General features: G+C 34.4%; 5 protein-coding genes and 4 pseudogenes across 5 annotated transcripts; 1 reads left to right on the top strand and 8 right to left on the bottom strand.

The window, feature by feature from the left end:
- Positions 1-20,879: 20,879 nt before the first annotated feature.
- On the top strand, positions 20,880-23,132 carry LOC142635720 (uncharacterized; annotated as a pseudogene).
- A 1,923-nt stretch (positions 23,133-25,055) lies between these two features.
- LOC142633515 (cysteine-rich receptor-like protein kinase 10) lies at positions 25,056-34,324 on the bottom strand (annotated as a pseudogene).
- Positions 34,325-50,061: 15,737 nt separating this feature from the next.
- On the bottom strand, positions 50,062-50,760 carry LOC142635719 (uncharacterized). The gene is made up of 2 exons (XM_075809832.1): positions 50,407-50,760; positions 50,062-50,340 (listed from the first exon to the last, which is right to left on the bottom strand). The coding sequence occupies exons 1-2, from the start codon at positions 50,758-50,760 to the stop codon at positions 50,062-50,064; spliced, it is 633 nt and encodes a 210-aa protein (XP_075665947.1).
- Positions 50,761-53,257: 2,497 nt separating this feature from the next.
- LOC142635969 (cysteine-rich receptor-like protein kinase 10) lies at positions 53,258-86,162 on the bottom strand. Its single transcript, XM_075810019.1, has 7 exons — positions 85,278-86,162; positions 79,817-79,948; positions 79,590-79,711; positions 57,211-57,423; positions 56,681-56,916; positions 56,288-56,438; positions 53,258-53,753 (listed from the first exon to the last, which is right to left on the bottom strand). The coding sequence occupies exons 1-7, from the start codon at positions 86,065-86,067 to the stop codon at positions 53,430-53,432; spliced, it is 1,968 nt and encodes a 655-aa protein (XP_075666134.1). The 5' UTR covers positions 86,068-86,162; the 3' UTR covers positions 53,258-53,429.
- Positions 67,785-70,703, bottom strand: LOC142637083 (cysteine-rich receptor-like protein kinase 10; annotated as a pseudogene).
- On the bottom strand, positions 76,710-77,997 carry LOC142635970 (cysteine-rich receptor-like protein kinase 10). Its single transcript, XM_075810020.1, has 2 exons — positions 77,725-77,997; positions 76,710-77,566 (listed from the first exon to the last, which is right to left on the bottom strand). Exons 1-2 carry the CDS (start codon positions 77,890-77,892, stop codon positions 77,264-77,266), a joined length of 471 nt encoding a protein of 156 aa, XP_075666135.1. The 5' UTR covers positions 77,893-77,997; the 3' UTR covers positions 76,710-77,263.
- A 23,028-nt stretch (positions 86,163-109,190) lies between the features above and the next one.
- Positions 109,191-110,039, bottom strand: LOC142635718 (cysteine-rich receptor-like protein kinase 25). Its single transcript, XM_075809831.1, has one exon. The coding sequence runs from the start codon at positions 110,037-110,039 to the stop codon at positions 109,191-109,193; it is 849 nt and encodes a 282-aa protein (XP_075665946.1).
- A 9,954-nt stretch (positions 110,040-119,993) lies between these two features.
- On the bottom strand, positions 119,994-138,790 carry LOC142635716 (cysteine-rich receptor-like protein kinase 29; annotated as a pseudogene).
- Positions 138,791-139,399: 609 nt separating this feature from the next.
- On the bottom strand, positions 139,400-140,425 carry LOC142635715 (putative cysteine-rich receptor-like protein kinase 9). The gene has a single exon (XM_075809830.1). It carries the CDS (start codon positions 140,381-140,383, stop codon positions 139,400-139,402), a length of 984 nt encoding a protein of 327 aa, XP_075665945.1. The 5' UTR covers positions 140,384-140,425.
- Between the last annotated feature and the right edge of the window lie 3,754 nt (positions 140,426-144,179).

Raw genomic sequence — 144,179 nt, 5'->3', positions numbered from 1 at the left:
AGGAATAACATCGGTTAAAGATATGAGAGAGCTTTTTGAGTACAAAACCCTAGATAAAAAAGATGCACATTCTTCTCTCTCTAAAAAGTCCTATAAACTTGCTTAAGGTTTCCTTATATACTAGAAGAAGTAGATTTGAAACCCTAATCATTTTTGGGTTTGAACTGCTGTTAGGCCGAATTTAAAATTTTGCAAACCCGTATTTCGATCAGTTGAGCTTGTCTTTTGATTGATCAAACTAGGCAGTTTCTGAATTCTTCTTTCTATAGCTTGTATGTTCTTAAATCTTGACTCGAATCACCTTAAGCATTGTCTAATAATAACTATAGACTTTAAGATCTATATCTAGACAATAGTTGAAGAAGATGAAACATCAAACAAAGTGAAAATTGCACAAAAAAAATAAATAAATAAGAAAGGATGCTAATGACATGGTGCTAGAGGAGCTTTGTAAAATTTATTGGAAAGCTTTTATTATTATATAGTACTAGTTGCTAACCCGTGCTATGCACGGAAACCTACCTTATTTGTGAGGTAGACTAAAATAATTTTATAAAAAATTTAAGAAACTACATCATTGCATGATTTACTCTTGTGTGACTTCAATTTGTGTTACAATTTGATGAAGAAGCCACTGCTTGAATATGTAATGACTTACAAAAAATTTGTCAGATAATTTCAAATAATGCAAAAAAATAACTAAAAAATTCAAATATTAAAACTTCTGAAAGACCAAAGAATATTAAAGAATCAGATAATTCACGGCTTAGAAATTATTGAAAGAAAACAAAATATATATGACTTAACAATAGAGAAAGATGGGTTACATACGAGAGAATAATTTCAATCATTGCAAGCTTTTTTATCTTGTAAAAAACGGCTAAAGAGAGTTTGATAGTTTATGTATGAAAATAACTTTTTAAAAAATATATAAAAAACCATAAAATAATTTTTTTTTTTTTTTTTTACAAAGTAGATGAAAAGAAAATAACATAAGAAGAGCTCATACTATTACTCGGTTTTTTTTAAAAAAAATATTGGGCTTTGCTTTGCTTTTATAGTGTTCATGATTAAACTCCCAAATTTGGAGATAAATTATCGATATTTGAGTTTGAGTTTAAGTTGGACTTGTTAGAGAGATAGAGTTTCACTTTTTGCTAAGTTTGGATTAAACAAAAATATTTTTTTTAAATGATAATTTTATTTAAATATTGTACTGACATGAAAAATATTTTGTTTTAAAAAACTGATAATGATGAATTTGAGTTTAAGTTGGACTTGGAAGAGAGATATAGTTTCACTCCTTGTTAAATTTGAACTAATAAAAATAATTTTATTTAAATATTGTATTGACGTGGAAAATTGTAAGAGTTTCAGAGGTTTCAGTTATATATATATATAGACTAGTCGCAAACCCACGCGAGTGTGGAAATAAATAATTATTTTGTAATTGTAATATAGTATATAACTTTTTCTCTAAAATTTGTTGAAGATAATTTGTTCTCCCTAAAAGTTAAACAATTTTTATTCGGTCGAATTAGGTCTACGTCGGTCTCATTCGGTCCAATTTGGTCCACTCAATCAATTTCAGTCCTCTTCGGTCTATTTTGGATCAATTGGGCCTTAAATTGATTCTTTTTATAGGTTTCCTTTTCAAGTTTAGCTCAATTGTTTTTTAAAAATGGGTTGAATATATGAAATTTTATTAAATTTGAGCTAAACTCTTTAGTTTTGAGTAAAAAAATATATAAAAAATAGACATAGAAATTAGAAATATGAGCCTGAAAAATGCAATGAAAATGATAAATATTCAAAAGTTCTATTTGGTCCTATTTAGTCCATTTTGTCCTCTTCGGACTACTTTGGTTCTATTCAGTCCATTGTGGTCCTATTAGGTCTAGTCAGTCCACATTGGTCCTATTTGGTACATTGTGTCGACATTAGTCGTATTCGGTCCACCTTGGTCCTATTTGGTCTATTTTGTCAACTTCGGTCTTATTCAGTCAACATTGGTTCTATTCGGTCCATGTTGGTCCCCTACGATCCTAAGTCAATTATGTCCACTTTGGTCCTAATATGTCCATTTGTTCTTATTCGGCCCCCTTCATTTCTTTTAGGTACACATTAGTCCACTTTGGTCCTATATGGTCCAATTCCGTCCACCTTGTTCCTATTCAATACTATTCTGTGCATTTGGTCCACTTTGTTCCATTTGGTCCAATTTAGTCTATTTGTGTCCACTACGGTCCATGCAAACCACTTTGGGCCCTTTTTGTCTACTACGGTCCATTTTTGTGCACTTACATATAAAGAAAAACATTTTTGGGTTGAGAGCAAGATAGTCAATACCATACTGGTACTGGCCGGTATATACTGTATTGGTACGTATATTGGTATCAAAGCGTCAATGTTTCGTACCGATTTAAATACCGGCCATGTACCTGTCATACTGACCAATTTTGAACAATACCGGTTGATAAAGAAAAAAGTTTTTTTTTTTCTTTGTAATTTTTGAATTTTGTTAAGACAGAATGGTAACTTATTTGCATTAACTTATTAGTATTATTTGTTTTCTTAGAATGCAATGAACAATAAAGTTTTCTATTTTTTTATATTGTGTTTTTTTTTAAAAATTTATGCTAAAGTCTAAAATCATGAATAATTTGTTCTGAATTAAGGAAATGTTTTATGGTAAAATTATATTTATAATAATACGCGCGCGCGCGCGCACACACACACACACACACACACACATATTCATTTATAAATATAAAAAATAACGGTAAACTCGAAACGATACACCGGTATTAACCGATACCAAAATATATCATTTCACTGGTTAAACCGGTACAGCCTCCAGTACGAGATTGACTCCCTTAGTTGAGAGCAACTATTCTAAATCCAAATTTATTAAAATATATATATATATATATATATATATATATATATATATATATATATATATATATATATATATATCAAACTCGTAATATCTAAAATATTAGCCGTAGAAATTATTGATGGTACATTTTTATTAAGCCATATTTACGTAGCATTTCAGTTCACTTTTGTCTAGTTAAATTTTAAGTGAAAGTCTTTCTAAACATGAAGGCTATGAATATTCAAATCTAATCTTTAGAGAAATAACTCATATGTTATAAAGTCATTACTTTTGAATGAATTGCATATGGTTTATTATACCTTCAAGTCATTACTTTTTGATTGATATTATTATTATTTTTTAAATGGTCCATATTCTTCTAACTATTTTTATTATGCATTATATTTTCTTAGTTTCTTTTGGTACAATTAAAATTTTTAAGTTTTAAAGTTATTATTCAAATTTCTCATTCTCTTAAGGAAATTATTATGATAATCAAAGCTTATTATATAATTACAATTGATATTACACAAATAATTAATAGTACTTTCAACCCAAACTTGTATTTTTCTATTCTTAAGTAGGTACATCAAATTGGACTAAAGTGATCTGAAATAGACCAAATGGACCAACTAGGCTAAAGTGGACTGAATAAACCAAATTGGACCAAGTAGACCTAAGTGAACTGAATGGACCAAAAAACTAAATAGACCGAAGTGGACCTAATGCACCAAATTGTACTGAATTAGATGGAATGGACCAAAGTAGACTGAATGGACCAAAATAGACTAAAGTAAAGTAAATGGACTAAACTAGACTGAATTATACTGAATTATTCGAAGTAGACCGAATAGACCCAATTGAACTAGTGGACCAAAGAAAGATCGAATTGGACTGAAGTACACTAAAGTAGACCGAACTGGATCAAATAGATGAAGTGGACCGAAATGGATTGAACACCGATCTATAATTAACATAGCCAAGATTGTGTTGTGATATAAACTAAAATTCTTCCAAAATAATTTATTCACAATTTGTTCATAATTTATATTTACTTCTGAAATTTATTCATAATTTGTAAAATAATTTCTAAGGATAAATATAATTTACAACACATAACTAAAACTAACATGCCCAATCCATCAAGTCGAACAACCCAAGTTTTCAACTACCCCACCAGTTTTGGAAGTTGCTAATGCTAGGTCGGCCGTAGTTTAGAATGTTAATTTCCAACCTGTTAATTGTGGTTTGGTTGAAAAGGTTTCGCTTAACCTGCCTAATCCGACCTGGGAACTACTTTATGCTTATTGATTGGCTTGAAGATTTATCAGACCAGATCCATTTTGGTTTGTTTCTTCACTCAAATAGATACTTGCATTATGTAAAAACTTGAATAATCACGCTATCGAGGGTATACTTCGGTTATTGAAGATTCATTAACAAAAGATGGAATTCCATTGCTTGTAGATTGATCTGACCCAAGCTCCTTTATTGGCATGCCAGTTTCTGTTCTGCTATGAAGGAAAAATGCCGGTCATTGAGGCAATGGTAGACTTACAGAGTGACTATTTAGCATGAGAACTATCGATGCCATAGTTGGTCTTTCTGTTGGACTTTCCTGAATGCATTCTAAGCCAATATGGATACATCTCTTGAATAAGAATCTCTCAGAGTTTCCAAGCCTGCATCAATTGCCCAAATATTCTCGTAAGCCTTCTCTTGATCTTATTATTGAATCACATACAAGCTTCGAAGGTTCTATCAATGGAGGAAATACAAACCAGAGAGAGAGAAAAGTAAACTTGTAAAATGAACTTCTTGTATTAAATTATCAGACTCTGTTCTCTTATATATTGAGAATCAGAGGTGTAAAAAGTAACAGAAATATTCAACTGTACACGTGTATTAAATCTGTAACTAACCTAACTAACTCATCAACTCTGTTACAGTATTAAACGACAGCAATATATCATCAACTACACTAAGCTACTGTAGTTTACTCCTATATGTACAAAATACAAATAACAAAGCTATGTACAACCTATCTAATACTTAACACTCCCCCTCAAGATGAACTATAAATGTTGATTAAGTTCATCTTGGACAGAAGAAAGTAGAATTGTTTGTATCCAAGTGCCTTTGTGAAGAAATCAGCAATTTGATGTCGAGTAGGAACATGGAATGTCTTAATGATTCCAGCTTGAATTTTGTCTCGAATAAAGTGGCAGTCAACCTCTATATGCTTCGTTCTTTCGTGGAATACAGGATTTGCAGCAATATATAAAGCTGCCTTACTGTCACAGTACAAAGAGGCTGGCTGATTGTGATCTAAACCAAAAGTTCTAAGCAAGGTCAACAACCAAACAATCTCACTTGTGGCAGTAGCCATTGCTCGATACTCTGATTCTGCTGATGATCTAGACACCACTTGTTGTTTTTTTACATTTCCAAGATATGAGAGAATCACCAAGGAAAACACAGAATCCTGAAACTGACCTTCTGGTGTCTGGACAAGCTGCCCAGTCAGCATCACAGTAGGCTTTGAGTCTTAATTCTGAACTCACAGAGAGAAATAAGCCCTGTCTTGGTGTCTTCTTTAGATACTTAAGCACTTTGTAGGCTGCTTGCAGGTGTGGAATTTTAGGAGAACTCATAAACTGACTCAGTTTATGCACTGAGTAACAGATGTCAGGTCTGGTGAGAGTTAAATAGAGCAGCTTCCCTATAATTCTTCTATATAAGGATGGGTCTGGAACATCCTCTCCCATTGAGCTCCTAAACTTGGCTGTTTGATCCATAGGCACATTAGCTGGTTTACTTGCTAGCAGACCCGTATCAGAAAGCAACTCTAAAGTAAACTTCCTTTGACACAAACTAATGCCTTTCACAGTCCTTGCAACCTCAAGGCCTAAGAAATACTTCAAGGTACCAAGATCTTTTAGTTTGAACTTGTCATCTAGAAAAACCTTGAAAGCATTGACTGCCTCCACATTATTGCTAGCTATTAGGATATCATCCACATAAACTAGTAAGATGAGAATTGAACCCTTGCTGACCTTAGTGAAGACAGAATAGTCTGACTTAGATTGAGTAAAACCATGATTAAGAAGAGTGAATGAGAGCTTAGCAAACCACTGCCTGCTTGCTTGCTTCAAGCCATAAAGAGACTTGGTGAGTCTGCACACCTCCCCCTTGCTGCCAAATCCTGGAGGAGGAACCATATACACTTCCTCATTTAAATCCCCATGCAAGAATGCATTATTAACATCCAATTGAGAGAGATGCCAACCATACACAGCAGCCATGGCCAAAAGAGTTCTAACAGTTACAAATTTGACCACAGGAGAGAAAGTTTCGTAGTAATCAATTCCCTCAGTCTGAGTGAAGCCCTTAGCAACAAGTCTAGCCTTGTACCTTTCAATAGAACCATCAGCTTTAAGCTTAATTTTGTACACCCACTTACACCCAATAGGCACCTTACCAGGAGGCAGTTTGGTCATTACCCAAGTCTGATTGGCCTGAAGTGCATCAATCTCAGCCTTCATGGCAGCTTGCCACAAGGGATTAGGTAAAGCTTCAGCATAGGAAGTAGGTTCCTTGGCAACAGACAAGGCAACAGAAAAAACTCTATGTGCAGTAGACAACTTAGTATAAGAAAGAGTAGAGGAAAGTGGATAAAGGATACCTGGACTGTCAGTAAACATGGAATCATGGGAAGGTATGAGTGAGGCCATATTGCAGTGAAGACTAGAAATATTTGTAGAAGCTAAATTGCAGTGATAATCATGAAGGTATGAGGGAGGTTTATGAGACCTATTAGACCTTCTAACAACAGGTAAATCAGGTAAGGGAACAGCAAGAACAGGAGGGTCAGGTGGAACAACAATAACAGCTTGAGAAGAATCCAGATCAGGATGAACAAGATCTGGAAACTCATCAGGAGGCACAACAGGGTCAGTAGGACTGAAAGGAAGAGAAAACTCAGCAGAAAAAGGAGAAATGGACTCAGGAAGTGAAGGTTGACATGGAAAAATATTGGGAGAAGTAGAAGAAAGACTAGGGACAGATTTAGACAACCAATGTTTAAAAGGAAAGATAGACTCTTTGAAAATGACATCTCTAGAAAGAAAAACAGATTTGGTGGACAAATCATACAACTTATACCCTTTGGTTCCAAAAGGATACCCAAGAAATATGCATGCCTTAGCCCTAGGATCAAACTTGGATCTATTTCTAGCCAAAGTAGAGGCATAACATAGGCAGCCAAAAGATCTAAGATGATGATAAGATGGCAAATGAGCCAAAAGTTTTTGATAAGGTGTGAGATTACCTAGAAGAGGACTAGGAAGTCTGTTGATAAGATATGTGGCTGTAAGAACACAATCCCCCCAGAATTTTAAAGGCAAATTGGCATGAAATCTCAAGGCTCTTGCAACATTCAACAAATGCTGATGTTTTCTTTCAACAACAGCATTTTGTTGTGGTGTTTCAACACAAGATAGCTGGTGTAAAATACCCTTGGAAGCATAAAATGAAGAAAGGGCAAATTCAGGACCATTGTCAGTCCTAAGCACCTTAATTGGAACCTTGAATTGAGTAAGGATCATTTGAAAGAAATTCTGAACTAAGGAAGAAGCATCAGATTTATGTTTCATTAAATAAACCCAAGTACATCTACTATGATCATCAACCAAAGTAAGAAAGTATCTTGAGCCATTTAATGAAGGGGTAGAATAAGGTCCCCAAATATCAGCATGGACCAAATCAAAACAAGATAAAGAAACACTTGTAGATTTGGGAAAAGGTAATTTGTGTTGCTTGGCCAAAGGACAGACATAACAATCAAAAGAATTGTTATTATTATAAGAAGTCAAATCAGGTACAATAGAATTCAACAAAGCTAATCTTTGTGAAGAGGGGTGTCCCAATCTGTAATGCCACAATCTAACAACATTATTGGAAGTAACAATAGCATGAGAAGAGCCAAGATCACATGCATTGACACTTTTATTACAAAGAAAAGATGGTAATCTAGATAAAACCTCTGAAACAGAAGAGGGTAAAGTGATGGAATTAATGCTCTGCAAAGTGTACAGTCCTCCATGTCTCTTACCCAACCCAATCATCTTCCAGTGCTGTAAGTCCTAAAGAAAACAATAATGAGAAAGAAAAACACAGCAGCAAAAGGAATTTTGGGTGAGTTTACTTATGGAAATAAGGTTGAAAGAAAAACTAGGAATGCAAAGGACATGTTCTAGAGTTAGAGTTGCTGAAATTTTAACAGTTCCAATATGAGTCACTTGAACCATGTCACCATTAGGAAGTCTAACTGAAATCTGAACAGAAGAAGTAATAGAAGTAAAAAAATGAATGGAATGCACCATGTGGTCAGTTGCACCACTATCAAGAATCCAATCATAGGAACTAATATGAGAGGTATTAACAGTTGAAGAAAAAACAGAATGCTCAAGAGAAGGAGAAAAGCAAATATTGACACTTGAAGGGAAGACAGAATGCTCAAGGGAAGGTAAAAGGCAACTACCTGATAACTCTTGGGCTGAAACAGTCAGTGAAGGCTGAGTAATGACAGTAGCAACCTGAGGAGTGTTGTTCAAACATGCCTCTGGTGGAGCTTGAGTGCCAAAATGACATTGAGAGTTCAATAAACCAATCAATTGCTGATATTCAGTCTTGGTGAGTGTGACAGGTTCACTAGCATGATCTTCAGCAGCAATGACATTGTTTGCAAAAGGCTGACCACCCTTGTTCTTGAACTTGTACCCAGGAGGGTAGCCATGCAGTTTATAACACTTGTCAACAACATGTCCCATGGCTCCACAATGAGTGCATTGTGGTCTACCACTCTTAGGCTTAGTAAAATTCTTGGTATTACCAGACTTTGATCCTAGAGCTGCTAAAGCTGCTGATGTATCAACCAAGACTCTCTTACCAGAACCCACCTTTCTCTGCTTCTCATCTTGAAGCAAAAGAGAGAACACTTTGCTTAGAGGAGGCACAGGTTCCATAAGGAGAATCTGTCCTTTGATAGCTGCATATGTCTCATTCAGCCCCATCAGAAAAGACATAGTGCAGTCCTCAATTTGATGACCACATGTACATGTCCTGTAATTTGAAAATTCATCCCAAAGTCCCTTGAATTTGGTGTAGTATGCATTGATGGTTAAATCTTCTTGGGTCAGGGTACTAATCTCTTTCCTCAATTCATAGATTCTAGGTCCATTTCCTTGGCCATATCTGTACTGTAAGTCAACCCATACATCTCTGGCAGTCTTGAAATAAACTATACTTGGTTGCAAATCCTTAGAAACAGAATTAAACAACCAAGCTAAGACTGTGCTGTTACACTTACACCAAGCTCTGTAATATGGATGATCAACAGATTGGGGCTTAGGGATAGAGCCATCAATGAAACCCAATTTGGTCTTGGCATCTAAAGAAATGAGAATTGCCCTACTCCAGGTGCTATAATTTTCTTCAGTGAGAGGTTGAACTACCAAAGAAACACCTGGGTTATCTCCACTAGACAGGAAATAGGGACTAGAGGTGTTTTCCCAAGGCTGGACAGTAGGAGCAGTAGTACTAGAGGTGCTTTCAGACATACTTAGTGCAAAATTGATGATGATTCAGAGTCTCAAGCAAGAATTAGGAAAAGAATCGAAAATCAAGAATTGATTTTCTAGAGAGTTCTTCAAGAAACGAACACTGAAACTAGATCAAATCAAGATGCAATTGACAATCTTGCTAAGATCACAACAGAAAGGTATGAATTGGGAATTGAAACCCTAAGAAATCAAGATGCAATTCGCAATCTTGATGAGTTCACAACAGAAAATTGTAAATTGGAAATTGAAACCCTAAGATCGAAGATTTCAATTTCAATTATGAACAAGAAAAACAGAATCAAGAAGATGATGATCTTAATGCAAGAATCAACAGAAACACGATGAAGAAAATTTCTAGTTGATCTGAAAGAAGCATTAAGAAAACAAGAAAGAATGTAATTGAACTAGGAAGAATCAGAGATTACCAGACTTGAAAGATCTCTGAGCTAGTTCTGCTCTGATACCATATTGAATCACATACAAGCTTCGAAGGTTCTATCAATGGAGGAAATACAAACCAGAGAGAGAGAAAAGTAAACTTGTAAAATGAACTTCTTGTATTAAATTATCAGACTCTGTTCTCTTATATATTGAGAATCAGAGGTGTAAACAGTAACAGAAATATTCAGCTGTACACGTGTATTAAATCTGTAACTAACCTAACTAACTCATCAACTCTGTTACAGTATTAAACGACAGCAATATATCATCAACTACACTAAGCTACTGTAGTTTACTCCTATATGTACAAAATACAAATAACAAAGCTATGTACAACCTATCTAATACTTAACACTTATTAACAAAAATAAAAGTAAAAAATTCGCAATATTCAATATATACTCACATAGCTCAAGAGGTTCTCAGTAGTGCTTGATGTACCGAATGAACTATTCTTCTTCCCACTTAAAATCTCTAATATTAGGACACCAAAACTATATACATCAGACTTCGTATCGCATATTCTAGGAGGCATATAACCACTAGAAATCAACATCACCAAAACAATACCAAGTTAAAATATGATCTAAAGCCTTATAAGTATAACGTACACAGTTAAAATATGATATGAAACCTTAGAAGTATTAGTTACATTCAGACTAACTGGAATCCAGGATAGCGTACTTTGTCTATCTGATAAGAATATAAGCACAAATGCATTCTACATAGTATAACTGGACCAAGTGCATTTCTAAATTTCAAGCTGATAGCTTGATATGTAATTTGCGAGGAGCTAGAATGATTTTTTTACCTCTTTTTCTGTGTTTATTTGGTTGGAATAATACATCAATCTAGATCAAGCTAAACAAAGACAGAATTGCTTATTTCAATTGGGTTCTAAACTTCTAAAGCATTGTATCCCATTGAAAAGTTCCTAAGATATACCCCTCCTCAAGGTGTTTTTTTTATGAAAAGACTGTTTTTTTACTTCTATTTATGGTATTTATTTCCACATGAAAAAAAAACGAATGTTACGAAAGGTCTATAATTTGGTACTTACTATGTCCCAACAATCTTGCGAGTATTATCTTGAGTTTGGTCAATTCCGAAAATTCTTACCATTCCAAAATCTGAAACTTTTGGATTCATCTCTTCATCTAGTAATATGTTGCTAGCTTTTAAGATCATGATGTATAATTCTAAGTCAAGAATCTTCATGAAGATAAAGAATCCCTAGTGCAACCACACCAATAATCTTGTATCGGCTTGACCAATCTAATACAGTCTTTGCTTATTAGGATCTAAAAAATCACAAAATTTAAATTTGAAGTTAAAATACATGAATTAAAGTCAATCTCCATGCTAAAATATACAATTTGATTCAATTTAAAAAGACAAATACAGATTAAGAATTTAATATTTTTCTCTCTTGCAAGTTCATCCTGTCCTAAGTAAAAGGAATTTATAAATTTGGTGCAACTTGATGCTTATAATCTCAACAGAAATCATGCATTTCATATAACACAAGAAAATTAGACAAATGGTTAGAATCAACTGACCGAATAGAAAATAGTCGAGGCGTTTGTTGGGCACATATTCATAGACCAGTATTTTTTCTTTTCCTTCCAAGCAAAATCCCAATAGCCTCACTAGATTTCTATGTTGAAGCTTAGCTAACAATGAAACTTCATCCTTAAATTCTTCTACACCTTGTTTAGAGCTACTTGGGAGCCTTTTCACCTCTATCTCTTGTCCACCCAGAAGTGTGCCCAGTAAAATGCTTTTATGCAGCTCTTAGAACAGCTTGTACAAGTTATGAAAGTCCCAAAGCCAAAGTTTTCTGAATTTAGAACTGTTCAGATTTGCATACATTAAATTTGCTACTATTTTCAAGGGGAAAAAATAACTAGTCTAATACCTTGTATACCACACCAAATCCTCCTTTACGTAGCTTGCTTTCATCTGAGAAATTGTTCGTGGCAGCTTTAAGTGTAGCCAAATCAAATATTAAACACTGCAGCTGCAATTTCCTTAGCAGCTACACACCCAAAAGGTAAACGTAAGGAAATACTCTACAAAAGCAACACGTACAGACATGAGAGAAAAACACATTTGTTGAAATCAATAAAAATGTCTATAATTACCATCTTCCTCCTTAACCTTGTACTTCTTTTTCAATTTCCTACCGCAGAAGCAGTACACCATAGTTAATAGCACCACAGAGACAGCAATGGATGTAACTATGGCAATGATCCTTACCGATGAGCTTTGTCTTTTTCCTGTATAATCCCTAAGATATTGTAAATGAGCGTAACCAAATGGAATTTCTGACTCCCTAATATAGTGTCAATTCAATGTAGATTCATGAGCTCTAGTGTCCTATAATAAGAATAATAGTATTAATAATTTTTAAAGAAGGAAAAGGAAATAAACATGTCCTCCATGCTCTTTGGCGATGCCCTCTTTTGGATCCCGTTTAGAACTCAAATCCTTGCTGGAATTTCCGGGCTTCAACTCAGTTTTCAAGTTTTGGGGACTTAGCACATTATCTGAGCAAGGAAGGCCTGAACTTAGAGCTGTTTGCACAAATCTCTTGGACCATTTGGTTCCATAGAAACCAACTGAGGACTAGTACCAAACCTTTCCCCGTGGCACATGTAATACCTGATGCGCTAGCTGCTTTGTCTGCCTTCATCTGTGCAATACCCCCAAAGCCCCCAGATTGTGAGACACGGCCTCCCCTGCACACCAAATGGAAGCTCCCAGATCCTAACTGCCTCAAAGTAAACTTTGATGGGGCTGTTTTTAGAGAGGATAATATGGCTGGTGTTGGAGTGATTATTTGCGATGAGAAAGGTTAGATTATTGGTTCTATGGCTGAAAAAGTTCCACTTCCCAATTCCGTTGCTGCACTTGAAGCTGCTGCAGCAGTTATGGCTCTCAATTTTGCTGCTGAATTAGGCATCTCTTCTGTTGTGGTGGAGGGTGATTCAGAGATTGTGATTAAGGCATTGCTCAGTGAGGACATCTCTTTTGCAGGTCACGAACACCTAGTGGAAGAAGCAAAACTCCTTTCTGCTTTATTTTCTTTTTGTAGTTTCTCTCATGTTAGAAGGCAAGGTAATTTTGCCACTCATCATTTAGCTAGACCTGCTAGACATGTTAGCTCTAAGTTGGTGTGGATGGAGGATGTTCCCCCTAACTTTTAGCTATAATTTTAGCCGACATGGCTAACATTTATTAAATATTACAGCCCCCTTTCTCAACAAATATATATATATATATATATATATATATATATATATATATATGTGTGTGTGTGTGTGTGTGTGTGTGAGTTCAGCAAAAATTATTTTAAAAAAAAATCAAAGAATGTTACTCAATATACTAAACAGTCTTGATGTAAAAATTAAAATTATTAAAAGTGTTAGGTTCTAAGGATTTTGGATCTAAATATATTAGAGCTTCAATGTGTAATGTTGGCAAACCATGATCAAAACTTAGAGTCTAGATTTAGGCTGCTAAAAGTATGTTTAATGTAAAGTTGGAATCGAGTAATTGCAGAAAATTACTGTTCACTTTCTGCAGGGCTCGATCGATCGAAAATTAGACTCGATCGATTGAAGCTCATGCAGATTGTTTTTCTGCGGATTTCCCAACTTAGCCCAAGCTCGTTTGATGTGTAGGTTTTATGTTTTATGTTTCATATAAATAGGAAACCCTAGCCACATTTTAAAAGAGTTGTTTATGCTGTGTGTGTGAATCTCTTGTGAGATCTAGAGGTGTTTGCCTTCATACATACTTAAGGTTATCAAGATCAAGATTAATGTCAAGGGCTTGGAGATCGTTTTAGTTGCTGCATAAAGAACTTCAAGAAATACAAGTGGTGTGCTTGTAAATGCTGTGGATCTGAGCAAGAAGTAATCCGTGGACTCAGAGCTTCCACGTAGTCGTAGTAGTAACTTTCCTACTCAAGGTAGCAATAGGATGTTAGTGGTCTAAGTGGCTATTGTGTAAACTTCAATTTTTTCATAGTGGATCTAGTTTTACCTTGAGGATAGTTAGGTTAAATCTTTCCCAAGTTTTTTACCGGTTTGGTTTTCCTGGGTTATCATATCGTTGTGTTCTTTATTTTCCGCACTTGTCAATGATATGATTTACTTGTGTTAACCTAGATCTGATAATTTACCTAAGTTAATCATTTGGTTAAATAACTAGGTTAATCTATTTGTATTTAAGGGGTCTAAAAACTGTACAAACAGTACTATAAATTTTATTTTGCATTCAAATGTTAAAAATTTTAATAAAATTTATTTATTGTGATGCTACATTCATTTTGTGTGGTAAGACCAATTACAATTTTTTTTTTGAGAGCACACCAATTACAAATTAAAGTATAACCAATCGCAAATAAACCAATTTTCTGTTAGAAATTAAACTTGTTTTTAATTAATTTTTCATAAATAAGTGTAAGTTTCGTAAGTTAATGTAGTGGAAAGTTTATTGAAGTTATGTGTGGGATTTATGAATGTAAGAGTTAGAAAATAAATGTAGTGAGAGTTAAAGGTTGGATGCTGTACTATATCATCCCATTCATCCACCAAGTTCTAAGTAAGAGTTAAAGAGAAATACAAAGTTTTAAAGAGTTCTAACTCTTCCCTCTCCACTCTTTCTCCCTTTATTTAATTTGTGAGTAAGTCTCTTTTATACAATAAGTAGTGTGTGAGTGTTTGTGAGAGTAAGTGAGGAAAGGCCCATCAGTATTTTGTTTTATTTCCAACAAAGTGGTATCAAAGCCATCGGTTCATGGTGAGAATAGCTATTGCTAATGGGATGGTGTCGTTCCAATTTCCTTGACTTATCAAACAAAACTTTGAAAATTGGAGTATCCGAATGAAGGTGTTGCTCGGATCCCAAGATATATGGGAGGTTGTGGAGTAAGGTTATGTGGAGTCACATGATGGGAGATTCTTAAAAACTCTCTAACGGGAGTTGATAAAGTGAAGAAAGTTCACCTTCAAACATTGAGAGGCAAGTTTGAAGGTTTGGACATGAAAGATTCTAGATCTATTTCAGATTATTTTTCAAGGGTGTTGGCAATTGTAAATCAATTAAAGAGATATGGCAAGAACTTGGATGATGTCCGTGTGGTAGAAAAAATCCTACAGTTATTAACTTCTAAGTTTGACTATATCGTTATAGCAATTGAGGAATCAAAAGACTTGGAGTCAATGACCATTGAACAGCTCATGGGATCATTACAAGCCCATGAAGAAAGGCTTAATAAGAAGAAGCAAGAGCCTTTGGAGCAAGTCCTACAAGCAAAGCTCACCTTGAATGAGAAAGGTTGGTGTGAAAGTAGCCAAAAAGGCCGAGGACATGGACGTGGTAGAGGGAGAGGATCTGGAGGAAGGAATGGTCAAAACTCTCCCAATTATGAATAGAGGGATCAAAGTTCACAATCCAAAAGAGATCGTGGAAGAGGAAGTTTCTCATGACCATATAGAAGAAGGTATGATAAGTCTAACATCAAATGTTATAATTGTCAAAAGTATGGGCAATGCTTTTGAATGTAAAAATGCTGCTAACACTATTGAGGAGAAAGCTAACTATGTTGAAGATAAAAATGAAGAAGTGGAGCCGACTTTGTTGTTGGCATACAAAGGAGAAGACAAAGAATAAAATGGTGCATGGTATCTTGACTCTAGTGCTAGCAACCATATGTGTGGGAATAAAAGGATGTTTATGGAGATTGATGAATCGGTGATCAGGTGTGTTATCTTTGGTGACTCATCCAAAGTCTCAGTAAAGGGAATAGGTAAAATTCCTATTCGTTTAAAGAATGGAGAACATCAATTTATATATGATGTATATTATGTGCCAAGCATGAAAACTAATATTTTGAGCTTGGGAAAACTCCTCGAGAAAGACTATGATATCTAGTTAACAGATTGTAGTTGCTTAAGAAGGGATCATCGAAATAATGTGATAGCTAATGTGCCTATGACAAGAAATAGAATGTTCTTGTTAAATATTCAAACTGATGTTATTGGATATGTAAAGTTGTGATTTACAACTATTTTGTGTTGACTTTAATTCCATGTCAAATTTGATTGTAATTTTGTTCAGTCTTTTGTACCCTGTATTTTATATGGGATTTATTTGTAAGGGTTGTGTGTGAAAGAGAGAGTGTGAAGACTCAAGGCATCTTTTGAAGACAGAAGGAGTTTTCGCGGGTAGCTTGTGACTAGCCATCTCACGAAGTGAGGCATGTGCCTAGCACATGACTGGAATACGAAGAGTTATGATAGATGGTGACAGTTGGTTTTTGTGAGTGTTTCACGGGTAAGGCCTTTCCGCGAGATACTCGCAAAACAGTCTGTTTTTCTATTTTGTCCTATCTGCTTCACTACATCCTCATACATACTATATATATACCATCATTACCCACATATTGAGTAGAGAGTTTTTTAGAAGAGAAAACCCTAGCCTCAAACCCTTGAGAGTGTGAGATTGTCATACCCATAATTCTCTACACCATCCATTGTGGTTTTCCTCTACTTTTACCTCTCCATTTCCAAATTTTTGAGAGGTTGATAGCCCAAACACTTACCACACCCATACTTAGTGTCCAGTGAGGTTTTGGTGCTGCTGGGAAGCATTGGGAGAGGCCAAGCTTTGGCGGATGCAATCGGGCGCATTGTGGGATCCGAAAAGCTAGATAAGACACGGTTCTGGGAAGCCTTGTTGGAGTAGGAGCTTAAAGGACTTAGGTGCACTGGGTAGACTAGGCTTGGAGGGCCTTTTGCTATTTGTGTATCCCAACTTATTGTCTAGTGGATCGATTTACCGCTTGGAGGGCGGCGGAGAGGTTTTTCGCCGAGTTCTTCGGTTTCCTCTTTGATAACACATAGGAGTGTTATCTTGTGTTTACATCTCTCTTCCCTACTCTTTTAACTTTCATTTTACTACTATGATTTGTTGCATATAGCTTAGAGTAGTAGTTTTGTTTGTTCGCTCACATTTACTCTATTCCGCACTTAGTTTAAGTTAAAGTAAAATCAACCGAGCGGTAATTTTTTAATCTGGGGTCTAAACAGCTCTTGTGTTTTTAACACAAATCTGAGCTTTCAAGATGTTTGAAGGCTTGTTTTAAAGATTCTTCTTGGCTTTGGCATCTAAGATTTGGGCACTTAAACTTTGGAGAACTACAGTTGTTGACAAAGATGAAGGTGGTGAGAGGACTGCCTTCCATTGTGCATCCTAACTAGCTTTGTGAAGGATGTCTCCTTGGCAAGCAATCAAGGAAGAGCTTTTCGAAAGAAGCTAGTACAAGAGCAACCAAACCATTGCAACTTGTTCATACTAATGTGTGTGGACCTATCAAGCCATCATCACTTGGTAAAAGTAACTACTTTCTTCTGTTTATTGATGATTTTAGTAGAAAAAGAGGGTTTATTTTTTGAAACAGAAATCTGAAGCATTTGGTGCATTTAAGAAATTTAAGGCATTTGTAGAAAAGCACGGTGGCCATGAAATTGAGGCTTTAAGATCTGATAGAGGAGGTGAATTCACATCAAATGAATTCAAAGAATTTTGTGAAGTAAATGGGATTCGCCGCCCTCAAACAGTTCCAAGGTCACCACGACAAAATGGTGTAGCAGAAAGAAAGAATCGTTCAATTCTTAATATGACTAGAATCATGTTGAAGAGTAAGAAAATGACTAAAGAATTTTGGACTAAGGCTATAGATTATGCAATGTATTTGTTCAATTGTTGCCCCACAAGAAGTGTACAAGGAAAAACCCCACAACAAGCTTGGAGTAGGAAGAAGTCTACAGTTTCTCATCTTCGTGTGTTTGGGAGCATTGCATATGCACATGTACCATATCACGAGAGATCCAAGCTAAATGATAAAAGCAAGAAGTATGTGTTCATTGGCTATGATCCAAGCTCTAATTGCTATAAGCTCTATAATCCGAGCACTGGAAAAGTCATTGTTAGCCAAGATGTGGAGAAGTATAATTTCTTTCCTCTATCTGAAGAGGAAGATCAAGGGAATGAAGTTCACGAAGAGCCTATCACTCCACCTCCATCACCAGTAGCATCAGATTCCATTCATGAAAGTCCATCATCATCATCTTTACTAGAAGGAAGTTCTAGTGAAAGACCAAGAAAAATGAGAAGTCTCCAAGATCTCTATGATTCAACAAAGATTACAGATAATGTAACACTTTTTCATCTGTTTGCTGATTGTGAACCTCCAGGATTTGAAGAAGCGTTACGAGACAAAAAATGGAGAAATGCGATGGACAAAGAGATCAAGGCAATAAAGAAGAATGATACATGAGAGCTTGCAACTCTTCCAACTGGAAAGAAGACAATTGGTGTAAAATGGGTGTACAAGTTGAAGAATGCAAAAGGAGAGGTAGAGAGATACAAAGCAAGACTGGTGGTGAAAGACTATAGTTACTGGCAAGGTATTGATTATGATGAGGTATTTTTTCTAGTTGCTCATTTGGAAACTATACAATTGCTAATTTCTTTAGCAGCTTAGAATTAATGGAGAATTTTTCAAATCGATGTAAAATCTGCATTTTTGAATGGCTACCTTGAGGAAGAACTTTATGTTGAGCAGCCTATAGGCTATGTTGTAAAAGGGCAGAAAGATAAATTTTTGAAGTTGAAAAAAGCTCTATATGGCCTGAAACAGGCACCAAGAGCTTGGAATAGTAGAATTGACAAATACTTCCAGGTTAATGGGTTTTTTAAATGCCCACATGAACATGTGCTTTGTTGTAAGGTGAATAAAAATGGAGATATCTTTATTGTTTGTCTGTATGTAGATGATTTGATTTTTATAGGCAGCAATCCAAGTATGTTTGAAGACTACAAGAAAGCAATGCTAAGGAGTTTGAAATGAGAGATATTGGACTTATGGCCTATTATCTAGGCATTGAAGTGAAGCAAATGGAAGATGAGATTTTTATTTCCCAAGAAGGTTATGCGAAGGATGTTCTTGAGGATGGGATTTCCAATCCAGTTAGCACCCTTGTAGATGTGGAGTGAAGTTGTCAAAGCATGACGATGAAGAGAAGGTTAATCCAACATTCTTCAAGAGTTTGGTCGGAAGTTTGAGGTATCTAACATGTACAAGACCAGACATTCTTTTTGGCATTGGACTAGTTAGTCGTTACATGGAAGCACCAACGACGACTCATTTGAAGATTGCCAAGAGAATTCTTCACTATTTAAAAGGTGATACTGCATTTACATGGACGTCCAAAAAGCAGCAAATTGTGATGCTTTCCAGTTGTGAAGCTGAGTACGTTGCTGCTACCTCCGGTGTTTGTCATGCAATTTGGCATAGAAGTTTATTGAAAGAGTTGCAGATGTTTCAAGAAGAAGCTACAAAAATATTTCTGGACAATAACTCAGCACTAGCTCTTACAAAGAATCCAATCTTTCATGACCGAAGCAAGCACATCGACACAAGGTATCATTTTATTTAAGAATGTATTGCAAGAAAGGAAGTTCATCTTGAGTTTGTGAAGTCACATGATTAGGTTGCAGATATACTCACTAAACTACTCAAGTATGACACATTCAATAAGCTGCGAGCCTTACTTGGTGTAATCAAGAAAACAAGTTTAAGAGGGGATGTTAGAAGTTAAACTTGTTTTTAATTAATCTTTCGTAAATAAGTGTAAGTTTCATAAGTTAATGTAGTGGAAACTTTATTGAAGTTATGTGTGAGATTTATGAATGTAAGAGTTAGAAAATAAATATAGTAAGAGTAAAAGGTTGGATGGTGTACTATATAAAGTATAAACTCATTCATCCATCAAGTTTTAAGTAAGAGTTGAAGAGAAATACAAAGTTTTAAAGAGTTCTAACTCTTCCCTCTCCACTCTCTCTCCCTTTATGTAATTTGTGAGTGTGGGTCTCTTCTATACACCAAGTAGTGTGTGAGTGTTTGTGAGAGTAAGTGAGGAAATGCTCATCAGTATTTTGTTTTATTTCCAACATTTGTAGTATTTTTAGCATTTAGTCTAAGTAATGCTGTAGTGAGTTTTGCTATTACAATTATTGGTTCTCGTGACCAAACCAGGTGGAGCTGGAGGTGGCGGTGGTAGGGGTGGTGAAGGAATGATCCGGTAAAATGGATGCATATCGTACCTAACATTACAACTAGGATATAAACCCCTAGCCATTTGCTTTCCACTACAAGAAGTCGGCAGGTATACTATTTCTCCCCGAAGACACTTTCTACAATCGATGCTGGAGATGTCAGGCGTTTACTAAACCAGGCTATGCAGCGTTAGCGAACAAGAAAACTTGGCTTCTTTAGTAGCAAACATCTTAGCACCTAGGGGAGCATTTTGGGCTCGTGTCACTGAGTCATCAAACATGGTTGCTAGTAGCTTATTAAAGCGATCTAATTCAGCTACAGTGGTGTTGTCCCACTCATAAAAACTTGATCATCCATAATAATGAAGAAGTTTGGTTCTGAGTAGCGTAACATACACTCGTCATACCATATCACGACCCATCTTCCTCTAGGACAGTATTGTTGGACTAGGTTTTTGGCAGCTGTGGCCACACAGACTTGGCAGACTTCGGTGCTGACATCGCCGCGGCAGAGAAAGAGGCGGTAAATTGTGTTGTTGGAAGAGTTTTGGCCGACTGTGATGTTATAGAAACCACTTTCAATGGAGGAATTGGAGGAAAGGGAAGAGAGGACGAGGTTGAGGTTGGACTGGTAGGTGCTGTTGGGGGTGAAAGTTTCGTTTGAACAGTAGTGGTATTGGTAAGTTGGGGCTGCTTCGCTAATTATGCTGCTAAGCAAGGAAAGGAGCACAAGGGTAATCATCGAGACGTGGAAAGAAGGCAAATTCCTTTTGATATCAACCTCTTGATCTTACTTTGGGGTCATGGAAAGAAGGCAAATTTCTTTGAACCTTTGGTAGTTTTGTTAAAAGAAGTGGTTGCCAATAATGAGACCTGCAAGGAACTTAGACATGAATAATGAGAGTGCGAACCTATATTCCTACAAATATTTTTTATCCAAGTCAATGGAAAACTATTGATATAAAATTAAGAGATTTGTTAGTAGAAAATGGTCCAATAAGAGTTGATGATCTAAACTTTCCTATAGATAAGAACTCTAGACATTTTTCTACTACGCATTATATTCAAAAATTACCAAATGGGGAGAAGCATGATAGGAAATGGTTAGTGTATTCGAAAGACCTAGATAAAGTATTTTGTTTTTGTTGCAAATTGTTTAATTCAAAATCTAATACAAATCTCTGATCAAAAAAAAAAAATCTAATACAAATCAACTAGCTAATGGAGGAACTAAGGATTGAAAAAATATTGGTTCTATTCTTAAAAATCACGAAACAACCAATGAGCATATTACTAATATGAATACTTTGATTGATTTAGAACTAAGATTATTGAAGAATAAAACAATTGAAATGATTTAGAACAACCAATGAGCATATTACTAACGGAAATTTTTTAAGTATAATTGAAATGATTGCAGAATTTGATCCAGTAATGCAAGAACATGTTCAACGTATTCAACATGGTACAATCCATAATCATTATCTTAGACATAATATACAAAATGAAGTGATACAATTATTAGCAAATGAAATTAAAAGTAAAATTATAAAAAAGATTAAAGAACAAAATAGTTTTCAATTATACTTGATTGTACCCCCGATGAAGTCATCAAGAACAAATGACTCTCATACTAAGATGTGTGGATATTTCAATAAGTCCGATAAAAATAGATGAACATTTTGTGGAATTTTTAAAGGTAGATAATACTTCTAGAAAAGGTCTTTTCAATGAAATTATAAATGCAATAAAAAAATCTTGAACTTGATATTAATGATGTACGTGGACAAGGATATGATAATGGGTCTAATATGAAAGGGAAAAAACAAGGGGTACAAAAAAGAATTCTTGATATAAATCCTAAAGCATTTTACACACCATGTGGTTGTCATAATCTCAACCTTGTCCTATGTAATATGGCTAATTCTTGTCCTAAAACTATATCTTTTTTTGCAGTAGTACAACATATATACACACTATTTTTTTCTTCCACAAAGCGATGAAAAATTTTACAAGATAATGTAATAGGTTTAACTCTTAAGTCATTGTCACAAACACGTTGGGAAAGCTGAATTGAAAGTGTGAAAGCAATAAAATTTCAAGTTCTAGAAATAAGAGATGCTTTGTTACAACTGGCAAAAACAAGTGAAGATCCCAAAACAAAAAGTGAAGCTGATTGTTTAGCAACATATGAGATTGAAAGTTTTGAGTTTTTACTAGCTATGACTATTTGGTATGACCTATTATTTGCTGTTAACTCTGTTAGTAAAAATTTACAATCGAAAAACATGCATATTGATGTTGCTATAGATCAATTAAAATGTCTCATGTCTTTTTTAAAAAAATATAGAGAAGATGGATTTACATCTGCTATGAATTCATCTAAAGAAATTGCCACCAAAATGGAAATAGAGCCTATATTTCGTGAAAAACGTATAATTCGTAGGAAGAAATAGTTTAATGAGAATGTCAATGATGCGACAACACAATCCACTGAAGAATATTTTAGAATTAATTATTTTTTATATATAGTAGATCAAGCTATTTCTTCAATTAAAAGTATATTTGAACAATTTCAAATATATGAAAATATTTTTGGTTTTTTATTTAATTTTGAAAAACTAAAATCACTAGATGATGATAGTTTGAAAAATAATTGTCTTAATCTTGAATGTTTTCTCACACATGAAACTTATTCCGATATTGATGGTTTAGATTTGTTTTCAGAACTAAAAGTTTTAAAAGAAGTTTTGCAAATAAATTAAAACTCTCCAATTAATGAACTAAATTATATAAAGAGGCTAGAATATTTTTTTCCAAATGCATGTATTACTTTTAGAATATTACTAACTATACCTGTTACAGTTGGTTCTGCATAAAGAAGTTTTTCAAAATTAAAATTAATAAAATCTTATTTAAGATCAACTATGTCACAAGAAAGATTAAGTGAATTAGTCATATTATCGATTGAAAAGAAAATGTTAGCAGAACTTGGTTGCAAAAATTTAATTAGTAATTTTGTCTCTCAAAAAGCAACAAAAATAAATTTTAATTGAAAATAATAAATGAATTTATAATTAAATATAATAAAAGGCCCCGTTTAAAGCTTTCGCCTAGGCCCCAAATTTGTTGAGCTGGCCCTCGATGATAATCAATAATTGAAAACGCGTGAAGCGACTTTTGTTCAAGAAACTGCTAGCCTTACGAATGTGATCATATCATAGGAAGAAAAAACAAACGAAAGGAGTTGTGGATGGACCCAATCAAAAATGTGGAAAAGTAAAAGAAAAAAAAGCATAGAAAAGTCATTAGCAGAGATGAACCGCAAAGTTCGCTACTTTCAGAGTCAAAAGTGTCCAGAGACGAACACATATTACAAAGTCTCAAGCATGTCTCATTTATACGATTCCATAAAAACCAACTGGTAGTCCAGATTAACAAGTCAAGTTTACTCTGGAGGCCAGACACTTAAACAGTGACATCAAAGAAGAGGAGGTTGGGAAGCTTTAAGCATGCTTCACACAAGCAACTTCTACAACATGTTTCGCCAGTCACCGAGCAAGACCATAGAGCATGGGAGGTCATTGCATGCCTTCCATAGGAATAGCTTTATTCTGTTGGGTACTTGAAATTTCCAAAATTCTCAATAAGTGGTAGGGTCATGAAATGTTTTAGGATTAACTAAGAATGCTACTAGAATATTTGAAAACAAAGCACAGCATTAGCACTTTTAGGAGAATATTGGCCTGAATTATTAACTAACCAAATTAGTACGTCAATAGAGTCCCAATTTCTCAATGAAATCCCTTTGATGAGGAAAAAAATTGATCATTGAAAGACACTTTCCAGTAGTGAGAATCGAGATCAATTAGGGCCCCCAACTTTGCTATTCTAGGGAGCATTGTACATGGGGAGATAACCTTAAAGTAAGTGTGCGTAGGCAACCAATAATACTCATGCCAAATTCCAATTTTGTCTCCTTTGCCATCTAACATATTAGTACCTTCTCTAACATGGTCCTTTACGCCAAGATACATTTCTAAGAAAAATGACCATTTCGAGGAATATGAGAATCTAAAAATGGAGAATTTGACTGTTTTTTCTTTTTTTTTAGTAACGGTCATCCCTGCTTTGCTAGCATTGCCAGGTTGAAACAATGAAATCACAAAATCCCATATACCCCCTGTAACCTATGCACAATTTGGTCTAATTTAACTAGTGAAGTTTCTTCTCCTCAAATCATTAGCCCCCACCAAAAGCTGCTCATCATCCTTGTGTGGTGCCTACAAAGTTTTCTAGTTAAAAAATAATAATAAATAAATAAATAAATTTCTCATGCCATAAATTGAGAAAGATTGAGCCACGGCTTTGATCAAAATCTCCCTACCTACTTGTGAAAGGGGTTTCTCCTTCCCAACTACAACTTTTTCCAGTTCCTTAATTGTTACAAAAGCAGAGCATTTGTTACGTCCCACCATATAGCTAGTAGGCCCAAATGTCGTCTATCATATTCCTTCTCACTACTAACTTGCTTCGCTGTTTTAATGGAGTTTAACAATCTCTCAATTTGTGTATTAATTGCTAAAGAACATGGTGGTCTTCTCATTGTTAATATTCAGCTCCGATGCAGTCTCATACAAAGATAAGGTGTTTAAGATGTGTCGACATTCTGCTAGAGATGTACTACAAAAGAGTAAACTATTGCTCGCAAATAGTGAGCGGAAATAGCGACGCCATCATGACAAATAGCCACAAACTAAATCTGTTTGTGGTAGTCTTGTAGCAATAAAAATTGAGTACAACTAGGGTAGCATTATTTTGTATTCTTTTCTCAATAATTAATGTCACAAATTATAGCAAACGTTTATTACCATACATGAAGGTTCAATTTCTTAGAGAACGGTCATGTGTATTATAGTGTTCAAGTTCCATGAGTTAGAAAAGAGAGAGTAGCTTTGGAGAATTCCTTACTACAAACACTATCGAGGGTACAGTTCAGTAATTGATGCTTCATTGGCAGACCATTGCACTGATGTGCTTGAAGATTTATCTGAGTTCACCTCTATTGTTGGCATGTTCTGCTCTGTTCTACTATGAAGGAAAAAAGGTGGCTTTTGAGGTGATGGCAAAGTAACAGTCACTGTTAAGCATAAGAATCAGGGGCGGAGCTATACCATCCCCCCCCCCCTCCCAAAAAAAATTAAAAAAATTATTTTATATTATGTATAAGTATTAGCTACAAAAATAGAAGTTGGCCCCTCCAAATGTTTGAGTTAGTCCAATGATGCTCTTAAAAACCAATAAAATTTGTCAATTGGTCTATTAGTTATATAGACAAGGCAGTTTTTGTTTTCTCAAATTTGTTTTTTTTACATGTTTAATATTGAACTAGACAGCTTTTGTATACTAATTGGAGTTGCCTCTAAAAATTTTTCTTGTGAATATATATTTGAAAACTGGTAATTTTATATACAATACATTTATAAATTACAACATATTTTAGTATCAAAATATTAATGTTTATATATATGTATGTGCGTTTACGCAAGTGTGTTATGGTTTATCTTGACTCGTGACTACTATATTAGTACCAAAATTTAGTTCCCTCAAACAAAAAATCCTAGCTCCAACGCTGACAAGAATTATTGTTGCCATTGAGGGTCTATCAGCAGGATTTTCCTGAACACAAAGTAAGCCAATATGGATGCATTGGATAACTTCATTTCTCGAGCAAGAATCTCTCATATCCGAATCTAGCACGTCCAAGTATGATCTATTGCTCCAGTGTTTCCAAGCCTGCATCAATTTGGTGAGTACTTTTAAAATATCAATTTCCTTTCCCTTTGACTTAGAGTTGATGTATAGGAAATAATAACAGAAAATGAGTTCTAGAATATGTGTTTCACTCACATAGCTCAACAAGTCCTCGGCTAAATCTGACTGACTTAATGCACTAATTTTTTTGCCACTTAAAATTTCCAGTATAAGGACACCAAAACTATATGCATAAGATTTCACAGAAAACTACCGGTGCATTGCTTATTCTGGAGACATGTAACCATTGCAAACCAGCATCATCAGCTTAGTAATTTTATAAAGAGACTATAAAACCTTAAGACTTTATCTAGTACTTAAATGTACAATTGTATATCGATCATTGGTTACATATAAAGCTAACTTTCACATGTAAGTATTGCACGGATTATATCTAATTATGATGCAGGGAATGTTGTAGTTACAATGCATCTCTAGATTGTCCATAAATGACTTGATACAGAATTTACGAGGTTAAGAATTGTGTTTCCCATTTTCATGTGATTAATTTGTTAGGATGGAAAAAAAGTTGATAAATTCTTTATATAATCTAGTCCTTACAATGATCCAACAATCTTACTAGTGTTCCCTTGGGTTTCGTAAACTCCAAAAAATTTTGCCATGCCAAAATCTAAAATTATTGGATTCAAATTTGCATCTAGCAATATATTGCTAGCCTTAAGATCATGATGTATAATTCTATGCCTAGAATCCTTGTGAAGATAAAGGATTCCTCAAGCAACTCCTCCAATAATATTGTAACGGCTTGACCAATCCAATAAGCTTTGCTTCTCAGGGTCTACACACATCAAAATTCAGTATTCATGTTAGATTAAACGTATCAATTATCATATTAAAATACATACATACATACATACATACATACATACATACATATATATATATATATATATATATATATATATATATATATATATATTAGCTTAGAAGTGACTAACCAAATAAAAAGTAGTCAAGGCTTTTGTTGGGCACAAATTCGTAGACAAGTAACTTTTCTTCTCCTTCCAAACATATCCCAAAAGCCTAACTAGATTTCTGTGTTGAAGTTTGGCTACCAACAAGACCTCGTTTTTAAATTCTTCAGCACCTTGTCGAGAGTTTTGCGAGAGTCTTTTCACTGCTATTTCTTGTTTGTTAGGAAGTGTACCCTGAGGATGTATACTGACCCCAATTAGAGCAATTCATTTCACACAGTCTGTGGGCCTGTTTGGTACACAAGTTTAAACACATGTTTTCAGTTTTTAAACAACATTACATTTATTTCCAAAAAAAACTGAAAATTGTTGTTTAAACACACGTACCAAACATTTGTTTAGACACTTCTGAATTTTGAATTGTTTGGATTTCCCAAGCGTTAAGTTCATAATACTAAGGGTGTGTTTGTTTGAAGGTGAAATAGAGTGGATGGAAAACTTTGGAGAGAAAATAGAGCGAAAAACTTTTTTGGAGTGTGTTTGGTTGGGTAGGGAGTAAGGAAAATAAATGGTGGAGCCCAAGTGTTTTCTCTTCGAACCCACCAAAAAGTTTTCTTCCCAAAATGGGAAGAAAATGAGGAGGAGAAGACTCATGTAATGAGCTTTCAAAAATACTCTTTATCTTGAAATTCACCTCTAAGTCTCCAACATGTTGGCTTCTTTCTTTTTCTTTTTTGCCTTTGATCTTTTCTTTCTCTGTTATGTGTTGGCTTCCTCTTTTTTTTTTTTTTTTTTTTTTTTTTTCCTTTGATTTTTTTCTTTCTTTGTAACTAACTAACCTGTTGGCTTTTTTTTTTTTCTTTAATTTTCGCAGGACGTGTAGCTTTTTTTTCTTTTTCTTTTTTTGGGTGCTCATATATATGTTTATTTTCTCATCAATTTTGGTTGGTTTTTGTTTTTGTTACTTTTTTGTTTTTTAAGAAAACAGTCTTGGGTTTATTTCTTATAATATATTTTTTTTAACATTAATGAAGTGTCTATTTATACACAATTTTTAAAAAATATAATAGGTTACTTTTTTTTTATTTAATAGGGATATGATAGTAAATTTATACAAACTTTCTTTTCAATTAAATAAAAAAAATTTCCTTCCTTCCACTTTTCCATCCTCCCAACCAAACACAAATGAGAGAACTTAAAATCTTCTCTATCCTCCCAACCAAACAAACCCTAAATGAGTACTCTCTCATTTATTAGTTTGGGAAAGTACTTTCTTCAAAAGAAAAAGTAATAACAATAAAAATAAATTTACACCAAAAGTTTCCATACCTTGAAAACCTCACCAAAGCCACCACTACCCAGCTTATCATCTGCGAAGTTGTTTGTCGCGGCTTCAGTTGTCGCCAAATCATATTGCAAGGAATCCGTTGTAATTTCACCGGATGATGCTATTGAAATATAAGCACGACAATGGGTTAAAGGTTGCTGGCAAATTAAATGCTCTGTTTGGAAGCATATAGAAAATGCTTTTATTTTTTAGTGGGTGCTTGGGAAGCTATACATGAAAATGTATAAATATGCTTAAATACTAGAAGCCTACTACTATTATTATTATTATTATTTTGATAAGACTAGAAGCCTTTTATTAATGACATATATAAATGAAAATGATATCAGCTAACCATAACTCTTGTGATTTTTTTTATTAATTTCCTTTCAGCTTTAAGATATTCTAGACACTTATACAGACTATAGAATTAATATATGAATTTCGATAATTGCCATCTAACATAAGGCACGAAACCAAGATTTTCATCTTTAAGAGACCAAAATTTTTTTTTTACCACTCAAAAATAAGAAATATACTAAATTAATATAAAAAATAAAATTACTATCTATTTAGTATTAATAAAATATAAATGGAAAAACACAACATAATAATGTATTAATTATTAATAATACATTTTGCTTTCAAAAAAAACAATTATTAATAATACATTTCAATTAAATTTTTAATGATCATTGAGGGGCCTATGGCCCCATTTTCCTCGAATAGGAGTTTGCAAAGATGATAAAATTAAGGGGCTGTTTGGTTTTTTGTGTTTCCATCACTCATCACCCAAAAATGGTGGGATCCACGGAGAGAAGCCTGTTTGGATTTGTTTTCAAGTTTTGTTTCCATCACGTAATTCTCTGATTTTTGAATGATGAGTTATGGAAACTAAAAACACATTTTAGATGTTTTCAAATTATGAAAATAGAGTTATGATAGTATTTTTGTAAATACACACGCATTGAGAGACCCACGGTTAGACCTTTTGCTCTCTCCAACACATTTGTCTTCTTCTTTTTCTTTTCTTTTTTGTCTTTCACACTGGGTCTAGATCACCTTTCTCTATTCTCTTCTTCTTCTTCTTCTTCTTCTTCTTCTTTTCTTTCCTTTTCACATTGGTTTCTAGGTTTGGTTGCATTTTTTTTTCTTTTGTTTCCATTCATTTTCACTGGGTTTTTGGGCTTGGGTTTTTTTTTTTCCTTCTTCTTTTCTTTCCTTTTCACATTGGGTTTCTGGGTCCTGGCGCCGTTGCACTGATTAAGTCTAATATTGAACACTATGAGTCGAAAAATACAAAACCTGGCTTCATATCCAAAACCAACATCATACCTTCATTCAAAAATGCAACATAATCTTCATGCATCAGAACAAATTTTGACATTCAATTTAACATTAACACCATCCAATTCATATCAAGTCAGACCCGACCACTACAATTCAACCAACATCAACATCAATCAAAGAGGAAATTACAAGCACCAAACCCATACAAAGGAAACCCATATACCCATAGATTACAAGCACCAAACCCATTTAGAGATTACAAGCACCAAAACAATATACCCACAGATCGGCGCAATTGCTGCCCGTCAGAGGTGGAGATCAGTGCTGGGTGAAGTTCGGCACTGTTTGTACTCGGAGCGGAAGAGAGAACTGTGTGCCTAGGTATTAGGGGAGAGTGATGGAAAAAAAGAAACAAAAGGAGAAAATGGGATGTATACACGGGTATGGTGCTCAGGCAGTGGGTCAAGTATGGGTCCCACAAAAGTAGAAAATTTGAGTGATGAGAAGCTGAAAATATGTGCCAAACGCGTGGGGTTTAGAAAAATTGTGGTATTTTAAGTGATGAGTAACAAAAATTAAGTGAGGAGTGATGGTTTTTTAAAAACCAAACAGCCCCTAAACTTTTTTTTTTTTTTTTTTGAGAAAAGATATATATATATATATATATATATTTTTTTTTTTGATAGGGAGAAAAGGAAATTAAACATTGTACAGAATCAATTTTATAAATTACCATTTTCATAAGGTACAGCATTGTACTTCTTTTTGCCCCTCCCACATAGAAAGTAGTAGCCAACACAGAGTAGCAATATAGCGACAACAGTTGGAGCAACGATGGCGATATTAACAATGAGTTACTGCTTTTTCCTGCATAGATCAAGAAGATTTTTATAAAACATTACAATGGTTGATGTTAAGGATATGAAGGCACAATCATGGTGAAGCCCATCCCCAAGTGCAATCCTATTTGTATTGTGCTTCTTATAATCGTATTAGACTAGGCAGGTAATGTGAACACAAAATAAAAAATTAATTTTTTTTTAGCTCTCATGAATAGTGCACATCTATCTATAGATGTGCACTGTAGCAATGAGCTAAAAAAATATAGATTTAGCTCCACTGCTGTATGTTTCTTTTTGGTGTTTTGGTGGAGCTAAAATAGCTATATAGCTATTTAGCTCCACTGCTACAAGTGCTCTTAGCCTCTTATAAATACAATGGATTCATTGTAAAATATTATACTTAATAGTAAAATATAGCAAATTCCATCGTGGCCAGGTAAGTTCTTTTTTTTCTTGCTGTTACTATGTCTCATCCTTTTTAACATTCATGATTCAACATTCCTTTTAAACTTATAGTTGGGTTAACCTATTAAAGTATCTGGTGTGCTAAATGCTAATTTTTTAGCATTTAACACACCAAACATTAAAAAAAAAAAATTTTAAAAACAAAAAAAAAAACGCCCCTCTTTTTCTTTTCTTTTTCTCTTCTCTCACATGTCATGTCATGTAATGTCATGTCTCTTATTTTGTAGTTGAATTTTTTTTTTCTTTTTTAACGTGTGTTCTACTTTGTGTGGTGGGGTTTTTTCCTTTTTTTTCTTTTTTAATAAAAAATTAATTTTATTTTAAGTTATTTTAATGATGATGTGTTAAAAGTAAAAAAATGTGACAGAAGTGAATTGTTAAATGGAATGCTAAAACCGGTCAAATAAATTTTTAATGTATTAAAATAATTTTTTTTAAACAAAGTTATTTTAATTCTTTTAAGCATTCACAACAATGACTTTAAAAATTTTAGGGCCATTTGGAACGTGATTTTGAGCAATAATTTTCAGTTTTTAAACAACATTACACATATTTTTACACACTTTTTAATCCATATATATTTCCAACAAATATAAACAACGTTTCTAGAATAATGTTATCAAACAATTTCTACCCATAAATGCCCACAAACATCTATACCCACGACTAGACATGGCAAAATTGGTCAGAATTTTTCTACCCGACCCTACCCGAACTCGATTTTTTGACCCAAAGCAAAAACGGGTTAACCCATGACCCGACTCGTGTTTTTTGCGAGTCAACCCGACCTGACCCGAACCCGAATCACTTTTTTAAAACTTTTTTTTTGGTAAAAAAAAAAGTAAAATTAAGACAATAGTAGTTTAATTGTTTATTGTGAGCTTTAAGGAAACAATTGATACATTTACATAACTGCATACAAATTAATTGAAAGATAAATGATTGAGCATTCTGTAATGAGTAAAGATTTTTTGATATCAAATAACAAAGTACATGCTAAGATAATATGGTTACAGTAGAGTTAAAAATATAGATTTAAAATTGTAGACATGTGTGAGAAACATTCACAAGTATGAAAATAGTGAAGCCAAAATATCAAATTAGCATAAATTATGAATGTGTAGACCTATTTTTAATAATTTATGTCCAAAATAAACGGATTTTCAAAATAAATAATGATATTTCCTAGAGTGTGTGTTGCTTAACAATGATATGATATTCATAAAAGAGATCATGTATAAATAAGTAAGCAATCAAATTTTAATGTATATCTCAAATTGAAATAAAGTGCTAACTACAATTGATAATAGATTACAAAATTAATTTTCGAGATTGTAAATTTCTTATATGTTTTTATTCTTTATCAAATGAGTTATCCAATAAGTCATTTGTAATTTTGTTTTATATTTTAGAATGTTGATATTGTGTAGAAATAAAACATGTGTATTTGTTTTACTTATTTTTGTGTTATTTTGTTTTAGATAGCAATGTTAGGATTTGTATAATTTTAAAATTATTGAATAAGTATTAATAAGTTTAATTGAGTTCATTCTTGATATAAGTGATGAATTCAAAATAATGCATTTTACATCAAATAATTTGTTGCATAACTTTCCAAATGACAAATACATGTTATTTTCTTTGTAAATATAAAAACTAAAAATAAAAATTATGTGAAAATATGGGTTAACCTGACCCGACCTACAACCCAATTGACCCGAACCCGTTTTTAACCCACTTTAAATTACCCATTTTTTACCCGTGACCCGTTTGACCCGCATCCCGATTGACCCAACCTGAACCCGACCAGACTCGCCTATTTTGCCATGTCTACCCACAACCAAACACTCACCCAGGATCATAGAACACCCATACCCACAGCCAAACATCAATTTTAACAAGCCACCATCTACAACTCTCCCCATAAAATTACTTTGAAAACCAGAAAAATTCTCAGCAAAATACAATCCCTATAAACCCTTTCATCTTCAACCTCAAGCCAAAACCCAAAACCCACAGCAACCCTTTCATCTTCAACCTTAAGCCAAAAGCTAATACTCCTCTAGCACACCATGGAAGAACTCATGTTCAACCTCAAGCCAAAACCCAAAACCCATAGCAACCCTTTCATCGTCAACCTCAAGTGTGCCCCACAACCAAGTCCCACCACCCAAGGTGTGACCCACCAACCTAACCACTACTACCCAATCAAATAGAGGAGAAAGGGACGAGAAAGAGAGGGAGCAGATTCAGCAAAAAAGAGAATAGAGGGAGCAGAGAGAGAGAGAGACTGAGCAGGGAGAATGATATAAAAAAAACTAATATATTTGTGTTTAACTTTCAGCTACATGAGCTGAGTTAAATTTTTTTTTTTTTTTTAAATACAACACCTTCGCTGTCGTAGGTATTTTTAGTGTGTTGGGTCCTAAAATAACTTTGCTGTAAATGCTTTGGCAGTTCAAATCAGGTATTATCTTGAAAATAATTGAATAATTAAAAAAAAAAATGTTTGCACTTCATCAGCCATCCTGTCCTTAAGCAATGGAGGAGGAGGACCCAAAAATATCAAAACATAAACTGAACTGAATAATATCTGAAAGCCGGTTTCTTCATTTTTTATTTATCATTTAAAATTTAAATTATCACTTTTCTATTAATATAATATTTAATTTGAATCATAATGCATTTGCTTCAAATAAATACCGGTACGTACCTTTTGAAGGTGGAGGAGCAAAAGGCACCGGTGTTGGTGATGGTGACGGAACAGCTTGTACGTTGTAAAACGGATATATTTCGTACCTGACAAAACAACTAGGATTCAAAACACTAGCCCCTTGCTTTCCTGCACAACAAGCTGGCAGATTTCCTATGACAGTCCCAAGACACCTATTGCAATCAGAGCTGGATATCAAAGAATCGCATTGGACAAGGCTGTATAGTTTTTGTAATTCCGAAAAGTTGGCTTCTGTTGTTGCAAATTTTATTGCACCAGACGGAGCATTTGATGCTTTGGTTACTATGTCATTCATTGAAGTTCCAAGTAGCTGTGTGAAGCGGCTTGAATTTGTAATATTCTGAATGTTATACATAGAAATGAGGGGAGCTTCATCCATGATGGAGAAGAATGACTGGTTTGAGTAGCGTAAAACGCATTCACCGTACCATATCACGGCCACTTTTTCTACGGGGCAGTGCTGCTCCTGAACAATGACTTTGGTTGCGGTTGACACACAGTCTCGGCAATCATTAGGTGTGAGGTCTCCACGGCAGAAGAAGAGGCCGTAGACTCTGGTCTCTGGCGTTTGGCCAACGGTGGTGTTGTAGAAACCACTTTCACGTGTGGAATTTGAGGAAAGGGAAGAGAGGAGGCGGTTGAGGTTGGACTGGTAGGTGCTATTGCGGGTGAAAGTGGTTTGGTTTGAACAGTAATGGTAGCGGTATTCTGGGGCTGCTTCACTGTTCAGTCTTAGGAAGCTGAGTAAGGAAAGGATTAGTAGGAACATGGAGACATTGAAAGAAAGCATCCCCATTGTCGTTTGATCAGTCTTGTGCTTATTCTTCAAGATGCAAGACATGGAAAAGGCCTATTTAATATAAAAAAAAAATTAAAAAAAAATAATAAAAAATTATTCTTCCTTTCTTGTTTTTTCTTGGAAAATTTGGTATATAATAAGATAAACTGATAAAGCTCATTATTTCCACTCCAATGAAGAAAGGCAAGCCATTTGCCTGTGGACTTCTCCAAATGATGAAAGTGTCGAAAAATTAAATCAGTCAACGGAGACTTCATTTTCCACATTTTGTGATTCATGAATGGGCCAAATCTGTCATTTACCACTTTCGGTGCAAATTATTAGTAACATACCAGTGTTTGCAAAATAAGTAGCAATATACCACTTTTTTAAAACTCAAGATCATGAAACTCAAGCTTGCTATGTAAATCGAGTTTTAACACTCAAGTTTTATCAAAAAACTGTTGCTAACGTGGATTTTCTTATTGAAGAAACGCCACGTGAAACTCGAGCATAGTAAACTCGAGTTCCATGCAACACAATACTCGAGGTTACAAAGTTTGAGTTCCTTGTAATATGGAACTCGAGTTTGCTAAGCTCGAGTTCCTTATATATATATTGATAATTCACAAATAAACATAAACATAAAAAAAGTAATATTTTTCATTTAAACACACAAATATATGTTTTTATTTATTTAAATAGAAGCATTGTAAAATATATAAATTTTAATTTCAACATATTAATTTTTAAATAAAGATCTGTTTTGAGGTGTAAAAAATTCAAATTTGTGTTTAATGAAAATGCAGATTAGTTTTGAAGTGTAAAAAATACAGATCGTGAAAGATTTTTTTTGTACATCTATAAATATAGGCTGGATCTCAGAATTTAGCACACCTTTTCACGGTCTGTATTTTTTACACTTCAAAACTGATTTGTATTTTCATTAAATACAAATCTTAATATTTTACACCTCAAAACAAATTTGTATTTAAAAATTAATATGTTGAAATTAAAATTTCTATATTTTACAATGCTTTATTTAAATAAATAAAACATATATTTGTGCATTCAAATGAAAAAAAAAAAATTACTTATTTTTATGTTTTAAGTTTATTTGTGGATTATCAAAAAAATAAAAATAATAAGGAACTCGAGCTTGGTAAGCTCGAGTACCATACAAGAAAAAAAAAAAAAAAAAGACAAAACTCGAGCTTCGTAAGAATTTAAATATTGGACATCTATATTGTAAATATGAGTTACAAGACTTTTAGCAAAAGGTATGTGAGTAATAGTAGTATTTAATTGCTTATAAAACTTATCTTACGAGACAATTTTTGATGGTATCATAAATTACATACGTGATGGGTTGCACCTAATCACACGACCATCCCAACATGCAACTTTATTAATTATATAATACCATTTTACAATACACCCAACATCCCAACTTTTATTTTCCTATTCTACTCAATAAAATAATATATCCACTAAAATACAAAACCAAACACAACCCAACCCACCACCACCACCTCGACCAACAAAACCCACTACAACCACCGCCCACACCACTACAAAACCCTCACCCAACCCACTACCCATGGCACCAAACAAACCCAGCCATGGCACTAAGGAAAAAAACCCAGCTACCACCAAGTAAACCCACCACAACACCGGCCAACAACCACTATCATAATCATAGTAGCCACCACCAAAACCCATTAAAAAAAACCACCAAACCCACTACCAACAACAACCACAAAAGTTTCTCCAAAAAAACAAAAAAACCACAAAAAAGAAACCACCACAAGAACCACCAAGAGAAACCCACGCCAACAAGCTACAATGAAATCCAGGCCGACAACCACCAAGAGAAACCCACGCTGACAACCACGAGAGAAACCCACGCCAATGACCACCAAGAGAAACCCACGCCAACAACCACGAGAGAAACCCATGCCACCGACCACCAAGAAAAACCCCCAAAAAACCACCACCGATCTTGCTGTTGTTGATCTAGAAATCCAACAACCATGGCAGCAAAGCCATCATGCCAATAGACAGAGAAGAAGAAGAGAGAGGATGAGCAAAAAGAGTGAGAGAAGTGAGTCAGACCGGAAAAAAAAAAAAAAAAAAAAAAAGTATTTTTATGTTGGTGAAGAATTGGATCGCAACCCATTTCGGCGACGGCACGGACTCAACAGCGGCGACGGATCGAAATCCATGACGTCTGGTTTTTGGACCTTGCATTGGAGATGGACCGAAAGTGTGATAGAGAAGAGGGAGAAAGAGTGGAAAGTGTGAGAGACAGAGAGAGTTTAGAGATGAGAGAGAAAAAAAGGTGGAATAAAATATTAATATTATTTTTGGCATAGTGTTACAATGCCATCTTACATGTTAGATGGCACTATAGCACAATGCCAAAAAAACTTATACTTTCCCACTTTTAGCCTTTGAACTGCTGATCACATTTTGGGCCTAAATGCCAAATTTACCTTACATTTGGCATTTGGCCCTCCAACTGCAGATGCTCTTAGTATGCAGAATCATATTTTGGTATTTCAATCAATGACTCTAAAATTCAAACAAGTTACAGGTTTGATATTAGTCGTAAACACATGTGGTTATGCTGTATCAATACCAACTTACATTCGTTAAGATGTATTGTAAAAGTGGTTGGCTAGAGTTCAAGAATCTTATAGTTCAAATGGTTGGTATTTTTTTGGTCTTTTCTAGTTATTGAGAGCATGGTTTTAAAAACTAGAATAGACAAAAAACCGAAAAAGTGTTCGATTATCAGTTTTTAGTCTAACCGGGGTCAAACAAATGGTCAAACCAATGATGTCATAATTAATATAATTTAAAATATTTAAATAAATTTTATGTGAATTTTTATTTTTCATAAATTATATTAAGAAAATATAACAAAAATTGAAATTTTCTTTATTCTTCCTTTTTTCTAAATTAATATATATATATATATATATACACACACATATTATAAACAATCATTTAATAGTTTAACTTTAAATTTTAACTACTTATTATATATATATATATAAAAAATAAAAAATAATTATAAAAAACTAAAGTCAAAGTCCAAAATATCACTAGACAAGTCATTCATTCCCATTCCCACTTTCCTAGTCACACGTTTACTCCATTCTTCTTCTTTTTTTTCCCCTTAAATCTATAGCAACACGTTACCACCTACCCTCAAATCAGATTCAATGTTTCAAACTCCTTTTGCTCCTCAGTCCTCAGTTTTGTTCCCCCATATTTTTTTGGTAATCCAGTCATCCTGTCAAAGTCTCTGCCTCTCTCTCTCTCTCTCTCTCTCTCTCTCTCTCTCCCTCATGATAAGTTCTTGATTGTTTTCGTCAGCATTTTATTCCAGTCAAAGCTCAAAGCATGGATTTCTCATACATATCATCCAATAGAAGTATCTCTTTTATTTTATTTTCTTCCACAGATCTGAGATTTTCCCCAATTTAATTTCAGTGCAAGTGTAAGAAGTTTGTACCATTTTATTTTAGTTTGTCTTCTTATTTTTCTTCAGATACAAGAACCAGATACAAGAACCAGTATAATCGTAGCTGTGGAGATCCGAGGACCGAAGATGGGAAGCACTGTTGTAGCCTTCAATTGTTCCTCTAAAAGGAGCATCCATGGCCCGAGGAGTAAGATGGTTCGATGATAGAATGAGAATTGACGAAGCCCCTTGGGAGATATAATGGGTGCAAGTGGGTGCCTCAGGGGTTGAATGAGATCTTTGTGGGAAGTTTCTTATAAAAGTCTCACATGTTCCTCCGCATTAAATGGTTGCCAATAGTTTTATCAGCTTTGTGAGAAGTACTATCTTAAATACATGGATTTACATTAAGAAATGTTTTAAAGGATATTGGTTTGAGAAATATTTTTAAAAAAATTTATAGGAAAAGAAAAAAAAAATTGACTGTTTTTTTATTTCATATGAAAGTAATATCAAAACTTTATAAAAATAACTTGTTAACTGAAAACTCGGATTTGTGTTAAAAACACAAGAGCTATTTAGACCCCCAGAATTAAAGCTATGGCTCGATTGATTTTACACTAACTTAATACTAAGTGCGGAATAGTGTAAATGCGAGCGGATAAACAAACAAGCTACTCTAATCCACAATCATAGCAACACAACAGTATAATGGAATGTAAAAGAGTAGGGAAGAGAGATGCAAACACAATATAACACGCCGTGTGTTATTGAAGAAGAAACTAAAGAACTCGGCGAAAAACCTCTCCGCCGCTCTCCAAGCGGTAATCGATCCACTAGACGATCAGTTGGGATACATAGGTTAGCAAGAGACACTCCAAGCCTAATCTATCCGATGTACCTAAGCCCTCCAATCTCCTACTCCAATAAGGCTACTCAAAACCGTGTCTTGTCTAGCTCTCCAGATCCCGCAATACGCTCGATTGCATCCACCAAAACTTGGCTTCTTCCAGTGCTTCCCAACAGTACCAAATCCTTACTTGACACTCTAAAAGGGTGTGGTAAGCGTTTGGAATATCAACCTTTCAAGGATTTAGAAATGGAGAGGTAAGAGTTGAGGAAAACCACAATAGATTGTGTAAAGAATTGTGGGTATGACAATCTCACACTCTCAAGGGTGGAGGATAGGTTTTTCTCTTTTAAAAAACTCTCTACTCAATATGTAGGTAATGATGGTATATATAGTGTGTATGAGAATGTAGTGGAATAGATAGGACAAAATAACTGAACAGACTGTTTCACGGGTGTCTCACGGGAAGGCCTTACTTGTGAGACACTCACAAAAACTAGTTGTCTCCATCAATCATGACTCTTTGCATTCTAGTCATGTGCAAGGCACATGCATCACTTCGCGGGATGCAAGTCGCGAGATACCCACGAGAATTCTTTTGCCTTCAAAAGCTTAAGTCTTCACATTCTCTCTCTCTCTCTCTCTCTAACAAACAACTCTTACAATAAATCCCACATAAAATACAGGGTATAAAAGATTGAATAAAATTACAATCAAATTTGGAACGGAATTAAAGCCAATACAAAACAGTTGTAAATCACAACTTTACATTAACAAATGCTCTAAGAGCGTTTGTATGCATTACGTTTTAACCCCTATAAAAATGTACATGCATTTATTCAAGAATTATTAATAATGTTGTGGATGACCACTTAATGAATAAAGTTTATATATTATCTTATCTCTAAAAACTTTTATCTTATTTTTCTATTTCTTGTGTTTTATAATCTTTTTAGTAAGATATTCATTTGTTAGGAAACATTTTTACTTTTTCCTCCGTAAATTAGAAACAATTTTTATTTGAGAAATAAGTTTTCTTGCATCTTTAATCAACCCCTAAACTATCATAACGAAACTGAGTAAGAAAAGGATCAGTAGGAGCAAGGAGATTGAGGCCACTGAAGGAAGGCCCATTGTCGTATGATCAGTTTCTTGCTCACACCTACCGGATTCAGGAATTAGGATCATGGAAATAAGATAAACATTTTTATCATTTATTTTTTTGTTTATTTCTTACAAAATTTTGGTCAATAATGAGATAATGGTAATCTTCAATGAAAAGTCAAGCCACTCGCCTACTTTACAAACTGATACAGTATTGGAAAATTAAAGTCAGTCAACAGAGACGATGAGGATGAGGTTTTATTAGTATGCAGAATCGTATTTTGGTATTTCAATCAAGGACTCTAAAATTCAAACAAGTTACAGGTTTGATATTAGTCGTAAACACGTGGCTATGCTGTATCAATACCAACTTACATTCGTTAAGATGTATTGTAAAAGTGATTGGCTAGAGTTCAAGAATTTTATAGTTCAAATGGTTGGTATTTTTTTGGTCTTTTCTAGTTATTGAGAGCATGGTTTTAAAAACTAGAATAGACAAAAAACCGAAAAAGTGTTCGATTATCAGTTTTTAGTCTGACCGGGGTCAAACAGATGGTCAAACCAATAATGTCATAATTAATATAATTTAAAATATTTAAATAAATTTTATGTGAATTTTTATTTTTCATAAATTATATTAAGAAAATATAACAAAAATTGAAAATTTTCTTTATTCTTCCTTTTTTTCAAAATTAATATATATATATATATACACATATTATAAACAATCATTTAATAGCTTAACTTTAAATTTTAACTACTTATTATATATATAAAAAATAAAAAATAATTATAAAAAACTAAAGTCAAAGTCCAAAATATCACTAGACAAGTCATTCATTCCCATTCCCACTTTCCTGGTCACACGTTTACTCCATTTTTTTCCTTTTTCTTTCTCTCTTTCTTTCTTCTACTTCTTCTTCTTCTTCTTTTTTTCCCCTTAAATCTATAACAACACGTTACCACCTACCCCTCAAATCAGATTCAAAGTTTCAAACTTCTTTTGCTCCTCAGTCCTCAGTTTTCTTCCCCCATATTTTTTCGGTAATCCAGTCATCCTGTCAAAGTCTCTGCCTCTCTCTCTCTCTCTCTCTCTCTCATGATAAGTTCTTGATTGTCTTCGTCAGCATTTTATTCCAGTCAAAGCTCAAAGCATGGATTTCTCATACATATCATCCAATAGAAGTATCTCTTTCATTTTATTTTCTTCCACAGATCTGAGATTTTCCCCAATTTAATTTCAGTGCAAGTGTAAGAAGTTTGTACCATTTTATTTTAGTTTGTCTTCTTATTTTTTCTTCAGATACAAGAACCAGTATAATCGTAGCTGTGGAGATCCGAGGACCGAAGATGGGAAGCACTGTTGTAGCCTTCAATTGTTCCTCTAAAAGGAGCATCCATGGCCCGAGGAGTAAGGTGGTTCGAGGATAGAATGGGAATTGACGAAGCCCCTTGGGGGATATAATGGGTGCAAGTGGGTGCCTCAGGGGTTGAATGAGATCTTTGTGGGAAGTTTCTTATAAAAGTCTCACATGTTCCTCCGCATTAAATGGTTGCCAATAGTTTTATCAGCTTTGTGAGAAGTAATATCTTAAATACATGGATTTACATTAAGAAATGTTTTAAAGGATATTGGTTTGAGAAATATTTTTAAAAAAATTTATAGGAAAAGAAAAAAAAAATTGACTGTTTTTTTATTTCATATGAAAGTAATATCAAAACTTTATAAAAATAACTTGTTAACTGAAAACTCGGATTTGTGTTAAAAACACAAGAGCTATTTAGACCCCCAGAATTAAAGCTATGGCTCGATTGATTTTACACTAACTTAATACTAAGTGCGGAATAGTGTAAATGCGAGCGGATAAACAAACAAGCTACTCTAATCCACAATCATAGCAACACAACAGTATAATGGAATGTAAAAGAGTAGGGAAGAGAGATGCAAACACAATATAACACGCCGTGTGTTATTGAAGAAGAAACTAAAGAACTCGGCGAAAAACCTCTCCGCCGCTCTCCAAGCGGTAATCGATCCACTAGACGATCAGTTGGGATACATAGGTTAGCAAGAGACACTCCAAGCCTAATCTATCCGATGTACCTAAGCCCTCCAATCTCCTACTCCAATAAGGCTACTCAGAACTGTGTCTTGTCTAGCTCTCCGGATCCCGCAATATGCCCGATTGCATCTGCCAAAGCTTGACTTCTTCCAATGCTTCCCAGTAGCACCAAATCTTCACTTGACACTCTAAAAGGGTGTGGTAAGTGTTTGGGCTATCAACTTCTCAAAGATTTAGAAATGGAGAGGTAAGAGTAGAGGAAAACCACAATGGATTGTGTGAAGAATTGTGGGTATGACAATCGCACACTCTCAAGGGTGGAGGCTAGGGTTTTTCTCTTCTGAAAAGCTCTCTACTCAATATGTGGGTAATGATGGTATATATAGTGTGGTTGAGAATGTAGTGGGGCAGATTGGACAAAATAGCAAAACAGACTGTTTCGCGAGTGTCTCGTGGGAAGGCCTTACTCGCGAGACGCTCGCAAAAACCAACAGTCACTATCTGTCATGACTTTTCGCATTCCGGTCATGTGTAGGGCACATGCATCACTTTGCGGGATGCTTAGTCGCAAGATACCCGCGAGAATTCTTCTGCCTTCAAAAGCTTGAGTCTCCACATTCTCTCTCTCTCTCTCTCTAGCATACAACTCTTACAATAAAATCCCACATAAAATACAGGGTATAAAAGATTGAATAAAATTACAATTAAATTTGGCACGAAATTAAAGTCAATACAAAACAGTTGTAAATCACAACTTTACATTAACAAATGCCCTAAGAGCGTTTGTATGCATTACGTTTTAACCCCTATAAAAATGTACATGCATTTATTCAAGAATTATTAATAATGTTGTGGATGACCACTTAATGAATAAAGTTTATATATTATCTTATCTCTAAAAACTTTTATCTTATTTTTCTATTTCTTGTGTTTTATAATCTTTTTAGTAAGATATTCATTTGTTAGGAAACATTTTTACTTTTTCCTCCGTAAATTAGAAACAATTTTTATTTGAGAAATAAGTTTTCTTGCATCTTTAATCAACCCCTAAACTATCATAACGAAACTGAGTAAGAAAAGGATCAGTAGGAGCAAGGAGATTGAGGCCACTGAAGGAAGGCCCATTGTCGTATGATCAGTTTCTTGCTCACACCTACCGGATTCAGGAATTAGGATCATGGAAAAAAGATAAACATTTTTATCATTTATTTTTTTGTTTATTTCTTACAAAATTTTGGTCAATAATGAGATAATGGTAATCTTCAATGAAAAGTCAAGCCACTCGCCTACTTTACAAACTGATACAGTATTGGAAAATTAAAGTCAGTCAACAGAGACGATGAGGATGAGGTTTTATTAGTATGCAGAATCGTATTTTGGTATTTCAATCAAGGACTCTAAAATTCAAACAAGTTACAGGTTTGATATTAGTCGTAAACACGTGGCTATGCTGTATCAATACCAACTTACATTCGTTAAGATGTATTGTAAAAGTGATTGGCTAGAGTTCAAGAATTTTATAGTTCAAATGGTTGGTATTTTTTTGGTCTTTTCTAGTTATTGAGAGCATGGTTTTAAAAACTAGAATAGACAAAAAACCGAAAAAGTGTTCGATTATCAGTTTTTAGTCTGACCGGGGTCAAACAGATGGTCAAACCAATAATGTCATAATTAATATAATTTAAAATATTTAAATAAATTTTATGTGAATTTTTATTTTTCATAAATTATATTAAGAAAATATAACAAAAATTGAAAATTTTCTTTATTCTTCCTTTTTTTCAAAATTAATATATATATATATATATACACATATTATAAACAATCATTTAATAGCTTAACTTTAAATTTTAACTACTTATTATATATATAAAAAATAAAAAATAATTATAAAAAACTAAAGTCAAAGTCCAAAATATCACTAGACAAGTCATTCATTCCCATTCCCACTTTCCTGGTCACACGTTTACTCCATTTTTTTCCTTTTTCTTTCTCTCTTTCTTTCTTCTACTTCTTCTTCTTCTTCTTTTTTTCCCCTTAAATCTATAACAACACGTTACCACCTACCCCTCAAATCAGATTCAAAGTTTCAAACTTCTTTTGCTCCTCAGTCCTCAGTTTTCTTCCCCCATATTTTTTCGGTAATCCAGTCATCCTGTCAAAGTCTCTGCCTCTCTCTCTCTCTCTCTCTCTCATGATAAGTTCTTGATTGTCTTCGTCAGCATTTTATTCCAGTCAAAGCTCAAAGCATGGATTTCTCATACATATCATCCAATAGAAGTATCTCTTTCATTTTATTTTCTTCCACAGATCTGAGATTTTCCCCAATTTAATTTCAGTGCAAGTGTAAGAAGTTTGTACCATTTTATTTTAGTTTGTCTTCTTATTTTTTCTTCAGATACAAGAACCAGTATAATCGTAGCTGTGGAGATCCGAGGACCGAAGATGGGAAGCACTGTTGTAGCCTTCAATTGTTCCTCTAAAAGGAGCATCCATGGCCCGAGGAGTAAGGTGGTTCGAGGATAGAATGGGAATTGACGAAGCCCCTTGGGGGATATAATGGGTGCAAGTGGGTGCCTCAGGGGTTGAATGAGATCTTTGTGGGAAGTTTCTTATAAAAGTCTCACATGTTCCTCCGCATTAAATGGTTGCCAATAGTTTTATCAGCTTTGTGAGAAGTAATATCTTAAATACATGGATTTACATTAAGAAATGTTTTAAAGGATATTGGTTTGAGAAATATTTTTAAAAAAATTTATAGGAAAAGAAAAAAAAAATTGACTGTTTTTTTATTTCATATGAAAGTAATATCAAAACTTTATAAAAATAACTTGTTAACTGAAAACTCGGATTTGTGTTAAAAACACAAGAGCTATTTAGACCCCCAGAATTAAAGCTATGGCTCGATTGATTTTACACTAACTTAATACTAAGTGCGGAATAGTGTAAATGCGAGCGGATAAACAAACAAGCTACTCTAATCCATAATCATAGCAACACAACAGTATAATGGAATGTAAAAGAGTAGGGAAGAGAGATGCAAACACAAGATAACACGCCAATGTGTTATTGAAGAAGAAACTGAAGGACTCGGCGAAAAAGAGCGGATAAACAAACAAACAAGCTACATGGATTTACATTAAGAAATGTTTTAAAGGATATTGGTTTGAGAAATATTTTTTAAAAAATTTATAGGAAAAGAAAAAAAAAATTGACTGTTTTTTTATTTCATATGAAAGTAATATCAAAACTTTATAAAAATAACTTGTTAACTGAAAACTCGGATTTGTGTTAAAAACACAAAAGCTATTTAGACCCCCAGAATTAAAGCTATGGCTCGATTGATTTTACACTAACTTAATACTAAGTGCGGAATAGTATAAATGCGAGCGGATAAACAAACAAGCTACTCTAATCCATAATCATAGCAACACAACAGTATAATGGAATGTAAAAGAGTAGGGAAGAAAGATGCAAACACAAGATAACACGCCAATGTGTTATTGAAGAAGAAACTGAAGAACTCGGCGAAAAATCTCTCCGCCACCCTCCAAGCGGTAATCGATCCACTAGACAATAAGTTGGGATACATGGGTTAGCAAGGGACCCTCCAAGCCTAATCTATCCGATGTACCTAAGCCTTCCAAGCTCCTACTCCACTAAGACTACTCAGAACTGTGTCTTGTCTAGCTCTCCGGATCCCGCAATATGCCCGGTTGCATCCGCCAAAGCTTGGCTTCTTCCAATGCTTCTCAGTAGCACCAAATCCTCACTTGACACTCTAAAAGGGTGTGGTAAGTGTTTGGGCTATCAACTTCTCAAGGATTTAGAAATGAAGAGGTAAGAGTAGAGGAAAACCACAATGGATTGTGTGAAGAATTGTGGGTATGACAATCGCACACTCTCAAGGGTGGAGGGTAGGGTTTTTCTCTTCTAAAAAGCTCTCTACTCAATTTGTGGGTAATGATGGTATATATAGTGTGGTTGAGAATGTAGTGGGGCAGATAGGACAAAATAGCAAAACAGACTGTTTCGCGGGTGTCTCGTGGGAAGGCTTTACTCGCGAGACGCTCGTAAAAACCAACTGTCACCATCTGTCATGACTCTTCGCATTCCGGTCATGTGTAGGGCACATGCATCACTTCGTGGGATGCTTAGTCGCGAGAATTCTTCTGCCTTCAAAAGCTTGAGTCTCCACATTCTCTCTCTCTCTCTCTCTCTCTCTCTCTCTCGATCTCTAGCATACAACTCTTACAATAAAATCCCACATAAAATACAGGGTATAAAAGATTGAATAAAATTACAATCAAATTTGGCATGAAATTAAAGTCAATACAAAACAGTTGTAAATCACAACTTTACATTAACAAATGCTCTAAGAGCGTCTGTATGCATTACATTTTAACCCCTATGAAAATGTACATGCATTTATTCAAGAATTATTAATAATGTTGTGGATGACCACTTAATGAATAAAGTTTATATATTATCTTATCTCTAAAAGCTTTTATCTTATTTTTCTATTTCTTGTATTTTATAATCTTTTTAGTAAGATATTCATTTGTAAGGAAACATTTTTACTTTTTCCTCCGTTAATTAGAAACAATTTTTATTTGAGAAATAAGTTTTCTTGCATCTTTAATCAACCCCTAAACTATCATAACGAAACTGAGTAAGAAAAGGATCAGTAGGAGCAAGGAGATTGAGGCCACTGAAGGAAGGCCCATTGTCGTATGATCAGTTTCTTGCTCACACCTACCGGATTCAGGAATTAGGATCATGGAAAAAAGATAAACATTTTTATCATTTATTTTTTTGTTTATTTCTTACAAAATTTTGGTCAATAATGAGATAATGGTAATCTTCAATGAAAAGTCAAGCCACTTGCCCACTTTTCAAACTGATACAGTATTGGAAAATTAAAGTCAGTCAACAGATACGATGAGGATGAGGTTTTATTAGTATGCAGAATCGTATTTTGGTATTTCAATCAAGGACTCTAAAATTCAAACAAGTTACAGGTTTGATATTAGTCGTAAACACATGTTGTTATGTTGTATCAATACGAACGTACATTCGTTAAGATGTATTGTAAAAGTGGTTGACTAGAGTTCAAGAATCTGATAGTTCAAATGGTTGGTATTTTTTGGTCTTTTCGAGCTATCGAGAGCATGGTTTAAAACTAGAATGAACAAAAGACTGAAAAAGTGTCCGATTATCAATTGTTGGTTTGACCGGGTCAAACAAATGGTCAAACCAATGATGTCATAATTAATATAATTTATAATATTTAAATAAGTTTTATGTGAATTTTTATTTTTCATAAATTATATTAAGAAAATATAAAAAATTGAAAATTTTCTTATTCTTCATTTTTTTTTAATTAATAATTGCTCACAAATTATAATTCACTATTTAAGTTTCATATATATATATATATATATATATATATATATATATATATAATTTATATATATTATAAACAATCATTTAATAGTTTAACGTTAACTTTTAACTATTTATTATATAAAAAACTAAAGCCAAAGTCCAAAATATCACTAGACAAGTCATTCATTCCCATTCCCACTTTCCTAGTCACACGTTTACTCTAGTTTTCTCCTCTTTCTTTCTTTCTTTCTTTCTTTCTTTTTTCTTTCTTTCTTTCTTTCTTCTTCTTCTTCTTCTTCTTTTTTTTCCCCCTTAAATCTATAACAACACGTTACCACCTACCCCTCAAATCGGATTCAAAGTTTCAAACTCCTTTTGCTCCTCAGTCCTCAGTTTTCTTTCCCCATATTTTTTCGGTAATGCAGTCATCCTATCAAAGTCTCAGCCTCTCTCTCTCTCTCTCTCTCTCGCTCTCTCTCATGATAAGTTTTTGATTGTCTTTGTCAACATTTTATTCCAATCAAAGCTCAAAGCACGGATTTCTCATACATATCATAGGTAAAGGCCTTGGGGACCAAGAATTCCAAGCTGAGAAAAGATTTAATCACTGCTATGGGAGATGCCAACACCATGAAGGAGCGGGTCATGGGCCTTTCTGACGAGCTAAGGGTGGAAAAACAATTGGTTGCGGAGAAGGACGAGCAACTTTTGGCGGTGAGGGAAACGCTGAAGACGATTGCTACAAAGTCTGTGGAAGCTTTCCAGACGACAGAGGAGTACAACACCGTCCTCTTCAGCTGGTACTTTAAAGGCTTAGAGCTCTTAAGGCGGTACCTCGTCAAACACCCAACCAAAGTGAACTTAGAGAACCTTGACCTCGAGGACATGGACAAAGAGATGGCAGCTGACGAGGCTTCACAATCTGCTGCTCATGAGGAAAATGCTCTTGTGGACGCCCCTCTGCCTCCTCCAAATGTCTGATCCTGCTTTCTCACATATATATTTTTTTATGTTTTTTCTTTTGGGTGCCCGGTGTGTTTTGGGCTTTTTAATTCTATTTTGAGAACAATATCTCTAATTCTAGAATAGTGTTTTCTTAGCCCAGTGTTTATGGTCTTTAATTTTAGTATAAAAACAATGGTGCCCGTTGTTTTGGGCCTTTAATTATATTCGTAATTGTGCACTTACTTGTCTATATTCTTGCATTTGTGTGATCTTTGCTTACCTCATTCCTTTAGTTATTTCTTTCTGTAACTTGCGCTTTCATTGGAGGGGTTTTGATCTGTCAATACCTTCTATTCGTCCAAGTGAAACTTGGTCACTTGGTCATTTGTTGTGATTCACCTTTACTTATGGGATTTGGTCACTCATTTTTATCTGCCAATAACTTACATCCGTCTATGCAGAATCTTGTTACTTAGCCCTTTTTGTGACTTACACTCATTTAAGGGATCTTGTCATCATTTGGCTTCATGAGTAACTCACATCCGTCAATGCGGAATCTTGTTACTTAGCCATTTTTTGTGACTTATAACCATTTAAGGGATCTTGTCATCCTTTGGCTTCGTCAGTAACTTACATTCGTCAGTGCGGAATCTTGTTACTTAGCCCATTTTTTGTGACTTTTAAGCTACTGGGTTTGCTTGCATTAGGCCATTGGCTGAATAGTCCTTTTATTGCTTTTCAGAAATGAATACAAGTATCTGTTGCATCTTTTGATGATATTTCTTCAAGTGCTCAATGTTTCATGGTCGTGATAGTCTCTACCCATCTAAGGTCTCCAGGTGATAGCTACCCTGTCTAGAGTAATGGATGGATGACCTGGTAGGGTCCCTCCCAAGTTGGGTTGAGTTTCCCATGGGCTGGATCTTTGGTCACCGGGGTGACCTGGCGTAGGACCAAGTCCCTAATGTCCAATCGCCTTAGCTTTACTCTTTTGTTGTAGTACTCAGCCATTTTCTACTGATACTTTGTCATCTTGTTGGAAGCTTCATCTCTAACCTCGTCCAAACAGTCTAGGTTTACTTTCAGTTGGTCGTTGTTGCTCTCTTCGTGGAACATCTCTCGTCTAACGCTAGTTATTCCTACTTCGACCGGGATTACTTCCTCGGTGCCAGAAGTAAGTCTGAAGGGAGTTTCTCCAGTTGGAGTTCTTGCTGTAGTTCGGTAGGCCCATAACACATTGGATAATTCCTCAGGCCAGGCCCCCTTAGCGACGTCCAGTCTGGTTTTGATGATCTTGAGAAGTATTCGGTTGGTCACCTCTGCTTGTCCGTTCACCTATAGGTATCCCAAGGATGATTACTGGTTCTTAATTCCCAAGCCTGAGCAAAAGTCTCTAAAGCCTTGATTATCGAACTGTCGTCCGTTGTCTGATACAATCATCCGTGGAATCCTAATTCTGCATATTATATTCTTCTATACGAAGTTCTGGACTTTTGCTTCGATGATGGTTGACAAAGCCTCTACTTCAACCCACTTCATAAAGTAATCAATAGTGACTAGTTAAAATTTTACCTGCCCCTTACCTCGTGGCAACGGAGTGACGATGTCAATTCCCCATTATGCGAATGGCCATAAGGAGGCTATCGTGGTCAATGTCTCGGCTGGAAGGCGTTGGACATTCCCGAATCTCTAGCACCTATCGCACTTCTTGACGAGCTCCCTCGCATCTACCTACATAGTAGGCCAAAAATAACCCGTTCAGATAACTTTGCTTACCAAGGCCCTGGGGCCTGCGTGGTCTTCGCAAACCCCTTCATGGATCTCTTCCAGAATGAACTTGGCTTCCTCTTCGTTGATGCACTTTAGATAGGGCATAGAGAAGCCTCTTTTGTACAGGGCATCATTCAGGAATCGTAAATCTGGCTGCTCTCTTCCTAACCTTCCTAGCTTTTTCGGCATCTTGTGGGAGGTTCCCGTCTTAGAGGAAGGATATGATCGGGGTCATCCAGCTATTTGTACTCTGGATTACAAATGTAGGGACTTCTTCAATACTAGAGTGTCTTTGGACTTCCACTTTCAAGTCCATGCTCGTTGAATCTTCTTCTGACGATGCTAGCTTTGCGATTTCATCTGCTTCCATGTTCTCGCTTCTTGGGATCTGCACAAATTCCACTTTGTCAAACTCTTGTGTTAAATGCTTCGCCAGCCTGAGGTATTTTCGCATTCTCTGTTCCTTTGCTTCATATTCTTCCCTTATCTGCCCTATCACCAACTTAGAATCATTCTAGAGGAACACGTTTTTTGCTCCTAGTGCTTTCCCGACCCTTAGCTCTGTCAATATTCCCTCATATTCAGCTTCGTTATTGGTGGCTGGGAATTTCAGCTGGACCCCATATTTAAGCATTTCTTCTTCTGGGGTGATGATGACAACCCCTGCTCCTCCCCTCTTTTGGGCAGATGAACCGTCAGTTTGTATCGTCCAACGCTTTATGTCGTCAGAGGGGTTATCCTTGTCTGGGAGGGTGAACTCGGCAATGAAGTCTGCCAAAGCCTGTGCCTTAATTACTGTTCTGGGGTGGTATTCAATGTCGAACTGGCTAAGCTTTATTGCCCACTGGACTATTCTCCCAGCTGCCTCAGGCTTGTTCATGGACTTTTTAATAGGTTGGTCCGTCATTACCAAAATGGGGTTCGCCTGAAAGTATGGTCTGAGTTAGACTCCATCTGGATTGTTAAGAATGGTTGGAACTGTATTCTTGAATCTCAGTACAAAAATGTCGTTCCCACAGACGGCGCCAAACTAATGAAGTTTATTTGTCAGTTGTTTACGTTTGTCCAGATGATGTCGAGACCTCGTCACTGTTCCTGCAAAATGGGACAGACTCCTCTGAGGTAGACACCGGTGTGGCGCCAGCCACAACGTCTTCGATGCTTAAGTTAGTGACTAGAAATCCTTTTAAAATGAAATGAGAAGTGTAAAAGTATGTCTTTTTGTTAGAGTTGAGTACCTTTTGTGCTTCTAATGACCGTATATATATAGTCTCTGGGGTTTTTAGCCATTGGGACCTTGATTGTGGTTTTAATGCTCTTCTTGTAATGCCCCGGGGCTTATGATTATGGAATTCAATGAGATTCCAACGGTCTGCCATCTGATCGGTAACCGTATGAGGTATTAAGTACTCTTTATTATTGATATGCTTGTGCTCGTCCATGCCTTGTTGAGGTAGACGAGTGTGATGTCATCTATAGAATGTGAGCTCGTCAGTCCCGTCAATCATGACCGAACCAACCTCTTTGTTTCTTGCTACCATTCGATTTTCAGAAGATTGAACAATTTTCCAGCAAGAGAATTGCTTAGATATAGATCAAGCCAATGTTGAAAAATACAGTTATAAACAAATACGAAGTTCATTGACTCTCGTCAACGAAGCAAGTCAAGCAACTCAAATTATTCTACGTCCTGTTTGAAGTTTGAACTTTGAACGACTTCTCAGTGGAAATGTTTCAGAATGAATTATGACATAATGTATTTCTTTAGAAAATTACATTTGTTATGATACGTACTGAAACTTTTACTATAAAGTAATTATGTTGAATTGAATTTTGTCTGGTTTGAAAAGGTATGGAATGCATGTTTGGTATCTTTAAACATTTTTTTATTGATATATGTTAATTTCTTAATACTTTCATAACAAAATTTAAATAATAGTTTTAAATTGAATTAATGATTTAAATTACTTTTTTTTCTATTAGTAAAAATCTAATACTTAGAATTTTTTATAAAAATATTCTCAATATAGCATTTCTTTTTTTTATTAAATAACTATAATAAAAATTTAATTAATTGTCCCTTATACTTATATTGTACACATCAAAATGAGAGATATTATAATTGTAATCCATTACATAAACTTCAAAAATTAAAATTTTCAAATATTAATATCAAGTTAAATTTCCCTTGTTTCTAAAAAATAAATAAATAAATAAAGTGACGTTAATCTATTTTTAATTAGATAGGTTCTGTATATTAAAAAAAAATTCAATTCAATATACTTTATTAATAATTTCTACATAAATATTTTCTCCACATACTTCCCTTTCTCCCTCTTTTTTTAAAAAAAAAAAAAAAACTATTTTCCCCATCACATTCTTTCACCCCAACCCCACGCCCACCTCCTTACTTTTGTCTTTCTTCTCTGCCTCTCTTGACTCTCTCCCTTATCTTATTTTCCTCTCCTTTTTCTTACTTCATGTCTCACCTCCTCTCTTTTGTCTTTCTTATCCCTTATCTTATTTTCCCCTCCTTTTTCTTTCTTCATGTCTCAGAACTATTGATAGCATGAGCATTGACAGCCAGCCAGGTGTTTGTTGAAAAGCTTTACCTCGTTGCGCTTTGTTGCTGTAACATGTTTTATATAAAATATTTTCAGCATTTTACCATGTTGTTTTATTGTAAATTTTGGTCAAACTTAAAACTGATTTTTGTTAAGCATAAAATCTTCCGTAAAATGTTGTAAAATATTTGGTGTTGAGGGAATCTATCCAAACAAACGTAGGGGTCATCAGGCCTTAAAATATCAGCGAATAGCAAGCCACTGTCATACTATGTCAAACCACCAAGGCCATGGTAATACAATGAAGTAGGCTTGTTCTTAGCAATTCAAAATTGAAGTACAACTTGGTCTTCTGAATATCTTTCTTATCTGTTATATCATTTATGCATATTAAGAGTCTGTTTGGAATCCGGTTATTTTGTTGAAACTGAAAACTTTTTGCTGAAAGTACTGTAGATAAAGATAAAAGTTAGTTGAAATAGTACAGTAGAGCCCATGATTAGTACCAAAGTGCAGTGAGACTCATAAATAGTACGAAAAATGCAGTGAGACCCATAAGTAATACCAAAAATAAATTGAATAGCAAAATAATCTAACAAAATTAAGTCATGCGAAACACACACTAAATTGCAAACTTCTTACAGATAGTGTGATATAGAACATAGTGGGAAAATAGAGATAAAAGAAGCACAAAAGAAACAACAGTACACAGAACAAAATAAGAGACATTCTCAACTCATCATAAAACTCTTATTCAAAATCATCTCCATTCATCATTACAGGCGAGATTATACTAATATGCAAAACATCTAATCAATCCCTTAAAACCCTAATTATTAAAACCAGATTCAAATTTTAAAAACGGAATTAATTTTAAATTCAAAAATAAATATTAGATAATTCTAATGCTCCCTGCATCATCATGAAGTCTCAGAGCTTTAAACAACGGTCTTATGCAACTCTACGTTCAAGCTTCCATGACTAATGAACAGACTAATTCAAGTGAAGCCCTTTATCGAGGGTATACTTCAGTAACGGATGCCTGATTGATAGACAATGGCATCGATTTGCTTTTAGATTTATCCGACTCCAATTCCACAGGGGGCATGTTTTGCTCTGTTCCGAAATATGCTGGATTTTGAGGTGATGGCAGAGTAATAGAGGAACTGTTTAGCATGAGGACTATTGAAGCCATTGTGGGCCTGTCAACTGGATTTTCTTGTACACATAATAAGCCAATTTGAAGGCATCTAATCACTTCATTTCTCGAGTAAGAATCTCCCAAAGTGGGATCGAAAAATTCCAGTAGTGTTCCGTCCTTCCAATGTTTCCAAGCCTACACCAATTGGTAAGGTAATGTTAGAAAGTCACACTCTTTACTCTCAATTGGATGTGATGAAATTTGCAAAAACATAAGGTCTATTCATACTCACTATCACACCCCGAACCCCAAAAGGTTTAAAGCATGAGAAAAACGTCTCAAAGTACCTGTAGATTTTTTTTTTTTTTTCCTTTTTGACTATTCAATTCACATAAATCATATCAAGTACCAACATCAAGAATTATTATAATAATTCCATTGAATATACTCTCAAAGTAAGTCAGAGCTTTAAGCAATAATTACAAGGACCATTAGCCACAAAAGAATAGAGGTATGAATAAATGATTACATATCATCAGCTTGTCCCATCAGTAGAAATAATGTCACAACCACTATAATATACAAAAGAATGAGTCAAGTCTATTCTAAGATATTCATCATCTAATATCTCCATTACAAAAGTTCAGCCTCCATTAGTAGTTAGTCTAACTACTGTTGGCCACCAAAAAACTGTCTCAAAAGATTGTTACCTACTCTGAAAAGTTTATAAAATAATGGAATGAGACAGAGCCTAGTAAGCAGCATAATTAATGGGGGTGTGGAAAATGCAAGTTTCATCTTCAATAATAATAATATGACAAGAATGATTAAGTAATGAAACACAAAGTTTCTTAAAGTAAATACCTTGAAACTATATACTATAATCAGTGAGCACCAACAATATAATTTCCAAAGCCATAATATCTAACATAAGACAAATTATCACAAATATACCACACTATCACATAGACCGGTTAGGGGATCCACCCATTCACAACTGGCATGATATTGTCTTCTCTGGTATGCAGACTCTTGGCCCCATGGATAGCTGTCTCACCCATACCCTCAAGGTTTTTCTCTTCCACCATGGGCAGCAGAGAGAGTGCATCAAATAAGACCTCTCCTACATGTGGTCTCTTGGCCCCATTGGTAGCAACCTCACCCACACACAATCAAGGAACCTCTTCCCCCCACAGGCAGCAGAGAAGAACACGTCATCCAAAGTGAAAGAGCATTGACTTAGATTTGATTCCGTTGTCACAAAGACTACGAAAACCAAATCGGGTGATCACCGGGAAATCACACATGGCATAGGGCTAAAGCAACATAAAGCTCACAGGTTACATATACTTTGAAACACATAATTTATATCTAGGTAATTTCAGAAAATCTTAAATAATCTACTTCCACAAAGTTTGTAAGGTTTTCAACTTCATTCTTGTCAAAAAGATTTTCTATATTTTTCTCAAATAACAAGACAAGATAAGCATCTTTAAATTTTTCAATATACCATAAAATCAATGAATTCCTTATCAAAGATTAAATCAAAGATGCTCATATTTTCCATATCAACAATTTATGTATTTCCCCAAATGCAATACCAAATATGATGCATTTTCATATATAATAATATATAATAGGGTCACAACACAACACTTTTAAGAAAACATATATCCATATATAATTTTCTAAAATGTCTTTGACCCAAAAACATCATTTAAGAAACATGGTTATTTTTCAAAAATATCCCATTAAGAAGCTACTTACCTCGCAACCGCAAAAGCCTAATTCTCCAAGCTTCAAGGAGATTAGCTAGAACCTAAAAAATATCAAGTAAACCTATCACAATAAACATAAAGATTGAAATTGTATCTAGCTACAATTTAGGAATTGCCAAATAAGCACTTAATTAGGCAAGCCTAGTATTTAACCTCATCAATAATATATTCTACTTCCAAAGTTTCTCAACAAATTTATTCGCAAGGCATCTACTCCAAATTATAAAGTTAACCCATTTAATATCATCTCCAACATTATGACTAGCTTCCATAAAAATTACACTAAATCATTACGAGACCCATGAAAGCAAAATCAAAATATCCTCCAAGACAAGAAATTTAGGACTTCAACTAATTCCAAATAAACCAAATGACAATGGAAAATTTAAATTTACCAACCGTCACATGCTATAACTTAAAACTCCTAAATTTTCCACCATACATAAACCTTAAGTATTCATTATTAGCACAAATTATATACCCACTCATCAAATAATTCCACCAATACAAAACCCATACATAAAAACACATAAATATCACTTCTAAGGCTCATAAATCACATGGGTATCATTATTAAAGCTTAGATAAAAATAACCTCAAGCAAAAGTGTAAAACTCACCAAAAATATTAGAAATTTTTACCTCAAATAGTAGGATGAAGATGCTTAGGGGTTCCTAAGGATTTTTCCGGTGATCTTGTCGAAAAAATGATGGTGAGATGGTGTGGTCATGGAGTGAAGTCCAGTGGGTGAGTGTGGAAGTGAGTGTGTGTGTTTAAGTAAAGAGAAAAGAAAGAAAATGGAAGAAAGGAAAGAGATGGCCGGGGAAAAGAGAGAAGAGAGACGGGTGAAAATGAGTGGTGGGGAAGGGGGTTAGGTGGGGCACGTGGGAAATAAAAAATCTAACCTTTTTTTTTTTTCTTTTTTGGGTCTGACTGGGACGTCACACTCACAAAGCTCAAAAGGTCTACTGGACCATCTAATTGATAAAAAGAAGTGTTTTTCTTGCCACTTAAAATCACTAAAATTAATACACCAAAGTTATACACATCAGATTTCGTTGGAAATTTTCCATGCATAACATATTCTGGAGACATATAACCACTGCAAAACAACACATTGATTTTGATAAAAAGAAAGTAATTAGATATGCTAATGCAATTATGTAAACAATGTTATGCGTGTAGTACAACTTATAACATTACTCCATGAATACATGCAACCTGTAGTGACTGAAGTTTGGAGTAACTAAGCAAAATCTAAATTATTTGATTCTTTTCTCCAATTTCTTTGCCTTTAAAGTATTTTACTTGTAGGATGATCATTCAAATGAATTCAGAACTTACAATGTACTGACAACCCTTCTAGTGTTTACTTGAGTTTGGTCAACTCCAAAAATCTTTGCCATTCCAAAATCTGAAATCTTTGGACTCATATCGTCATCTAATAACACATTACTAGCTTTAAGATCACAATGTATAATTCTAAGCCTCGATTCTTCATGAAGATAAAGCATTCCTCGAGCAAACCCACCAATAATCTTGTAACGTTTAGACCAATCTAGTTTTCCATGCCTTTCAGGTTCTACATGTTCATCAAAATTCCATATTCCAATTAGAATAATCAATTAAATTCACATGCACATTCAACTAATTCAATTACCTTCAGAAAAAAAAAATTTGAAAACTATATATAGAAAAGAAATTCAATCCTTTGATCTCTTGTATGTAACACAAGACCATGATGAATTTCTAAATAGCTAAGTAAACTACAAGCTAGACCCTTTTTGAATAGAATTGGCCTTCCCTTTGAGGTTAAAAGTTAATCTCACATTTCCCAGGACAAAATAAAAATAAAATATGATTGCAAGGAACATATCATATAGAAAGTAGTCGAGGCTTTTGTTGGGCACAAATTCATAGACAAGTATCTTTTCTTCTCCTTCCATACAAAATCCCAAAAGTTGTACAAGATTTCTATGTTGAAGCTTGGCTACCAATACAAACTCATTTTTAAATTCTCCTACACCTTGTCCAGAGCTTTGTGATAACCTCTTTACAGCTATCTCTTGTCCATTTGGAAGAATGCCCTAAAAATATACTTCAACTTAGGATTATTTACCTCTTTCTATTTCAATAATACAAAAGATTTAGCTTGCTCTGAGTTAACTATTCATAAATGAGTAGAATTATCAATGAAGAGTAAGCAAATAATGAAAAAACTATGGTAAATTGCAAAGTACACCCCTAAAGTTTGAGGTTACTTGGATTTTGCATCTTAAAATTTGAGAAGTTGAATTTTATGCCCTGAAGTTTTGTTTCGTTAGCAAAATCCAACCCTCTATTGGTGATTCACCTATGTGGTTGTTAAGTGACACGTTGGCAGTTGACATGTCAAAAACATTGTTAGGACATATGTGTTTCACTTATTTAGAACATATGTCATTCATTATTTATGTAATTGATTAATCCTTTGTCAAAACGCACTTTGCTTGTAATTGGGTAGATTTAGGATGTGATTAATACTTCAAGAAATAAGGTTTCAAGGTTAAGTGTTAAAGCCATGCAAGTCTGTTCAAAAAACAAGTTGAGAAGTGTTTTTCATTTAAGCTCGACAGCTGCATCTATCGAGATTTAAGAAGTTGTTTCGCCTCGAGGCTCGACAGCTGCTCAACAGCACATCGACACCTATAGCTGTCGAGATTTATGAAAAATAGATTCCTAGTTCTGTTTTAATTCTAATCCGTGGATGTGTCTTTGAGACTTCTTTTCTTCTAACCCTAGACATCTAAAATGATTATTTTAAGGGCTGTCAAAGTGTGGCAAGTTGTACAAGCATTGAGAAATCCTTGTTCATGAAAATTGTAACTTGAGACGAAGTTCTTGCCCTAGTTCATCTTTCTTGTGAAGAAGTTGCTGTGTCTTTGCACCGTTGGGTTTTGTAACCAAGTATCTTCTTGATCTTCATCGTGTGGATGAATTAAAGAACTTTGTAGCCAACAAATCTTCTCTAGTTGGTGATTGAAGTCACGCATTGGGATCCGCACATTAGTTAGTCATGTACTTGGGAGCAGTGCATCAAAAGGAGAAACTGTCACTACAGAACAAGTTCAATTGGGTATTGGGGTAAAAGTTCAACTGTAGGTTGGTAAGGTACTTGGGATTCCTTTACTTGTAACCACTTATTGTGATAATAATGGAGTTTCGGGAGTGGTGACCTTAAATTCACCCGGTGGGGTTTTTGCCGTGTAGGTTTTCCCCATTCGTAAACAAATCACCATGTTATTTATTTTTCTACTGCATACTTTAGTTTATTGGTGATTTGTTTGTACTACCACGCATTTGCATGTTAATTTGATTAATTAATTGAACTTGGCTAATTAATCAACTTAATCCATCACAAGGGGTCAATACATTTTTAGCCTATCAAGTGGTATCAAAGCAGGCACACTCTGATTAGGGTTTAATCCTTGTGTGTGATCCATTGACCCCTGTTGTCATGGTTGTAACCAACTTGAAGAGATCACTGTTTTCAAATACATCTTGTTTTTCTAATCCTTATTTGTTTAAGTGTCTCAGAAAATACAAGTCTAAAAGATATTTGAATTCTCTTATGATGACTATTGGTAAAGATCTCAGTTTGAACAAGAAGAAACTAGACTGTCTCAGAATGAAAATGTGCAAAGGAGTTTGTCTGAGAAGAGTGAAAATTAAATGTCTGGTTCAAAAAGGACAAATAAGAGAAAATACCATTCCACTGATCTATCATCTAAGCACGAAGTGTGTTTTATGATGAAGTCCGCATTTAAAGTCATGGATACATGCTTGTGGTACCTTGACAGTGGTTGCTCAAGACATATGACTGGAGGCCAATCTCTCTTCAAAGTCTTCGAGTCTCAGAAAGATGGCAATGTCACTTTTGGTGATGGAAGCAAATCACAGATAAAAGGGAAAGAAACTATCTCTTTACCTAGTCTACTTGATATTGCAAATGTTCTATATGTGGAAGGTCTGAAGGTGAACTTGCTGAGTATAAGTCAGATATGTGATCAAGACTTCATGGTGCTATTTTCCAAAGGAAAGTGTCTTGTCATGGATGAGTTCGGAAAGAAACTCATAAGTGGTGTTCGCACTTTAGACAACTACTATGGACTGGTTCCTAATGCTAATATTGTGTGCAACAGCATTCGGTTGCCAAATGAAGATCTATGGCATCAACGAATAGGACATGCTAGTTACAAACATCTTTCTACTATATCCAAGAATGAATCAGTTCTAGGGATGCCAAAGCTTAGTAGAATGAGCAATGTGGTGTGTGGACCATGTTAGCTTGGGAAACAGACAAAAGCCAAGCATCCAAGCACTCGGACATTAGCAACATCCAGACCATTGGAGCTACTGCATTTGGATCTTATGGGTCCAACTAGAACCGAGTCTCTTGGAGGTAAGAGATACATCTTGGTTGTAGTAGATGACTTCACCAGATACACTTGGGTTATTCTTTTACGATCCAAGTCTGATGCTCTTGAGCACATTGAAGCTTTGTGCACAAGATTGCATAATGAAAAGAGTCTGAAAATTGACCGAATTCAGAGTGACCATGGTAAAGAATTCGAGAACTCATATATGGATCCTTCTGCACAAGATCAGGTATATCTCAAGAATTCTCGGCTCCTATTACTCCTCAACAGAATGGTGTAGTAGAAAGGAAGAACAGGGTTATACAAGAGATGGCAAGAGCCATGTTGCACAGTAAGGATGTGGCCAGAAACTTGTAGGGAGAAGCCGTTAACACTGCATGTCATACAGTCAATAGAGTGTATTTTAGGCCCGGCACCAAGAAGACTCCATATGAGTTATGGAAAGGGAGAAAGCCAAATGTGAAATATTTCAGAATCTTTGGAAGTACCTGTTTCATCCTGAAGGATAGAGAGAATGTGGGAAAGTTTGATTCCAGAAGCGATGAAGGGATATTTCTGGGGTACTCTTATACAAGTAAGGCTTATCGAGTGTATAACAAAAGAACTATGAAGGTTATGGAAACGGTGAATGTCGTTATTGATGAGTCTTCAAATTCTTGTTCTGATAAAGTTAATGAGGAACTTCCTAAAGAAATTCTTCCTCCTGAAACTAAGGAAGTTCAAGAACTTTTTGAACAAGAGCCCACATCTCCTAGTACTCCTGGTACTCCAAGTGTTGTGGAAGAATCAGCAGATATGCCTGCTTTACCAGATTCTGAATCTCATGATGAAAAAAAACCTTCCTCTAGGACCAAATTATATCATCCTCCAGAAGTTATAGTGGGAAACATGAATGAACTCACATTAAGAAAACGTACAGTTGATAAATGCGTTGCTAACTTTGTGTCTTATTCTTGTTATTTGTCACAAGTTGAACCCACTAAAGTTGAGGAAGCTCTTCAGGATGAAAGTTAGGTTGAAACAATGCATGATGAACTACTTCAATTCAGAGGAATGATGTCTGCACTTTAGTTCCTAGACTAGAAGGTGAGCATGTCATTGGCACAAAGTGGATATTCCACAATAAGACTGATGAGGAGGGCAACGTGATTCGCAAAAAGGCTCGACTAGTAGCTCAAGGATATTCTCAAATGGAGGGAATAGACTATGATGAAACATTTGCCCCAGTTGCTCGTATGGAGTCCATCAGAATTCTCCTTGCCTTAGCTTGTCATTTAAAATTCAAGCTTTACCAAATGGATGTGAAGATTGCTTTCTTAAATGGACTTCTCAAAGAATATGTGTATGTGGCTCAACCAAAAGGATTCATAGATCCACACTTTCCAAATCATGTGTTGTATCTCAAGAAGGCATTGTATGGATTGAAGCAAGCACCTAGAGCTTGGTATGATCGGTTAACTCAATATTTGGTGTCATATGGGTTCACAAGAGGAAAGACTGATCAGACTCTTTTCATCAAGAGGGAAGATGACGAGTTGATAGTTGCTCAAGTCTATGTTGATGAAATCATCTTTGGATCAACTAAGGATGAATTTGCTCATGATTTCTCAAGACTCATGCAGGCAGAATTTGAGATGAGCATGATTGGAGAGCTATCTCACTTCCTTGGATTGCAGATTCGGCAACAAGATTCAGGTATATTTATCTCTCAATCTAAATATGCTAAGAATCTTGTGAAAAGTTTGGTTTAGAATCTGCTAGTTCTGTTGGAACCCCTATGAGCCCAAATGTTAAACTCACTATTGACTTGTTAGGTAAAAGTGTAGACTCCTCACTTTATAGAAGCATGATAGGTAGTCTGCTTTACCTTACTGCTCGTAGACCTAACATTAGTTACAGTGTGGGGGTGTGTGCTAGATATCAAGCTAATTCCAAAGAGTCACATATGATTGCTTTGAAAAGAATCATAAAGTATGTCAAAACTACTGCCAACTTTGGTGTGTGGTACAACAAGGAGACAAATGATGTCTTAGCTGGATATTCTAACGCTGATTGGGCTGGGAATGCTGATGATAGAAAAAGCACTTTCGGGGGTTGTTTCTTTATGGATAATAATCTTGTCTCCTGGATGAGCAAAAAGCAAACCTCCATCTCGTTATCCACTACTGAAGCTGAGTACATTGCTGCTGGTAGTTGTTGCACCCAACTCCTATGGATGCAAAAACTCCTCCATGATTACGGTATTTTTCAATAGCATCTTACCATCTACTGTGACAATACCAGTGCCATCAACATCTCTAAGAATCCGGTTCAACATTCTCGAACTAAACACGTAGAGATTCGACATCACTTCATTCTAGAGCTTGGCAAAGATGGTACTCTCACTCTTGAGTTTATTCACACTGATGACCATAAGGCTGATTTGTTCACCAAACCTCTGGACAGTAAGCGTTTTGAATTCCTTTGTAAAACATCGGTGTCATCTCCATGGATTAATCTCCATCCTTCTCCTTCCTTATGCATTTGCATCTAGTTTTTATGCATTGTTTGCTTTGTTTAACATGTTTTTGTTTGTGTGTTTTCAATTTTTTTTTATTTTGTTTTTCAAGAAAAAAAAATTTTTAATTGAAAAATTAGAAAAATACAAAAACAGTGTGTGTTTGTGTACATTGGTTCCTGTAAACCTTAAGATGGCCATTGAAACAGATTTTTCTAAACTTTGTATCTCTTGTAGCTTAGATGAGCATCTCTATACACAACTAAGCAAGTGAGCTTTGTGACTCTTTGTTTGTGATGAGTAAGGTTAAGTGATCTCTTGAACTTAACACTCGTATAACTTTTTTTGACGGGAAGGACTAGAAAATCTTAAGAGAAATGCATTAATAACCATCTCACCACTGTTACCCGCCAATCATGAAATAACATCTGTATGCTTCGGCATAGCAAAAGTGCAATTTCAATGACATCTGTATGCTTCAGCATAGCAAAAGTACAATGTCAAAAGCTTAACATAATTGGGTATTTCTTTTCTCTCTTTCATATACCCATGCATGATTTGCTTAATAAAAGAAAATATGCAAAGAAAATAAAAGAAAAAAGATCAAAAATGCTTTAAATATGGTTGCAAGCGTGTCTTCTAGGAGATGTGGGAGTTATAGGATGTACCTCAAAGGTGATAGTCCCCATCAAACAGTTATGATTGTGTGTGAGTTAAAGTGTTTTTCTCATATCTCAAATCGTCATAACATAAAGTCACTCATGCAATCTTGCGATCTTTCCACACAGAACACACAATATTCTTTGCTATTTTTGATACATGTGCAGGTACAATGTGATTTGGCCATCACAAGGATTACATGCGTTGATGTATGCTCACTAAACTGTCTTAATTTATTTTTATAATATAAAATTGGTTAGACTTGTTTAGTGTGTGAGTGCGTGTTTTGAGATCCAAGTACTCAAGTTTGTTGTTGAGAGATGTTTTTGAGGGTCTAATATGTTGTTTGGATCATTGGTTGAGTTTCATGCGTGATTGCATTCATATCTGTGTTTTTCCCTTCTCAAAAAACTGTTCTGAAAAGTTGGCTCGACACCTTCTCAACGCCTCCTTGATACCTGGCTATCTGTCGAGCTTCTCAGATTTTTCTTATCACAATCTAGATAGCTTCTCGACACCTTCTAGATCGATCGAGAAACCTCATGTCCTCTCGATAGCTTCTCAATACCTGGTGGATCGATCGAGCTTCAGCTCTCTTGTTTGTGTTTGGTTCTCGACACCTTCTCGATAGCTGTATCTGTCAACGTGTATTTCTCGACACCTACCTCGACAGATGTCTCGACACCTCTCGATACCTGCATCTATCGAGATTTACTGAGGTTCTATTTAAAGGTTCTGCGTGATCCGGTTCTCATTTCTCTTGATCTCTCTCTCGACAGATTTGTCTTTTCAACTTCTCAAACTCTCTCTTTCACTCCAAATCTTTTTCTCAAGGTTTCTCAAAGCCTCTTCAAGTTTTTTTTTTTTTTTTTTTTTTTTTTTTTCACTTGGTAAGCTTCTTATTCATCATTCTACATGCATTTCACGTTTTTGAAGCCTAGATTTTGGGGGTTTTTGAAAAATTTTAGGTTTTTTCAAAATTGATGAGTTTGTGTTAAATTTTTGGGATGGGTTTTGAAGTTTTGATCTTAAAACCTCCATGCATTGCATTACAGTCGCACTCTAACAATATTCTCATGCATTTAGTTGTGTGAAATATGTCTGTGTGCTAATAGGATTGGATTGGGCTGAGCACATGATGTTTTTCATATTGCATGTCACATGTTCATGCATTCCCCATGCATACGTTCTATCTTTTCAATATACTTGTTATATTTGAATTGTGTTGGAACTTTTCTGAGTGTTTCTTTCTTCCCCCTCTCTTTTTGTGTGCATTAGTAGTGTCTATGGAACCAAAACGTAAGTCTATTCTGACCCAGAACCCTCTTCCTTCTAGGGCCTCTTCATCTTCTAATTCCACTCCTATCTCTATTCGGTTTCGTGATGAGAAAGCCCATCAGGACTTCTTGGATAACTTTTCTAAGCAAGGTGTTCATTCGGAACGTCGCGTTGTTCTGGCAGACTTTGCCGACACTGACCTTCTCGATGTCTTTCACAAATGGGAATGGGAGTCATTGTGTGACATCCCGGTCACTTGTCCTTCCGTGCTGATTCAGGAGTTTTACTCTAACATGCATGGATTTAATTATTCAGTACCTCTCTTTGTCACTCGTATTCGAGGTACACGCATTTTCATCACACTGGAGTTGGTATCCGATGTGCTTCATGTTCCGAGGGTTGCGCATCCTGACTACCCTGGTTGTGAGCGTCTACGGACTGTGTCCAAAGACGAGATGATTTCTGCTTTCTGTGAGCGCCCTTCTGTTTGGGGTGAGCGTCAGTATACGTCATGTCAATCTTTTGCTAAAGGTCCTCGTTTCTTAAACATGGTAATGACTTTTGTCTTGCATCCTCTCTCTCACTACAACTCTATCACAGAGCCTGTGCACGTTTTATGTTGTCTCTTATTGAGGATCTTACCATTGACTTTCCTTCACATTTCATTCTTTCTGTCATAGATGTGTATAAGGATACGGCTACCCGTGATAAGCTCATCTTTCCTTCCGCTATCACGAGGATTTTACACCATTTTTCTATCCCTTTTCCTGTCTCCGACCCTTTTTTTTTGTTATGGTTGCCATAGATGCCGCTACTGTAAAACGTAGTGAGGCACAATTTCGGTCGCGTTAGACAAGTTCGGCAGCTCCTTCCTCTCGTTCTACTCCATCCAGATCTGCTTGTGCTTCATCCGCTCCCACTTCCTCTTCAAGCGATGTGTTACTAGGAGATATCATGGACCAGCTTAAGCGCATGGATGCTCGCCTGGATACGCTCTCTACAGAGTTGTATCAAGTGAATGTTCGTGTTGGTCGCATTGCTAGGTGACAGGTGACCATGGGTGGTTTTACTCTAGAGGTTTCTCCTCCACCACCTCCTATGGCTTCCACGTCTGGGATAATGCTAGTGATGACGATGATGCTTCGAATGATGATGATGATGGAGATGCTAGCTCTACCGATGAGATGTCTACTTGACACTCTACCCTTTTGTCACTCGTGACAAATAGGGGAAGTAGTTTTGGGTTATGAGAGTAGTCATACTTAGTGGGAGAGCTTGTATAGGGACATTTTTGTTAAGGGGAGTGTTGAGTGCTGAGGGATGTAGTGAGGATTACTTGTATTTTTTTTTTCTCTACTTTAGATACATAATCTTCCTGTACCTAGGTCTTGTGACCATTTTTACATACTTTGAGCTCATTTTGTTTTATATATATATGATGTTGTATGTTTCTTTCACCTATCTCTACATGTGTTGTTTCTTTTCTCCCTTCATACACATGTTTCTTTATTTTTATGCAATCTATTATTTCTGTTTCACACTAAGATGCCTTGATGAGTTTTATTTAAAGTGTTTCAGAAATACAGGTTGTCAAAGTCAACTTGTCATAAAGTCTCTTCTTGCAAAGTTTTTCAAGAGTTTGTGTTAGGATAGATTTTATTGTATTCAACAAGTGAATATGAGTTGAGTGATTTATGACTTCTCTCATATATTCATTTGTTGGTTGTGATTTTGTCACGGATTGCCAAAGGGGAAGATTGTTAGAACATATGTGTTTCACTTGTTTAGAACACATGTCATTCATTATTTATGTAATTGGCTAATCCTTTGTCAAAAAGCACTTTACTTGTAATTAGGTAGATTTAGGATGTGGTTAATGCTTCAAGAAACAAGGTTTCAAGGTTAAGTGTTAAAGTCATGCAAGTCTGTTCAAGAAACAAGTTGAGAAATGTTTTTCATTAAAGCTCGACAGCTAACTTGAGAGCTGCATCTATCAAGATTTAAGAAGTTGTTTTGCCCCGAGGCTCGACAACTGCTCGACAGCACATCGACACCTGTAGCTGTCGAGATTTATGAAAAACAGATTCCTAGTCATGTTTTAATTCTAATCCGTGGATATGTCTTTGGGACTTCTTTTCTTCTAACCCTAGACATATAAAAGGATTATTTCAAGGGTCGTCAAAGTGTGGCAAGTTACACAAGTATTGAGAAATCCTTGTTCATGCAAATTGTTACTTGAGACGAAATTCTTGCCCTAGTTCATCTCTCTTGTGAAGAAGTTGTTATGTCTTTATACCGTTGGGTTTTGTAACCAAGCATCTTCTTGATCTTCATAGTGTGGATGAATTGAAGAACTTTGCAGCGAACAAATCTTCTCTAGTTGGTGATTGAAGTCGTGTACTGGGATCTGCGCATTGGTTAATCACGTACTTCGGAGCGGTGCATCAAAAGAAGAAATTGTCACTACAGAACAAGTCCAAATGGTATTGGGGCAAGGGTTCAACTATAGGTTGGTAAAGTACTTGGAATTCCTTTACTTATAACCGCTTGTTGTGATAATAGTAGAGTTTTGGGAGTAGTGACCTTAAATTCACCCGGTAGGGTTTTTGCCGTGTAGGTTTTCCCCATTCGTAAACAAATCACTATGTCATTTATATTTCCGCTGCATACTTTAGTTTATTGGTTATTTGTTTGTACTACCACGCGTTTGCATGTTAACTTGATTAATTAATTGAACTTGACTAATTAATCAACTTAATCCATCACAAGAGGTCAATACGTTTTTGGCCTATTAAAAATAAAAACAAAAACACTACTAGCTGCTTCCAAAACGGTGATGTTTTGGGATGAAAACAAACCACTATATCAGCAAGCAATGACCTTGTTTCACCAAAACTAAATTTCCAAATCATCACTGTCCTGAAGCAAATCTCTCACTGTCGCGGGCGAGCTGGAACAAACAAGATGGAGAGGTTTTGTGGGTGACGAGGGGGGTTCGTGGGGAGCATTTGCATAACTATTAGTAATTCAAATTTCTAATTCTTCAAAGTAGAGAAAACAGAACCTTAGATTCTAAAAGAGAGCTTGCTGGATGAGATGAATTCAATGGAGGTACTTGCTTTAGTAATGCCGTTTTTTTTTTTTTTTTTTTTTTTTTTTTTTTGGGTACAAATGGCAGCCTTAAGGGCTAAAATACCCTTCGTAACTTGTGAAATTGTTGGCCTCTCTGCTTAAATTTTTGGTCATAGTGTTGTTATATGGTTCTAATTATATCAATTAGTTTATATTCTGACAAGAGAAGAAGTTGGCCGAAGAGGATGAACTAAAGAGGGCTGGGTGAGTTGGGTGAGTGCGGAGCATCAGCAAGTTTGGGAATTGGTTTTTGATTTATGGGGAAGCAGCGACACAACACTTGTTTTGTATTTTGAGCCAAAACAGCGTAGATCAGTAAACTAACCCAGGTGTTTTCGAATTCAAATACATGCGAAACAAACTCATTTTGGAGCTGTGGTTTGGCAAAAGAAATTTACATATCAGCTCTAGCATGTTGTTTAACAGCCACATAGGTGAGTCACTAACGGAGGGTTGGGTTTTGCTAACGGAATGAAACTTCAGGTGCAAAATCTAATTTCTCAAACTTTAGGGTGTAAAATCAAAACAAATCCAAACAACTTCAAACTTCAAGAATATATTTTCCAATTTACCCAAAAAACTACCATGTACCTTGTAAACCTGACCAAATCTGCCTTCACTTAGTTTGTTATCATCTGAGAACTTATTGGTGGCAGCTTCAATGGTAGCAAAATCAAATTGCAAGGACTCTGCAATCGAAATTTCATTAGCAGCTGCACAAGAAAACAGTAAACGAAAGTCACTACAAGTTTAACATTAGGGAATATAAGAATTTATAAAATCCAACAGTTTATTCTTTACCATTTTCTTCAAGTACAGTTTTACTTGCTTTCCTTCTTATAAGGAAGCAGTAGCCCATAAAGAATAGCACCACCGAGACTACTATGGGAGCAACTATGGCAACAATTGTCAGCGATGAGATATGACTTTTTCCTGCATAAACAATATTCTGGTTCATTGGTAAGCCACACAATAGAATGGTTTATAATTTTATAATTAGTGACGCTATTCAAATAATATTATAAATAATATTTTTTTTGATTGAATACTAACCAGTTGACACTCCTGATTAAAAGCTACCAGAACAATAACCTATATTCTAATTAAAGTTGAAAATAGAAGGAAGCTGTAGACAACGAATAAACCAACCACAAGTTATAGCACCCAGCAATGCTTTTTTTGATTTGGAATTAATGACCCCGTATACTCAAATTGTTTAACCTAATTAATTAACCAAGTTGATACTTAGCTTTATTATTCAAATCTAAGTTAAACAGAAACAATAATATCACTACATACGGAAAAGTAAAGAAGACAAGCGATATGATAACTCAAGAAAATCAATGAAATCGTCCAGTTACAAGGTAAAAAATCTAGAGAGGATTTAAGCTAAACAATCTTCAAGGCAACAAATTCACTATGATAGAATGAAAGTTTTACAATATATTTTCTTCTTAAAATCTAAAGCTACATCTTGTAGTATTTACTCACATCACCACACGCAGCTCCGAATCTACAGACTCTTCTATCTGAATTTGTTGAACACAAACACCCACGTTTGTGACTCTGAGATTCCACTCAAAATTTGTTGAACACAAACAGTCACATAGCAATGCACTCTTCTCTCTCTAAAAACCCCCTACCTAGGGTTAGTTTATAATGTTATTTAAATATTGCAAAAAACAGATCATGGTTTGGGCTTAAAACGGTCAAGTTTTAGGCTTTTTACATTTGCTCATTTGCAACTTTTGACCGATCGAACAACAATTGAGAGCAATTGAGAGAATCATGTTGCATCTCACTTTTTTCATCCTAAATTTGAGTTTTTTTTTTTTTTTTTTCTTGGACTTGAAAGTACACTATTCTAACTCAATGAGACTTACTTTTGTCATAGTTTGCCAGCCAACACTACAAACTCAAGGAGACTTACTTTTTTCATCTCTGTGTTCTCTTTGTTTAGGAGAGAAAATATTTTGTGCAGTCGAAGGATAAAATGCTCACTGTTTCTTTCTACTGAGGGTCCGCTTGGATAGAACTTATTGCTGAAAACTAAAAACTGAAAAACTGAAAACACTATAGCAAAATAATTTTTAAATGTGTGAATAGTGCTGTGTGACCTATTTTTAATGAAAAATTGGCTGAAAAGTGAAGTTGTGAGTCCCATGAACAGTGCACAAATGCATTGTTTACGGGAGAATTGGTCAACAACTGTGGCTGAAAAAAAAAAAAAAAAAAAAAAAAGAAGCTGAAAACGCGCTGGAGCCTCGACGTGTATCCAAACCCATCCTGCGTTTCCTTCTCTACCAAACAAAGAGAAAATGGTAATCACTACATTAAACTTCTCAGTTTTCAGCATCTCCGTTTTTCACTCAAAGCAAATAGACCCATTGTGATTTAAATTTTGTTATTGGCTTAAGCCTAACCCACTACCTATAGTTAAAAGAAGAAGAACGAGAAGTGAAAATAATAAATAGGAAAATGAAGAACGAGAAGCTAAAATAATAAATAGGAAGCCAAGGAAGGCAACTAATTCTATAACTTTCTTCACAACTTTTAAAATAACGAATAGGAAACAAATAAAAGTGTAAATTTATTCACCTGAACCACTACAATATAAATATATAATTTCCTATCAATAATTGCTTTTTGTATAAATGATTATTCACCAAAACCACTCACTTATTAGATATTATAGGCATACTTCTGGCACAATAATCACTTTAAAAATATAAATATTTGTGAAGTGTAAAGTCGGCAAGAGTTGAGATTAAAGTCTCTCAAAAAAAGTTTTACACCTGTATACTTAGATTAGATAATGTAGAGTTTTGTCTTTTATATATATATATATATATACTTGCCAAATCGTTGATTGTTGCTCTCACTAGCTGATCAACCGGGTTTGGTCCGAAGTATTCTGTGTGTTAAACAAGATTATATAAGGGTCGGTGACCATGCTGCCAAAGAAATACTGGTCAGAGTAGTGCAACATGCATTCGTCGTACCAACCCACTGCTACTCTCTCCGTGGGACGGCGCTGGGCTATGTCTTTGGTTGCGTCGGAAATGCAGCTTAGGCAGGTATTGGCGGGGAGGTTGCCGTGGCAGAGCAAGAGGCCGTAGACTGTGTCGACGGAGTTCCTGGCAGTGGCGTTGTAGAATTCAATGTTGCGTGTGGCGTTGGATGAGAGGTAAGTGAGGAGGTTATTGAGATTGGATTGGTAGGTACTGTTGGTGGTGAAAGTGGTGGTGTTTGGACATTTATGATGGGCGTAAGTTGCAACGGCCTCAGTTCTGGTATGGCTGAGGAAGCTGATCAGAAAGTAAAGGACCAAAAGGGTCATGCACAGGTTGAATCTGCAAGGTTGAGGCAAACCCATTATCATGATCAACTCAACCTCTTGTGCTTTCTGCAACGTTCTACAATGTTTTATATAGTAAGAAACATTTACACAAGGGGTGAATTAACATTTAACAATAGCTAGTCAACAAAATAATAAGTGAAGCCACCTTGATCTTTTTATTAATTTTACCCAGGTTCAATCTCTCACGTGTTAACAAAAAAAAGAAAAGAAAAGAACAATCCACAAGACAACAATTCACTAAGATATGATCTTTAGTTATTTGATATTTAGTGTTTATAAAAAAGAAAAAGAACCATAGACTCTCAATTTATACCTACCAATATCCAGAGTTTTAGGGGTTGTTTGGTAATAGATTTTAAACAACAATATTCAGTGTTTAAACACTAAAACGAGTATTTTTACAAAACTTTTTAACCCACACATATTTCCACAATACTTAAACAACGATACTAGAAATCTCTAACCATACAGCTCTTAATCCCTTCCAAAACTAATATAGCTTAATGTTAGGCCCAACAACCCACTTCCTTCTAAGTTCCTGTGACAAAAGGTTTGAGGCTAGAATGAAGAGATAAGCTGAGACTCACTTGCCTCAAGTCTTTTTTTGGATTTGGGTTCAAAGGATTTACTGGTTCAGTGGTTGCCCCATTAATCAATACTATATGAGTGATTGTAGTGAAACACTATGTTAGCAAGTGTATCCTGATGGCTAAAGCCTACTAATGTGAGCACAATAGTGATGAAACTTATGATAAGCAAGCTAGCTCAAAAACTGACTCAAATATGGCCCATGTCTTAGCTCAAACTTTTGTTTTGTTTTGTTTTGGAGAGAGAGAGAGAGAGAGAGAGAGAGAGATTTCAGCTTCTAGTAACAAAAAGAATTAACCATTTCTGTTTTTATTTTTAAAATATTTCGGATATAATTTATTACTCTTACATTGGGCCTTCTTTATTTTTTTTTTATTTCTTTGACTCTTTTTCTCTCTATTTTTGGCTATAATTTTGGGTTTTATTTATTTATTTTACAAAATTAACTTGTTTAACTTTTTTAAGCTAAAGAACTAACTAAATTGGTTAAAATTTGGGAAACTTCCTCAATTTGAGGGCCTTAAGCGGTCGCCTAACTAGACTAAAGCAAAAGCCACCCTAGATATGAGCTAAGCGGTTGAAAGCCAAAGGTGAGGTGGGTATTCTTGTCTTAAACCTCTTTTAGGATGAAGTGATTGCCCTCATTAATTAATTAACATTTCATTAGTGATTGTAGTGAAACGCTATGTTAGTAGGTGTATCCCGTGATGGCTAAAACCCTACTGATTTGATCACAATAGTGATTTAATTCCATCTCATTTTTTCACATGCTTTTGACATGTCAATCTCTAGGGTTGTAGACCCTTGTTTTCTTTCTTTTCCATTGAATGTAGCTATAAATTTCGCATTTCAATTATTCGTTATTAGTGACGTCTCTATCTAGGAAAAGTCATTTTTGGAAAGCTGTGATTAATTATAGTTTTCAACCAATATTTTAGTATCTTGACTACTGACTAGCACCAGTGGTGGAGCCAAAAAATCTTTCCAGGGGGCCAAGATGACTATAAAAAAAAATGTTATGTACAAAGAAAAAAAAAATACTTGATTTATAAGTTAACTTTAACCGATTAAAGTTGTGTCATTAGTTCCTTCATGGTACTAAATTTTCTAAAAAAAGCACTTTTTTATGTACACATTTAAACAATCACTAAAAAAATACACATTTCCATCTTGTTACAAAATTTCATTTTGACAAGTTTCATGGCTGAAAATACGAATTCTATAGAAATGGTTGCAACTACAAGAGTAATAATAAACTTTTAAGCCATTCTAAGAGTTCAATATCTAAAGATTTAACAATTGGGACAAAGGATTGAACACTAGTTTCTAAATATTGAACATTTATCCTGCTTTGCGTTAATTATAGGCAAGTTACTTACAATTTTTGATTAGCAAAGTATAAATTACATTTAATGGTCCATTTAAGAACAACTTATTTAGCCGAAACTGGAATCTTTTTCCTAAAAGTACCGTAAATAAAATTAAAAGTGAGCTGAAATAATACAGTGTGACCCATGAATAGTAGAAAAAATAAGTTAAATAGTAAAGAAAGCTGCCCAATATAAGCTTATCCCAAACGCAACCTAAGTATACTAAGAGAAAACTTTATCGTAGTACCTTCAACTATTAAGCAAATAATAACTCCATATAAAAAAATAAAAAAAAATTTAAAAAACCAAAAAGCATTATTGTGAAATATAAGTTTTTTTTAGAAGATTATAAAATATAAGTTATATTTCAACAATCAACACTTTTATAATTTTATAATCAAAATATCATATCAACAATGACTATATGAATACAGTCCACTCATTCAATGGTAAACATATAGTAAAAGTCACTCATTTATTCATATTAGCTATACATTACATGTTATACAAAAGCTACACAAATACAATCAACATTATTGTAGTTGTTGGGTTCTAAGACTATAGGTTTAAATGTATTAGAACTCTAATTCGTAATGTTGACAAACCATAATCAAAATGGTTTAGTCTTGTTTAGACATGCTCAAAGTATGTATCTTTTATGTAAAATTGAAATTGAGTTGCTGCAGGATTTACTGTGCAAATATGCTTGCCTCGATCGATTGAGAATTAGACTCAATTGATCAAAAGTCGTGCAGATTTTTTTTCTGCAGAATTTTCCAACTCAACCCAAGCCCGTTTTATGTGTAGGGTTTTATGTTTTACCCTAGGTATAAAAGGGAAAACCCTAGCCACATTTTAGGGATGCTCTTTATGCTATGTGTGTGAATTTTTTGTGAGATCTAGAGATGTTTGCCTTCACATACACTTAGGGTCATCAAGATCTAGATTGATGTCAAGAGCTTGATGATCAATTCAGTTGCAGATTCAAGAGCTTAAAGATATACAAGTGGGAGTGCTTGTGCTTGCTGGGAATTCAAGAAAGAACTAGCCCGTGGACTCAGAGCTGTCACGTGGTCGTGGTAATAAGTTTCCTACTCGAGGTAGCAATAGGATGTTAATGGTCTAAGTCGCTATTGTGTAAACTTCAATTCTTTCATAGTGGATTCAGTTTTACCTTGAGGATAACTAGGTTAAAACCTCCCCAAGTTTTTTACCGGTTTGGTTTTCCTGGGTTATTATATCATTGTGTTATTTATTTTTCCGCTACTTTGCATGATATGATATAATTGTGTTAACTTAGATCTGCATAATTTACCTAAGTTAATCATTTGGCTAAATAACTAGGTTAAACTGGTTGTGTTTAAAGGGTCTAAAAACGTATAGTAGTGAATTGAGAGAGAAAAGAAGAAGTACTAGTGGTTAGCTACAGGTTAGTGTGGACTGTTCGGCGAGATGTCTTGCAAGCAGCTCCTCGAGTTAAGGAGGCAACAAGGAGATGGTGGCACAATGGGAAACCGTAAGACAAATTTAGGATTATTTTCTTTGTAATTGGTGTTTAGGAATTGGTTGAAAAAGGCAAATATGGCTTTATTTATTTGTAATTTAGGGATTTGTTAAAGGATAGAGGGGTTTTGTATTTGAACTTTGGAAGGGCCTCGTTCGGAGGAATAAGCCAGATATAGGTAATGATTTTTTTTTCATTAGAAGATATGGTTAATATATATTGTTTTTTTTTAGAGACGATATGGTTAATATATTGGGTTTGGGTTTGTTGTGTCATTTTAATTATTTTGGGGCTTTCTGGACTAGATGAAAAACTTGAAGGTTCAAAATTTTCATTTTTAGGAGACCAAATTCTAGATGTGACTAGCACCTTAGAGCATCTCCAATGGTGTAGCTAAAGGCAAAATATTCTCTATAATAGAGAATGAGACCATAAAATTGGTCTCCAATGGATTCTCTATACCTGGATTTTTTTTTTTTTTTTTGCTCATGAACAGAAGCTCATCAAATCTGATGGGCTACTCTACATTAGCAATCCCAGTTGGGATTAAAAAATTATACCGGTCCTTTATTATATCAATTCTTTCTCTCTCCTCCACATTTCTTTTTTTTTCTCTCATTCTCTCCGTTGCTTCTTTTTTTTTTCTCTCATTCTCTTCGTTGTCGATGCTTCTTTTTTTCTCTACGTTGCTTTTTTTTTTTCTCTGCGTACACAACAATCTTTCTCTCAAAAATCTCTTAACTCAAGCATAATCAAATTATTAGAATACAAACTCCAAAACACAATTTTAAAATTAATCAAATCATAAAAAAAAGCAAAAAAAAAAAAAGAAAAAAAAAGAGACGAAAGACAGAAGCCATCTGACCCATCTAGACTGCGTTGGGGACAAAGATGAGCGACGGCTCTAAGCTGGGCCAACTGCTTTGGGACGAAGATGACCCATCTGAACTGTGTTGGGGACAAATGTTCTGGAATCAAGTTTAAAAAAAAAAAAAAAAAAAAAAAAAAAAAAAAAAAAAGGACAAAAGCCATCTGACCCATCTGGACTGCATTGGGGACGAAGATGAGTGACGGCTCCAGGCTGGGCCAACTGCTTTGGGATGAAGATGACCCATTTGAATTGTGTTGGGGACAAATGTTCTAGAATCAAGTAAAAAAAAAAAAAAAAGCGAGAGAGATGGAGAAAAAAAGAAGAGAGAAGAGCTACTGGAATGTTCTTGATCAATGAGAGAGAAAAAGAAAATAAAAGAGTGGAGGCCGGATAGAGATAGGATTATAGGAAGACGTGTGTGGAGGAGAAAAACAAGGAAAAAAAAAAAGGAAAAAAAAAACGTCTGGATGAAATGAAATGAGGGAAATGAGAAATAATATAAAAAATCCTAATTTAGAGATGTTACCACAATATTTTCACAATATTTTCATAATAAATTTTAAGTAACAGATTGTAATTAGTTAATATTGGTGAGTAAAAAAATAATTTCAGTGGTGGGTTCAAATTAGAACTAGTAAGAATTTTTCACATAAATTTTGTTGTGAAAGTATTGCGAAAAGTGTTGTAAATATAATACTTTTCATTGAAAAATATAATTGTTAGAAATGAATATAGGAAAAATAAATGATGATAAAAAAAAAGAATAAATAATGAATGAATAAATAATATTTAAATGAGAAAGAGAATGGAATAGAAAATCTGTTGGAAAGTGTATTTGAAAAAGTGGGTAGCTAAATGTCACTGTTCATTCTCCAAACAGTACAAAAATTTGGTAAATCTGCTAGAGATGCTCTTAGACTTTAAAGACCACTTTATATGTGAAATTGCAAGGTTTAGGCAGGGTTCGATCAGTTACCCAATCCTTGTTCAGTTTCTTTTTTTTTTTTTTTTTTGGTTCGGATAATATATTGCATATGGAGCCTCTTGATGCAGGACAACAAAAGCGACTCGACTATTCTATTAATTCCTCCACTAAAAGTCACTACAAACTGGAGAAAGATGCCAAGAAAATCCTGTTTATTCCCAACCTAATCCGAGTGAATTTATTTTCTTTAGTATTTTAATTGAGATATAAGACGATAATAAAGCAATCTTACTTGAATCGTGAAGAATTACGAATTAGGATAGACGTAAGTGGATGTACACACTATTATTAGAACCTTTAAACTAGAGTTATCGACAACACCCCCACTAAAGGGACTTTATCTTGTTGAAACAAATAGCTCAAAGGTTATTTCTCCACCAAAAAAAAGGAAAGAAAACAACAACAACAACAACAGAGTTTAGATGCATAAATTGCAATTCCTCTGAATAAAAAATATATCTTTTAATGCTTAAGATAAACTTTTACTAGTTCTCATTTAAATTTATCTTGTATAGCACCTTTTATTGTTTTCATTTCAATAAAGTACTAAAATTACCTTTTATTGTAAATATGCTAAACATAAAAACTTCGTTTCACCTTCCGAAAAAGAGAGTAAAAAAAAAGTCTTTTCATTAGTGTGTCAATAAGCACATTCTAAATGTCCATGATTTATGAGTAACAATTACATTCTCAATCTGTTTTTTTTTTTTTTTTTTTTTTTTTTTTTGGAAGGTTTCACACATTCTCATCACTCACATGATTATCTGGTTCATTCTACATCCAAAGCTTTTTAATCATCACCACTCCCATAAATTGTATTTATTTTTTCACTGCCCTTGAAAAATCAAGCCTAGAGATCAGTTCTTTTGATAGGTGGTTCAAGCTTAGCCAGAGTGTGCAAGCTCATTGAATACTAAATCTACTATGTCATTTATGCCAGTCCTCTACTCTTGGTTTTGTATTAGCCCAGGAAATAGCCCAATTAGCATTCACATATGTGACGACCACAATATGTGCACTTACAAGTTACACGTTTTTCCTTTATAATTGAGTTTTTGGCCGAAAAGGCAGAGAAAAGAGAAGATTCCAACATGTATGTACTTATTCTCGTACTAAAGGACTAGTAACTCAGACTTTTTGTCCTAAAGACAACACTATACATTCCTTAAACCAACCAAAGCCATGTGTAGCTATGAGTTCTAGTTTCATCACATGGTACATAAAATAAGTAACTGAAATTGGTTAACAGCTTGCTTCCTTACACTATCGAGGATACAATGGCACCGACTGGCTTGAAAGACTATCATGTTGCAGCTCCCTTTTTGGCATATTCCTGTTTGCTTTATTCCGAAGCAAAAATGCTGGCTGCTGGGGTAACTGCAGGCTAACAGAATAACTGTCAAGCATGAGAACTACCGTTGCCATTGTAGGTCGGTTGGCTGGGTTTTCTTGAACACACAATAACCCAATATGGATGCATCTAATGACTTCATTTCTTGAATGGGAACCTCTTATAGTTGGATCCAGCAATTCAATGGGTGTCCCATTTTTCCATTGTTTCCAAGTCTGCAAAGATAATATTCAAAATCATTACGTTTTTCTATTTATAGGACCCTGGCCAGCCACAACCACCCCAATTATCTTTTCTCTTAAGCAGTTAGAACTAATTATATTGGCATTCATAAAGTTTAACACAAAATTGAGATAATTTGATCCACATTCACATAGCTTAAGAGGTCCTCATCATGTTCTGACTGATAGAAACAATTGTTCTTCTTGCCACTTATAATCTCTAGAATTAGGACACCAAAACTAAACACGTCAGACTTTACTGAGAATCGTCCTTGCATTGCATACTCTGGAGACATGTAACCACTACCAACGAGTACCATCAATACGACAATATCAACAAGTAAGATTTTGGAAACCAATTATAGTAGCATAATTGTAAAGTCTTTTGTTTTTCAAGCAATCAATCACCTTAAAAAGTATACACCTTTCCTTTTCTGATAACTTTGACATACTGCAAAAGATAGTAAGTGTTTTTGTTGATTTAGATTAAGTAGGGTTAAATAAAGCAATTTAAAACTTACTATGTTCCAACGATTCTATTTGTATTTCCTTGACCTTGATCCACTACAAATATCCTTGCCATGACAAAATCTAAAATCTTTGGATTCATATTGGCATCAAACAAAACATTGCTAGCTTTAAGATCATGTTGTTCAATTCTAAACCAAGAATCTTCATGAAGATAGAGAATCCCTCAACTGATCCCTCCTATAATCTTGTAACTACTCTATCAATCCATTTGCCCTTGCCTCTCTAAGTCTATTAATTTCTTTAAAATTAAATATTCAACTCATAAATGAACGAGACTCAATAGGATGATAAAATTATTTAATTCAATTCAAAAGATCAACTTCATATATTCTCATTATTTTGTAAATTTTCAGCTTGTTAATTAGCAGTATTCAGCTTGTGGAAAGTTCATGACAAGCAGATCATTGAAACATCTGTGCCTTAAGATGTCAAGCGATTTTAAAGTAATGTATCATGTATGTCATTGTATAAACTTCTAGCCTACCATGCATTTCCTTTGACACAAAATTGAAAATAAATCAAGAACAGTTTAGATTGGCCAAACCGAATAAAAATTAATCAAGGCTTCTGTTAGGCACGTATTCATAAATAAGTATCTTTTCTTCTCCTTCCAAGCAAAATCCCAAGAGTCTCACTAGATTCCTGTGTTGAAGCTTGGCAACCAGTACCAGGGACGGAGGCATTCATTGACCAAGGGGGGCAGTGGCCCCCCCTAATTTAAAAAAAAAAAAATTTATATATATATATGCATTAATTTTAGCAATTTTATTCTATAAAATTACATTTTACCCTATTAACAATATTATTGAATCTTTTTAGAGTAACGTTAAAGATACAAACTTATTTACAATATTTTTATAAACTGTTGAAATACAAATTCTTATTGGTTCGCATCTGGGTTTATTACTTGCATAACTTTTTTACTTATCAATAATCACTCACTATATCATCAATATACTTCTAGCACTTTTCTCATTTTAAAGGCCATTAAAATTTTATAGATCTAAAATCTAAAACAACATATACTAGCCCAAAAACATTTGTGCAACAACAAAAATCACCAATAGCAAAGCTAAAAAAAATTAAGTCTAATTAACCAATTTTACTCAAATAAATAATTGCCCTTTAAAAAGTTTTAAATAGAATAATTTTGTCTTTACCTAGCAAATGCACACATTAAAAATTAAAAAAAAAAAAACTCCACAACTAAGAAGCTGCCAAACTAGAGGTCAAAGTCGCCCCCCTTAACTTAAAATCCTGGCTCCGTCCCTGACCAGTACAATCTCATTCTTAAATTCTATTGCACCTTGCACAGAGCTTTTGGATAGTCTCTTCACTGCTATTTCTTGTCCATGAGAAAAGTACCCTAGAAATATATAGGGTTAGGAATAACTTACACTTAGTGTAACTTTAAGTACTATAATGCCATCTAATTAAAAACTATTTATTGAAATATATATATATATATATAAAACTATATTCCTACCTTGTAAACTGTACCAAAACCACCTTTACCAATCTTATTATCATCCGAGAACTTGTTCGTGGCAGTTTCAATTGTAACCAGGTCAAATTGCAAGGACTCTACGGCTGTTATTTCAATCCCAGCTACACAACCAAACATTAAATATTTTGAATTCTCGAAATGACAAAAAATTTATGGACAAATGTTTAAGGATGATGACATATGATGATCAGATAACTATTTTTTACCATTTGGTTCCAGAAATTTATTGTATTTCTTGCTTGTTCTACGGAGGAAGCAAACTCCAATGGCAAAAAGCACCATAGCAACAGAAATTGGGACAGCAATGGCGATAATTGTTGTAGATGACTTAGTTTTTCCTGTAAAAACAATTAACCACATCATTGACTTGGCAAAAACTTTGATGGTCCATTATGGGAATTAAAGGTCCATGTAGCTAAGAGAGTAGTACAAGGCCTGTTTTCTGTAAGGTTATGTTACATAAGTGATTAGCAATTGGCCAATCAGACCAATAAAAAAAAAGTATGAGCCACAAGAAGCCATATGTATATGGGTATGTACTGAAAACTTAATTGGTAAAAATGTTTATGAGAAATCAAGAACTAAAACCCATTTCTGATGTATTTACCATAGTATACACTAAAGATGATATGACACGTAACAGGGCAGGAAGAGGAGTCTCTTGATCATCTATTCTTTTCCTACACTACAATTCTTGAAAAATTAGGCCATATACGGTGGAGATACAACAACTAATTGAGTAATTAATATGAATCTTTAGGTATATCATATTTTTTTATAGTTATATTTTAAAATAAACAGCAACCATCAAAATCTTTAAAAATATATCTTAACAACTATCCCAACGTGTCTAACAAAGACAAATATCAAACACGAATACATCAGAGAATTTTTGAGTGTTTGTGTTTCTACGACGAAGTTGGTATACTAGTTTTAAGTTTGGTATACTAGTTTTTCTAATACCTTATCTAATAAAAAGGTGAGATAGAAAGAAAAAAGTTAGTTTATTTATGAAAATTTTAATCTAATTTATTATTATTATTATGGGCAAATTACAATTTACCCACCTGTGGTTTGGTCAAAATTTAAGTTGCCTACCTGTGATTTGAAATTTGACACTTTACCCACCTGAGTTTAGCTCAGTTAGATTTCTATAACTCATCTCTATTAAAAACAGAGCTAAATATGTAATTTTGCTTCACTTTTATGTCTTTCTTCTCCAAAAACACAATAAACATAAAAATATAAGATTAAATAAGATAAAAAACCATCTGAACACTTTCATCAAGGAATTTTAATCCACAGGTAGGCAACTTAAATTTTGGTCAAACCTCAAGTAGGTAAAGTATCAAATTTTAAACCACAAGTAGGCAACTTAAATTTCAACCAAACCACAGGTAGGTATGTTGTAATTTGCCCTATTATTATTGATGAACTAGAAAATGTATTGTCCAGACAATAGTAAATGAACAGAACCTTGAACAGGTTTTGTAACCGCTGATCATTAAAGATGATAAGCACAATCATCTGATACGTTTCAAAAGCAATAAAGCCTAGTTAATGACGACTGTTACTCGTCAACCTTAAACTCCCATTAAGATAGAGACCGTTACACACAGGGAAATCACTACCTGCAATTATGTACATGAAGACATTTATATGCATAATAGCTATCTAAATCACCTATAAAAGGAACAATCCATCTCACATGTTAAGGTACGTCAAAAACTAATACAAAAACACTATCTGTATACAAAATATATGGACTAATTGCGACTTTATCATCGGAGGGTTTTAAGAAAACACCCCACTGGTGTTTTCTTCACCAGAGTCTCTCTTTTATCTTGCAAGCATCCAAAGAAGACGTTGGCTCCATTGGACGAGTAACATACTAACAATTTCAAGCATCATCAATTTGGCGCTGTTTGTGGGAAAGACATATCTAAAACTAGTGCTCTAACTTGCTACAAAAGTTTTTCATCCTTCCAATGGATCCCAATTCTTCAAGCCAAATGGAAGAGTAGATTTGAACCCTTGTTACGAATGTTGAAGAGCTGACCAGGCGAAATGAGCTGCTGAGGAAGAGAAGCAACAACGCCCCACACAAAATAGAGAACAAGGAATAACAAAGTAATAACAAATGGAACAACTAGAGAAAAGACCATTCTGATGGAACTGAACGATCAAGGAGGATGGAAGAAGAACTCCAAAACATGAAGAAGTGGATGAACGAGTTGAATATTGCACTAAAGGGAAAAGGTTAGAGGAACTTGGATGGAATGATTAGACAAACTGTGTAACCCTTTCTCGTAGCTGTGCTGGACCTACCGCTACCATAGAGATTTAGGCTCCCACAACTTGATTCATTTGACCACTTGAAGGACCTACTAGACCATATTGAATCCTTCAAGAGTTTAATGAACCTGCAGAAAACCCCGGACGAGATCATGTGTAGAGCTTTTCCAACTACTCTGAAGGGAGCAACTAGGGTATGGTTCAGCAAGATTCCCCCTTCGACAATCAGAAGTTTCAACAAACTAGGTGAGGCTTTCATCCTTCACTTCATTGGCAGCCAAACGTATAGACAACCCACTTCGCATTTGTTAAGTGTGAGACAAGAAGCAGGAAAATCCTTAAGAATGTATGTGACAAGATTTAACAAAGAAGTCCTACAAGTGGACAAAGCAGAGGATCAGGTGTTGCTCACGTCCTTCCAGGCGAGACTAAGATCAGAAGATTTCTTGTTTTCAATAACCAAGAACTCACCAGCAACCATGGCCGACCTATTGTTCAAAACACAAAAGTACTTGAATGCAGAGGATGTCTTAGCCTTTAAAGGGATCACGAAAAGCCACATGAGAATGAAGTTATCGCCTAACAAATATGGATGGGATAGATCTACCTTGTCCATGAAATGTTGAGCACCTAAAAAAATACACTAGAAAGTGTTTTCCTGTTTTTCCTACTTTTCTATTTTTTATCATCCTTTTTTGTATATCATTACAGAATAAAGGTTTCCCTCAGGTAAAAGACCCTGAATACAAGATCCTGAGCTTTCTCTTTAGAAAAAAATGAAGTGATCTTAGGATTCCTCTCTCAAAAGATGTATTGATCGTCTAGCGACATGCAATGATCATGACATCTAAAGACGATTGCCCAGCGACATGCAACAATTGCAAACCAAAATATGAATTTTCCTACGAAACGCAGCAATCGCAAACCAAAAGACAAATTATCCTGCGAAGCGCAACAACGACAAACCAAAAGACGAATTGTCCTACGAAGCGCAGCAATCGCAAACCAAAAGACGACGAATTGCCCTACGAATCGCAACAATTGCAAACCAAAAGATGAATTGCCTTGTGAAATGCAGAAATTGTAAACCAAAACACGAATTGCCCTGCGAAACGCAGCAATCGCAAACAAAAAAGATGCATTGATCATCCTGCGATATGCAACAATCATGCCATCAAAAAAGACGAATTGTCCTGCGAAATGCAACAATCGCAACAACAAAAAAAATGCATTGATCGTCCAATAACACGAAACGATCATGCCATCAAAAGACGATTGCCCAGTGACACGTAACAATCGCAAACAAAACAGATGCATTGGTCGTCCAGCAACATGCAACGATCATGCCATCTAAAGATGATTGCCCAGCGACACGCAACAATCACAAACAAAACCGATTCATTAATCGTTGTCTAGCAACATGCAACGATCATGCCATCTAAAGATGATTTCCCAGCGACGATCATAAACAAAATTTCTAGAAAATCATCCTCCTCTAGACAAACTATTTCGAAATAAGGGAGGCATGAACTAGAAAATGTATTGTCCAAACAACAGTAAATGTGCAAAACCTTCAACAGGTTCTATAACCGCTGATTATTATAGATGATGAGCCCAATCATTTGATATGTTACAAAAGCAATAAAGCCTAATTAATGACAACCGTTACTCATTGACCTTAAACTCCCATTAAGATAGACCGTTACGCACAGGGAAATAATTACCTGTAATTATGTACATAAGACATTTATGTACACAATAACTATCCAAATCACGTATAAAAGGGACAATCCGTCTCACTTGCTAAGGTACGTCAAAAACTAATACAAAAACACTATCTATATACAATATATTTGAGCGGATTCTGACTTTATCATCGGAGAGTTTCAAGAAAACACCCCACTGGTGTTTTCTCCACCAAAGTCTCTCTTTTATTTTGCAGGTATCCAAAGAACACGTTGGCTCCATTGGACAAATAACATATTGACGATTTTAGGCATCAATAATTTTTTTTTTTAATAATTCGATATGTAGGGAGAGGATTTTTTTTTAAAGGATTTGAACTAAAGGACTTTTTTTTAATGATATGAAGAAGTGACAATTTGAGCTAAGATAGGAGACAAAAAGGGGATTTACGCAAAAGGATAAATATTTACTGGCAAACAGAGTGGCCGAAAAATATGTAGACCATAAATATCTTCAACAAAAAGGACAAGAAACATTCATGCATAATAACAATTATGCGGATCATTACCATTTTTTTTATTATAAATTTCCTATATTCAAATTGTAAAGTTTTAGACCCTTTAACACGATATGTTTAACCTAATATTAAGCCAAATTGATTAACAAGTTTGTTAATTAAAACTAGGTTAAAAAAATATGTGTAAATAAATATAATGCGGAAACTAAAGAACACAAAGATTTAATGACCCAGGAAAACCTAACTGGTAAAAAACCTGGGAAAGATTTAACCTAACTATCTTCAAAGTAAAAAAATAGATCAACTAAGAAATAATTGAAGTTTGTACAATAAGACTTAGACCACTAATATCCTATTACTACCTTGAGTAGAAAACTTATTACCACAACCACGTGCTAGCTCTGAGTTCACGGACTACTTCTTTCCTTGATCTACTGCAACCACAAGTTTTCCTACTTGTGACTTTGAGACTCCACTCAAAGGCTTCAGATCTTCTTTAAGTTCTTTAAGCAGCAATGGAAGCAATCATCAAGCTTTTGATACGAATCTTAATCTTGATAACCCTATTGTGTATGTATGAAGATAAACACATCAAGATCTCACAAAATATTCACCACACAACACTCAAAAAGCTTCTAAAACGTAGCTAGGGTATTTTCTTTTATACTTAGAGTAAAATATAAAACCTTACACGTCAAACAAGCTTGAGCTAAATTGAAAATTTTACAGAAAATTAAATCTGCACGTGATTCGATCGATCGAGTCTAATTTTCAATCAATCGAGTCTTGCAGATTTTGTCCAATAATTTTTGCAATCACTCCATTCCAATTTTACAATTAAACACACTTTGAGCAAACCTAAACCTAGACTCCATAATTTACCAACACATTACATATTGAAGTTCTAATAAATGAGTCCCTAAGGTTTTAGAACTAACACAAATATTAGCTATACATCTATAACTCTCAGGAATTGGACAAATTAATCGTACTCATGGTGGACTACAGCACTCAACAATTTTAATCAGTATGCAATCTTTAGTGAAATAGTTGATAAGTGGCGTGGCCCACCGTATAATTTCTCCTTCAATTGCAGGCACAAACGTTAAAAATCTTAGAGAAAATTAATGATATTGAGGTAAAAAAAAAAAAGTGTACTTGTAGCGTACCTCGAGGCAGAGGAAGTGGAATTGATGATGCCGTGTCATTAAAAAATGGGTAAAGTTCGTATCTAATATTAGAGCTCGGAAGCGCAACTGTTCCACCTTGTTTTCCAGTGCAGCACGTGGGAAGAGAACCGATGGCACTTTCCAAAACTGTCAAGCATCCACTGACAGACAGCTCCGGTGTGCACTGCACCAAACAGTAGAGTGTCACCGAGCTCGTAAACTTTACAGCCGCCGTTGCAAACTTCTTGTCCGATTGGGAATTGGCAGCTTTTTGCTCCAACGATTTCATGGTGCTTGCTAATAACCCGTTGAACCGGTCTGGCTCGATGACATTCTCGGCTGTGGTGTTAAAGTTCACAAAGGGAACTAAGTTGTTCAAGTCTGATTCATTGGTGTAACGCAACGTGCATACATCGTACCAGATTAGGACGATTTTGTCGAAAGGACAGCGGTTTTGTATGTCTTTTGTTGCAGTAGAGATGCAGTCTTTACAAGCAGCTGGGGTGAGATCACCACGGCAGAAAAGAAGACCCGTGGCCACGTCTGGAGGGTTTTGACCCACACTGGTTTTGTAGAACCCATCTAGGCGTGTGGAGTTGGAAGATAGATCAGAGAGGAGAAGGTTGAGATTGGTTTGGTAGGTACTGTTGGTAGTGAAAAAGCTTGAATTGGAGCAGGAGTGAAAGAAGTAACTTGGTGCTCCTTCACTTCTGCTGAACAGGTTAAGCAAGCTTAATAAGAGGAACAGGGAAAGAAGTTTAAGGGATATAAGAATTTTGAAGTCGACCATTTTTGCTTGCAATTTGCAAGTATCACTGTATCAGTTGCTCCACTTTACCAATATTTTCATCCATTTATTGTAGTCTTCTTTTTCTTTTTCTTTTTCTTTTTCTTTTTCTTTTTTTTTTTTTTTTGATAGGGCATTTATTGTAGTCTTGGTTTAGGCATTAGATAAGATATTATAAAATGAGTTGACAATTACCAAACGAAACGAAAAAGATGAAGTAGGAGGGTCCCCCTACCGCACGACGGCTTTGACTATTCAGCACGTGATGAGGAAAAAAACAATCCACAAAGAGGAAGATAATAAATGAAGGTTCTAATTTTTTTTTTCTTCGTCCAAAACTATTCGTAATAAAATTCTGACTTTGTTCGCGGTCATAAGATGAAGTTATTGGTGGTTAGGTTGAAAAAATTAGTTTTCTGCTCAGTTGAAAAATTAGTAAACATGTTGCAAATAATATTCACTTGTTTCCAACAATCACATTATTTTGTTACGGGTAATGACCCGAAAGGCCACGTGTATTGTAGGCCTAACTAGAATTAACCTAATCTCTATACATATATCTTGCTTAAAGTTCTTTATAACTCACCGTTCATTACAATAAAGATCTACCCGCTAAATGCTTCCTCCATGGACTTAAGCACACTAGATTGAACTACGTGATCTCTTGTAGTCTCTCTTTCTCACTTCTGCTTTCCTATATCAATTTTCTGTTATCTATATTTTATTATAATATAAGGTGGTATCAAAGACACTTTTCTATGGCCTTCAATTGCTTTTTAGTTTAATGTTTTAAAGACCATTGTTTTCGACAAGAATCATTTGTCTCAATGAAACAGACAGAAAATAAAAAATCCAAAAACCCTAGTTGCTACAACCATCAACAAAAGCCCAAATCAATTTAAGACAACCTAGTCGAGCTTCCCAATCAATATATATGTTTTTTTGTTTTTATGGTCTTTTCACTCAAACTTCTCAAGCCACCGCTACAACCAGGGCTGGCCCTAAACATTTTGGGGCCTTAGGCGAGAATTAAAAATGGGCCTTTTTTTATATCTATATATTAATTAAATTAATGTTTATTTAATATTTTTATATTATAATATATTTCATTTAAAATCTATTTTTCTTGCCTTTTGAGATGTAAATTGACTAATTAAATTTTTGTATTCAAGTTCTTTTAACATCTCCTTTTCAATCGATAATATAACTGATTCATTTAATCTTTCTTGGGACATTGTCAATCTTAGATATGATTTTATTAATTTTAATTTTGAAAAACTTCTTTCTGCAGAAGCTCCAGATGCATATTTTCTAATAGACATTTCTAATCAAACAATATATTTATAAAGACCAAAAAAAAAAAAATAACTTTTAAGTGTAGAGCAAATGAGAAATAGAACTTGGTTTATATAGAAATTATTGTTATAGTTTCACCGAACAATAACAAGTTTTTAGCAATCTCAATCTGCATAAATAAAGACTTATTTAATATATTATCACTAACTAAAATATATATAAATATATATATATATATATAAACACAAGATTAATTTTTTTTTTTAAAAAGCACAAGCATAACAAAAATTTAAGCACAACTATAACACTAGGCTTATTAATTTATAATACCCACAAAAAAAAAAAAAAAAAAAAAAAAAACAAAACACAAAACAAATCCTATCTATAACCAAAAAAAGAAAAAGAAAAAGAAAAAGAAAAAGAAAAGGAAGGTTGAATCATTACAAAGGTCAAAGGAATACGGCTCGGCTGAATCATTGAAAAAAAGAGAGGGGCTGAATCATTAAAAAAACAAAACAAAACAAAAACTGGAAGGCCCAAACTGTTACAAAACCAGGCCCAATCTCATTATCTCAATCAGTCAATATAAATTATTTAGATTCTCAAAACGGGACCCCAAATATTTTAGTGTGCTTGCCATCTCAGATTCTCAATCAGTCAAACTCAAACCGGACCTCAAATTTTTATAAATTATACCTGAAGATGAAGATCACGGCTGGTGAGTCCATGAGTGGTGAGCCATGAGCAGACAGCAAGTGACTGATGAGGGTGGCGGAGAAAGAATGAGAGAGGCGGCGATGCGACATTGCGGCCACTGGCTAGGCGGACTGACTGGCGAGGCGGACTGATGAGCTGCTGCCTTGCTTGCTTCAGTTCAGTTGCTTGAAGATTTGGAGAGAATCAGAGTTCAGAGAGAATGAGAGACAAAGAGAGGCGGAGAGCAGAGAGAGGTAAAATGTAAAATATTTAGGGTTTGAATTGTTTTATTTGTTTTGATTTGTGATTGTTTTTTGTTTAATCTCTTAGACTGAATTTGTAGTTTTGATTTTTGGTTTGTCCAGAGGATAACATTGGTTAACCGGATTTTTGGATTGTCTGATACTATTTTTATTTTATTTATTTTTTGGTTTAAATCTGATACTAATTTTTTTTTTTAAATCTGATACTAATTTTTTTTTTTAATCTGATACTATTTTTTTTTTTTTTTTATCCCTACTCCCCCTTATTTTTTAAAATTTGGGGGCCTCCCTTCCCCTTGGGCCTTAGGCAATTGCCTAAGGGAAGGGCCGGCCCTGGCTACAACCATCATAGATCGAAAGCGAAAGAACTCTTGTCACACACCACACTTGGATATTCCTTGGCCTTCAACAACCAAAGCAGCAACCAAAAAAATCAACCTAAAACAAGGACCCAAGTGCTCTAACAATTGTCCTAAGTCTCCTACCATAAGTTGATAATTCAACAGTGCCATTGGGGTCACTCACACAGCACAGGTGCTTGCTAAAGCTCCTTACGCACATATGTGCCACATCATTAGACACTTCAACACTATGTTAGTGCCACATCACTTATCATTGTAGCACCACAATGTCATTGCCACACCATCGCCATGTCAGTGACACATAATTACCACTTAGCAGAATCTAGGTCCTACCTAACCCAACCATGATTGAGAAAGCTGGCCTAACTTGGTTCAAACATTGAACCCGATCTTTGGTCAAACCATTGATTCAAACTGGACCAAACTGGTAGACTAAATTTGAAACATTGACTTTTGACCAAATGTCTTTGACAAAGTTGACTTTTTCAAATCAGGCATATCTTACTTTATGTTTTTTTTTTTTTTTCATGTAGATTCTAATTTTGGGGTCTATTTACCCATATGAGGCACCAAAGTCACTCAAATTGGAACATTTATCAATTGTTTTTTAGTTAACATAAACAAAATTCACCAACTCTATATATTCGTTTAGACCCTTAAACTAGATAGTTTAACTTAATTTATTAACCACGTGATTACTTAGATTAATTTTCAGATCTAGGTTAAACAAAAATAAATCATATCATGCAAAGATGCGGAAAAGTAAATAACATCACGATATGATGACCTAAGAAAATCGATGAAACTAACCATTTTAAGGTAAAAACTTGGGGAGGATTTGACCTAACTATTCTCCAGGTAAATCAAATCTACTATAAAAGAATTAAAGTTTTTACTAAAGATTTAACTCTAAATTTAATACTACCTCCTGTAGTAACTTACTGGTACGACTATGTGCAAGTTTCGAATCCACAGACTCCTTCTCTTCTTGTATTTACAACAACATAAGCCGCCTTACTTGTGACTTTGAGATCTCACTCAAAGGTTTCCGATCACCTTCACTTGTTGATCTTGATGCAGTAACTATGTTCTACCAATGCTTGATTGTAGTTTTGGCTCCGATAGATTCTTGTGTAGTTAAAAGGTACAAAACTTTTCAAATCTCATAAAGAGTAACACACAAGTCTTCTTTAGCACCCTAAAAATGTGGCTAAAGTTTTTCTTTTATATTTGGAGAAGTCTAGATGAAACCCTAAACGTTTTCGCAGGCTTTAGGCCTATTTAAAAATTTTGCAGAAAACTGTGCCTACAATTTTTGATCGGTCAAGCCTAATTCTAGATCAGTCGAGAAAGGCAGAACTTCACTTTTCTTTTCTACAATCAGCTGGACTTCAAAACTTGAAACAACCTTATTTAAGCATTGCCTAAACACCTAGACTAGACATGTTTTATTCTCGGTTTACCAACACAATACATTAATGATTCTAAATATTTAATTCTAAATCTTTAGAACCTAACAAACTCACTCATGTATTCATTCCACACTATGCTCAATCCATTCCCCATCGGATTCGATCATTCATGGTAACTTTTAAGGTGTTTTCAAGAGAGTTTCACAAGCTTACATTTCAAAGTCAAGGAATCAGTAAGTCTTTACCTTGAGTTTGAGAGGAATGGTTGAAAAAATGAGTTTATAATGTGTAATAGATTTTAGGCTCAACTTGGGTTAACCTGATCCCCATATATACCCAGCTTAGAGTTCTTTGTAACATACCATTCATTATGGTAAAAATGTAACCTCTAAAAGCTTTCTCTATGGATGTAGGCTGACTGGTTGAACCACTTAATCTCATGTGTTCTCTCTTACAATTAAGAGTGATACAATAAGATATTAATATTGACCTATTAAAAATCACACAATAAAATTAAAAATGAAATATATTAATACTGAAATACATACATATATATATATATATATATTAATATATTCCTTTTTTATTTTATAAATTTTCCAACTTAAAAATTCAAAACCTTATAAGGTAAAAAAGGTAGTCTGCTGAACTATTTATGTACTTAGTTTTTAAAGTAAATTTTTTGTTGAGAACTATGAATTTTATTTATTTATTTTTTTTTTATTTTTTAAGAATAAGTTATGAAAAATCATTTTTTTATGAAAATCTATTGAAGAGACTCCAACAAGTTTTTAAAGTGTATAAGCAACTGATTCAATATATTCATAATATTACATAGAACATAATAAATTCTAATTGAGTCTTTTATATTTTCTTCGCTTGTATTGATGAATTTACATGTAAGGACACTTGCTACAAAATCTATATCTATCTATATATATCTAAAAAATAAAGCGTATAATTTATTATTATTACGTTCTAATTGAGCTACATTAGTGGCCACTTCATTATCCATTTTTCCTATCAATTTTTTTGATAAATTTTTTAACAATTACTCCAAGGAAGACCCTCCAAGCGTTTGGAGAGATCTGGGTGACGGAAACTCTGAGGTACTGGAGAAGGCGATGGTGTAGAGCACTTAGGGGAAATCAAAGTCCAACCTTAAACATTTGCTCATATTCACCAACTTCCTTGACCCAGTGGTAGTAGCACTTCTTGGACTTGCAAGGTAGACGAATGGGAACATTGGCAGGGATTTGGTACCTCTCCTTTAGGCTTTCAAAATGTCTTTTCTTGATGGACGAATTAAAATCATTCACTGTCCATAAAAGAAGGAGGATAAACTCCCTGAGGCCGTCTAGGCCTATCACAGACTGGATGGGAGGATCAATGTAGATGACTTTGGAACTATTCGAGTCACCACCTCAACCTCCTTCTGATCCGACCACCTCCACATCCTTATCCTCCTCTGTAGGAGAATTGGCAGACAGATCCCTTTCATCGTAAGATGTGCCTAGGTCGTCATGACTAGACAGGTACACTTCATTGTAGCCCGCTCCTTCACAGACCCACGATTGATCACTCGATGCCTCACTAGACATTTGTCACCTACACGTGATGGGTAAACCCTTAAGACTCTCTACAGGTCTATGAAGATGACGAGCCAACAACATTTAAGCTAAAAAATGAAATTAAAAATAAGGGGCAACGAATGCTTACCTACTGACGATTAGAAGGGGAGACGGGCACCGAGCAACTGACGGAAGAAAGTGGTGGACAGTCTCCAAGATGCGACGAGAAAGGCTATGTTGAAATGGAAAGTAGACAGTGGCACTCTGGTTCTAAAAAATTTTCAAAATGTAAAAATGAGAGGGGCAGGCCACACACACACACACACACACACACACACACACACATATATAGAGGGAACGGCACGGAAGATAAAAGGACGCATCGGTACGAGCAATTAACCAATAGGAACATGCCACGTGCCCCTACTACATTAAATGCACCAATCTAGCCTGTTTAATCAAGATACATCTCCTAAAAAGTTGTGTTAAACTGTCACTCTATGGGTCCATCTAGTAAACATGGCGACGGATCCATAGAGTGAGGGGGCAGCTAAAGAGGATAAAGGTACGCATAATTTACCCAACTCTGGCACTTTAGAGTTGTGACAGTTTTCTGACTTAACTTTCAGATGGTATTTGACCGGTACCACACCGATACTCTCTTAAAGTCTTCTCTTTTGGTGTTGTGCAGGTGTTATGTTGTGTTGAGCACGTGAAGACCGTGGGCTTATTGACAATTTCCAGCATCATCACTTAGCATGAGGACTATTGAAGCCATTGTGGGCCTATCAACTGGATTTTCTTGTACACATAATAAGCCAATTTGAAGACATTAGGGAATATAAGAATTCATAACATCCAACAGTTTATTCTTTACCATTTTCTTCTTGTATAGTTTTGCTTGCTTTCCTTCTTATAAGGAAGCAGTAGCCCATAAAGAATAGCACCACCGAGACTATTATGGGAGCAACAATGGCAACAATTGTCAGCGATGAGATATGACTTTTTCCTGCATAAACAATATTCTGGTTCATTTGGTGAGCTACACAATAGAATGGTTTGTATCTATATCTATATATATATAATAGAGGAAGCTGAGAGAAAGTTGATTCCTTAATTTAAGGACGTGTTGACAATTAGGATAACTACCTATTTAAAATTCAGACACGTATACAATTTTTTTTTTAAAAGCCGTACGGTACAATGGTTGGATTTTTAACCCTGCCACGTCTGACAATTAAAAACCAAGAAGGGTTACACACAGAAAGGAGAGAGAGATCGACAGAAAAAGAGAGAGAAATAGAGACACAGAGATAGAGAGAAGGGCACCACCCAGATCTTTTGCCATCACCGTATTCCTAATCAAAAGTACAAACTTAATCTAATTTCAGTTTCTCCTCTTATGAATACTCTCTATTTTCGCTTCCTTTTGAATTTTCTTAACACTAACGCTTGCGATACGGAGATAGAGGACGAAAAAAAACCTTGCAATACAGAGATGAGAAGGAGACAGAGTTCGTACCCGCCACCGTCCGTTCCCTTGCCAAAATTATGCCACCAGAATCGGCACTGGTAACCGAAAGGTACATGCAGGAATTGAGATACAGACATAGAGAGAACTACCACCGGTAAGTTTTTCTTCTTTTTCGTTCTTTCTTAGATCTGGGTATGGGTATGAAATATGAATTAGTTTTGAGAAATTTGGTTGGATTGATTTTAATTTAGGTATTTGGGTTACATTAGGTTTTGATTTCATTTTTTGAAATTTGGGGTTATATATGATTTAGGTTTGGAGAGGGCAAAGATAGAGAAATAAGAGAGAACGTGAGTTCGTTATTCAGAAAGAGCATTGGTAAAGAGAAATCAAACATCTTCCTATCAGAACGCCAGAAACCTTTATTGGTATTTTTTTTTAATATTGCTTTAAACGTTTGAGATGATTTAGTCTTAGGTTTGGGTATTTAATTGAATTGATTTTGACTCAAGATCTATCTTCCTTTTTTACTTTTTTTTCGTATAAACCACACTCTTAAATACAATTTAGAGGACAGAAAAACAAACATCTTCGAGAGCATGAGGGAGATTGAAGAAGTTTGATTTTTTTTTTTAAAAAAAATTTGATTTTGATTGTTAATTTTTCATATAATTACTGCTTCAATTATAGGAAAAAATAATTTTGTTAAGTTCTTAAAATTTTCTATTGCATATGACTAATTGTTAACAGTTTTCTATTCAATTTTTATCTATTTTAAAGTAGTCCTATGATAGATTAGTTCTATGACAGATTTTGTTTGATGTTTCTGTTGCAGAGTGAATATTTGTGGATTTGTTTAATTAGTTTAAATAGATGGGTTAGATTTAGTTTTGATTAAGGGATTTTGGTTAGAAATTTTGTTTAGGTTAGCTAGCTTGGCATAAATTGGTTTTAGGTATCTAGAATCAATTTTACATATTTGGGTCACTTTGATTTTGAGTTTGTCTCTGTTGTTTCTGAATGGTCCCTTTTTAAAATCTATTGAAAATATGCAGAGAAACATGGTACAAATTATATGATTGATTGCACCAGTTTCATTACTCCACTGTAGTTGTTAGGAAATATTGTCCTGGACATTCGGTGCCCTGTTTCTTAAATGCTTCCCACTTGGATATGAAAGAATCATCCTTCAATTGTTTTTCTTTGTGAACATCTTTATCAAAAACATGTATCATTCCTTCAATTAGTTTTTTTGCTGCATTATGTTTTGATTTTTTTAAAAGTTGTTTTAAAAGATTATCAGAGTTATCCTAATATTGTGTAAGAGAAACTTTTTTCGATGTTGTATTCTTTCTCTATCTTTCACAATTCAAAACCTAATTATGTGATAAAGATTTTGGATTTTTTTTTTTTAAACAAAGCCAAGATCATGAAATTCTAGCTGGAACTAATGATGTTTCTGGCGTATATTATTTAGGAATAATAACAATAACAATAACAATAATAATAGTGTACTGACGCCTATATGGGCTGAGCTAAAAGTAGTCTTCTTATGACAAAATGTCATTTGTATGGTGTGATATGTCATTTTGCCTTACTTTGTTCAGTTCTCTTTTACAGGGTGTTACTATTGCACTTTTTTTTTTTTTTTGCAACACAAAGGTAAGATTCTGTGAAGGCACCGGTTAGTTAACCCTTTTGAAATTTTTTATTTTTTATTTTTATTTGTTTGCCTTTTGTTTCAATGCATAAAACAAATCATAGTTCTTCAGCACATGTGTAAATAAGAGAAGCGTTAAATTAATGATAATAGCTATGGTGATAGATTTAGGGGTGATGGATAGCATTGCAGTGCTAGCAACATGGTGTGAAAGAGATTTAGGGTGGTCATGGAGAGAGCAATTATTTAGAGGTTATCAATCTGATGGTTGTTGTTGTAGTGGTTGGTAGTGTTGAAGATAGGGAAGAGATTGCTTGAGGCATTGGAGGAGATGTTCTTCATGGTTGAGCTCCATATAGAATTTTCTAATGTTCTTCCACTATCAGATTTTTATTACTGCAAGGACCAGTTTCGAGTGTATGATTTTTTGAAATTGTGTTCTAGCCCATGCATGACAGGAAATTTGATGGGTTTAATCATTGATCTCAGAAATATAAATAAGAAATATTTAATATTTTTCTTTGTTTGGTTTGTTGGTGCTGAGATGTAAATATTTAAGATTTTTTGTTTGGCTAAGGGGGATCACTTTGTCAAGAGTGGAGTAAATATGTGGTTCTAGACTTCAGCTCTGTTCTCATTGCTTTTAATTCATACTTAGAATAGTTTGTATTTGTTGGCTTTCTTTTATTTTGGATTTAGGATTGAGGTTGGAAAGTGTATTTAATTGAGTTACTACCAAAGATGGGCTCTGTTATCCAGTTGCAGAAACCTAACAAAAATTGATGTTATTTCTAAACTACAATTAAATACCTAAATCTGTTAAATTAGTTTTTTTTTTTTAAAACCCAATACAAAAATCATTGTTATTGAAGTCTTAGAATGGTGGATAAACTAGCTTTTTTTTTTTCTTTTTTTTTTTCAAAATTTTACAAATCATTAAAAAAAACAATATGGGACTCAAAAAATTGATCTCTATATTTTCTAAACCTAATTCGTTCATAGCTAAACCTGCAAATTTCATAAGATTTGTTATTGTTTTTTACCTCAACTCAAATAAACTTCAATTCTAAATATTCTGAAGTAATATGTTTACATATGTAGATGTTGGTCATGGGTTTTGTATGTTAGGTCATTCTTTTCGTTGGGTTTGTGTTTGAACAATTTTTAGAGAGTTCGTTTAGCTATTATGAACGCATATTTCTATCTCTCTTTTTCATCCTTTTCTATTAATATCAGTTTGTGTTTAATATATTGTAGATTAAATAGTTTTTACTGATGTATCTTAGTCATTGGCAGCTTGGGGAAGGTTTGATATTTTGGGTCTTCTAAGATAGAAGTTCAATAGCAGTTTTGGGTAAATGGGGACAACCAGAGCTGCAATGTACATAGATTATGAATCAATCTTTTGCGGTGATGTTAACAATTACACCATTGTTCAAATGAACTCACAAAACTCCAGGTATGAACTAAAGATTTTAAGATAAATGATATGGTCTCCATGTATCTTTTAGTTTTGTTATTAATTTTTCCATTTCACTTATCTTTCAACCTTGCAGTGCCATGACTACACAATTGAAAAGCTCATCACAAAGAGCTTCAACAGCGTTGACATTGTGCTCTTTAGCAATCAGATTGGCCAGATGAATATGAAGAAAGGTGCATCATAGACGACAGTCCCTAATCTTTCTCCCTCTCTTTTCGGCAATGGAACACCGTTGTTTCATTTTTTTTTTCCTTTTGGGTCTTCAATTATGGCAGATTATTATTGGAACTCCAGTGTTTGAAGAAATGCTTAAACTGAACTTTGGATTGGATGTGTGGAACCCAATTGTTTATGCACGTACAATGTTATTAACAGATTTCTTTTAAATTTTTTTTGAATTGTGATATCAATATTTCGTTAAGATTAATAATTTTTATAGATTAGTTCTTTGGAAATTTGGTTTTCTTTTTAAATATTGTGGTTTTATATAGGTATATGTATGTGGGATTGGCCTATATATGCTCAACATACATATTCATATTGGTATATTTAATTTGTGTTTGCCAATTGGGTTTGTGTATGACCTTGGGTCTTGCTGTCTAATTGTTACTCTCTCTCACAAAAGGCTAAATTCTTTCTTATGTTGAGTTATTTATTTTTTATGATTTCTAAGTTATTCTTTATGTTGGTGCTATTTATCATTTTTTTTTTTTTTTGTTGTAGTTATAGTCATTGAGATTGCTTGGAATGAAAGATTATGGGCAAGAAAGTTGGATACTTTTAACCCAATTTTGTTGGGTAAGCAATTGTGGAGATTTGAGCAGGAAAGAAATCACCTTTGGAAGTGAGTTTCTTGAATAAAGTATTGTGAAATTAATGCTCTCTATAGTTTCTTTAAAGTGGTTTCTAAAACAATTTTGCTTTTGAGGAAATTTTCTCGATGATGGGCTATAATTATTATGTTTTTTTTTTTTTTTCCAATAACAATTTTTATAGTTGTTATTGTCGTATCAATGTTGGTGCTAAAATTGATTTTTTTACTCTTTTGTGGCTTTAACTTAGCCTCATTTGATCAAATTCTTTAGATGAAGAAGTATTAAGACAAAGAACATGAATCGACTGCAACCATAATTCTCTACCCAATTGCTTCTAAGGATATTCTCAGATTCTCTTTTAGCTGGGATTTTTTTTCACCTTAATTGCTAGAAATATTTTTTATTCATCACAAGGGATGTTACCAATAGCTTTTTTTTTTTTTTTTTGAGAAAAAGCTACCATTCACTTTATTTGCTTATAAAATTCTTAAAAGAAATCTATTTGTGAGAATCATATTCTGATGGAAATTAAAAGCGTTATTATACGACTCTTCTAAAACTATTTATTATTAATCTCTAATTAATTAATGTTATTAAAATTCTATTTCATATCTCCTCCTTATCAATAGCCAGAGTAGAATTATATCTCAAAAAAAAAAAAAATTGATTCAAGTTGGTTCTTCCAAAGAACCACAATTTTTAAAAAATATATATGTACATTTTCAGCCTAATAGTTATCGAATATCATTAAAAAAAAAACTATAATTCAATGATTTATAAATTTGATTGTGATAGTTATTTACATATTCAATATGATATTCTTAATAAGTGTTTTTTTTAATTTATAAATTTTATGACATTAGCTAAACAAAATATTTAATCTAAATTAAGCTTAGAGAAAATTCAATTAGATTCTTGATTTTGCGTAATGTATCTTATCTAATTTTAAATTTTTGGGTCAACTTAATAATTAAGTGTAAATATCAAAAAGTCCAAATCCAATTGATGTCCAAATTTGTGTCACATGTCCAAGAGAATTATTGGATACAAAAACCGAAAAATTTAAATCCAATTAAATATTTTTTTAAATGTATGATTTAAAAAATGTGTAAGTTAATACTATGAATAATTTGAATCGTGTAATTGCGATTATTTTTAATTGTACCCGTGCATATGCACGGGTAATACACTAGTTTTTATAATTAGTGATGCTATTCAAATAATATTATAAACAATATTTTTTTGATTGACACTCCTGATTAACAGCTACCAGAACAATAACCTATATTCTAAAGTTGAAAATAGAAGGAAGCTGTAGCCAACGAATAAACCAACCACAATTTGTAGCACCCAGCAATGCTTTCTTCTTTGTTTGGTCGAATAATATCTTCGATGTTTGCCATGATACAAACCCAAACTTTTCCCCTTTTAGTTTTGTATTTTTTGCTCAATTCAGTTAAATATGATGGCCGGTCCCCAACCATTATTTTGATATAGACATGGAATATTTGATTTTATAAGTAAGGGGAAAGAAAATATTAATGTTTTTTTCTTGTGTGTTTGGTAGGAGGATAGAAACTGAAAATTCTAGTTTAGACCCCTATGTGATCTAGGTAGCGGATTCAGCGAGCTACTTAGTGATTTATTACACAAATTATGATATATTGAATCCAGTTCAACCACAATTACCAAGTGTCATATCTAATACAACAAATATAATGGAAGCAATAAAAGTAAGGACACATGATTTGGTATCGAAGTATAAAACCAATAGAAAACCTCTTTAGTGGAAAAATCATTCTAGGGTCCAACTAGGTACGGAGCTGTTCTTTGGCCTTGGGAAGCAATGGCTAGACATGGCAAAATGGGCGGGTCGGATCGAGTCAAATGGATTGCGGGTAAAAAAACGAGGTCATTTTAAGTGGGTTAAAAATGAGTTCGGGTCAATCGGGATACAGGTTGGATTGGGTTGATCCATATTTGTCACATGAATTTTTATTTTTTTTAAAGAAAATATGTATTTTCCATTTGGAAAGTCATGTAACAAATTGTTTGATGTAAAATGTATTACTATTAATCCATCACTTATATCAAGAATGAACTCAGTTAAACTTATTAATACTTATGCAATAATTTTAAAATTATACAAATCCTAACATTGTTATTTAAAACAAAATAACACAAAGATAAGTAAAACAAATACACAAGTTTTATTTCTACACAATATCAACATCCCAAAATATAAAGCAATATTACAAATGACTTATTAGATAACTCATTTGACAAAGAATAAAAACATATAAGAAATTTACAATCTTGAAAATTAATTTTATAATCTATTATCAATTGTGGTTGACACTCTATTTCAATTTGAGATATACATTAAAGTTTGATTGTTTACATATTTATTCATGGTCTACTTTATGAATATCATATCATTGTTAAGCAAAACACACTCTAGGAAATATTATAATTTATTTTGAAAAACTATTTATTTTGGATATAAATTGTTAAAAAATAGGTCTAAGCATTTATAATTTATGTTAATTTGATCCTTTGGCTTCACTATTTTCACACTTGTGAATGTTTCTCACACATATCTACAATTTTAAATTCATGTTTTTAACTAGTCTACTGTAACTAGATTATCTCATTACAAAATGCTCAACTATGCATCTTTCAATTAATTTGCATGCAATTATGATAGTCTCAATTGTTTCCTTAAAGCTCACAATAAATAATTAAACCAATATTGTCTTAATTTTTTTTTACCAAAAAAAAGTTTTAAAAAATGGTTCAGGTTAGGGTTCGATATCGGGCCGAGCTGACCAGCAAAAAACACAGGTCGGGTCACGAGTCAACCTGTTTTTGTTTTGGGTAAAAAAAAAATCAGGTTCAAGTCAGGTTGAATCGGGTTAGAAAATTTTGACTTGTTTTGCCATGTCTAGCAATGCCCCCCTCCCCCTGAATTTTGGGAATAAATTTTCTACAGGTACACTTCAAGTTCATTTAAAATTTGGACCAAGAAAATTAAACTCCTCTCCCCCTCCCCCAAAAAAAAAACCCTTGACCCCTTGACCAAAAAAAATAGCATATAATAACATCAAACAATAGTCCATAACATTTCACAAGAAGCCCAGTTCTAAGCCTTTCAAAAAAAAAAAATACCATTTAAACAGATCTTCATGCAATGTTGTACAAGACACCACGCCACTTCTGCCAACTGGCCGATCATCGTGCAGTGACGCCTCCTTCACATAGTCGTTTGATCTGCTTGTATAATCTCTCTTCTTGCATATTTAATATTGCTCTCTCTCAATTCTTAGGGTCTGTTTGGTTTGTGTTAAGATTGTATTCATTTTCTCTACTCAAATCTTGTACTTATTTTTTGTTTCCATCTATTTTTTTTGTTTGGTATCATTTTCTACTTTGTCTTCCCCTTCACTTCTTTTTATGATAACCCCCAATAAATAGAAAGAGATTGTGTGTTTTTTTGTTGTGATAAGTCAGTGATAATGGCTTTTTTTTATGAAAATGTCACTATATTCATTTGCAAGAAAATAAAAACACCAAAAAGTTGTATTTAGTTTTTGTATTCAAATCCTATTTTTTATACTAAAAATGAAAATTGAATACAAATGTAGAGCCAAACAAGTTTTTTAGTGATGGGTCCCACAAAAAACTAAAAATCAATACAAAATACACTCATTTTTTGCTCAAACCAAAAATGCCATTAATGTTTGTGCATTTGACTGTATTACTTTGTAATCTATATTTTGGAATAGTGGTAAAGTTAGTACTTTCTAGTTAGAGAGTGTGGTCATGCGGGTCACTCGTGAGTGGGTCTATCACTATATGTGTCATTGGTTTTAGCCATTTACATGTAATTTTGAATTATAATCATCAATGTTAAAAGGGGTTTAGTAGCTTGCAAGTATTTCAAAGTGATATTGGGATCTGATGCAATTGCTAAATGTAATTGCACTGTGCAATTCACCCAATCCTCTCACAATTTTTTTTTTATACTTTTTTACCTTTATTTTTTTTACTTTTACTCATTTTTTATATTTAGTGGTTGAGATTTAAAGTTGTTTTTTGCAACTTTAAATCTCAACCATCCATACCAATTACGTCATGTACAGTACCCTAGGTATTGCACCTGATCTCAATCTTTCAAAGTGTAACAGATTTCTTTGTTTATGTTTTGTAATCTTGGCAGTACTATAGCTTGCAGCATGGACAATTATTAGCCACACATGCATTGGGATCATTCTCTTACTCTCTTTTACATCCCATTGTATTCTTATTTCATCTAAAGAAATTAAGTTAGAGCGTGGGTGAGTTCCATCTTTTAGTTTAGTTGAATATTTAATTAGATAATGAATTGTTTCTCAAAAAAAAAAAAATTTACATAATGAAATAAAAGTGTAATGCAAATTATTGCATAATATGAACAAATAAATCTATTTCATAGTTAACAAATAATTGCATAACGTCACACAAATAATTAATTATGTAGTTCAAAATTTAATTGTGTTTAAAATCTGAATACCAAAATTTGTCAATGTTCCATATTTCAGAAAATGTTCGGCATCCAACTTTCAAAAAATTCTCGAACAACATTTCAAAAAGTTGATATTAGTGGATTTTGATTTTTCTAATGCTCCCCCCTCCCCCTTTCCAATCAACATCCTGGCTCCGTCTATGGGTCCAATCCTATAAAAAATTCATTATAGGAAAACGGTTACAAATAGTCTATTCACAAAACTTTTTCACATCTAAACTCTCTATTATAGCCTCTACAATAGTCATGTTTGCCTTCCAACCATAGTTGAATCTTTGAAATCTTCCTAACAGAATCTCCTTGACAAACAAAGCTTGTCTAAATGAACTAGAACCTTTAGCACTCCTAGGATCTTCTTGAAGATTTTCTATAATGAACTTGTTGGAGAAGATCAATGTGGTTTCAAAATAATCTTGCAATCACGCTCTTTAGGACCACAAGATGTGGGTAGTATCCTAAATATTTCTGTTTAGCATGTGGAAGAAAGGGCCATAGATTTTCTATTTATTACAGGGAGACAAAAACCTTTGTTTTTTCCTCTCGTTGAAAATTCATACACTAGGTGACCTATAGGGAGGTTAAAAGGTCAACTTGAATTGAAAGGATCAAGTGTGGATTTCTTTCTTGAGTGAGTTAATTAGGATGACATTTCATGCATGTTTAAGCTAAGGTTGATAAGAATTGAAGATAGGGTTTCAGGTATGTGTGGGATTGATAATGGTGAAGAAGTTTATGCGTGCGGAATCAATGGGTATTACACTACAAGAAAAACGAGCTATTGCGGTGGGTGCAAAAACTGCCGCTATATGTTGCCTATTGTGGCGCGTTTTCGGCCCACTGCTATACATGTGATCTATTGCGGCGTTTTTTTGTGACCGTCACTATAAGTAGGGTTTTTTGCAGCGTCCTATAGTGGCGGGACATAAAACTGCCGCCATAGACATGTTTTAGCGGCAGTAACTACAATATAGCGGTGCTCCAAAATCCCGCCACAAAAAATATATCATTTTGCGCATTTTCTATAGCGGCAATATAGAAACCCGCCGCAATATGTAAGTTATAGTGGCGGCGAGACGACTGCCACAATATGTACTCCTTTTTGCGGCGCTTTTCCTTAGTTATAACAGCGGGTTGGACCGTCGCAATAGACCTTTGAATTTCCCAACCCCAAAATTTCCCTCTGTTTTTTTCGACTTCCCATTTAAAGATCAAATGGTAAATTACACCCGATTGGCATGAAAATTAGCATGCATGTTAAGAACATATAGAATATATAATCCAATGGTTGGATTTTCAAAATATGAATTCAATAATAAATTATTGGTTGGTGTAACATTTTTTATAGTAACATTAGGTGTAACATGAACCCAACCCTATATTTCTTAGTTCAATCTGAATTTTGACAAATATACCGTTAGATTACATTATCTTCATATATTTGTCATAATTACAAAATTTTAAGATGATCAAAAAGATTAATAGCCATGTCATCAATCAATTTTTTAAATTCAAGTTTTTGTAGTTTAAAATAACGCATAAAAGATGAGTTTTAAGATCATACGGTAAATTACACCCGATTGGCATGAAAATTGGCATGCATGTTAAGAACATATAGAAAATGTTATCCAACGGTTGGATTTTCAAAATATGAATTCAATAATAAGTTATTGGTTAGTGTAACATTTTTTAGAGTTATATCAAGTGTAATTTAAACTCAACCCTATATTTTTTAATTCAATATGAATTTTGACAAATTTATCGTTAGATTACATTATCTTTATATATTTTTCATGCTTACAAAATTTCAAGGTGATCAAAGATTAATAGTCATGTCATCAATCAATTGTTTAAATTCAAGTTTTTGTTGTTTAAAATAAGGCATAAAAGACGAGGGGATTATAGGCTTTTACCCCTATCTTTAAAAATATTTGGCATGAAAATTGGCATGCATGTTAAGAACATATATAAAACGTAATCCAATATTTGGATTTTCAAAATATGAATTCAATAATAAGTTACTTGGTGGTGTAACATTTTTTAGAGTTACATCAGGTGTAACTTGAACCAACCCTATATTTCTTAATTCAATGTGAATTTTGAAAAATTTACCGTTAGATTATATTATCTTCATATATTTTTCATGCGTACAAAATTTCAAGGTGATTAAATATTAATAGCCATGTTATCAATCAATTGTTTAAATTCAAGTTTTTGTAGTTTAAAATAATGCACAGAAGATGAGTTTTAAGATTAAATGGTAAATTACACCCGATTGACATGAAAATTAGCATGCATGTGAAGAACATATAAAAAATGTAATCCAACGGTTGAATTTTCAAAATATGAATTCAATAATAAGTTATTTGGCAGTGTAACATTTTTTTAGAGTTACCTCGTGTGTAACTTAAACCCAACCCTATATTTCTTAATTCAAACTGAATTTTGACAAATCTACCGTTAGATTACATTATCTTCACATATTTTTCACGCTTACAAAATTTCAAGTTGATCAAAGATATATAGTCATGTTATCAATCAATTGTTTAAATTCAAGTTTTTGTAGTTTAAAATAATGCATAAAAATGAGTTTAAAGATCAAATGGTAAATTACATCCAATTGGCATGGAAATTGGCATTCATGTTAAGAACATATGGAAAATGTGATCCAATGGTTGCATTTTCAAAATTTGAATTCAACAATAAGTTATAGATTGGTGTAATATTTTTTAGAGTTACATCAAGTGTAACTTGAACCTAACCCTATATTTCTTAATTCGATGTGAATTTTGAAAAATATACCGTTAGATTATATTATCTTCATATAGTTTTCACACTTACAAAATTTCAAGGTGATCAAAGATTAATAGTCATGTCATCAATCAATTGTTTAAATTTAAGTTTTTGTAGTTTAAAATAACGCATAAAAGATGAGTTTAAAGATCAAGTGGTAAATTACATCTGATTGGCATGAATATTGGCATGCATGTTAAGAACATATAGAAAATGTGATCCAACGGTTGGATTTTCAAAATATGAATTCAACAATAAGTTATTGGTTGGTGTAACATTTTTTAGAGTTACATCAAGTGTAACATCCAATTGGCATGAATATTGGCATGCATATTAAGAACATATAGAAAATGTGATCCAACGGTTGGATTTTCAAAATATGAATTCAACAATAAGTTATTGGTTGGTGTAACATTTTTTAGAGTTACATCAAGTGTAACTTGAATCCAACCCTATATTTCTTAATTCAATTTGAATTTTGACAAATCTACCGTTAGATTACATTATCTTTTTATATTCATGCTTACAAAATTTCAATGTGATCAAAGATTAATAGTCATGTCATCACTCAATTGTTTAAATTCAAGTTTTTGTGGTTTAAAATAACGTATAAAATATGAGTTTAAAGATCAAATGGTAAATTACATCCGATTAGTATGAAAATTGGCATGCATGTTAAGAACATGTAGAACATGTGATCCAATGGTTGGATTTTCAGAATATGAATTTAATAATAAGTTATTAGTTGGTGTAACATTCAATAATAAGTTATTGACTGTGCTTTTCTCTAAATCCGACCGTGTGAATGTGACCATAATTTACCAGAATTAGGCTTTCATTACACTCTTCAACTCCAACGATTAGATTTCAAATTTAAGAATTAATCTTTCATTACACTCTTTAATAAGAGTCTCTCTCTTTTTTCCTTAATCTTAAAGGTTTTTTTTTTTTTTTACATGAGTCTTTCTTCTTCTTCTTTTTTTAAAACCTAAAGTGTGTCCTTTAAAAAAAAAAAAAAAAAAAAACCTTTAGGATGAAGGAAAAAAGAGAGAGAGACTCCTGTTAGGACTGTCTCACTATTTAGTTTTTAAAAAGACCACACGTTAGTTTTTTTTTTTTTTTTAAATTTTACTTGAGTCTTTCTTTTTTCTTTTTCTTTGTATTGAAATCTAAAGTGAGTCATTTTTTTTTTATATAATAAAAGCATGAATGCGCGCACAGTGCCTTGGCACTGGGCATCCAGTGCAAAACACTGTGCAGCACTATAGCTGCAACAATGATTTGGTTTAGTGAGTCTTTATTTTTTTTTTAGTAATCGGTTTGTGTTTTTTTTTTTTCTTTTAAATATTGATGTAAGCTGACATTTATATTGTTATATTGACATAATAAATTTCACAATATTTTCACAATTATTGACGTGTCAATTTCTTACCAGTCGAAATAAAATAATAAAATAAAATATGAGATTGGTTTTTTGTTTCCAATAATCGGTTTGTATTTTTTTTTTCTTTTAAATATTGATGTAAGCTGACATTTAGGGACCAAAATAAAATTGATTTTCTTTTTTTAGGGACTACATTAGTAGCAAAATCAATTTAGAGACTAAAATGAGAATCAGCCCAAAATGTAAGGACGAAAAGTGCATTTTTGCCAATAATAAAAAACTATCATGTACCTTGTAAACCTGACCAAATCCACCTTCACCTAGTTTGTTATCATCTGAGAACTTATTGGTGGCAGCTTCAATGGTTGTAAAATCAAATTGCAAGGACTCTACAATCGAAATTTCATTAGCAGCTGCAGAAGAAAACAGTTTACGTAAGTCACTACAAGTTTGACATTAGAGAATATAATTTATAAAATCCAATAGTTTATTCTTTACCGTTTTCTTCCTGTATAGTTTTGCTTGCTTTCCTTCTTATAAGGAAGCAGTAGCCCATAAAGAATAGCACCACTGAGACTATTATGGGAGCAAAAATGGCAACAATTGTCAGTGATGAGATATGACTTTTTCCTGCTTAAACAATATTCTGGTTCATTGGTAAGCTACACAACAGAATGGTTTATATCTTTATAATTAGTGACGCTATTCAAATAATATTATAAATATTATTTTTTTGATTGAATACTAACCAGTTGACACTCTTGATTATGAGCTACCAGAACAATAACCTATATTCTAAAATTGAAAATAGAAGGAAGCTGTAGCCAACGAACAAGCCAATCACAATTTGTAGCACCCAGCAATGCTTTCTTCTTTGTATGGTCGAATAGTATCTTCGATGTTTGCCATGATACAAACCCAAAATTTTCCCCTTTTAGCTTTGCATTTTTTGCTCAATTCAGTTAAATATGATGGCCGGTCCCCAACCATTATTTTGATATAGATATGGAATATTTGATTTTATAAGTAAGGGGAAAGAAAATATTAATGTTTTCTTCTTGTGTGTTTGGTAGGAGGATAGAAAATGAAAATTCTAGTTTAGACCCCTTTGTGATCTAGGTAGCGGATTCAACAAGTTAGTGATTTATTACACAAATTATGATATATTGAATCCAGTTCAACCATAATTACCAAGTACCAAATCTAATACAACAAATATATAATGGAAGCAGTAATAGTAAGAACACATGATTTGGTATCGAAGTACAAAACCAATAGAAACCTCTTCAATGGAAAAATCACTCTAGGGTCCAATGCCATAAAAAATTCATTATAGGAAAGAAAGTTACAAATAGCCTATTCACAAAACTTTTGCGCATCAAAACTCTCTGTTATAGCCTCTGCAATAGTCATGTTTGCCTCCCAACCACTGCTGAATCTTTAAAATCTTCCTAACAGAATCTCCTCCACAAACAAAGCTTGCATGTCTAAATGAAAATGAACCTTTAGCACTCCTAGAATCTTCTTGAAGATTTTCTGTAATGAACTTGTTGGAAAAGATCTATATGGTTTCAAAATAACCTCACATCACTCTCTTTTGGACTAGAAGATGTGGGTAGTATCCCAAATATTTCTGTTTAGCACATGGAAGAAGCGGCACAGATTTTCTGTTTATTACTGAGACAACAACCTTTGTATTATCCTCTCGTACGTTGAAAATTCATCTACTAGGTGACCTATATAGGGAGGTTAAAAGATCAACTTGAATTGACAAGATCAAGTGTGGATTTCTTTCTTGAGTGAATTAATTAGGATGACTTTCTATGCGTGTATAAGAATTCAAGATAGGGTTTCAGGTATGTGTGGGATTGATAATGGTGATGAAGTTTATGCCTGCGGAATGAATGGGTATTAAAAGTGCTGATTAGGGCCTGCTTTGAGGGAACCAAACCTCCAAGAAAAGAGAGAGAACCGAATTTGAGAGAGAAAGATTGAGAGAGAGATTAAGAGAGAAAAGCACAAAATACGTTACTTGTCAAGCTTTAGCATTTAGAATTGAGTTATATACATTGTTTAATACAATTTTTTTTTTTTAATACAAGATACAAATTATACTCCAACCTAATCTAAGAGTATGTGTATAAGGTTTCCTCTCAAATACTTGAAACCTGACCTTTGCTACTCCATTCTACAAGAATTTTGTACTTATAGAGTAACCATCACGCCAAGGATGGGCAGTGGTACTAACATGTATTAAATGAGACCTCTCAATTGATCTTAACAGACCTAAATGTGTTAATTAAATTCATGCACGTGCTCGAATTAACCAACTCTAACTAACCATGACAATTGAACGAAATTACATCCAACACTTGAATTAGACCAAATCTAAGCTCTAGCCACCAATTCAGTTGCAAACACATGTCAAGGAATCAACCAATACTAAACTCATAACAAAAAAACAGATATAACTTTTCGTTAGTTATTAGGAGGACGAAAAATATATTTTATATTTGTTTACTATTATGCCATTTTGCATAATATTACATATAAGGAGTAATATTTTCATTAATTATTATATAAGAAAAAATTGTAATCAATCAATTTAGTAAAAGGAAATGACAACATATAAAAGCAGAAGAAACACTTATATTATATTGTTTCATTTTCTTTATTCATTCATTTTATATAATAAGAAAAAAAAATGACTAAAAGAATTATTTAAAATTATACCATATTAATCATTTGAGAGATATGGGACAATATCGTAAATTTGTCTTTTATCTTTCTTAGCAAGGGAAGTTTTCATCTCTGCGCTCTCTCCGTTTCGGAGGAAAAATATTTTGTGGGGTCGAAGGATAAAATACTCCCTCTGCCCCTCTTTCTTTCTACTGAATTTTCTTGTCTACCAAACAAAAAGAAAATGGTAATCACTACATTATTTCACTTCTCAGTTTTCAGCATCTCCGTTTTTAAGCCAAAGCAAATAGATCCATTGTGTTTTTAATTTTGTTATTGGCTTCAGCCTAACCCACTACTTATAGTTAAAAGAAGAAGAATGAGAAGTGAAAAAAGAAAAGATATAAATATATATATATATATATATATATATATATATATATATATATATATATATATATATATATATATATATATATATATATATAAAATGAGAAGTGAAGAATAAGATTGGACCGAGTTTGTGCTACTTTTGAATGGAGGGAGTTGTTCCCACAAGCAAAGGTTCGTCACCTCCAAGCTGCCTATTCAGACCATGACCCGATATTGCTCTCAACCCAATAATAATACTAATAAGAGTTTTGTCGTTCTTTGTTTAAAAACATGGTCTCTGGAGCTTAATCGACACTAGCACGTAAAATCAAAAGTTGGAAAATAAGTTTTGCACCTGGTGGAGGAGGAAGAAGCAATGGTATAGGTGTTGGTCCTGGTGCTGGTACCGGTGGAGCAACAGCTTGTGTCTGATAAAACGGAGAAACCTCATACCTAATGGTACAACTAGGATACATAACTGTACCCCCTTGCTTTCCACTGCAACACGTAGGCACGTTTGTTATGGCTTCTCGAAGACACCTATTGCAATCAAAGCTGGATAGGTCAGGAGTGCACTGTACAAGGCTGTACATCGTTTGCAATACCGTAAAATTGACTTCTTCCATAGCGAACTTTTTAGCACCGGAGGAAGCGTTTGCGGCCAGAGGCACCAAGTCACTCAATGTTGTTTGCGCTAGCTTAAGGAAGCGATCTGGCTCTGTTATATCCAACACGGTCCACAGATACTTTCTTGACTGGTCTTCCACGACAGAGAAGATTGATCGATTGGAGTAGCGTAAGATGCATTCATCATACCATATCACAACCACCTTCTCTACGGGGCAGTACTGCTGAACAATCTCGTTTGTTGCTGTTGACACGCAGTCTTGGCAGGCATCTGGGGTAAGGTCTCCACGGCAGAGGAAGAGGCCGTAAACTGAGGTCTCTGGGTTTTGGCCAACGGTGTTGTTGCAGAAGTCATTATCACGCGTGGAATTGGAGGAAAGGGAAAAGAGCAGGTCTTTTAGGTAAGACTGGTAGGTGGAGTTGGGGATGAAGGTGGTCTCGTTTGAACAGATATGAAAGCGGTAGCTTGGGACTGCTTCACTAGTAAGGCTGAGGAAGCTGAGCCAAAAAAGGACCAGATTTACCATGGAGATGGTCAAGAAACCATGCCTACTTTTTTGTGTCTCGTATTTTGTTCTTACTTCGGGATTAGCTTTATAGGGGCTGTTATTGCTTCCCGGACGGGACGATACTCTATCCCTCGCACGTAAAAGTAAGTGTGCCTTGAAATGAAAAATAAAATTTATATTATTATTTAGCTTATTATTTATAAATTTTATTGTATTTTTTGATACATATTAATTAACGTATTATATTATTTTAACTAAATTTTACTTTTAATAATAATTTCTTAATTTTAATAAAATAAGTAGTATTTAAAGTGTGTTCAAGATTATGTCTACTCGGCGATTAACCCGTGTTGACCTCAGTCAGTTAATTGTCATAGTCTGCTGAGTGGAGATAATTGAGATTTATTTTTTTTATTATTATTTTTTTAACGTTGTGATAAAATTGGTGTACTTTTGCCCACCAGAGGTCCCTGTGGAAGGGATTAGAAAAGTCATGGTTTTGAAAAGTCTTGGTGTTAAAAACGCTAATGTCAATGTTAAGTAGTGGTTGGGGGGTTTTTAATTCCATGCGTTTTTATTATCTCAGTAATCATTTGACAACTTGTTATATATATATATATATATATATATATATATATATATATATATACAAGATAGAACTCTATTTTAATCTAATCTCAGTGTATATGTGTGTGAAGCTCTTTCCTGAAAACTTAAACTCCGGTCCACTTTAGTCTAATCTAAGTGTATATGTGTGTGAAGCTCTCTCCTGAAAACTTGAACTCCGGCCCTTACCCTCCACACTCCACAAGTACTTATACTTGTAGAGTGACCATCGCATCAATGGTATGCTGTGGTAATTTGTTTTGGTGTAATTTTTTTTTTTTTTGACTTTTCTCAACCTTTTTTCGACTATGTTGAACCACTTGAAATACTTATCAAACTGAAAACGTTTTCAATTGACTTTTTTTTTTGAAAAGAGACTGAATTCTCATTCAATGGAGAAAAACCAAATACATTGAGCAAACAAACACGCTAGTAGCAAGCAGAACAGTAGCAACATAGACCAAAAACAGATAAACCCTGCCTACACTGAGCCCTCTAATCTAAGGAGGTCAAACAAAAATTCTAGGATCTCATTCCTCCAAACAGATTTTTCTCTAGTTTTTTTGTGTTTTTTTGGCATGTTGGGCGAGTTCTTGGGCTATTTTCTTGAAACCTGCTACGTCCTTGACCAATACCCTTTATAATGTGACCACTAACCCTCCTAACATCCACGAGTTCAACAGCTTGGACAGTCAAGTGGGAGTCGCACTCTATAATTATTTTCTCCAAGCCAAGTTCTCTAGCCAGAACTAAATCTTGTTCAACTGCAATTGCTTCAATTTCCTCAATAGAGTATCTTCATGGAAGGGGCATAGACACAGCAGCTATCACTCTGCTATTCCAATCTCAAATTATCATTCCCACCCCAAATTGTCCATTGGTCAAAGGGAAGATGGATAGGGCCCACGACACAAATTACAGACCAAGGTTGTGCAGATGCTTCATTGGGACAGTCTCCTAAGCATTATTTCTAAATAAAAGCCTTGACGCAAGCACATTTCTCCCCAGCTCAGTTTCACATTTGCATTAAATGCTGCCACCTATTGATAGCTACCTTGCATTATATATTGAGAGTGTGTTTAGATACCGTTTATTTTGCTGAAAATTAAAAATATTGTAACAAAATAATTTTTGTAGAGTTTGTTTAGACCCCTTAAACACACAATTGGATTAACCTAGTTAACAAGCCAAGTTATTACTTAGTCCAAATTCCAAATCTAGGTTAACACAATCATATAATCATATCAATGCAAAGTGCGGAATATAAAAACACAAAGATATGATGACCCAGGAAAATCAAATCGGTAAAAAACCTAGGGAGGATTAAACCTAGCTATCCTTAAGGTAAACCTGAATCCACTATGAAAGAATCGAAGTGTACAATAGCGACTTAGACCACTAACATCTTATTGCTACCCACTAGTAGAACTTACTGACACGACCACGTGCAAACTTTGAGATCACGAACTCCTTCTTTCTTGGATTCTCCAGCAAGTACAAGCACTCCCGCTTGTGTATCTTTAAGCTCTTATGGCAGCAACTGAATGATCATCAAGTTCTTGAAGCTATCTCCTACTTGATAATCCTAAACTTGTGTGAAGGCAAGCACCTCTCAGATCTCACAAGAGATTCACACAAACAGCAATATGAGCAACCTCAAAAACGTGACTAGGGTTTGCCTTTTATACCTAGGGCAAAACATAAAACCCTACATGTCATATGGGCTTAGGGCTGAGTTGAAAAATCTGCAGAAAAAAAAATCTGCACGACTTTCGATCGGTTGAGTCTTATTCTCGATCGATCGAGTCAGACAGAAATATACAGTAACCTCTGCAGTTAACTCGATTCCAACTTTACATAAATTACATACTTTGAGCAAGTCTAAAACACAACTAGACACCTGTTTTGATCATGGTTTGCCAACAATACATATTAGAGTTCTAATACATTAGTTCCTAAGTACTTAGAACCTAACAAACTCCCCCTTTGGCAATCCGCGACAAAACACAACTAAAAGTTCAAAGTTTACAAAGAAAAGCCATTTACAAAAAAAAATGCCCATTAGAACAAATCCAATCCTAACTACTATCCATTAATTGCAAGTGTAGACAACAGCTTAATTGAATCAACCTGAATATTTCCTGAAACACTAAACAAAAAGCATAAACGTATGTGTGAAAAATACAAGTAAATAAACATAACATTCTTGATTTCACAGAACACAAAATATAGACAAAAAGCAATGATATCAATGAATGACTCATAGTCATAAGTAACTCATAATCATAAGTCTATAAGTAGTGAAACAAGAAACAATATAACTCCCCCTATCATTAATACATCAAGAGCCAAAAACAAAAAATACACAATGAAGCACCTAGATACAATCTAATCTCCATAGGGTCTCAAGCTCTCCAAAAAAAAAAAAACTCCCCCTAGGATATACAACCTCAATCTACTCCCTCTTTTTGTGACGAAATGCCAAAGAATAAATCAAAATCCATCATCAAAAGGAGGCAGCAAAGACGAGCGTCTAAGAAGCGCCAAATCTGCTGGCAAAGCATGGATCTCATCTAGAATGTCCACCAAAATCTGACCATGAGCCACCTGAACGGTCACGATAGACTCCAACGTATGACGAATGTCAAAGTCATCCGAAGTCGATGGCAGAGGAACATCAGCAGCAGTATCTCCGACAAGACTAGCAGGCTCCTCACCCGAAGGAATACCTATAGAAGAAGAAAGGGGAATGGTACTAGAAGACTCAGCTCGAGGGAGTTTAGAGCGCTCTCTCATCTGGGCAGCCCTCTGCCTAAGGAAAGTGGTACCAATGGGAGCAATAACATGAACGGGCTCAGACACGGGGAAGTCGAACAAACCTAAAAACAACAAAATCCTATTAATGAAAATAGAATGAAAAAGAGCATGAGTAGTAGAGGAACTCCTATACACTTCGTTCAAAGAACGAAGAAACAGAGGAGGAAAACTAATAGGAGCATCCATAACCAGAGCATACAAGAATGCACATCACTCTAAAGGAATGGTGTGCAGATGCGAAATAGGCCACAGGGAATGACACGTTATCCTAAAGATAAGATAGGTAGACTTGGTAAGCTCAGCAGAAGTGATCCGAAGATCAGAACTCCACTGGATAGAAGTACCAGTGATGTATGACATGATGTCGTCTAGGGGAGGAGACACAGCATAGGGGTAAACAGGATGCTGAACAAGAGGCACCCCTAGAGCATTAGCCACTACCGAAGGAGTAATGGTATACTCATCACCACGAATCCAACTCCTTACAAGAGTGCCTGAATCATAGGGGTGAACAGAGAGGTTCGAATATAACTCTTTAATCAAGATGGCTGGAGGAGGAGCATTAAAATCCAAAAGAGACAATCAGCCTTGACGCTCAAAGTTTGCTCTAATGGCAGGATCAATCTCATTTAACAGAACCCTATGCTCAGCCTAAATCTTTCTCTTAGTGTTAAGATTCTCAAAAGTCTCTTGGTGCTTTGTACTCAAGAACCTATCACTCTCAAAGGAAGGGTCAGAAGAAGAGGTGGATGACCTATTGGCTCTAGTCTTCCTAGGCATGGTGCTAGAGTAATAAACAGAGACACAAGAGAAAGAACAAAAAACAACATAAGGGCAGACTGCAAGTTAGCACAACAAAATAAATCTATATGATGCATGAACAAAAAAGTGTCATGATGCATGCTCTGATGCAATGACAACAAGTTCTAATTTAAGGTTAGAATCACAAAATTGGCTTGAGTATAGAGTTTAAACAAAAAAAAAAAAAAAAAAAAAAACTCTAAAATTTTCAAAAACCACTTGTAGAATTTTACTCAATTGACCATCATACAACATAGAAAACAGTTTATAATGATCAACTACATCAAATCAACAAGCTAATTTCATCAATTCAACCTAAATTGAACAAAATCCCCAATTCGGAACAAAACAAGCCCTAGAATTTTCAATTCTTCATAAAACACCAAATTGATCAAATTAAACATTATGGATCATGATTATAGCATTATAGGACAAAAACTCATCAATCAATTTCAAAAAATAAGACTTGAATCATCAAAAATTCCAAAAATTGCTTAGTCCGAAAATATCCCTTAAAATGCATAAATTTATGCATGTAACATGAAATAAAATGCAAAAGGAAGGGCATAAAGGTCTTACTGGCCTTTGGAGAGAAAAACCTTGCAAAAAAAAAAGAGGAAAACGACAAAAAATTGGATGGTAGCCTTGACCGGTTCGTATGGAGAGAGAAAAGTTGAAAAACTTTTTGAAAAGTGGATGAACACGTGAAAAGAAAACTCTTTTTAAAAAGTTTCTATACGATTTTCAATCAATCGAAAAACAGATTCGATCGGTCGAAAATGCTTCGATTGATTGAAAACCAATCGAGAATCGATTGAAACAGACAGTGGCTGACCAAACATTTAATCGCAATTTCGATCGATTGAAAAACATGTTTGATTGGTCGAAAATCTGGAAAACTCAGTTTTTGAAAAAAGAAAACATATTTATGCAGAAACTCCTCAAAGTATTGAATTTTTATGAATAAAATACATGAGTATGAGATGAAATGCTTTTCAAAAACACAAGTTTCGAACCCAGTTTCCCAAATATATAGATTTTCCAAACAATTTCCTTGAATTCTCAAGCATCAAAATGGTTTTGCAAAATTCTCAGGTATTTTCAAACTTGGTTGGTCAGACCAAAAACATATACAATAACATGTACAAAGTTTAACAAAGAATAACTTGTGTAGTGTGTGCAATTAGCAAAAGCTTAAGAAACATGTGAGGTGATATGTAAGTAAAAATCAACCACAAAGTCTTCAACATTCATCACAAAGAATATAAAAGAGACTATCACCTAAAGTGTTACATCATATAACTCTCACATCTCTTCGATCATAAGCTTGCAGTCATGTAAGTTTCTTAAGTTTGCCTCATAATGTACACACAGATTTTAAGATTTTCAGAAACTTATTAAATAAAAGCCGGGATAACGTACACACCAATTTCATGTATTTGATTTTTGCATTAAGTCCAATAATGTACACACCAATTTTAAGCACTTAACCCGAGGATACACCTTATATTCTTTTTGTACTTGTGCTACATTTTCTCGAGCACAAAATCTTACGATATGCACTAAGGTGTTCATGATTGACTAGTGAACAGTGGTGAGATGGTTATTTATGCATTTCTCAAAAGGTTCAAGTCCGACAGTCAAAGACTTGTGATTTTAAGATCACGACAAAGTAGTCAAAAACTACAAATATCTTCCCACTCAACATGCACTACAAAGTTTTAACTAGTAAAGTGCAAGAAATAAGCTTATCCAAGCTAAACAGAGTACATGGACATGTTATATGAAAATAAATTGTCCAACCTTGTTTTCAAAAACCAAGAAAATAAATGCAAAAACATATTTTGCTTCCCCCTTTTTTTTTATTTAATGAAAATAAACAAAAACTTCTTAGAATGAAATGTATGAATGTTATGCAATGCAAATCCTAGAAAACAAAGAAAAAAAAAATGGTCACAAAGAGTACAACAATGAAGCACAAGGACCATGTCAGAAAGACTCACTCAGATTGAGCCTTTTGCATCCAAAGTCTTTTAGATGCACCTTAAGCATTTGAGTTCTTATTCATATTAGAATGATTTCCAACTCCAGAATTGGAATAAAGGTTTAGAGCCTTTACCAACTCACCAATAAGTACCATAGGATCATGCGCTTGAGGCACAAGTACTTTTGGTTTGTTTGCTCTTTTAGCATCTTGAAGCTTGTAACAGTTTGGATGAATGTGCCCAGACTTTCCACAAAAATGACACGCCCAAGTAGACTTCTCATGTGTCCTGTTCCTAGAAAGGGTAGACTCTTTAGGTTTAGATTCTTTCAGATCAACCCTAATCTTCTTGAGAGGAGAAACTTCTATGGGTTTGACAACCTCACACACAGGGGGTTCAGAAGAAGATGAAGGAACAAAGATTGTGGAATTTGGTGCAGACACATTGATGCTCTCTACAAAAGCTAACCCAATTTTGTCGGAAGAATACTTTTGAACACTTAACATCTGATCAAGTTTGGAACTAGCAGACCTATTTGTTTGTTCTCTAGCAACAAATAGTTCATGTTCCAAGGATTTAACTTTATCAAGCAAAAGCATGTTCTCAGTCTTCACATTATTCAAAAGTTCAGTAGCATCAAACAAATTCACAAGCAAATGTTTCTTGTCAAGCTCAAGAGATGCAATTTTCTTTAAGCCTAATTCAACATTCATAGCATCCTTTGCTGCAACTTTGCAAAGTTTATTGTAGGCTTCTTGAAGATCTACATTCTCAAAGAGTTCCCTATCAAAAGGGTTCCCCATCAAAAGGGTTCTCTTTAACAGTCACACTTTTATTAACTACAGCAGTAGCAATGAAAGTAATGAAGTTTCCATCCTCATTACAACCAAACTCATCATAAGAAACTTCATCGTCACTAAGGGTTACGGCCATAGCCTTACCCTTAGACCTCAAGAAAGTTGGACATTCTGATTTCACATGACCATACCTTTGACATCCAAAACATTGAGGACCTATAGAATTATTTGAAGATTGACCTACTTTTTCTCTAGGTTTTTCTATTTTGTTAACCTTAGTGGGATCATTCTTCCTAAAATTTCTAGGTTCATCAGTGATTTTACCTCTTGCCCTTCTGTTGCTATTTCTAAGGAAATTTCTAAAGTTCTTGGCAAGATAAGCAATCCCTGTAGCAGAGAGATCATCATCAAATCCACCAGCCTCAACATTATCAACAGACTTAAGAGCCATTGATTTGGATTTGCTAGTTTTGGGTAGGTCCAACTCATAGGACTGAAGAGATCCTACAAGTTCATCAACAGGAATGGAGTCCACATCCTTGTTTTCAGTGATGACAGTCACTTTAGGTCTAAAATTTTCAGTCAAAGATCTAAGAATCTTCCTAACAATTTTAGGTTGATCATAGATTTCACCCAAGTTGTAAGCAAAATTAACGATATCATTTAGCTTAGCATAGAATTCATCAAAAGATTCATCATCAGACATCCTAATGCTTTCAAATCTAGTTGTTAATTGTTGCAACTTATTGATCTTAACTGCCTTTGTGCCTTCATGCACAGTCTGGAGGATATTCCAAGTAGCGTGAGCAACCTCAACATTAGAAATTCTTCTAAATTCCTCTATAGAAACAGCATTAAAGATAGCACTCATAGCTTTACTATTGAAGACTGCTACTTCTTTCTGAGAAGTTTGCCACATACTCACAAGAGTAGTGGGCTTCTCCCATCTGTATTCAACAGAGTTCCAAACTCTCTCATCAATGGATTTCAGGAAAGCTTTTATTCTTACTTTCCAATAAGCATAATTATTCTCATCAAAGTGAGGAGGAATAACAGGAGAGTGTCCGTGTTCCATGACAACAGGGGTCAAGGATCAGCTCAGAGATCAAAAGATCTACACACAAGAGCTACCCGCTCTGATACCACTTATAAAGTTTGTTTAGACCCCTTAAACACACAATTGGATTAATCTAGTTAACAAGTCAAGTTATTACTTAGTCCAAATTCCAAATCTAGGTTAACACAATCATATAATCATATAAATGCAAAGTGCGGAATATAAAAACACAAAGGTATGATGACCCAGGAAAACTAAATCAGTAAAAAACCTAGGGAGGATTTAACCTAGCTATCCTCAAGATAAACCCGAATCCACTATGAAATAATCGAAGTGTACAATAGCAACTTAGACTACTAATATCCTATGGCTACCCACCAGTAGAACTTACTGACACGACCATATGCAAGCTCCGAGACCACAGACTCCTTCTTTCTTGGATTCTCTAGCAAGTACAAGCACTCCCGCTTATGCATCTTTAAGCTCTTATGGCAGCAACTGAATGATCATCAAGTTCTTGAAGCTATCTCTTTCTTGATAATCCTAAGCTTGTGTAAAGGTAAGCACCTCTCAGATCTCACAAGAGATTCACACAAATAACAATGTGAGCGACCTCAAAATCGTGACTAGGGTTTGCCTTTTATACCTAGGGAAAAACATAAAACCCTACACGTCATATGGGCTTAGGGCTGAGTTGGAAAATCTGCAGAAAAAACAATCTGCACGACTTTCGATCGGTCGAGTCTAATTCTCGATCGATCGAGTCAGGCAGAAATGCATAATAACTTCTGCAGTTAACTCGATTCTAACTTTACATAAATCACATACTTTGAGCAAATCTAAGACACAACTAGACACCTGTTTTAATCATGGTTTGCCAACAATACATATTAGAGTTCTAATACATTAGTTCCTAAGTACTTAGAACCTAACAATTTTTAATTAAGTGAATAGAGTCGTAGGACCCATTTTTTATGAAAGTTTTTTTTTTGAAAAAGAGGTTTGTGGGTCTCGTGAACAGTCAACGAGACCCACTTAAACTAAAAAAAAAAAAAAACACAACAAACAACAAACGTGAAATGCTGGACGTGAACGCAAACCTAGTATCCAAACGCAGGCTAAATGAGTCATCTGAACTATAGGGGTGGTAGAATTAGACCCTAACCCATTCCCTTACCTTGAGAAAAGGTGACGAAAAAGAGGAAAAACCGAGTGACATTTCCAGATAGATAGATAGAGAAGTGTATGAACGTCCATTTGTTATCTTCAACGAGATTGTGAAGTTTTTAGTCTTTGTATGTGGTTCACTTATTGTAAAACAAATATATTGTTTCGAAGCTTTTATTTATTTATTTTTTTTGCTGAATAAACATCTTTATTTCACAAAAGGAATCCACGAGTGGTACAACAAGGAACTCATGGGCCTTTTCCCATCTCTTTCCAAAGCTTGAGCCACTAACAAGGATTGATCAGATATGGAGACAGGCCCAGAGTTGTTACAAAAAACAGCCCAAAGGGCTAACAAATGAGCTGGAAAATTACTCTCTTTTCACAAAAGAAAAAAATAACATCATCAAACAAATTACAAAGAGCTAAAATATTCTGCAATATTACATCAATAATTTGGAGGTTAGGTTATGCTGTAGGAAGGTGTGAAGTACACGAGCACGCTTAAAGTGTTTATCAGTCTCTATGAAATAATTATTTAATGGACACAATAGTAAATAAAGAAATTTATCACAACTTAGAATTTGAAAAGAAATGTGAAATTATAAATTTAGGGCATAACAATACATACAAGAAGTTCAAATTGTGGAATTTGTCGTGTAATTGAATAATTTACAATATTAATCGTTCCAAGTAGAACTCCTAAACAAATATGCTTATTGTAGCCTCAATTCACAAACCATTATCTTGGACATAATTCAGTTATTGAAGCCTCATTGTTAGCTATGCTGGAACTTTTGTCATTCTCTACTAATGTGGATGATACAATATTGCTTTGCATAAAATATGCAGGTTGTGTTGGTGTTGGAATTGGATCCAAATTTCCGTTAAGCATGAGAACAACAGAAGTCATACTTGGTCTGTCACTTGCATTTTCTTGAACACATAGTAGTCCAATTTTGATACATCTCAACATTTCAGTTATTGGACCACCTCTCAATGTGGGATCTATGAGATTTGAAGTTGTCTCCTCCCTCCAATTTTTCCAAGCCTGCAAAAGTAGTTCGTTATGCACAAACAAACTAATAGAAAAAGTTCGATTATATACTTTCCAATTCATGATTTTGTGTGTATAAAAAGGAAATGCCTACTCTATACTTTGTAGTCATACTCACATAGCTTAGAAGATACACTGAGTTTTCTCCATCATAGAAATGAGTGATTTTTTGTCCACTCAAAACCTCCAAAATTATCACACCATAACTAAAGACATCTGACTTTATTGAAAATTGTCCAAGCATTGCATACTCTGGTGCCATATATCCACTGCATTTCAATATTAACAAATCTATTTTCAATTTGAGAAAAGCCAACTACTAAAATCTAGTATATAAGACATGCATAAATATTACTTCTCATCAACTAATGCATCTTATTATACTTACTAGGTCCCTACAATTCTATTTGTACTGCCTTCAATTTGATCTAGTACAAACATTCTTGCCATGCCAAAATCTGAAATTTTGGGATTCATTTCTGCATCCAAAAGAATATTACTAGCTTTGAGATCACGATGAATAATCCGAAGTCGTGAGTCTTCATGAAGATATAGAAGTCCTCGAGCAATGCCTTTTATGATTTTGTATCGCCTTTCCCAATCAATATGTGCACGCTTCATTGGATCTATATATTCATGAAATTATATTCTTTAGTCATATACCATGAAATTCAAAAGAATTTATTATGATCACATAATATAAATTGAAGTAAGAATGTAACAATACCAAAAATGTTGTAATCAAGGCTTCTATTAGGCACAAATTCATATATAAGAAGTCTCTCTTTCCCTTCTAAGCAAAATCCAAGGAGTCTAACTAAATTCCGGTGTTGAAGTTTGGCCACTAATAGAACCTCATTCTTAAACTCAAAATCTCCTTGTTGAGAGTTTATTGATAGCCTTTTCACAGCTATCTCTTGTCCATTTAAAAGATTTCCCTGATATTATTTGCATAATGTGTAAATTAAAAAATTTAAGTTGATCACTATGATTGAATTTAAAACATTGATTTAACATAATTTGACAGAAACTTAATATCTCTCCATATCATAATGTTTTCCTACCTTGTAAACTATCCCAAATCCACCTTTCCCAAGTTTATTTGCATCAGAAAAATTGTTTGTCGCAGCTCTAATGGTGCTAAAGTCGTATCGCAGGGATTCCACACTTTGTATTCCTTCCACAGCTTTAAATTAAAAGGAAACAAGTAATACACAATCAAACGATTTAAGTACTTTCTTTAAATAGTAATATTTCTTCAAAGAGTCAAAACTATAGTAAATGTGTCTCCTATGCAAAATTTCTTTGCTATATATATATATATATTCGAACTATCAAAAGGACTTCACAACTTTCATACTATAAAAAGTTTGTTATTTAAAAGAAAAAATCATTTTAGAACAAGCATGTTCAGTGATATTGCGATAAGTACATTATCTCTAACTGTTTGATTTATATAGTAAAACACCTCTCAGATAAGTGGATAACATGCTAGCAACGTTGAAACTAATTGATTGTAAGTGACTTACTTTCAAAATTATCCTTTGACTTCTTCATTCTAAGAAATATGCAAGTACTGATAGTAAGCATCACAGCAATAACAGATGGAACGGCAATGATAATAGCAGTTCGAGCTTTCTTTCTCTCCTTTCCTGAGAAAACCAAAAGCGTCTCGTCAAATATATTTAAACAAAAAAAAAAAAAAAAATCATGTAAATTGTTGAATACAGTTATTCATCCGTCTGTAGATTGGTCCTACTTAACGAAATCATATCACGCAAATAGGAAATAAAGAAGGGAAAACGAGAGAGAGTATTGTGAAACATAAAATATGATTTACAACAAAAAGACAAATATATTTGTTAACGGCATATTACATGTAGTTGGCTAATCTTTTGACAAAACGCACTTTACTTATATTTGGGTAGATCTAGAATATGTTTAATACTTTAAAGAACATGTTGTTGAAGTCTAGTATTAAAGTTATGAAGATTGGACTAAGAAACAAGTAAAGAAAAAGTGTTCACTAAAGTTAGACAGATAGCTGGACACCTGTGGACACCTGCGGACAGCTGCTCGACACCTCTATCTATCGAGGTTTAATGAAGCTCAACAGTTTCTTGATCGATCGAGGCATCTATCGAGGTTACGGGAATTCAGATTTTCAGATTTGATTTTCGGCCCAAGTTTATGTATTTGTGTAGGGTTTTTTTTTCTCACAGCCCTAGACATATATAAGACTTATTTTAGAGGCCATCACATAAGAGAATACAAGGAGAACATATGCAAAAGGTGACCGAAACCTTATTTTCTAAAAAAAAAAGCTACTGCGTCTTTGCACCTTAGGGTTTTGTAACAAAGTGCTTCTTGATCTTCATTATTGATGAAGTGAAGAATTTTGTAACCAACATTCTTCTTTCTCAAGTTGGTGAGTGAGTCACGTACTAGGATTTGTGCAAAGGAGTTAATCACGTACTGAGATTCGTGCATCAAAGGGTAACATTCATATATTAAAAACTTCAGAGGTTCTGAAGCGGTAGAAGCTTTTTGCTATAAGTTCATTTACTGAGATTGTAGAGTCTAGGGACAAATGTTTTGTACTAAATTTGAAACTTCTCTTTATTATAGTGGATTGCTTTTCGGGAAGATTTTCCCCCAGGTTTTTTACTGTGAAACTGGTTAGTTTCATTGGTTTTCTTGGGTCATCATATCTTGTCTTATTTACTTTTCCGCTGCACTTATATTTGACATGATATTGACGTTTTTTTTGTTTTAACAAGTTTTATGCATAATAAATTTAATTAACAACTTGAGTTTAAAACTTGTTAATTCTATCAACTAGGGTCTAAATTTCCCAATAAGTGGTATCAAAGCGAGTACACTCTGATTGGATTAATTTCCTGAGTGTGATCCTTGACCCCCATTATCATGGAAACTTTTGGAGAATTATTAAAAGTCTTGAGCTTTTTAACTCAATTTTAGGAGAATCTAAATTCTTCTATATCCTTTAGTAAACATACTAGGACACGTGTCTTTTCATCTTCACGGCCAAAGACTCGTGCTGTGTGGGTGAGAAAGAACCTAAAACTTAATTGTCTTTTCTATTTCCCTCTGCTTTAATTCTTTCTATCTAAAGTAAGACTCTCTATGATTGATTTCTTATCTGCTTTTGGAATCATGCTTTCATGCATCTGCACCTTTCTATCATGCCTTCATGCATTTACATCTTTCTTTTATGTTCTCATGTTGTTTGTCTATTTTTGTTTGGTTGTTTAGTTTTTATTTTGTTTTTTTTCAAAATAAAAATAAAAGAGAAAAAATCAGAAAAATACAAAAACAGTGTGTGTTTGTGTACATCGGTTCTTGTGAGCCTTAAAATAGCCATTGAAACAGAGTTTTCTAAACTTTGTATCTCTTGTAACTTAGATGAGCATTATTATGCACAAACTAAGCAAGTGAGCTTTGTGGCTCTTTATTTGTGATGAGCAAGGTTAAGTGATTTCTTGTACTTAACACTCGTATCACTCTTTTTGACGATAAGGACTAGAAAATCCTAAGAGAAATGTATAAATAACAATCTCACCACTGTTACCTGCCAATCATGATATGACATCTATATGCTTCGACATAGCAAAAGTGCAATGTCAATGACATCTGTATGCTTCGGCATAACAAAAGTGTAATGTCAAAAACTTAACATAATTGGGTATTTCTTTTCTCTCCTTTGTATACCCATGCATAGTTTGCTTAATAAAAAGAAAATATGCAAAGAAAATAAAAGCAAAAAGAACAAAATGCTTTAAATATGATTGCAAGTGTGTTCTCTAGGAGATGTGGGAGTTATAGAATGTACCTCGAAGGTGATAATCCCCATCAAACAGTTATGATTGTGTGTGATTTAAAGTGATTTTCTCATATCTCAAATTGTCATAACATAGAGACACTTATGCATTCTTACGATGTTTTCACACAAAACATGCAATATTCTTTACTACTTTTGATACATGTGCAGGTACAATGTGAATTGGCCCTCACAAGGTTTACATATATTGATGTATACTCACTAAACTGTCTTAACTTGTTTTTGAAATATAAAATCGGTTAGACTTGTTTAGTGTGTGTGTGTGTGTGTGCGTTTTGGGATCCATGTGCTTAAAATTGTTGTTGAAAGATGATTTTGAGAATCTAATATGTTGATTGGATCATTGGTTGAGTTGCATGCGTGATTGCATTCACGTTTGTATTTTTCCCTTCTCGAAAAACTGCTTTTAAAAGCTAGCTCAACACCTCCTCGACACCTCCTCGATACCTGGCTATTTGTCGAGTTTCTTAGCTTTTTCTTATCGCAATCTCGACACCTGGTGGATCGATTGAGAAAACTTTTGTCCTCTCGATAGCTTCTCGACACTTAGTGGATTGATCGAGCTTTTATTCTCGTCTCTTTGCTTTGTTTCTCGACACCTTCTTGATAGCTCTATCTATTGACGTTGATTTTCTCGACACATTCCTCAACAGATGACTCGACACCTCTTGATCCATTGAAATCCTCTGCATGCATTGTTTTTCACACGTTTTGCATGTTTCTCTTATCTTGTCATTTATAGCATCTTGTTTCATTACATTTATGCATTTTTATGGATTCTTTGTACCCCCTTGATCATCATTGATCATCTTTATGTTTCTTGGGTGAAGCTTTCTAGCTTCTTATACCCTTTGTCAATCATGACCAAAAGGGGGAGAAATTGGAGAATTTGTGGTTTCTTTTTAAGATTCTACAAGTTAGGGGGAGAAATACATGCCTCTGTAAGGGGGAGATGTGTTTCATCTTGTTAGGGGGAGTGTTCACCTCCTTGTTATTGTAAGAGCTACTTTAGGTCTTGTGACCATGTTTACATACATTGTGCTTATCTTTGATATATATGTGATGATGTATGTTTTCTTCACCTACCTCTACATGTGTTGTTTCTTTTCTATCTTTATACACATGTTTCTTTATTTGTATGCAATATATTATTTCTACTTCACACTAAGATGCCTTGATGAGTTTTGTTTAAAATGTTTCAGAAATATAGGTTGTCAAAGTCTTCCATGCCATGAGCTCTCTTCTTGCAAAGTTTTTCAAGAGTTTGTGTTAAGGTTGATTTTATTGTAGTCAACAAGTGAGTATGAGTTAAGTGATTTATGACTTCTCTCATATGTTCATTTGTTTGTTGTAGTTTTGTCACGGATTGCCAAAGGGAGAGATTGTTAAGGATATATTTTATGTAGTTGGCTAATCATTTGACAAAACGCACTTTACTTGTATTTGGTGTGTTTAATACTTTAAGAACATGCTGTTCAAGTCTAGTATTAAAGCCATGAAGATTGGACCAAGAAACAAGTAAAGAAAAAGTGTTCACTAAAGTTAGACAGATAGCTGGACACTTGCGGACAACTGCTCGATAGCTGCTCAATACCTCTATCTATCGAGGTTTAATGTAGCTCGACAGCTTCTCGATCGATCGAGGTATCTATCGAGGTTACGGGAATTCAAATTTTTAGATTTGATTCTCGGCCCAAGTTTATGTATTTGTATAGGGTTTCTTTTCTCACAGCTCTAGACATATATAAGGCTTATTTTAGAGGTCGTCACATAAGAGAATAGAAGGAGAACATATGTAAAAGGTGACCGAAGCCTTATTCTCTCAAAAAGAAGCTACTGCGTCTTTGCGCCTTAAGGTTTTGTAACCAAGTTCTTCTTGATCTTCATTATTGATGAAATGAAGAATTTTGCAGCCAACATTCTTCTTTCTCAAGTTGGTGAGTGAGTCACATACTGAGATTCGTGTAAAGGAATTAGTCACGTACTAGGATTTGTGCATCAAAGGGTGGCGTTCATATATTGAAGAGTTCAGAGGTTCTGAAGCGGTAGAAGGTTTCTGTTGTAAGTTCATCTATAAGGATTGTAGAGTCTAGGGACAAAAGTTTTGTTCTAGATCTGAAACTTCTCTTTACTATAGTAGATTGCTTTTTGGGAAGGTTTCCTCCTAGGTTTTTTACTGTAAAACTGGTTAGTTTTATTGGTTTTCTTAGGTCATCATATCTTGTCTTACTTACTTTTCTGCTACACTTATATTTGACATGATATTGATGTTTGTTTGTTTTAACAAGTTTTATGCATGATAAATCTAATTAACAATTTGGGTTTAAAACTTGTTAATTCTATCAACTGGGGTCTAAATTTCTCAACAATATTAAACAAAATGGCAATTCTTATGCAAGTCTTGATGAAATTGTTATAAGATCATACTCAAATAAAAAAATTGGTGAATACTTTTTTTTTCATTTCGGAGATGAAGATTTGGATTTGATGCGATAGGACTATTGCACTACATAATTTTACCTTTAATGTGAGAGAAAGAAGTTTGAAAGGTAAAAAATTAAATTGTTAAACAAATTCTCTAACCTTGCCTTCCAGCACAACATAGAGGTATTTGCTAAACAATCACTGCAATCTTGCTCCAACAAACCAGGAGTGCACTGCACAAGCTCATATGTTGTGATGAAGTCCGGGGCGATTGGGGTTCCCGTTGCTAATTTGAGAGAACCACCTGATAAGCAGCTTCACTTCTCATGCTATCAAACAGTGTCTTAAACTTTGTCAGGGTCTTCGCCATTGGAGTCAGAGTAAAAGCCATTTTCAACTTCAATGTTTGAGGATATGGAGGAGAGAACGTTGAGGTTTGTCTTATAGGTACTGTTAGCATTGTAGTTACCTGACTGCCTAAAGACTATAAACATATATGGTATAGGAAATCTGGCTGGGCAGTGGCATGAGAAATAAGTCTGAAGATGGGAGATAGGAAGAAAAGTAGTGCTGAAGAAATCATTGTCATAAGTTAAAGTAACATGGTTAGAGTCATGCCTAGAAGCTTTATAGAGGAGGGTGAACTAGTTTGCGGCAATCAATTTTGTGTTGGTGCCACGCTCAATGAGTAAAAACTAAGAAGTATTTCATATGAAGAATTCATGTTAAAATTGGAAAATTCATAAGTTTCTTAGGATTAAATTAGGCTAGGAAGTTACTGATCCTTTTCCTATGTCATGTAAAGCCAGTCTTGGCCAGGACATGTCAAACTAAAATATTCACGGGTATATATATTATATTTTGCAGGCGTCGTGGAATGAATTTGGTCGATCATGCATATGCCTAACCTAACTCTATTTTCGAGAAGAAAGAATTATGTTAAGTAATTATTTGGTCAGCGTACGTGCTTTTAAGACTTTTTAGATCTGTTTGAATGTCGCTTATTTATTGAAAACTAAAAATTTATTGCTGAAAATACTGTAGCAAAATAATTTTTTTAAATGTATGAATAATGCTGTGAGATCTAAATTTACCTAGAAACTTGCGTTTTGCTGAGTTTGTTGGTCTATGAACAGTACCATAGGACCCCAAAAAAAGGCAAAACGCAGCACTAAAATAATTTCAGTGCTATGCAAGCGCACACTTTATTTCTGAACTCATGACATTTTTTTTTTCGGAATAAGTCAAGAAAAAAAAAAAAGAAAAAAAAAAAGCTTTTTAAAGCTAGAGACATGAAGTCTGCGAACACTTGATGGACCATTATTTTTCTAGATGAAATCAGACCCAAAACAGACTAGTAAATTAAGCAAATCCAAGCAAGGATGTAGGAAATTTTGAGTACTCCTAAACTCGATACACAAATCTCTTCGTTTTAATTCAACAATTACAATGGAGGAGTGAAAATTTAAATCCTAAACATTTTTATTGGAATTATTAGTATCAATTCAGTTACAAGATTCTTTACCTATACTTGGATTTTTTTTTTCCCCCTTCTCTAGGTGGAATTTAAAAGCAAGTCCCATGCTGATCAATGTAAAAAAAAAGACCCAAGTCGTCCAATGAATAAAAAATAAAAAAACTAAATTCAATCGTAGTTGAGCAAATAAAGAAATCATAATTTTACTTCTATTGTAACTTTGTTTTTTAACACTAGCTTGTCTAAGATATAATTACTATAAAAACCCATTAAGAGCATTTACATCAAACAAGTCAAAAAATATAGCATTTAGCATCTCGAAATATTACTTTATCTATATTAACACTCCACTTTATAATACATTTTTAACACTCCATTTTATAATACCCCAAATATTAAATGTTTTATTTTTTTACCACTTCATTAAAATATTATTTATTTGTTATTTATAATTCCTTTTTATTCTCCATGAGACATTTCTTTCTCTCTCTTTCTCTGTGTGTGTCTCTCTTCTCCAAGCAAAAATAACCAACCCACCCCTCATAGCCACCGCCATTGACCCTCATCACCCAAGCCACCACCCACAACAAACTCATTACCAACCACCGAATCAATCAACCCACACCCCACTAGAGAGAGATTTCACCAGAGAGAGATCGAGAAGTGGAGGCGAGCGCTGAAGCAATCGAAGCAACAGCTAGAATCTGCGATCAATGTCACCACCCATAACAAACCCATAACCAACCACCAAATCAATCAACCCACACCCACCAAAGAGAGATTGAGAAGCAGAGAAGCGGAGGCAAGCATAGAAGAAATCGAAGCAACAGCTTGAATTTGCGATCAATGTCACCACCCACAACCAACCAACAAATCAATCAACCCAAACCCACCAGAGAGAGGTTTCAAAAGAGAGAGCGAGAAGCGAAGGTGAGTGTAGAAGCAATTGAAGCAACAGCTTGAATCTGCGAGTCGTTCTAGGATTGAAGCCCTTAGCAAGCACCATCATCATGTGAAGTCTCGACGGCGCATTTGAGGATCAAATAGAAGTTCTGGAGCGCCTTATCACCCTACAACTCATAGCCTCAACATACGGCATAACCACAACAAACAACTACAACCAACCACCAAATCAATCAACCCACACTCACAACCCAAAGCCACCCCAATCAACTCACACCTACGACTAGGGATAGCCATACCCATTGGGTAATGGATATCCAACCCTACTCGATGCAAATGTTCTAGGTAATACCCGGTTCTTCATGAGTAGAGCTTAACTGGGTAGGGTATGGATATTACCCGAATTATTCGAATAGGGTATGGATATTATCCAAACTTGACCCGTTTTTAAAAAAAAAAAAAAAAAAACCCTAAACCTCTCTCATAGTCTCACTCACCGTCATTCACACTCAGACACTTTCTCTACCTCTCCTCATCCTCACCGACACTCTCACTCTCAGAGCTCTCTATTCTATGCCTCTCCTCACCGTCACTCTCTCTCTCTCTGTTTTGCACTTGGTCTTTTCTACCGCCCGCTTGCACAGGTAAATGACTCATTCTTTTCTCCTCCTTTTGCTAGTTTGGTTTCAAAAGAAAATCGTTTTTGTGGGTATCTGGGTTCTGTTGCTTATTAACTTTTGTTTACTTATATAGATTGAATTTGTCAACTAGTGTGTGTTAGATTTTGGTTTTAGAGTTTGAATTCAACTGGGTATGTGTCGAATTTGGTTTTTGATTGAATTTTATCAACTAGGTATGTGTTAGATTTGGTTTTTGATTGCATTAAGGTGTTTAATTCTATATGGGGATATGTCTATTTATAGAGAGGAGTGAATCTGTCTAAGTTTTTTCACAAATGAAGCATGTAAGACTTGGTAATTCTTCAACCATTTTCAATTTCTTGTTCAATGGCTGAACCTTTCTTTAAACACTAATAGTCTGTACTCTATACACATTTGAAAAGCAATCAAATTGGACAACTTTAATGCTATTTTGTAGTTTTCGTGTTGCTTTTGAAAAACCACAAATTAGCCTTACGTTCATAGTATAGTTAAGTATGACCCATATAATTAAGTATGCTGGGGTTGAACTAATCTTATTGACCTCATCTTATCTCTCTCTCTCTCTCTCTCTCTCTCTCTCTCTCTCTCTGTGCAATTGCCCGCAACATCCTCTGCCTCAACCCCAGCCCCACAGCCCCCAACTAGCACGACATCAGAATCACAATCGTTGTTTGGAGAGGAAATTGAGTCCGTTCCGGTTGAGAATCCACAACAATGCACTAAATGAAGAACAACTTTAGACATATGGAATCATTTTAGGAAAAAGAATATTGACGGGTTAGTTAAGGCCCAATGCAACTACTGTGGAAGACTTATGGCTGGAGCAAGTACATCAGGGACGACTCATTTAAAACTGCATATAGCAAAAAGTTGTCCAAGTGCTCCGAGGGAAGTAACAGATATTAGGAAGTAAGTTCTTGTCAAACAACACAATAGGACAAGTAAAGGGATCTTAAGCCCTAGTGTTCTTAATGAAGAGGATCAGAAGGCTTCAAGGAGGGATCTTGCTCGAATGGTCATTTTGTATGAGTACCCTCTTGCAATCATTGATCATGTTGGGTTTTGGGATTTTGTTGGTGGCCTTCGGCCAAATTTTAAGATAGTAGGAAGAAACACATTGAAGTAAGATATCAAAAAAAATTATAATGAAAAGAAGCAGAAGACTATGGTAGAAATTGATAAGAATGCAAGTAAAGTTGCAATCACAACGGACTTGTAGACTGCAAACAACAATAAGAGGTCATTCATGGTAATCACAGTGCACTACATAAATGACTCTTAGACTTTGGAAAGCTGAGTTATAAGGTATTTTTTTTTCTTTGGGTTAATTTTGTTGTACTAGTTTTTAAATTCTCAAGCAAGCTTATTAACTTTCTGCTTTCTTTAGTTAACCATATTTATGTTTATTTTTTTTAGGTTTATTCGTATGCCATCTCCACATGATAAGTATTCTCTTTCTAAAATCCTTTCGGAGTGTCTTTTTGATTGGAACATTGATTTGGAGTTATCTACCATAACTGTAGATAATGCTAGCAACAATGATGGCATGATGAAACTTGTTTCGAATAAGCTTCAAGCTAGTTCACTTTATTTAGGTGAAAAATTGTTGCATGTGTGTTGTGCAACACATATTCTGAATTTGGTTGTTCAAGAGGGTTTGAATTTAATTGGTAATGGTATTGAGAAGGTTCGAAGTAGTGTATATTTTAGGACATAATCGCCAAAAAGAACAGAATTTTTTGAAAAAATATCTTGCCAATCACATATTGCAAGTACTAAGGAATTGGTACTTGATTGTAGGACTCGTTGGAACTCCACATATTTGATGCTTTCAACTGCCTTGATTTATAAAGATGTATTTCCCTGCTTATTGTGTTGTGAGCCTCAGTATCAGTCTGCTCCAACTAATAGGGATTGGGAAGTAGCACAAATTGTTTGTGAGAAGTTGGGTTACTTTCATAAAGTTACTGAGTTGCTTTCTGGTACTGCCTACCCTACGGCTAATCATTATTTTCCTTCGTTCTTCCGGTTGAAGATGAAATTAAATTAGTGGCTTTCAAGTGAAGATGAGTTGGTTAAGAAAATGGTAGCAAAGATGTTAGCTAAGTTTGATAAATATTGGAGTGACGTTCATGACATCATGAGTTTGGCTATTGTTTTAGATCCAAGATATAAATTGATGTTATTGATATTTTATTTTAATAAAATGTACGGTAGTAAGGCTAACAAAGAAATTGACAAGGTTAAGAACCTTCTTTTTGAGTTATTTGCGGAGTATGACATAGAAAACATTGATAGAGGAGTCATTTTTTCTCAAGCTTCATCTTCTACATCTACATCAAGTGCTACACATGAACATGATGATACAATGAGGGACTATGATTTGTCTATTAGTAATGCGACTACTAACATAGGCCAAAGGATTAGGGATATTATATCGGAGTTTGAACTTTATGCTAGTGAGAAAGTGTCCCCTAGAACTGAACAATTTGATGTTTTGGGTTGGTGGAAGCAAAATGGTAGTAAGTATCCTACCTTGGAACACATTGTAAGGGATATTTTGGCTATTCCTATGACAACAGTTGCCTCAGAGTTGGCTTTTAGCACTAGCGGGAGATTGTTGAGTCCACACCATAGCCATCTTCATCATGATACCTTAGAAGCATTGATGTGTAGGCAGAGTTGGTTATGGAGCAAACTTAAAGGTGTACATGCTACCATTCAAACCGTTCTTAATGATTATGAAGAAAATGAAGTGGAGGAAAGTCATACCATGGAGCTTTCAAACTAATGGACAGGTATTATTTTCCTTGATTTTGGTCTGTGTTTGGAAACTAGTACTTTAGCTTAGGTAGAGTTAGAATGATATGCTAATTAGAGAGAGGCGTAATGCATGCTACAGAAATCTGAACATAGACCTAAGTTTGTTATACATAAATTGAATAATAATTATTGAAGTACATTTTTTATACATAAATTGACAAATTCATAAGCTCAAAAATACAAATTTGACGGGTCTTGCACTATTAGTTGATGTTCCAAGGGATAAGAACATTACTGGTATGTTCTCTGTTTACCTTTGTTACCTTTGTTTTCTCCGTTGCTTTTTTTTTTTTAAGAACTCTTTTTGGTGAATTTGTGGTGACTGCTGGCAAATTTTTGGTATTCACAATGTAGGAAGCAACTTTAAGAAGACGTGGACTTTGCAAAACATAAACCTAAGTTTTGATGCAATTTTACATGTTGATCTTCACTACCATGGAAATAGTAGTATTTAGTGATGATAGTATGTAATAGAGTTTAGATGACTTTTATTTAGTGTACATGGACCTTCATGTTAAGGGATTTTGTAAAATTTATTTTAGGAGTTGGCATTTGCTTGACAAACAACTGAAGAGGTAGAGGAAAATATTGCTCAGTTTATCTAATAAAATTTCAATCTGTATCTCAAATTCTGTTTCCAACTGTGCTATAAGTTCACAAGTGGCTACACCATCTGTGATATGGAATTTTTATATTCTAAAATTGTGGATGAATTTTTAAGTTATGAATTGGATACTTTGGATCGTTGATATTACACAATGAAAGATCCCTACTTGCAGATTTGTTCTTTTACATCACTAAATGCCCTTGACCAGTATGTAAAATGATTTTCATTGGTATCAATGTGTTACAGAGTATTATTTATTGTGCCAAACTTTACTTCTATAGCCTCATGGTGTTTAAGAGGTTCTTAATTCTAGTTAATGGTAGCCCTGCTAATTTTTTCTCAAGTTCTAAGGGACTAAGATAAGGAGACCTGCTGTCTCTGCTCATGTTTATTTTAGATATGGAGGTTTGTAGTGGAATGATAGATAAGAAAAATGTTGGTTTTATGATGGATGGGAGGAACAAGGGTTCTTTGACTGTTTCTCACCTGTTATTTGTTGATGATACCACAATTTATTTGTGATCCAAATTGGCATACATCAGATTCTTGCAATGTTTTTACATGCTTTGAGGCATTGGCAAGTTTGAGGGTGAGCCTAAGAGTGAGATGGTACTCTGAGGGGGTCGTACTGGAGGTGGAAGCTTTAGCTACAGTGTTACACTTTAGGTGAGGTCACTGCAGTTGGCTTATTTAGGTTTGCTGTTGGAATCTTCATTTAGAGTTCATATTGCATGAAATCGCACTGAGAAAATGGAGAAGAGACTAGCAGGGTGGAAGAAACTATATCTCTCTAAAAAAAAAGAAGCAGATACAAACTAATCAATAAATTTTTTTTTTAATTTTTTATTGATTAGTTTTTTTCCTTTTTAAGATAAAGCTATTGGTTAGTTTTTAAGTTAAAATGATTTGGATTAAAAAATAATAATAAATGGGTTTCGGGTAGGGTATGGATATCCATGAATAATAATTCGGGTAAGATTGGAGTATGGATACTAATGGAAATTGATATTCGGGTATCCATGGGTAAACTATTCGAGTAGGGTATGGATCGGGTATACCCATACCCTACCCATGGCCAACCCTACACACGACCTAGGAAAACCACCCAAGGCTATCGAAACCCACCCACAGACTTGACCCAATTCTACAACCCAGACCCGATTAACCCACACCCACAACCACAAAATCACAAAACAACCCAACTGCTGTAATTGTGGTGGACAACCTCACCTTCTTCATTGGTTATGGAGGCTTGCTGAAGGAGTTGAGTATCGGCAACCATTCGTTGATGGTTTTTCCTGAGAGGATCTGGCGAGTGGAGACAGGGTGGGCCAAGGGGATCTTGAAGAGTGCAAGCCACGGTGGCTCCGATGAGGTAGGCTATCACTAACCTCAGTGAGAAAGAGGGAGGCTGAGAGAGATAGAATGGCAGAGAGAAAGAAAAATAAAAAGAGACCTGGAGAAAGAGGGTGACAAAGAAAGAGAAAAAAAAAAAATATATATATATATATATAGCAATTTGCTAAAGTAAGGTGTTAATTGTAACAACTTTTCAGATTTGGCACCTTTGATGTAGAGCATGTTTTAGTGTTTTGAGTTATGAAATAGCATTTTAACACTTTTCACATCTTTGATGTGAATGCTCTAATAGACTTATTGTAATATTGTAAAATAGCTGTTAAAAATATTAGTTTGTTGTACGTATGTTGTGTAATTGACCAAGAGGCCCATATGTGGGCTCACTAACACAACAAAAATAAGAAATAAAACAAGGTAAAAGAGGGATAGAGATCAGGTAAGGTATTGCACTTGATATAATTATTATGAATGAGTGAGGTTTAAAGTTGAAAAGAAATAACATTAAATCTCAACTGTTGAATAAAAAAAAGAAAAAAAGTTATAATAGTAAAAAATATTTGTGAGAGGAATGAGGGTAATTACACTGGGTGAAATATTTTAGCTATTGTATTGGGTGCAATTCCCTAAATTTTGATTCGGAAAAGAGAGTTAGAGAAAATGTTAAACTTATATTTTGATTTGCTACAAAAAGACAAATTTATTTAACAGAATGACAATTCTTATGCCATGATGCCTGATGAGTCCATAAAAATCATTAATTTCGTACATCTTAATGGACGGCCATTGCTAGGGGTGTGCAGTCAAACCGTCAAAAATTGGTGGGTTGGGTTACAAAAATCTTTTTGATAACGGGTCGAGTTGGGTTTAGGTCATAAGATTCCAAACACACCAAACCCGACTTGATCCACCCATATATTTAATATATATATATATATATATATATATATATATATATATATATATATATGTTTATTTAAAATATATTATATAATTAATAATTTTTTTAAAATAACTAACTATTTCTATCCTATATAAAAACCAATTAGTTCAGACAAACTCTAGTAAATTACTATTGTTGTTTAGTCTTTAGTGCTGTTTGTCTTTAAGGAATTACATTGATACTAATCTTTGAGTTTTTAAAATATATTTATATTTATATTTTTTTCTACTCAATTTAATAAAAATAAAAATAAAAAATTTGTTCAACCCATGGGTTCAACCCAACCCGATCCAACCCGACCCGCATGGGTTGGGTTGAACTTATTTGATGGGTTGGATTGAGTTGAATTTTTTTTTTTGACCTGCCATGGTGGGTTGGGTCAAAAAATCCTCTTAACTCGACCCAACCTGACCCATGCACACCCCTAGCCATTGCATCATTAGCAAGCCATCAAAGAAAGATGAATTACCGCTCAACACACTCAATAACGACCATCAAATGTCTTAAACTCTTATCAAGACAACAAACGTTACAATCAAAGTAATAATCACCTTCATTTATATACAACAACTACCTAAGTCACCTATAAAGGAGACAATCTATCTCACTTTCGAAGTACATCAAAAATTACTACAAAACTACTATTTATATACGAAAAATATAGGCTGTTACTGACTCAAGCATTGGAGGCTCTCCATTGGGCACAACTCGATGGTCTCTTCGATCAACTCTCTTTATCTTGCAGATGTTATAAGATCGTCAAAAACTCTAGATTGGACGAGTGATCTAACTGAAAATTTTTGGTTTCATAATGACAATTCTTAGGCCAATTCTTATGAAATTGACATAAGTCAATATTCAAAGTTCAAACAATAAATAAACAGAAAAGTCCAAAATCACTATTTCTGTATTGTGGAGGCCCATCGCCCATGTGTTGTGAACTGTAAGAATGTATTTAAATTTTGTGTCATTTTTCGATGCCTATAATATTTCTCTAAGAATAAAAAAAAGGAGATAATTTCTTTTTACCTTTTGTAGGAGTAATTGTCGGAGAAGGAAGAGAAGACGCAGAAAGTGGTGGTGGTGGCAATGACACATAAGCTGTAACGTTAAAAAAAAGGGTAGGACTCAAACCTATAATTACAGCTAGATGTATAAAATCTCTCACCTTTAGTTCCAACTAGGAGCGGACCTAAGATTTCAAGCTTGGAGGCTGAAGTATAAGGAGAAAAAAAAAATCTAAATATGTATCCATATAGTACTAATAAACTATCAAGTAAGATCAATACACAAAATTACTGTTTCTTAATGCATTAAAATGCAATTATTTACCAATAGAGACAAAAAATACAAAAAAATATTGTTTCTTAAAAGCATTAACTGTCACAATATATATATTATTTTCATAAACCAAAACTTACTTTTGCTACTTTAATATAGTATTTGAAATGTCTTATACAGTAGTGTTTTTGGTATTTTAAATACTAAATATTTACCATTTAGATCATCTAATGCTAGTACTTTAATACTGGGCTGACTGATAATTTTTATTTTTTATTTTAAAACTTTGTTTTTGTTAAGTTTTCAAATTGAGTAATTGCTAGTTGGATTAGGCTAATTAAAAGGGAAGGAGTGTAACTTTTTGGAAGAGTAAAACATAACTCTAGAAAACATATGTATAAAATCTTTTAAAAAAAATCTTTTTTTTTTCTTTGCGCCAGGGGGCCGGGGCCCCTTGACCCCCTGTGGGTCCGTCCCTAGTTCCAACACAACTTCGTGGAATGTTTTGATAGATATGACCTGAACGGTCACTGCAGGCAGCTTCGAACAAATCTGGAGTGCACTGTGCAAGCACATATATTGTGCTCAAGTCTGAGGCGACTGAGATTCTCGTTGCAAACTGGAGATGCGGCTTTACTTTTGATGCTATCAAATAGTGGCTGTAGTAGCTCGTACCCATTTAAGTCTGATACGCTCTTAGTGTTAATGAGTGCCAAAAATGGCCGAGTTTCCATGATGCCAAATATGTAGCGGTTTGAGAAGCGTAACATGCAATTGTCATTCCATCCTATTGCCTCCTTCTTATTTGGGCAGAGTTGCGTGAGACGATATCTAGAGTCATTGAGGCAACTACGACAAATGTCTGGCTTAACATCTCCTCTACAAAGACCAATTGCATAGACCCCCATTAGAGAAACTATAAAACCCATTTTCAATTTTCTTGTTGGAGGAGATGGTGGAGAGAACATCGTTGAGGTTTGCTTCGTAGGTACTGTTAGTGGTGTAGTTACCCTTGTTTAAACAGGAATATGGTCTAGGAAGTTTGGCTGAGCAGTGGCTTGGGAAATGAGTATGAACAATATGAACAACTCACTGCCATGTGTTACGTAACATGGATAGATTAATGCATAGAAGCTTTATGAAGGATGGTGAACTAGTTTGGGGCAGTCAATATAGAGTTGGTGTTATGATCAAAGAGTAGAAAGTCTATGCTCTGCAAAATTCATTGCAAAATCGAAAAGATTTCTTTTTCATAGGATTAATTAGGCAGGAAGCCACCGATCCTTTTCCTAGCTATGCCATGGTAGCCAATCATGGCCAGGACTTGTCAAACTTAAATATTAAAGGGTCGTAGAGTGAGATTTGGTCTAGCATATCTACTTAACTCTGCCTCGATACAATAATTATGTATAAGGCATTATGAGTCCATTTAAATACCGTTGAAAATTAAAAATATTGTAACAAAATAATTTTTAATTGTGTGAATAACGTCATAAAACCTATTTTTAATGAAACTTTTGTTGAAAAAATAGATCTGTGGGTCCCGTAAATAGTGCACAGGACCCAATGGAACTCAGTTTATGCTCTTCTAAAAAAAAAAAAAAAAAAGTGAAACGCTAGACGTGGAACACAGACTCAGCCTCCAAACGAGTACAGAATTTAAAACTTTTTTTTTTCAAAAGTGAATACCGGGTCTATAAGTACACATTTCTCGTCATGACTTTTATGTTTGCGCCTTGCCAGTGATTGTATTTGCACCTAATGTTTCAATCTTTTGTGTTGGGAAATTTAAACCTTGATTAATAGAATTAACAAGTTTTAAACCCAAGTTATTAATTAGATTTATTATGTATAAAACTTATTAAAACAAACAAATATCAATATCATATCAATATCATGCATAGTGGAAAAGTAAATAAGACAAGATATGATGACTCAAAAAAACTAATAAAACAAACTAGTTTCACAATAAAAAACTTAGGGAGAAACCTTTCCGAAAATCAATTCATTATAGTAAAGAGAAGTTTTAGATCTAGTACAAAACTTTTATCTCTAGACTCTACAATCCCTGTAAATGAATTCACAGCAAAAACCTTATACTACTTCAGAACCTCTGAACTTTTCAATATATGAACGCTACCCATTTGCACGGATTCCAATACGTGATTTACTAATAATGCACGGCTCTTAGTTCGTGACTAACTTACCAACTTGAAGAAGATTGTTAGCTGCAAAGTTCTTCACTTCGTTAACAATGAAGATCAAGAAGCACTTGGTTACAAAACCCTAAGGTGAAAAGATGCAGTAGTTTCTTTCAGAGAGATTAAGACATCGGTCACCTTTTGCATGTGTTTTCCTTGTATTCTCTTTTGTAATGGCTTTTAAAATAAGTTTTATATATGTCTAGGGTTGTGAGAAAAAACACCCTACACATACATGTTAGCATGGGCCGAAAATCAGATCTAGAAATTCTAATTTTGTAATTCTCGATAGATACAACTGTCGAGCTATCTGTCGAGATTCATTAATTCTTGATAGATAGTATTTATCGATCAGCTGTTGAGAATTTGTTCAATTTTAATGAATAGTTTTTCTACACTTATTTCTTAGTCCAATCTTGATGACTTTAATACTTGATTTAAACAACATGATTCTTGAAGCTTTAAACCTATCCTAGATCTACCAAATTTCAAGTAAAGTGCATTTCATCAAAAGATTAGTCCATTCTAAATGACATATGTTCATAATAAATTCTATATATGTTCTAGCATTTTGAAACGAACAATAAATAAATAATTTAAGGCAGTTAAAGGATAAAATATTTGGTGAAACTGAAAAGTGCGGAACCACGACAACGACTTTTGATCTGCTGAAGTGAAATTAAAAAATTTTAAAAATAAAAATAAAAAGAAAACTTTACCTTTCGGTGTTGGAGGCGGGGGAACAGGCATTGGCGTCGGCGCCGATGTGTTACTCGTGAGATAAAACTCGTAACTTTCAAACCTAGCAATACAACTGGTAAACAAAACTCTTCCCCCTTGCTTTCCACTCGGCAGATACTGTATTGCTAAGTCAAGGCAGCTGTTGCAATCGTAACCCGACAGGTCCGGCGTGCACTGGGCAAGTGTGTACACATTTTGCAGCGCTGTGAAATTCGCTTGTTTCGTCCCAAACTTCTTTGCCCGGGTACTAAGATTTATAATCCCACTTGCCAAATTGTTCATTGTTGCTCTCACTAGCTGATCAAACCGGGTTTGGTCCGAAATATTTTGTGTGTTATACAAGATTCGGATAGGATCGGTAACCATGCTGCCAAAGAAATACTGGTCAGAGTAGCGTAACATGCATTCGTCGTACCAACCCACGGCTAGTCTCTCCGTGGGACAGCGCTGGACTATGTCTTTTGTTGCGTTGGCGATGCAGCTTTGGCAGGTGTCAGCGGGGAGGTCGCCGCGGCAAAGGAAGAGGCCGTATACAGTGTCGACGGAGTTCCCGACAGTGGCGTTGTAGAATTCAATGTTGCGTGTGGCGTTGGATGAGAGGTAAGTGAGGAGGTTATTGAGATTGGATTGGTAGGTACTGTTGGTGGTGAAAGTGGTGGTGTTTGGACAGTTATGATAGACGTAAGTTGCAGCGGCCTCAGTTCTGGTATGGCTGAGGAAGCTGATCAGAAAGTAAAGGACCAAAAGGGTCATGCGCAGGTTGAATCTGCAAGGCCGAGGCAACCCCATTATCATGATTAACTCAGACTCTTGTGCTTTTCGCACCGTCCTGCAATGTTTTCTATAGTAAGAAACATTTGCACAAGGCCGTTCCAACAAATTTCCAGGAGGAAGGTGGTATATTTAAATGGTCATTTTGGTCCTCACATAAATAATATTTAACTATTATTTACTATCATAATTCCTTTATAACAAAAATCTATATTTTTATTTTGTAATATGTTTTTTTTTTTTAGAAAAATGCTAAAGATATAACAAATTTTACTAAAAAAAACTTTCTAACATTGTAGAAATGAATGCGATTAGTGATACTTCAAGAAGATAATAAACAAGTTTTTAAATGAATGATATTAGGAATATTATAAATTTTACAATATAAGACTTACAAGATGTATCATTAATCACAACAAATAATTCAAAAATGCATTAAAAAGGAATATTGACATTCACATATTATATTAATTGTCACATCAATTTGTAAAGCTTTCAAATAAACTTAATAATATTTCTAACATCTATCTAAACTATTTCTTGCGATTAGTGACACATATATTTGTAAAGAAAAATGATAGAAATACAAACTCTTTTACAAAAACTTTTACAAACTAATGATGTTGTGAATGATTATAGATAAATAAAAAAATGATGTTATCGGTGGGCTCAGATGAGAACTAGTAAGAAGTTATTCACAATAATAGTTTGTAAAACTATAATATTACTCTATTTGTAAGACCCATGTTTTTAAAGTTGTCTCTAGCATTACTCAATACTTTAGAATTTTTTATAAGTAGAAAAAAATTATAAAACTATTTGTTTTCTTATATCTCTATTTTTTTTTTAAATATATTAATTTTTGCCCCAAAATTTGGGGTCTTCCTCTTATGGGCCTAGGCTGGGGCCTAAGTAGCCTAGGACTGGGACTGACCCTGCACAAGGGGCTGAATTAACATTTAACAATAGCTAGTCAACAAAATAATAAGTCAAGCCACCTTAATCTTTTTATTAATTTTTCCCCACGAATTTGTTGTCATTGTGGAAAAGTCGAAAGAGTAACGAAGATGACAACTCTTCACAAATCTTACGATTCGGTGGATGGGGACAGAAGTGAACCGTCGGCAGGGGTGCTTCTGTGGGCGGCATTGTCTCCGTTGGTTGGTCAAAGAGAGTCACGTCTAGAAGTTTAGGTGTAGCAGCAATTGCATAGAAAAATGTAATTTAGGAGACCATCTCATATCATCTCACAAGTTACCTAAGTTATATTTGCATCTAACCACGTGAGCCATAATGTCATAATAAAATAAAAAATTTCCTATAATTTTTTATTCTATTTGATTTTTTTTTTAAATTAGATTTTAAAATCATTATATATTCATTTTAAGATTTTTAATGTAATTAAGATTTTTTTTCTTCCTTAATTGACATAGAACAGACAATATAAGCTTTTCATGAACTGAAAAACTGCAAAAATTTACACAAGAAATTCAAAAAGTATAAAAGTGTTTTAGTGAAAATCATCAATGCCTGTAACGAAATTGAGCGAAAATTGGCAACATGAAGGGAAAAATCCCAGCCGCATTTCACACAAATTCCTTCACTAGGCCCTAAAATCCTCTTCTTCTTCTTCTTCTTCTTCTTCTTCTTCTTCTTTTTTTTTTTTTTTTCTGTTTTTAGTTATTTTTATTTCCGTTGTAACTTTTAATTTAAAAATCAGAATAATTTCATAACACTTTCACAACAAATCTTAAGTGACAAGTTGTTACTTGCTGTTAATAGTGGGTAAAAATAAGTAATTTCAATAGAAGATTCAAATTAAAATCAATAACAAACTACCACTTACGATTTATTTTGAAAATATTGTGGATGTTACACTTATCAAAAAGAAAATACCCAATAGATGGACAATTCCTCAGCCTATGGTCATCCAAATACACTAAAAAATATCCAGATTCTCGTTAATCACATTCCAACTCACTAGAGAATTAGAGATCAACATTAAAAACAAAATAAAACAAAGTAAAATAAAATAAAAATGTCTTTGTTACTATGTGTGTGCTATGCACTTGTCCCTTGCTCCACCAATCACCTTGTTGTTAGCTCATGGTTGTCAACTCCCTATCCCAATGGCCAGCCAGAATTGTTAGAATTTAGATCCTTGAAAACGCATATTGTTTAACCTAATTTAGAGTGAAGTTGTTACTTAGTTCAATTAAATATATTTTGGTTAAACAAGTATCAATCATATCAAAACAGAGGAAAAGTAAAGAACACAATGATATGATGACTCATGAAAACCAATGAAACAATCCAATTTCAAGATAAAAAATCTGGGAAGGATTTAACATAAACAATCCACAAGGACACAATTCACTCAGATAGGTTCTTTAGTTATTTGATATTTAGTGTCAAAAAAATGGAAATGTAGACTCTCCAATTTATACCTACCAATATCTAGAGTTTTAGGGGTTGTCTGGTACTAGATTTTAAACAACAGTTTTCAGTATTTAAATACTGAAATACGTATTTCAACAACACCTAAATAACGATACTAAAAATCTCTAACCAAACAGACCCTTAATCCCTACCAAAACTAATATAGCTTAATGTTAGGCCAAACAACCCACTTCCCAAAGTTCAAGCTCAGTTTAGACATGTTTTCTTAGTTCCCATGACAAAAGGTTTGAGGCTAGAATGAAGAGATAAGTTGAGACTCACTTGCCTTAAGTCTCTTTTAGGATTTGGGTTCCAATGATTTAGTGGTTCAGTGGTTGCCCTATTAATCAACACTATATAAGTGACTGTACTGAAACACTATGTTAGCAAGTTTATCCTGATGGCTAAACCCTACAAATTTGAGCGCAACAGTGATGAAACTTATGATAAGGAAACTAGCTAAAAAACTAAATCAAATATGGCCCATATCTTAGCTCAAACTTTTGTTTTGTTTTGTTGAGAGAGAGAGAGAGATTTTCGCTTCTAGTCACAAAAAGAATTAACCATTTATGTTTTTATTTTTAAAATATTTTGGGTATAATTTATTACTCTTACAATGTGGTCTTCTTTACTTCCTTTTTTTTCTTTGACTCTTTTTCTCCTTTTTTTTTTTTGGCTATAATTTTGGGTTTAATTTATTCCCCTTTTACAAAATTAACTTGTTTAATTTTTTTTTTAAACTAAAGAACTAACTAAATTGGTTAAAATTTGGAAAACTTCCTCAATTTGAGAGCCTTAAGTAGTTGCATAATTAGACTAAAGCAAGAGCCACCTTGGATATGGGCTAAGCTATTGAAAAGCCAAAGGTGAGGTGGGTTTTCTTGTCTTAAACCTCTTTTAAGATGAAGTGATTGCCCCCATTAATTAATTAACATTTCATTAGTGACTATAGTGAAACAGTATGTTAGTAGGTGTATCCCATGATGGCTAAAACCCTACTAATTTGATCACAATAGTGATTTAATTCCATCTCATCTTGTCACATGCTTTTGACTTGTCAATCTCTAAAGTTGCAGACCTTGTTTTCTTTCTTTTCCATTGTAGCTATAAATTTCGCATTTCAACCTGTTAGGTTCTAAGACCTTAGGGATTAATGTATTAGAACTTCAATTTGTATTGTGTTGGCAAACCATGATCAAAACATTTAGTCTAGGTTTATACTTGCTCAAAGTTTGGTTTAATGTAAGTTTGGAATCGAGTAGTTGCAGGAAATTACTGTTCTATTTCTGCACAGCTCGATCGATCGAAGAATAGACTCGATTGATCGAGAATCGTGTATTAGGAATTTTCTGCTGAATTTTAAGTTGGCCCAAACACAGTT

Source organism: Castanea sativa, chromosome 5, assembly GCF_040712315.1.
Source record: "Castanea sativa cultivar Marrone di Chiusa Pesio chromosome 5, ASM4071231v1".
NCBI lineage: Eukaryota > Viridiplantae > Streptophyta > Magnoliopsida > Fagales > Fagaceae > Castanea > Castanea sativa.
Note: the sequence above shows the minus strand (reverse complement) of the source record. Positions and strands in the feature narration are given on the sequence as shown.

Bases quoted from the DNA above. Each gene is read 5' to 3' on its own strand.
- LOC142635718 (XM_075809831.1), bottom strand. From the start codon at position 110,039: ATGGTAAATCTGGTCCTTTTTTGGCTCAGCTTCCTCAGCCTTACTAGT.
- LOC142635715 (XM_075809830.1), bottom strand. From the start codon at position 140,383: ATGATAATGGGGTTGCCTCGGCCTTGCAGATTCAACCTGCGCATGACC.
- LOC142635970 (XM_075810020.1), bottom strand. From the start codon at position 77,892: ATGGTACTCGTTGGTAGTGGTTACATGTCTCCAGAGTATGCAATGCAA. The intron at 77,567-77,724 runs GTGAATGTGGAT...TTATCTTTGCAG, and splicing joins ATGAGGACCTCTTAAGCTAT to ACTTGGAAACAATGGAAAAA.
- LOC142635969 (XM_075810019.1), bottom strand. From the start codon at position 86,067: ATGGTCGACTTCAAAATTCTTATATCCCTTAAACTTCTTTCCCTGTTC. The intron at 56,917-57,210 runs ATGTTCCTTGCA...GAACATGTAGAA, and splicing joins TCGACTACTTTCTATATGAT to CCTGAAAGGCATGGAAAACT. The intron at 56,439-56,680 runs GTAAGTTCTGAA...GTTGTTTTGCAG, and splicing joins AGAAGGGTTGTCAGTACATT to TGGTTATATGTCTCCAGAAT.
- LOC142635719 (XM_075809832.1), bottom strand. From the start codon at position 50,760: ATGACGGACCAACCTATTAAAAAGTCCATGAACAAGCCTGAGGCAGCT. The intron at 50,341-50,406 runs GTCGGGAAAGCA...GTGATAGGGCAG, and splicing joins GAATATTGACAGAGCTAAGG to ATAAGGGAAGAATATGAAGC.